The sequence below is a fragment of the Eretmochelys imbricata genome, chromosome 23, assembly GCF_965152235.1.
Source record: "Eretmochelys imbricata isolate rEreImb1 chromosome 23, rEreImb1.hap1, whole genome shotgun sequence".
Lineage (NCBI taxonomy): Eukaryota > Metazoa > Chordata > Testudines > Cheloniidae > Eretmochelys > Eretmochelys imbricata.
In genome coordinates, this window is record NC_135594.1 from 5464956 (window position 1) to 5605509 (window position 140554).

Here is a 140554-nt window from a genome sequence, read left to right on the forward strand (position 1 = left end):
GGCCTGCGGGCCGGAGTTTGCCCAACCCTTTGACAACCGGTTCTAAACTGGCTTCCAAATTTAACAATTTCATGTGAACCGGCTCCAGCTCACCCCTGGGCACGTGTGAAAGGGACCCACTCAGGTCAGGAGTGGGCAAGTTCCTCTCCTCAGCTGCTGGCCATAGGGCTTCGGCTTTAACACGGGATTCTTTTTTAGCCCAGCTGCGTCCTGTTAAGGCCAGGGTCTGTGCCAGCAACGCCGCTCCAAGCCACCCGGCTCTCTGTCTCCTGCAGCCAGACGCTGCCTCTGGATTTACTCCCAGCACCTCCGACAGCAGAGCTGAGTCACTCCAGCGTCAGTGAAAGGTCTGGAGTTGGCGAGCCTGTCCTCGCCTGGGAGCAGACGAACCGAGCCAGGAGGTCTGGGTCTCATCTGGTGCAGCTTGTGCATCTCTAGCGACTTCAAGGAAATCACTCCGATGCCTTCAGTGGGTTCCTACTAGTTTGTACGTGTGTATTTTATTAAATAACCGAGGATCAGAGCAGCAATGCTGTGGTGTCTAGCGGTTAGAGCAAAGAATTGCTTTTCCTGTTCCCAGTTTTGGGCCAGAAGGGGAGTGGGGTGGAGTGGTTTAGAGTGCGGGAGAAGGCTGGGAATCAGGACTCCTGGGTTCTATTCCTGGCTTGCTTTGTGGCCACGGCCGAGTCATTTCCCCACCTGTAAAGCCACGCTAACGGTCTTGCCCCTCTGTTTTCAAGCGTGTCACATCCTCGCCAGCCAGCAGCAGTCAGGGAACATGCTGCACGCGCTTTGCCACGTCTGCTACAAGCCTGGGGGAAGCCCTGCTCCTAATCCACCACTAAGCCCCATTCCTGGGAACCAAATTCCCAGCTCCCACATGCAGCCGGGGCTACAGCTGGGCTGCTCCTCAAGGCACTCAGATGCAATAGCCCATGTGCGGGAGCCACATGTGAAGACCTCTTCGGTTCTCGGGAATTGGCTTCTGTCAGTTACGAATGTCCTTTCACTTTCATGTGCTGAGGGTGCCTCTGGCACTGATGCATTTAGGGTCATAATTTTCTAAAAGGGCTCCTGATTTCGGGGGCCCAACCGAAGACCCCCTTAAAGGGGCCTGATTTTTAGATATTCGGAATAACCCCTAGCTCTCGGAATCGGCTCATCTCGAGGAGGGAGAGATTTAGAGATGCCGTGGAGAGAAGGACAAGTTAATTCTCACGGGGGAGAACCTGGAGCACGAACGGGACGACTTCGCGGTCCCAGCTCCGGGCATAGGCGCCAACTTTGTGAGTGCTCCAGGGCATGGAAAAAAATTAATGAGTGCTGAGCACCCACCGGCAGGCCCCTCCTCCCCTGCCTGAGAGAGCCCGGCGGGGGAGGTGACTCCCGCTTCCTGCCCGGGCTCGGGTGCTGGGGTCCACGGTGGCCCAGCCAGGCGGGGAGCAGAAGCCACCTCCTCCCCAGCCAGGCTCGCCCAGGCAGCTCCTGGCGAGCAGGGAGATCAGCAGAACATGCCGGGACGGCAGGCGCAGCGGGAGGACAAAGCGTCCGTCCCCGTCCCCTCTGTCATTCAGTCCCAGCTTCTGGCAGTCAGCGGTTTAGGGACACCCAGAGCATGGGGTTGTGTCCCTGAGCATCTTGGCTAATAGCCACTGATGAACCTGTCCTCCAGGAACTTACCCAGTTCTTTTTTGAACCCAGTGATACTTTTGGCCTTCACAGCATCCCTTGGCAAGGAGTTCCACAGGTGGACTATGCGCTGGGTGAAGAAATAGTTCCGTTTGGTTTAAACCTGCTGCCTATTAATTTCATTGGCTGACCTCTGGTTCTGGTGTTATGCGAAGGGATAAATAACACTTCCCCAGTTACTTTCTCTACTCCGGCCCCAATTCTGTAGGCCTCTGGCCTACCCCCTTTGTCATCTTTTTTCCAAGCTGAACAGTGCCAGGCTTTTAAATCTCTCTGCTTATGGAAGCTGTTCCCTACCCATCTGCAAAAATAACCCTTCATACTATAGTGCTACTATAACTTAGCTGGTCCGCTCTTTTGGGACATCTTTCTGCTCTGTCTTTGTACAGCACCTGGCACAATGGGGGCTGGGCCATGACTGAGGCTTCTCGGTGCTATCCCAAAATTAAGAATAAGCATCAGGAAAAGGAATATATCCCAGATGTCCTGAACACCTGTCCTCTCCTCTAACCTCTAGTCTCCATTCCCTTCCAGCCCCAGGATGGGAACCCAGGCATCCTGCGTGCCAACCGCCTCCTCTCATTGCTTGTTCTCGCCTGTTGAGTCCCTTCTTGCTGCCCAGCTACAGGCTGGCGGGCCATCCAGCCGAGCGACCAGGCTGCAGCGTTTCCTGATGGCTTCACGTGCCCCAGGGACAGAGCGAGTGGGAAAGCGTGACCGGCTGAGCCTGGTTTGTAGCTTGCCTGTGATCTCAACCTGCCGACAGACCCATGGCGGTATCTCTGTGTGTGCGTCCCTCACAAAGGCGAGGTCGAAACAGTTCAGCCAACCTCATTCATAGACCTAAGGGGCTTTGATAAGCTCGGGGGACTTCCTAGCTTAATGACCTCCTAATCAAAGCCTGGGCAAATGGCTAAAAGCCAAGGAAACCTACAGGAAACTGACCCCGAAGAGTTCGTTAGACTGAGCCGTGGCTGCTTGGGGTTAAGAGGCAGCGGGACTGCACTGAGAATTCGAAGTGGGCTGAAAATACCCATCCACCCACCCACCCAGAAGGCGGTCAACAGAAACAAATATTTTTTGAACAAGCTTCTCAGACTCCCCAAATGTTCTTTTTGCGGCAGTCAAAAGCCGACATTTTTTCAGTGTAAAACAGATACCGAAAACTCAGCTCTGTTCAATAATACTATGAAGAAACTGAGGGGGGGGGAGTGGCTTGCCCAAGGTCAGCCGATGGCAGACCCTGGACTAGAACCCTGGGTTCTTGAGTCTCAGGCCACTAGGCCACACTGCCTCTAAAACAGCATGTGATAAAGACGGCTCCCAATGATGCACACAAGGGGGGACAGCATTAAGGTTATGGGGACATCCTTAAACCTGGTGCTTGGTAACAGCTGCGTGCTTGTCTTTGCAAGCTCCATAAGGTTCTTTTAGTGTCACTTTTGGGGGATGTGATTAACTACAACAAAAGGAAAGGAGGGGAGGGACTAAGACTCCCCCACCTGCCAAGCAGGAGATACCCAAGAGGCAGGTTAGTGGGTAAGGCGGCCATATTTGTTCTGGGCATGGGGTTCTGAAGCCAGGAGCTAGGTGGGGAGAAGGTTAGAGGATGAGGCAGCCATGTTTGTTGTGGGCATGGGGCTCTGAAGCCAGGAGCTAGGTGGGGAGAAGGTTCGAGGCTAAGACAGCCATGTTTTTTGTGGGCGAGGGGTTCTGAAGCCAGGAGCCAGCTGTTTTCCAAAGCAGATATGCTGAGGAACTAAAGGCAAAGGCCATTTTCATGGCAGCACCAGAGTAAGGATCTGGGGGACCAGGCCACTGAGTCTAGAGCTGGGCAAACAGATTTTTTTTCAGCCCACTGGCAATTTCAAAAAGTCAGGGGGCGGGGACAGAATCATTTGGAGTCAAATCAAAAATGAAAATTTGCGACCAATTGAAAAGTTGGGGAGAAAACGAGGGTTGGGTCAAATGCCCCGTTTCACGTGGACATTTACATTTTTCACAAAACGTACTTTTTGCCAAAATTTTTGGCCAGCTCTGACCAGGTCCCCATTGCACGGAGCCCAGCTAGAGTCTCTTCAGAGGTGCCTTTGCATCCTGTTCTGTTGTCTCCAAGCCCCTTCGCCAACACGAATGCCAGCAGCAGTTGTGTGATCAGTAGCTGGCTGATGATATCCAGGGCAGGGACGGGGTGTCAGCTCTGGGCTGAACCGCAAGCCCGCCCCCAGCAAGGAAAAAGCTCCATCACCCATTCCCCTGATCCACCCAGTCCCTTTCATAGCAGCTGATTACGAGCCCGTAGCACCATCACCCCACAGCTCCTCCGGTGCAGGGCTTGAGGAGACAGAGGAGGTGAGCGTTGACCCGAGGGAGACACACAAGGTTCATGCACTTTGCTGTGAAGGAACTGATGCACCAGCCGACAGTTTCAAACCAACTCCTTCCCGGGGAAACCTCTTGCAGCAGGATGGAAACTGAACGCCCAGCGTGAAGGGAGATGATCTCTGACCACCACACGGTTGACCAGTCTCTTGATTCCAAAGCTGCAGCATCCTGTTCCAGCAGGTCACAGGGTCCCCGGGATCCTCTGGGACACTCAGCAGGTTGAAATATTTGGAGAAGGGGAAGCAGCAGGGGATGGAGCGCTCTGGGATGCACGCAGGAGGAATACAGAGCACGAGTGGCTTCTGCCCATGGTGAGTGACAGGGGTTGGGAGGGAACGCCGGGCCCCCGACCGCCAGCAGAGCAGGATTATTGTAACCAGGCGCCCGCAGCCAACCTGACACTTCTCCATGCGCTTTCTGCAGCCTGGGACAGGCCGGATGGGCCCACTGCGCTGGCGGGCATTGAGTCATGGGAAGGCAGGACACCTGGGTTCTATAGCCCTGGATAAGTGATCTAAGGGCTTGGGGAAGAGTCCTTCTGCTCGAGCTCCACAGATCAATTTCCCTGTGTAGACGGGGGGGGGCTTTGGCAGCCCAGGCCCGTCCCACTCGGCGGTGGAGGGGGGAGGACTTGGCAAGGTCTGAGAAGCACTCGAGAGGCCCTCGGGGATGGGACAAAGTGTTAGCTCAAGGAGCAGATGGAAGCAGCATCATGCAATGCTTGAACACAGCACTGGGACCCAGGCGACCTGCGTTCCTGTCCCAGCTCTGCCTCTTGCTGTAAAAGAGAGAGGAGGCTGCCCCGAGGTCTACGGCTGGCAAACACAAAGCACCGTTCATAAGGCTCGGTGACAGAGCAGGCTAAAGGCTGAGCTGATGCTTCAGATCCATCTGTGGTGGGGGACGACAGAGCTGGCAGGAAAACAGGAGGGGGAGCTATGGCCACTCGGGGCAAGCGATCTGCTTAGGGGCAGGAGTAGGAGGGCAGGCCCGGGACACAGGAGGGGCCAGCTAGCCCGCAAGGCTTATAATAATTACTTTATTTTAACATCTTTAATTACAGACAGTAAAATAGCTCGAGAGGTGGTGGTGGAGGGTGGGCTCCTGGATCCGGTGGTGTGCACGGAGACACCCAGGGGCATTGGAGGCATCTGCTGTTGGCTTGCGCACATGGCACAAAAGGCTCTACCTCGAGGAGGTGCCCGACGCTCCCCAGGCTGAGAGAAGGGGGCAACGGTGGGGGGGAGGGGCAAGTGGGGTAAAGCACCCCAAGAAATCCAGTCTGCTGCCCCCCCCCCACTGCCCCTGCCACACACACATCCTCCCCCCCCCCCCGCCACTCCTGGCATGAGTTGGAGGCTGGGCCTCTGCCAGCCCAACACCCACACACCTATTGCTTATTTGTAAGGCTAAGATTAGGCTGCGGATTCCAGCACTTCCCAAGACGTCCGTGACATTTTCCGCTTCAGCCCTTGGGCGGTGGGACTTCAGCTGTCAGCCAGCAGGGGGCCCCCCGGGAGCGCCAAGCCGCCATGGGGGGTCCCATATCTCCCAGCCGCCGGTGGACCTCCCCGCTTACCTTCCCCGCAGCAGGGCTCGGGCTCTCATCATCCATCCCCCCCTGCCCCTCCCTCCCGGGTCAGCCCCATTTTGTCAGGGATGGGGCACTGGCTTCTGTGAATTTCTGTTTATTGCCTGTGACCCGTCCCTGGCTTTTACTGAACAAACCATGACAAAATCTTAACCCTACTTCTTTGTTTGTGGACCGGCTGGAGGCAGACGCCCGGGGAGGCAGCACGTCTCATGGGGAGGGAGGGGCGTATGCTGCCCCTGTCCTCTGCAGCAGGGAGCTACAAGCTCACAGGGGATCTAGAAGAGGGGCACCCCAGGGTGAGAGAGCTCCCGTGAGATGGATAGCTGGGGGTCCTGGGACCCAGATCCCAGCAGCCAGGGATCCCAGGCCCAGATCCCAGCAGCCAGGGGTCCTGGGAGACAGATCCCAGTATTTGAGAGCTCCCAACAGACTGGCAGGCAGAGGTCCCGGGGCCCAGATCCCAGCAGCCAGGGGGCCCAGTGCCCAGATCCCAGTATTAGAGAGGTCCTGTGCGACTGGTAGCCAGGGGTCCCAGGGCCCAGATCCCAGTATTAGAGAGGTCCTGTGCAACTGGTAGCCAGGGGTCCCAGATCCCAGCAGCCAGGGGTCCCGAGGTCCAGGTCTCAGTATTAGAGACCTCTTGTCAGACTGGCAGCTGGGGATCCCAGGCTCAGATCCATCGACCATAGAATGCCTCCAGGGATGTGATCAGGGATCCCTACTGGGCCGAGCTCTCACCCCACCTCTCTGAGCTGTGCCAGCGAGTGCCTCCAAAGCTGGTGAAAGCAGAGCCCTGCCTGCCCACCCTGGGTTTCTGATGCAGAGGAAGAGGACGACTAGGGATGGGACCCACCCCCCGCCTGACACCTTGCTTCTGCTTGTGACCTGATCCTAACCTCTGACCCCACCTAGCCCCCTCGCCGCTCCTGAAACCCCCAAGCCCAGAGACCACTGTCAGAGACACGCCTCAAAGCCAGAGCACTTGGGGAAGGGAGGGGAGGCCTCCACGCTCCACCCTGCAAGCCAATACCGTCTGCTGGGAGAGATCGGGCCGCGGACAGAGCCGGCTTGGGCCCAGAGGCCTCTCTGCTCCAGGCCGGAGTCTGAGCGAGCCCTGGGAATAAATACAATCTTTCCAATATATTAAAAAAAAAAATACTCCTTGCTAATGCTCTGCCTCTCAGCTGTGCAGCACCAGCTCACGGCAACACTACAAATGGGCTCGGTGTGGGGGGGGAAGAGAACCACGGCAACACCCCCCCTCCCCCGGCCCTCGTGATGGACGCTCCGGCGTCTGGCCAGCCCGGGCTGATGGCGGAAGAAAGTAAAAAGGCCGAGGGGCCGTCTCTGCCTAGCATGGGGGGCCTCCAGGTGGGGGCGGCGGTGACAGGGGAGGTTACATCATCCCCAGCTGGAGGAGGGTGTTGGCGTAGGCCATCGGTTTGACGTTCGGGTGAGGCTGAAAGAGAAGAGGTGGCCAGGTTAGGGCCCGGCGGGGCTCTGGGGGCAGCACTGTACTCCCTCCCATGGTATCTGCGGAGCCCCCTGCCCACTCGGGGAGCAGAATCACACACCAAGAGGCTGTGGGGAGACTGCGACGGTAACCAAGGTGCTGGCTAGGGGGCGCTGTCCTCTCTCAAGCAATGTCCCAGGGTGGCAGTAAGGGGCGCCACACTGCAGGGAGCAGGGTGGGGGACGCTCTCCCCTGGCAGTCAGTGCTGGCCCCAATCCCCCAGAGCAGCCAGTAGGGGGCACTGTGCTACAGGGAGTGTTTTTTGGGGGTAATAGGTAACATGAAGGTCTTGATTGCTTGTGGTTGTCAGAGGTGAAATGGGATCTCCCCTCCACCCACGAGCTAGGGCATTTGCCTCTTCCCAGATAAATTCCAATTGGATAAATACGCTCTGCGTCCTTGTGTCAGGCCCACAGTTTCTGTTCACTTCCAGCCCTGAACGGGAGTGGTTTGGCTGACAGCTGTTGGCAAACTTCTGCGCTTTTACCTCAACACAGCTGTGCTTCTGCGCTGGGGGAAGTGACGGACGCATGCTGAGCGCCTAAGCACTTTGGGATCTCAGACGCTCCAGATGGCTGGTAAATTAACTATTACAGGGGCTCACGTGCAGAGCAAGGGGGGCTGGGCAGATCCCAATGCCCAGGCCGGGTGTCAGGAGGTACTCGGGGGGGAAGGATTGCCCACACAGCTGGTAAAAATGTAACATGGGGCGCCACCATAGACACGTGGCTCACGACTCTCGACTGGGGATTAGAGCCAGGTGACAAATTGATTTTCCCGGTCAGCGGCTGAACCAAAAAAATCCCAAACCACTTCGGTTCAAGTTGACCAAAACCAAAAAACGGGGGGGGAGGGGGGAAGGAGGAGAATTCCACGTTGGGTGGAATTAAAGGACCCGTTTTCGAGTGGGTTAATGGGTGTTTTCACTCTGCGTTTCTAAACTATTCCATTGTGTTGTTATTTTTTCCGGACGAAGTTATTAGCCAAATTTGACCTCAATTCGCACACAGTTTCGCTCCACCTGAAATGGTTGTTTTCAGCAAATGAACTTCTCCCCCGCCCTAGAACTGCCCATCTCTATGGCTCCTGCCCCTTCTCAAAATCAGACCCTTTGGGAGTCTCAAATTGGGCCTTGAATCACTAGGCACCTTGGCAAACATAACCCCTAAGGGCCTGTTCTCCCCACAGTTACAGGGCACTTGTCTCTCCCCTTGCCCTTTGACGGGGCAGAGGCTGCCCAGCTGTTCTGAGAATCAGGCCCTGTCCCTTTAAGATTCCTCAGACTCCACTGCCCCACAGGAGGGGTTTAATAGCTTCCCAGCCTTTGTATCCCATGGTTCATTCCCCTCAGGAGCCTTGTTGCCAATGGCTGACTCCCCCTTCAACACATGACTGTAGGCCTCCAGCCAGCAGGGCTGGAAAACCCCCTCAAGCCCAGAGGTCCTGTGGCTGAGATAAGGGGACCCCACCCCAATGCAGATGACTTCACTGCATCTAGGCAGCGAGGAGCAGAGACAGGCAAAGGGTAAACATCCCCTCACAGCCAAGGCCTGATGAAACTTCAGTGAAATTCCTTCTCCCAGGGAGGAGGATTAACACTGCAGCTCCCAAGCAGCTGGTGCCCGGCTGCTGATCAGCCTGTGGCCAAAGCATCCGAGGGAGGCTGACTCCGTCAGCTGGGAGATTTGGAGGGGCACACGGTGGACACGTTTTTCCAGGATCCCGCCTCGTTCCAGTGGCATTGGGCCCCATTCCCAGCTCCCCTGTCCCTGTCATTGGGGAGAGGGACAGGGAATGGCTTTAAGCCCCCTCTGCGCTCCCCATATTCTGGGACCCTGGTGTAAGAACAGCCTTGAAGCTGCTGTAATTAACTCACGTTCTCTGCCCCATGGTCCCTGGGGGGCAGAAAATAGTCACAGCATAGTGTGCTCTAAGCACAAGCCTGATCTTTCTCTTCCACACTCCACACCTGCTGGGGAGGCCCCTTGTGCAGGGGATGTGGTGGGCATTTCTGCCCCCCTCAAAGGCCTCTTCATGTTGCCAGAGTGGCCTATAGGGCCCCTTTATCTGCACACAGGAGCACAGGGCAGGATGGTGCAGGACAGGACAAGCACCTCCCAGAGCCCAGGACAAGCTCAGAGATTTCACAACTGGTCCGCCCAGGTCTGGTTACCCGATGCTTGGAGCTGGGTTTGGACGGGCAGGGAACCCCAAGAGGCAGGCGGAAAGAGCAGGGGAAGGACTGGGATTGTCTGCCTAGCCATGGAAACAGGCTGTGCCAACGAAACCGCACCCCTAGGCAGTGCGACAGCCAGAGGGGGTTGCCCCAGGGGCGGGTGCAGTCAGCGCCCAGAAGCCCCGACGGGACAATCAAATCACTCACCACAGCTGTGAACTGGTGGAATTCGGGGCGTAGGTCCGACCCCCGCAGGTGGATGTATGAACCTTTATTCCCCATCTGGTCGCTGGGGAGAGAATGCATGGGGGGTGGTTACGTCCAGCAAAGGAAGGGGATTCCCATCCCCCGTCCACAGAGACCTCCCTGACTTTTACCCAGTGGGCCCGGACCGCTCCTGACTATACTGCTGCATGGGAGAAAACAACCAGACCTGTCTGCTGCACGTGCTTCAGGGAGGCAGCTCCAAGGAGGAGGGCGAGCAGCGCTCAGCACTTCCACTGAAACCTCAGACGCTTCACCAGCAGGGCTGGGACCCCATTTCACAGATGGGGAAACCAAGGCACAGAGCAGTAACGCGCCCAAGACTTGCTGAGTTGGGGATAGAACCCCTGAGTCTGACTCCCAGCCTCCTCCCCTGATCTAACCACTAGACCCCACGGCCCTCTCAGCTCTAACCACTAGTCAACGCTATCTTTTACAACATGCGCACACAGCCTGTTAGTGCTTGCCGGCCGCACTGCGTTCCTTTCCCAGGCAATCCGCCCTCCCCGGTGGTGGAGGCAGGAAATGTAGATGCTAACCAAGCTGGCTTTGCTCCTGCCCAGAAAAGACCAGCCTGGAGCCCTGTGCTGTCATCCCACTCAATCTCACCCGCGAAGATGGGCTAGGTCAGTACTGTACCATGACTTGAGACCTCCTGGAGAAACCCAGAAACTGTCGGGAGCGGGACAGAAGGCTCAGCAGGGGGCACTCTCCCCTGGCAGTCAGTGCTGGCCCCGATGCCTCTGTGCAGCACTAGGGGGCACTGTGATTCAGGGGGGTGGGGACTCAGCAGGGGGTGCACTCCCCTCACACTCAGTGCTGGCCACAATGCCCCAGCACGGTGCTAGAGGGCACCGTGCTGCAGGAAGCAGGGTAGGGGCTCAGCAGGGGGCGCTCTCCCGTGGCAATCAGCGCTGGCCCCAATGCCCCAGCGCAGTGCTAGGGGGTGTAGGAAGCGTGGACAAGATTTAGGCCTGAGATCCTGACCTCCTGGGGGTTGTTAAGAATCGACAGCTCTTCTCACAGGAGGAGCACGAAGCTCGGCTTCCTGGGAACATCTAGCGAATTCCCCCTGGCCGCAGGATTCTTGACTTCCTGCCCTAACCTTGTAACCAACTAACCAACTGCCACGCCCCAGAAGTGGCTGCATCTCAGCAGCAGGTGAGCCATCCCAGTACAAGCAGTGGCCATGTTCCACCTCAGAGGTGGCTGCATCTCAGTGGAGTGGGGGAGGGAGGAAGGGTGCAGTGATCCCTGGGGTTGAGATTTCATGATCTGAATGCAGCAGGCTGGAAAAGCAGCAGGGGCCCCTACAGGCCAGGCCCTGGAAAAAACAGAGACACTCCCAGCTTGTTCCAGGGCGTGGCCACCCAGGGGCCCCAGGGCACGGCCCGGAGCACTCACCAGTAGTTGGGTGCCGAGAAGACGGTGATGCACTTGCCCTCGTGTGTCACCTCATAGCCTTCGGACTTGACTTCGTGGCTCCGGATGATGTAATCTAGCTGGTTCCGCTCCAGGAAGCTTTTGGTGACATCAGGCCCGAACTGACAGCTCACACCGCGCTTGCTGACCGACCGGCCGTTCTGGAAAGGCGGGGCGAGGGGATCCCGATGGAGTTACTGAACATGTCCTGACAGGGCTGAGTGGGGTGAGGGGTCTGCACGTGGTGGGGGGAGCAGAGATCCCACAGACCAAGGCTCACAATGCAGTGTGGACGCCCCTGCCGACTCTTTTGTGATCTCCCAGATGCAGCTTTCCTCCCTCCTGCCTGTCAGACCTTTGGGCTGGCGCCAGGTGCTACAGACAGCCCTGGGCAATCTCCGACCCCGATAAACCTCTAGGATTCAGTCTCCATGGCCCAACAGTCCCTCAGCCTCACAGCAAACGAGCTTGTGCCAGCGGAGACGGGAAAGCCCCTGCCAAGCATCTGAGCTGAGTCCAAACTTACCCCACCCCAGCCACTGTCTGAGGGTGGGGCTGACCTTGGGCTAGCACCAAGCAGAGCAGCAGATGGTCCCTCCCTCCCTCCCCCCCCCAGCAGTGAGCTGTCAGCTGGGGTGGAGAACCAGCATCAGCTGCCAGGCAGTGGGGGGATGCCCACAGCTCCCGGGATGCCCCACCCCGGTGAGAGCCAGCAGAGGCCGCTCTGAGTCAGCCCACCCACATCCTCTACCCTGAGCAGTGACCCACTCGGCCTGTGATCGGCGCTTCTGTGCAGAAGTGGGGGTGGAGGACAACAGCCCGGCGCACAGCCCGCACCGGGAGCGGAACTAGTCGCGCGCACACGATGTGGGGGATTTCACCGGCACACTCACCTGAGGCTGCGGGTCGGACCACAGCAAGTCGCACATGGGACCTGCCAAGGAGGAGAGAGCACATGTCACTCCACGCGGGGTGTGCTGGGGGAGCGCCGCCCTCGCGGCCAATCCTACGCCAGCTACGGGCTGTGACTGAGTGAGCCTTCCTCCCCCCACCCTCCCCGGCTCAGTCCCCTGGGCCCCTCCAGCCCAGAGCTGACCCCCACCCTCCCCAGCTCAGTCAGACTCATAGATATTAAGGTCAGAAGGGACCATTATGATCATCTAGTCTGACCTCCTGCACAACGCAGGCCACCGAATCTCACCCACCCTCTCCTGCGATAAACCTCTCACCTATGGCTGCACTACTGAAGTCCTCATATCATGGTTCAAAGACTTCAAGGAGCAGAGAATCCTCCAGCAAGTGACCCGGGCCCCATGCTACAAAGGAAGGCGAAAAACCTCCAGGGCCTCTTCCAATCTGCCCTGGAGGAAAATTCCTTCCCGACCCCAAATCTGGCGATCAGCTAAACGCTGAGCATATGGGCAAGATTCACCGATCAGATACCCAGGAAAGAATTCTCTGTAGTAACTCAGATCCCACCCCATCTAATATCCCATCACAGGCTATTGGGCCTATTTACCATGAATATTTAATTACCAAAACCATGTTATCCCATCATACCATCTGCTTCATAAACTTATCGAGTTTAATCTTAAAGCCAGATAGATCTTTTGCCCCCACTGCTTCCCTTGGAAGGCTTTTCCAAAACATCACTCCTCTGATGGTTAGAAACCTTCGTCTAATTTCAAGTCTAAATGTCTTGGTGGCCAGTTTATATCCATTTGTTCTTGTGCCACATTGGTACTGAGCTTAAATAATTCCTCTCCCTCTCCAGTATTTATCCCTCTGATATATTTATAGAGAGCAATCATATCTCCCCTCAACCTTCTTTTGGTTAGGCTAAACAAGCCAAGCTCCTTGAGTCTCCTTTCATAAGACAGGTTTTCCATTCCTCGGATCATCCTAGTAGCCCTTCTCTGTACCTGTTCCTGTTTGAATTCATTCTTCTTAAACATGGGAGACCAGAACTGCACACAGTATTCCAGATGAGATCTCACCAGTGCCTTGTACAACAGTACTAAAACCTCCTTATCTCTACTGGAAATACCTCGCCTGATGCATCCCAAGACCGCATTAGCTTTTTTCACAGCCATATCATATTGGCGGCTCATAGTCATCCTGTGATCAACCAATACTCCAAGGTCCTTCTCCTCCTCCGTTACTTCTAATTGATGCGTCCCCAGCTTATAACTAACATTCTTGTTATTAATCCCTAAATGCATGACCTTACACTTCTCACTATTAAATTTCATCCTATTACTATTACTCCAGTTTACAAGGTCATCCAGATCCTCCTGTATGATATCCCGGTCCTTCTCTAAATTGGCAATACCTCCCAGCTTTGTATCATCCGCAAACTTTATTAGCACACTCCCACTTTTTGTGCCGAGGTCAGTAATAAAAAGATTAAATAAGATTGGTCCAAAAACCGATCCTTGAGGAACTCCACTGGTAACCTCCCTCCAGCCTGACAGTTCACCTTTCAGTAGGACCCCTTGTAGTCTCCCCTTTAACCAATTCCTTATCCACCTTTCAATTTTCCTATTGATCCCCATCTTACCCAATTTAACTAATAATTCCCCATGTGGCACGGTATCAAACGCCTTACTGAAATCTAGGTAAATTAGATCCACTGTGTTTCCTTTGTCTAAAAAATCTGTTACTTTCTCAAAGAAGGAGATCAGGTTGGTTTGGCACGATCTACCTTTTGTAAAACCATGTTGTATTTTGTCCCATTTACCATTGACCTCAATGTCCTTAACTACTTTCTCCCTCAAAATTTTTTCCAAGACCTTGCATACTACATATATCAAACTAACAGGCCTGTAGTTACCCGGATCACTTTTTTTCCCCTTTCTTAAAAATAGGAACTATGTTAGCAATTCTCCAATCATACGGTACAACCCCTGAGTTTACAGATTCATTAAAAATTCTTGCTAATGGGCTTGCAATTTCATGTGCCAATTCCTTTAATATTCTTGGATGAAGATTATCTGGGCCCCCTGATTTAGTCCCATTAAACTGTTCGAGTTTCGCTTCTACCTCAGATATGGTAATATCTACCTCCAGATCCTCATTCCCATTTGTCATGCTACCATTACCCCTAAGATCCTCTTTAGCCTTATTAAAGGCTGAGGCAAAGTATTTGTTTAGATATTGGCCCATTCCTAGATTATTCTTAACCTCCACTCCATCCTCAGTGTTTAGCGGTCCCACTTCTTCTTTCTTTGTTTTTTTCTTATTTATATGGCTATAGAACCTTTTACTATTGGTTTTAATTCCATTTGCAAGGTCCAACTCTACTTGATTTTTAGTCTGTCTCACTTTATCCCTAGATGTTCTGACCTCAATAAGGTAGCTTTGCTTGCTGATCTCTCCCATCTTCCACTCCCTGTATGCTTTCCCCTGGTCCCCTCCAGCCCGGACCCTCCCCGGCTCAGTCCCCTGGGCCCCTCCAGCCCGGACCCTCCAGCATCCTCCCCAGCTCAGTCCCCTGGGCCCCTCAAGCCCGGACCCTCCCTCCACCCTCCCCGGCTCAGTCCCCTGGGCCCCTCCAGCCCCCTCCCCTAGGGGAGGATTTATTAAAGTGGACACTCTAGATCAATGGTTCTCAACCTTTCCATACTGCTGTACCCCCTTCAGGAGTCTGGTTTGTCTGGCGTGCCCCAAGTTTCACCTCACTTACAAACTACTTGCTTACAAAATCGGACATCAAAACACAAAGGTGTCACAGCCACACAGTTACTGAACAATTGCAGACTCTCTCATTTTTACTATCTAATTATAAACAAAGGCGATTGGACTATGAATACGGTACTTTCATTTCAGTGTGATACCCGAGCCCTGGTTTCCACTCGTGAGCCTGGTCACTCCAGGAGGCGGTGGAGCGACACCAACAATTCGGTTTTTCTCCACACTGAGTCTCTTATTCCTGTTCTTTGGCTGGCTGGCAGTCTTAGCAGAACATGAGACTTCCCAGAGATGTTAACCCAGCAAAGCCTGGTTCCCAAGGTTAGCATCCTGTCTCTGTACTAAACACCACAACTGGGCTGCTGCGGAGTCATTAAACGCCATTCGCAGACCCCGGTCTGAGGATAGCTCAAGAAGATTTTCTTTCCGGCTGGCAGAGAGCTAACATCTGACAAAACGAATGGGTTTTTTACCAACTTGAGTGGAGTTGTGTTAAACGTTGGGGAAATTACTTGAACTCAGATGTCAAGTGGGCCAAATGATCTACTGTTATTTCTTTAATTTTGCTCTGCTCAAATTTCCCCTGTGCAGACCTCAGTGACGTATACAGGAAGCAGCGGAAAACAGGTACAGCCTCTGTCTCTGCATCTGGACTTTCAGAATTCCTTGATAAATGCATTTTGCCATAGAGATTCTGAATGTTAGTGTCATGGCCTAGCGTGGAAAAATTTAGATCATTCAGCTTGCTAAATATATCTGCGAGGCTGGCAAGTTGAGCTAACCACACGTTGTCAAACACAGAAGCAAGAGGGGATGAATGATCAGAAAGAAACGTGAGCTTCCGTGCCTAATTCAAACACTCTGGTAAGTACTTTCCCTCTTGAAAGCCAGTAAACCTCTGTGTGAAGCAACAGTTGCTGATGTTCAGACTCCACCTCTTTGCAAAGAACGGGAAACAGGCGAGCATTGAGTGGCCTAGACAGGAGAAAGTTGACAGTTTTGGCAGACTCATTTAAAACTTCATACAGCTCAGAACGCATCTCTTTTGAGGCAAGTAGATAGCACAGTGCAGGTGCTGCAAGGAAGGGTTTTCTGTCCTGATCATAACTATAAGTCTGTTCACTCTCCGGGTCATTGCAGCAGCCCCGTCAGGGCAGATGAAGTCAATTAAACATGTCCTCTCCAGTTGAGCTGGCCACGGGAGGCGTGTGAACTCCCCCACTTTTGGGGAGGCTAGCCCCCCAGCCTTGCCCCTTTTGCCTAAGGCCCTGCTCCCCCTTGCCTGCCGAAGCCCCAAGTCCCTCCTCCCCATGGCTGGAGGAGCCTGGCCAGCAGGCCTGAGCACTGGCCTGACCCCTGGTAACAGCCCAACCAACCCCTAGCAGCTCTGGGCCGCCAGCCGGCCTGAGCCCTGAGCTCCAGGTTGCTGGCTGGAGCTGAGCCCCCGCCGGCTTCAGGGGAGAGGGGGAGCATGGGAGGGGCCTTGGGGCAGAGCGTGGGTGGGACCACAGCCTGGGTTAGAGGAGGCTTAGCTTCCCCTGGCCTCTGACACCCACCGCCGCCCATGGAGTTGGCCTTTATCCTTTTGGAAAACACTATGTGTTCATTGATATCAGTGGCTTCGGGTATCGACTATAAGCAGCTGAGCTTCTCCACTGATATCAGCGGACTCATCAAACTGAAGAGCAAATGTTTTTGCCATTTTAAGTTTCCCTATAAGCTGAGAGACAGTATCCTCAGCCATTTCTTCACTTCTACAGCACACGCTGTCACTTCATAAGGGTACTTCCGGGTGCGTATCAGCTACATTTTTTAATCAAGCAGGCGCCACAGCGGCAAGCAGAATCAGATTTCCTGCAATTGTGTGCATCTTCTTTGATTCTGCTATAAGAAGGGAGACCGCAGATGAAGTTTTGAGTGCATCTGTAGAAGCAGTCGATGCTTTTTTCATTTTAAGGTGGTAAGTCTGGACCTCAGAAAGCTTTCTTTGAAAAAATTCTACTGGCTTACCCGCACGCACAGGGTATATCTTCACGTCATTGCAAATGCACTGGCTTCATACGGCTATTCGATAGTTTCTCCGCAAAGGAAACACAAAGCTTGAGGTGGATTGTTCTGTGTAGATGTGCATCCAAAAGCAATACACGCCTCGCAGATCTGATGAGGAGGGCTTTTCCAGTCATTTTCAATTTCCTGCCATTTTCACCATGGCCACTTCCAGCTCCTCGTATTAAAAAAATCTATCCCCTTTTACGTCAAGGCCACATACACACCATGACAACTTCAACCTCATTAGCATGCCTGAATGCTTCAGTGATATCGAACGCATATCTAATACAGTGAGTCTACGCACGCTATGTCACCGCATAATAGTATAAAGGGCAGTATAAACAAATCATTGTCTGTATGAAGTTTTAGTTTGCACTGACTTTGCTAGGGCTTTTTTTGTAGCCTGTTGGAAAACTAGGCAAATATCTACAGGAGTTTACGTAACCCCTGGAAGACCCCCTACATACCCCCAGGGGTACATGTAGCCCTGGTTGAGGCTACATGCTCTGAATCCTAATAAAGAGGAGAGGGTAGAAGTTGGTAAAGTACAGGTAAGAGAAACAACAGAACAATCAAATGAAAGAGTTCCATTCAATTACATCAGAAGAAGGCAGACAATTATATACTGACAAATTGTATAAGTAATTGTATACCTGTGCTAGAAGTCTAAACACTAAGATGGGTGAACTAGAGTGCCTGGCATTAAATGAGGATATTGCTATAATGGGCACCACAGAAACCTGGTGGAACAATGATAACCAATGGGACACAGGCACAGCAGGGTACAAAATACAGAGGAATGACGAAGTAAGTCGTGCTGGTGGGTGAGTGGCACTGTGTGGGAAAGGAAGCAGAGTCCAACATAGTAAAAATCTTCAATGAATCAGACTGTGCCACAGAATTTCTACAGACAGAAATTCCATGCTTGAACAATAAGAACATAGCTGCAGGAATATACACCGAGCACCCGACCAGGATGGTGATGGTGTTTGTGAAATGCTCAGGTAGATTAGAGAAGCTACAAAAACAACAAATAAGGGGGGATTCCAATAATCCCCATAAGACTGGGTACATGTCACTTCAGGACAAGATGCTGAGATAAAATATCTAGACGCTGTTAATAACGGCTTCTTGGAGCACCTAGTCCTGGAACCCACAAGGGGAGAGGCAATTCCTGATTTAGTCCTAAACAGAGCACAAGATCCAAAAGATTAGCGGAACCATCCAGCAACAGCAACCATAAAATTATTATATAAACATCCTTCTGGAGGGAAATACCAAAAAACCCCACATCTCAGTAGCATTCAATTTCAAAGAGGGGAACTAAACAAAAATGAGAAAGTTAGTTAAATGGAAATTGAGAGAGAGAAATGCCAGCAAGTTGCAAGGAAACTATTTAAAAACACCATAATAGAGGCTCAAACTAAATGTAAACCCCAAATAAATAAATAAAAACAGTAAATGGAGCAAAAAAAGGCCACCATGGCTAACCAGAGAAGTAAAACGGGCCATTAGAAGCAAAAGGGCATCATGTTTGGAAGTCAAATCCTAGTGAGAAAAATAGAAAGGAGCATAAACTCTGGCAAGTCAAGTGTAATTAGGCAGGCCAAGAAAGAATTTGAAGAGCTAATAGCAAAAGGCACAAAAACTAGCAGCAAGTTTTAAGTACATCAGAAGCAGGAAGTGGGCCGATCAGTGGGGCCACTGGACAATTAAGATGCTAAAGGAGCACTCATGGAAGAGGAGGCCGTTGCGGAGAAGCTAGATGGATCCTTAGCATCGGTCTTCACCGCAGAAGATTTGAGGGAGATTTCTACACCTGAGACATTCTTTTTAGGTGACAAATCTGAGGAACTGTCCCAGATGGAGGTGTCAATAGAGGAGGTTTTGGAACCAATGGATAAATTAAGCAGTAATAAGTCATCAGGACCAGGTGATTTTTACCCAAGAGTTCTGAAGGAACTCAAATATGAAATGGCAGAACTATTAGCTGTGGTATTTAACCTATCGCTTATATCAGCCTCTGGATCAGATGACCGGAGGGGAGCTAATGTAATGCCAATTTTTTAACAAGGCTCCAGAAACAATCCTGGCAATTACAGGCCAGTAAGCCTGACTACAAGACAAATTTCCTAATTTTTCTGGCAAATTGGTTGAAACTATAGTAAAGGGCAGAATTATCAGACACACGGATGAACATGATATGTTAGGAAGAGTCAACATGGCTTTCGCAAAGGGAAATCATGCTTCAATCTAGGAGAATTCTTTGAGGGTGTTAACAAGCATATGGACAAGGGTGATAGAGTGAATATAATGTACTTAGACTTTCAGAAAGCCTTTGACAAGGTCTCTCCCCAGAGGTTCTTCAGCAAAGTAAGCAGTCATGGGATAAGAGGGAAGGGCCTTTCATGGATCAGTAACTGGTTAAAAGACAGGAAACAAAGAGTAGGACTAAATGGTCAGTTTTTCACAGAGAAGTGAGGTAAACAGCCAGGTCCCCCAAAGATCTGTATGGGACCAGTGCTGTTCAATATGTTCATACATGATCTGGAAAAGGGGATAAATATTGAGGTGGGAAAGTTTGCAGATGATACTAAGTTACTCAAGACAGTCAAGTCCAAAGCAGGCCATGAAGAGTTACAAAGGGATCTGGGTGACCAGGCACAAAATGGCAGATGAAATGCAATGTTGATAAATGCCAAGTAATGAACATTGAAAAAAAATAATCCCAACTATACATACAAAATGATGTGGTCTAAATTAACTGTTATCACGTAAGGAGAGAGATCTTGGAATCACCGTGATTAGTTCTCGGAAAACATCTGCTCAACACGCAGCTGCAGTCAAAAAAGCGAACAGAATGTTAAGAACCATTAGGAAAGGGATAGATAAGAAGACAGTAAATATCATAACGCCACCATATAAATCCATGGTACACCCACACCCTGAATACTGCGGGCATTTCTGGTCACCCCACCTCAAAAAAGATTTATTAGACCTGGCAAAGGTACAGAGAAGGGCAACAAAAATGATGAGGGGGATGGACCAGCTTCCAAATGAGGAGAGATTAAAAAACCTGGGACCGTCCAGCTTAGAAAAGAGATGACTGAGGAGGGGTGGATATGAGATATGGTCCTATAAAATCATGACTGGGGTGGAAAAAATTAATAAGGACGTGTGATTTACCCCCTCACATAACATAAGAACCCGGGGTCACTCAATGAAATGAATAGGCAGCTGGTTTAAAACAAACATAAGGAGGTACTTTACATAGAGCACAGTCAACCTGTGAAACTCACTGCCAGGGGAGGTTGTGAGGGCCAAATGTATAACTGGGTTCAAAAAAGAATGAGAAGTTCCTGGGGGACAGGTCCATCAATGGCTATTAGCCAAGATGGCCAGGGACGCAGCCCCATGCTCTGGGTGTCTCTAAACTTCTGATTGCTAGAAGCTGGGACTGGATGACAGGGGATGGAACGCTCAATAATTGCCCTGGTTGTGTTCATCTGGCACCAGCTACTATTGGAAGACAGCGTACTGGGCTGGACAGACCACTGGTCTGCCCCAATATCGCCACTCTTATGTTCATTCCCCCCCAAAAATATTGGGATTTCATCAAAAAGACAAAAGCTTTTTGGTTTCCCAATGAAGAACAGAAGATTTCCCAAGTCACTTCACCTCTCCTGGTACATAAGAATGGCCACAGTGGGTCAGACCAATGGTCCATTCAGCCCAGTGTCCCGTCTTCTGGGGTGTACAAAGAACTGGACAGCTGGAGTGATGCACCCGTCTACCCCCTCCCACCCTCCGGCAGCTGGCAGTCAGAGGTTTAGGGTTTTGCTCCTGACCATCTTGGTGGAGAGGAAGGAGGGCCCAGTGGTTAGAGCACTAACCCAGTACTTGGGCTACGTGGCCAATGCATTGTCTACGCACCTTATCGCCACCTGTAAAACCGGATTACAGCACTGCCCTGCCTCTCTGGAGGGTTATGAGGATAAATATGGTAAATATTGTGTGGTGATGAGAGCCAGACAAAAACCTGAATGAGGCAAAGTGACTCCCTGGTACTTAGGGTCACAGAGAATTGTAGTGCTTTAGAGACACGCCTGAGCATTGAGGCCTTTTCAGGCGGTGAAACTACAGGAGGGAGAAGGATCCAAGTGGGCCCCCAAACGTGCTTTTAAAGTGTGATGCCACTGGAAGGAAAAGTTAACAAAAAGAAACAAAGCTTTGGGGGGGCGGTGGCATGGGACACCAGGCACAGGGAGCATGTTCTAAGCACACCCAGCCACTGGGGGATATAGGGTGACCAGATGTCCTGATTTTATAGGGACAGTCCCGATATTTGGGGCACCGACTACCCCCCACCCCCCGTCCCGATTTTTCACATTTGCCATCTGGTCACCCAAGGGGGATACGAACAGCTAAGGATCTGTCACTCAGCACGGGGAGGGGGCGGGGGGAGCGACTGTGTAACCGTGCACTGGGACAGTGGAGCTAATTGAAACCGCTGGTGGAAACTGTTACCAGAGCTGGATCTGAGCCAGGACAGCCCCGGTTACATAGGCCGGTCTGGGAAAAGCAGGCAGTGACCGGCTAGTTTGGTCCTTCAAACAGCATTTCCTGCAGGACAGCCCCCCCACAGGGCACTGCTCCCATACTGATTTACAGGGGCAGCCCCCTAGCACCCAGCCCCACTTCCTGCAGCACGGCAGCCCCTAGGGCACTGCTCCTGTATTGACTTACAGGGAAGGTTACCTACCACCAGCCCCACTTCCTGCAGCCCAGCAGGGGTCCCTTTCCCTGGTCTCCCATCCAAGCACTGGCATGTCCTGGCTCTCCTCAGCTGGGGGTGGGGTGAAATCAGATTGCAGCATGTGGCATAAATCCACACTGCCGGCTCCCTGACACTTTGCTCTGACGTTTCTATCCAACTGAAATTGTACAGCCCTCTGGACTCCCACGCAGGGCGCGTCACAAGCACCTTGGCCTGGAGGCAGCCACGGGTGACTTTACCGAAGCTGGTAGGTTGACAGCAGCGATCGATTTGGCCTGGTGCGTGACTACAGAGCTGAACATTAACTCACTCCAGTTTCCAAAGGAAAACACTCCACTCTGCAAGCCAAGCAGTCCCTCGTGGAAATGAGCAATGGAAAGTCCGCATCATAGATGATCGCTTTCCTTTCAGGGCAGAGTCATTCCCTAGCCTGTGTTTTCAAATATGTTATTTAGCCTTGTTTCAAAGACCCCAGCTGCCAGGTTTTCCTCAGCTCCCTTGGAAGGGGGCCAGGTTATCTGGCCAAAACTTAATTCCTTTACATTCCTCAACATTCCTCAGTCCTGCCTCTTTAAACAGCACGTTACTTCCTCCAGATTTACACCCTTCGACTGGCTTCCAGGTAACTGATCCAGGGGATCCCTCAGTGGTTTCCATGCTGCAGCACCTGACACCAGCATGCCGCGGATAGGCCCAGTCCCATGGGGCGTAAAACGCAGCAAGGAAGGAGGATCTGGTGTGAGCTGGCCAAGCTGGGGACAGGGGTGCGGTCATGCCCAGCCCCAGAGCGTTATGCGGGCCAGCTCCCCACTGATGTAAAGCAGCACAGAGCTGTTGTAGTCACTAGGGCGACACGGATTAGCACCAGCGGAGGTGCCCACAGAATACAGGGACGGGTGCTTCAGAAAAGCGGGCAGCTGCCGACGACTCCGCTGTACAGTATGATCCAAGGAAACCAAAAGGGCTCTCCCTGTCTCTCTCCGTGGGCCAGGATCGGTGCACGCAGGGGACTGTCCCACCCCACCAGTGCAATCCCTTGCAGCGGGAAAGGCCCGGCCATATACAACACCCCACCCCATGCAGGGCGCGCCTTCCTGTCCTGACCTGAATCCGGAGGCTGCCGATTCCTCTCAATCTTCCGGATGTCGTCCAACGTGACCCCATCTTCGCTGAAGAGCCCGCCGTGCATTATCTGGCAGGAGCACAGCACAGGTCATGGGTGGGGAGAGGGTGCTCAGATAGGTCAGGCCATAGCAACGAGCTTGCCTTAGCCTTCCGCGCCCCCCCCCTCCCCCCGCCCCATGGGAGGCGGGCAGGAACAGCTGGGAAGGGGAGTACATGGCAAGGGGACATGTCGGACCCCTGCTCTGACTGGGGTTTAACACGCACAGTGCCCTCCCAGACCAGCTCCGAGGGAGGTAACAGTCGGGCTAGAGGTAGATCCAAGCCATGGAGATGCTCAGGATTACACACCGGGCCTTGGGCTACTCTCCATGCCCACTGCCGGTCCGGATGCGTGTCCCCCCGCCACCCCGCAGTGCTGTATTCCGCTCTCACCAATACTTTGCCATTGATGCATTGCGCCAGGGGCAGCCACTCAAAGACCTCGCTGAAAAGCGCAAACATCTGGGCTGTGTATTTGGCTTTCACCTCCCCCTCGAACCCGTAGATCTGGTTCATGTTGTCCGTCTCGTGATTCCCTGGGGGCCAAAGAGGTGCGGGAAAAAACATCAACCAACCAACGGGGGTCCAGCTGGAGAGAGGAGAGCTGCCCAGCTCTGGCCAACAGACGGCCAAGACTGGCTGTCGTCCCTTCCACAGGGCAGAGGGAGGGATGGGGTTGAGCAATTCACTGCAGCACAGAGCCACCAGAATAGTAGCGAAAGGTTTAATGCATTAATAAAGGTCAGTGTGGCTGCTCCCCAAGGAAGCCCCCATCATTGGGCTGATTTGACAGCCAGCATTAACAAGGGGGATGGGGGGAGTTTTACTGCTTTAGAGATTCACTGATTCCAAGGCCAGAAGAGAGCATCTAGTCTGACTCCTGTATAGCATAGGCCAGAGAACTGCCCCAAACAATTCCTAAGGCAGATCTAGGATAGTTTAGCCATTTCATCTGGGCTCACTGGCTGGACAGCCCTTTGGGTTAGCGCTGTCCACACGGAGCAGAACGGGGCGGGGGTCACCTCATTAACCCTGAGCTACCTGGCTCCCTCATGCATTTCTGAGCAAAATTCAAGCACTGGCTTTTAACTTGAAGTTAAACCTGGCCTCCCTCACTCTGGTATCTGAGCACCTCCTAATCCTTAATGCATTTATCCTCCCAGCTCTGCGATGAGGCAAGGCAGGACTAATATCCCCATTCAAAAAATGGGGAAATGAAGGCGCAGAAAGACTAGGGAACTTGCCCCAGGTCACACAGGGAGTCTGTTGCAGAGCTGGGACTTAAACCCAAGTCTGCCAACAGTTAGGCTTGTGCCCTAACCACTGGTCCATCCTTCCTTCCTCCCTCTCTGGAGGCTCTACCGAGCGCCAACTGGCTTGTGAGCTGGGATGCTTTCCTGTGTTCACACCGTGATCAACCAGGATTGGAAAGCATGCCTGACAGGGATCAGTTCCCACACCTCCACCTGTTTAGCTGAAAGAGAAGGTGAAGGGGTAACTTGATCACAATCTGAAAGTAACCCCATCGGGAACAAATATGGGATCACGGGCTCTTAGATCTGACAAAAGTCTAACAAGAGCCAATGGCTGGGAGATGAAGCGAGACAAATTCCGACCAAAAATAAGGTGCTAATTTTTAACAGTGAAGAGAATCAGCCAATTGCACCAGTTCATCAAGGGCTGTGGTGGATTCTCCATCAGTGGCCATTTTAAAATCAAGACTGATGGTTTTTCTAAGCTACCGGCTCCGACAGGATTTGCTTCAGGGCAGCTCTCTGGCCCATGCTATACAGGGGGGCAGACCAGATCATCGCAGTGGGCCCCTCTGGCCTTGCAGGAAGTGATCAATGAAACAAAGCACTCTGGGACTGGCAGGCCTTAAATGTGGATCTCGCGGCTGCTGCTCACTGGAGGGCCTCCAGGTGGGGTAACCGCTCCCCTCACAAGAGTCATCCAGAGCCTGGGCTGGTTGGCAAAGCTCAGCTTCTCAAGCATGCGGAAGGCTGTGAATGGTGGCACCTTTCTCTCCTTCCTGGCAGGGAAGAGGTTAATATTGCTGCCAAGCGGGAGTGGTGATAGCTGCTATGCAGGAGCGATCGCCCTGAGCAACTTGGTTCTTTTGTGGACAGGGGCATCACTTTCGGTGGGTTTAACTCATTCCCCAGGGTGGGCACGCAGACTCTGTGATAGGGCTGGTGAATTTTCATGCCCGCTCGGTTCGGCTGAGTTAGCTTTAGGGGAGGGATGCACCCAGGTCTTTTCAGACGCTCAGGCTAGATATAACCATAAAATATCAATGACTCGGAGACTGTGACCCACCCAGAGACCAACTGAAAAGGCATGAGAGAGCTGGGAAAGGGGAGGAAAGGAGCGAAAGCCAGAGCATCCAGGGAATTCCACATTTCCATGATGATCCCCATGATCCTCTGCAGCTGGGGAATCTCAGAGACAGCAGGTGGATTTGGAGAAGCCAAAAGAAAAGGAGTACTTGTGGCACCTTAGAGACTAACCAATTTATTTGAGCATGAGCTTTCGTGAGCTACAGCTCACTTCATCGGATGCATACCGTGGAAACTGCAGCAGACTTTATATATACACAGAGAATATGAAACAATACCTCCTCCCACCCCACTGTCCTGCCGGTAATAGCTTATCTAAAGTGATCATCAGGTTAGGCCATTTCCAGCACAAATCCAGGTTTTCTCACCCTCCACTCCCCCACACAAATTCACTCTCCTGCTGGTGATAGCCCATCCAAAGTGACAACTCTTTACACAATGTGCATAATAATCAAGTTGGGCCATTTCCTGCACAAATCCAGATTCTCTCACTCCCTCACCCCCCTCCAAAAACCCACCCCCATACACACACAAACTCACTCTCCTGCTGGTAATAGCTCATCCAAACTGACCACTCTCCAAGTTTAAATCCAAGTTAAACCAGAACATCGGGTGGGGGGTGGTAGGAAAAAACAAGAGGAAATAGGCTACCTTGCATAATGACTTAGCCACTCCCAGTCTCTATTTAAGCCTAAATTAATAGTATCCAATTTGCAAATGAATTCCAATTCAGCAGTTTCTCGCTGGAGTCTGGATTTGAAGTTTTTTTGTTTTAAGATAGCGACCTTCGTGTCTGTGATTGCGTGACCAGAGAGATTGAAGTGTTCTCCGACTGGTTTATGAATGTTATAATTCTTGACATCTGATTTGTGTCCATTTATTCTTTTACGTAGAGACTGTCCACATCAAACTGGACAGTCTCTACGTAAAAGAATAAATGGACACAAATCAGATGTCAAGAATTATAACATTCATAAACCAGTCGGAGAACACTTCAATCTCTCTGGTCACGCAATCACAGACACGAAGGTCGCTATCTTAAAACAAAAAAACTTCAAATCCAGACTCCAGCAAGAAATTGCTGAATTGGAATTCATTTGCAAATTGGATACTATTAATTTAGGCTTAAATAGAGACTGGGAGTGGCTAAGTCATTATGCAAGGTAGCCTATTTCCTCTTGTTTTTTCCTACCACCCCCCACCCGATGTTCTGGTTTAACTTGGATTTAAACTTGGAGAGTGGTCAGTTTGGATGAGCTATTACCAGCAGGAGAGTGAGTTTGTGTGTGTATGGGGGTGGGTTTTTGGAGGGGGGTGAGGGAGTGAGAGAATCTGGATTTGTGCAGGAAATGGCCCAACTTGATTATTATGCACATTGTGTAAAGAGTTGTCACTTTGGATGGGCTATCACCAGCAGGAGAGTGAATTTGTGTGGGGAAGTGGAGGGTGAGAAAACCTGGATTTGTGCTGGAAATGGCCTAACCTGATGATCACTTTAGATAAGCTATTACCAGCAGGACAGTGGGGTGGGAGGAGGTATTGTTTCATATTCTCTGTGTATATATAAAGTCTGCTGCAGTTTCCACGGTATGCATCCGATGAAGTGAGCTGTAGCTCACGAAAGCTCATGCTCAAATAAATTGGTTAGTCTCTAAGGTGCCACAAGTACTCCTTTTCTTTTTGCGAATACAGACTAACACGGCTGCTACTCTGAAACTTGGAGAAGCCAGCTTTGCTAAGAAGGAGAACTCCAACTCTGGGTCTCTGCTGCAGCTTGGGGAAGCACCAGGAAAACAGCCAGCGAAGGGGACAGTTTGGGGAGCTCTTGCCCCGACTTGAGTACAAAGCAGAGCTCTCCAGTGGCTTATTCCCGCTGCTCCCCCCCACCCCCACCCCAAGGTGGGATGGGACTGCACTTACCACGGAGTAAGTGGAAATGATCCGGATACAGCAGCTTAAAACCGAACAGCGTTAATATCACTTCCACGGAGAAGGAGCCGCGGTCAACGAAATCCCCGTTGAATATCTGCCGAGGGGCTGCGCTCAGGAAAACGGGCCCAGGCATCACTCTGGGATGAAGAACACTGTGATCCACCTTAGGTACTTGTATGGCCCCCCCCCGACACCACCACAGTACTGGAGCAAGCAACCCTGGGATTTGCCATTTTACAGAATCAAAGCACAGAGAGGCTAATGGATTGGCTTAAGACCACACAGGGACTTAAACCCTGGTCTCCAAGCCCTAGGCTGGCAGCCCTAGCCACTGGGCCAGCCTTCCTTCCCTCCCTTTCAGCACCTTTCCTCCCCCCAACGCCGCTTTCCCAGTCCCACCCAAAGGCCTGACAGATGGTGTGTGACCCCCCCCGGCTTCTCTCCCCGGAAAGCATCTTAAAGACCCCCCTAGGACACCCCAGCTCCAGTGTTCCCTCTAATTTTTCCCACGCATGTGAGGAACGAATTTTGTTATGTGCACCAATATGGAGGTGATGTGTGACACATCACCTCCAAACTGGTGCACATAACAAAATTCATGTGGAGGGGGTGGGGCCGAAGGGTTTGGCATGTGGGAGGGGGCTCGGGCAGAGGGCTGGGGTGCTGAGGACTCCGGCTAGGGGTGCGGGCTCTGGGGTGGGACTAGGGATGAGGGTTTGGGGTGCAGGCTCCCCCGGGGCTACAGCGGGGAGAGAGGACTCCCCCTCAGCAACACCTGGGCTGCGTGGGGAGAGGTGCTTCTCCCCTGGCCGCGGCAGGTCTAGGCCAGGGTTGGGTTGGGGGTCAGTGGAAGGGCTCCTCTCCCCACAGCCACAGCAGGTCTGGGGCCGGGGCTGGGTTGAGGCACCTCTCCCGCTGGCCGCGGCAGGTCCGGGGCTGGGCTGGGGTCAGGGCGCCTCTCCCCCAGCCGTGGCAGGTCCGGGGCTGGGCTGCAGCCAGCAGGGAGAGGCGCCTCTCCCCACCACAGCAGGGCTGGGGGAGAAGCATCTCTCCCCACCGCAGCCCTGAGCGCCTGCATGGCACTGCTGAGCAGCTGGGCAGCTTAGAGAGAATTTAGCCCAGCACCACCAAGGTGTAGCTTTAACTCATTCCCCAAGCCCTCCGACTCAGGACTCATGCTCTGCTGTCAGGCTCAACAAAGCACGGCAGTCAGGAACAGGTCACTATGGGAGTATAATCTCTATGCCAGGGCTGGCAAACTTTTTGGCCTGAGGGCCGCATCGGGTTTTGGAAATTGTATGGAGGGCCGGCGGGGGGGTGGAGGGGGGGGGCTGTGCCTCCCCAAACAGCTAGGCGTGGCCTGGCCTCCAGCCCCCTATTCCCCACCCCCACTTCTCGCCCCCTGACTGTCCTCCCGGGGATTCCTGCCCCATCCAACCCCCTCTGTACCCTGTTGGCCCCCCTGGGACCCTTGCCCCCATTCAACCCCCCTGTTCCCCGCCCTCTGACCGCCCCAACCCCTATCCACACTTCCGCCCCCTGACCACCACCCCAAACTCCCCTGCCCTCTATTCAACCCCCGCTGCTCCCTGCCCCCTTACCGTGCTGCCTGGAGCACCGGTGGCTGGCGGCATTACCGCCGTGCCACCCAGCTGGAGCCAGCCACGCCACCACGCAGCACAGAGCACCGGGTCAGGCCGGGCACTGCAGCTGCACTGCCCCAGGAGCCTGCAACCCCACCGCCCAGAGCACTGCGCCAGCTGAGGCTGCTGGGGAAGGGGGAACAGCAGGGGAGGGCCAGGGGCTAGTCTCCCAGGCCAGGAGCTCAGGGGCCGGGCAGGAGAGTCCTGCGGGCCGGATGGGGCCTGCGGGCCATAGTTTGCCCACCTCTGCTCTATGCCGAGATCTCAGTGGCAGTCAGGACCATTTCCCACACAGTACAAATGGGGAAACCAAGGCACGGGGAGGGGAAACAATACATCCAAGCGCTGGAACAGAACCCAGGTCTGTCTCCTAGCCCTGTCACCTCCTGTTCCTAGAGAGCACACATCACATGCTAGATCAAAGGGGGAACCAGCAAAGGATACATATGGGTTCGTTTCAGACGGCAGCCCGTTCAGTTCAAATATATTCAGCAAGTCGTAATACTGCCCGTGGGTGTCTCCGCACACCGTGACCTTCTCTGTCTGGGAGAGGCCGAGAGAGGAGAAGAGAAAAAGGAGAAGGAGACAGAAGAAAAGTAAAACCCAAGCCAGACAGAGCACCTCTCCCCATGCAGGATCCCAATGCACTTTGCAAGAGTGGCTTCAGCCCACTGTGGATACACAGCCACCTCTGAGGTGGGACATGGCATCTGTTTATACTGGGACCCCTCACCCAGCACAGAAACTCAGCCACATCTGGGGTGGAGCGTGGCAGCTGTTCATACAGTGATCATTTCCCCACACACGTCTGGAGGGGGCATGCCAGGTGTTTAAACAGGGACTGCTCGCTGGTCTAATAATTGGGCCTACACATTTACCCTAATTGCAAGCTTAACTTTAAAAAGTGAGTATATGTTTAATAAACTATAACGACTGCTGATGGGAAAATGTGCCAAAGGGAGACAAAAGGACTGAATCGGTCTAAACCAAAATGCCTACTGATATAATTCAACAATTGTGTTAAGATCGTGCCTGGTAAACAAGTGTGGGACTGGAAATCAACAAACCAAAATTGGTGTGTCAGAAAACAGGCTGAATAGGATAAAATGATGAGAGGACGGACTATCCCACCCATCAAGCCCTTCCGGGGTCCTCCAAAAGAGACTTCGGGGGAGGAGAAAGCTGGCAGCATGGGAACTATTTACCAAGGGTCATGGTGGATTCTCCATCACCAAGTTTTAAATCCAGAGCGGCTGGTTTCTCAAAGGATGTGCTCGAGGAATGACTGTGGGGAAGTTCACTGGTGTGGGTTATGCAAGAGGTCGGACTAGATGATCAAAATGGTCCCTTCTGGCCTTGGAATCTATGAAACCGTGAGGCTGGCTGACTCAGACACATGCTTCACCATCATGGCTGCTACACCCACCATCTCCTTGGACCCTGGACTGTCTTCATCTCAATCCTGAGACATATCCTGACCAGACCAGACCAGACGGAGGGAGCCAGATGATATCGTCACCTCCAGTAGCTCCAGCTAAATTCTGAATACTACCTGGGACATGAGACTTTGTCTCCTTCCTCCAATGTGCCCTTTTCCTTCCCTACCTTATTTCTTCTCTTTCCTGTCTCTCTCCATTTTCCTTCGGTCTAATAAGAGTCTGGCTTAGCTGGCCAACACTGTTGTAAGCCTGGGACCAGAAGGAGGCAGCCCAGAGGAAGGCCCTAAACAGCCCGATGCTCGTACAAGTTTGCCAGGTCTCAGAGTGGCTGATCAGACCGGGGGCTGGGCCTGAGTTTTTCCAGCAGTTAGGCTGCAAGTAAAAGTCAACCACAGACAGAAGCTGCCTTTTCTGTCTTTCCTCTTGTGGCTGTTTGTCTGGTCTCCTCTCATCTTTCAGACTTTAATAGCAGCCGCTCAAGCGCATTTCAACTAACTTTGTCTCTCTTCCCCCAAACGTATAGTAACTACCATCTCTAGTGCCAGTCTTTTAGATGTCAGAGACGGGGAGTTTCTTTCTAAAATCCGTCCAGCTAAAGGGAAAGGGAACAAGTGAGGCTGTTAAAATGAAAGCCTAACTTAATATTTTACATTTCAACCTCTTTTTCCTTATTTTCTGTATCCTGAATAAAAGACTAAAATGACGTTTAACAATGCGCTTGCCATGGTGCTAAGCAAGCTGAGGTCCCCACAGGTTGTTTAACTCTGTTTAATGTTGGACAGCTGCAGGGCCAGGTTAACGCTTTTGACTCATTGGGCTCATATGTTCCATCTAAATTAATACATCCGTGGTGAAATGCAACCACCTCTGGGGTTGGACATGGCAGCTGATTAACAGGGCACAGTAACACTGCTCGCACTGAAGACACAAGGAGAATATTGGGTTCATTTTGACCAGCAGGAATTTAGGGAGACTGGATGGCTGAGGTAATAATCTTTTATTGGACCCCCTCATCTCTCGAATATCCTGGGACCAACACGGCTAGAACTACATTGAATCCAGGAATTTAGGGAGGCAGGTTGGAATTGCATGCCTGAATATGTCCCAGACAACAACGATAACGACCCTAACTCTGGTGAAAAGGATCATGGGATCCCTCATCACGAGCCCAGCACATCACCATGCTGGGACAAGGAGGGAAGTATGTAACTCAAGGGGAAGAAAACGGCCTATTTCAAGCAACCCGGCCCCTTTGAGGGCTCTGACTCTGGTTACGACAGCAATGGGTGGATCAAAGAACAGACATGTCAGAGCCTCCCACTCCAATCCCAAAAGCCGTTGGACAGCTGCAAATGCTCTCAGATAAGGGCTGGACACGCAGTAAGGGATTCCCCCTCCCACTCCACTGCCTCATGCTGCAACAAGAGGCCATCCCAGCGGCTTAGCCAGCCAGGGATGGATCTCCGCTGGTCCAGAGCCCCATACAGGTTAGCTTGGCAAGCCCCAAGTTAGGTGAGGTCAGAGGTGGGAGGAGACATGGCATGGATTGAACAGCTGCTCATAGGCAGTGCTGGCAAGCCATGGTTCGAATTACACCACAGACTGTTTTGGCCCCCAAGCAGCCTGAGGGGGGACGGGAGATATGAAGCCACCGGAGCTTCTGCCCACCCAGTACTGCGGGTTTGGGATCCCAGGACCTGCCACCCCAAGGCTGCAGAGAAGGATACCCACCTCTTTTAACGTGGTTTCTACTAGAGTGGGGAGTTTGACGAGCACCTCCTTCACCTGCACCAAGATCTGCCCAAGGGGGAAAAGGAAGAGTTAGCAAAGGCAGGATGGGACGGGAAATGAAGGACACAGCCCTGTCTCCAGATGCAACAGGTCCCCGCCCTTTGCCAGCATCTTGCTGGGCAAGTCCCTGGCCTTGCAAACAGGGGGCCCCACAACACACAGGGTGGAGAGTTCAGCTCCCAGCATGCAATGTGCCATCTTGATGACACGGAAGCACTGCAAGCTGGGACATGTAGTCTTTATGGCTCCCTCTATGTTACAAAGTGACACTGGCTGCAAGCTGGCTCCATTTTACACCCTGGACTCCTGTTGACCTGCCGCAGCAGTCTTTGCCACCCACAGCCGGGAAAGAGGATGCCAGCTCCTTCCGAAGAAAGGGCGAAGGATTCCACGCATAAGCCTCCCGGCCTATAGCAGGGCAGGCAGGCAATTACCTGATAGGCACATTTTCTGTGGAGTTTCTTTTGATCCTTGTACCATTGCATTAACTCCTTCATGAACGCTAGCGTCACCTTCCCGTTGTCCAGCTTGGGGCCGCTGTACTCGTCCTCGATGGCTGGCAGAAGCCGAGATGGGAGGAGAGCAGAAGCACTCGTTAGCAACAGGACGGCACCCAATAATCCAGAGCCCTGCGGGCACTGCCCACCCACCTCCGCTGCTTACATGGGCTGCCCGCTTCCACCCAGCTGCACCCTACACATCCACAGCTGTACATGAATCCTCTCCTTCGTGCATGAGCTCCAAGTGCTTGGAGCCAAGACGTCCAAAGGCAGTGTCGTTAGGGCCTGATCCTGCCAGAGGCAGAGTCCCCTTGATTCACACTCCAGGGGGTGCTTGACACATCACGGGATGAAGCCCCATCGGCTCAAACAGGCCCTGGAACCAAAGACATTCATCTGACAGAGGGACAAGCCACTGACTAAAAAACCTCCATGAATTGTCCAGGGAAGCCTGGCAGAGGAGACTGAGCTGGGACAGGCAGAGAAGCGGATTAGGTGCGTGTTTTGGGCACTGGCGCTGCTCTCAGGTAGGAAGAACCGCAAGCACGAAGTTCTGCTGAGCTGAAATCAATACGTGGGCAGATGGGCCTGTAGCCATTTGCTTGGTAACGGCCGGCACATGGAATTTGTAAGCACTCCTCTCCCCTTTTCCCAAACGTTGAACAGCAGGGGGAATTAACCACTGGAACCAACTCCTGAAAGAAGGGGTGGATTCTCCATCTCGCAATAGCTTCAGGTCAAGACCGGATGCCTCTCCAGAAGGGTCGCTTAGCCTATCACAGGTTAAGGGGCTCAGCACAGGGGTAGTGGGATGGATGCTATACAGTAGATCAGACTAGATGCCCTAACAATCCCTCCTGGCAATAAAATCGAGGAATCTGTGCACCCAAATGGTCGGAATTTCAAGAGATCTCAGCACCCAGTAGTATGAGCTCTTCAGAAAATCTGGTTTAGGTGATGTTTTGCTACGATTCTTGAGTCATAAAATCATGTTTCCGTGTAATTTTTCAGCTGGAGGGCTATTTATAGACGCCCTGGAATCATTGCTTTAACAGCTCATCTTTTCCGAACGGCTGCCTCCTAGCTACTTATTGGCCTTTCCCCATGTTATTATTTGTCCGACTGTAGCACCTTGGAACCTCCTCCATTCACTCACTACAACAAGACAGGAATGCCGGTCCGATTCCAAACAGCATGTGCTGGATTTAAGCGAGCAGTGACTTTTTATTGTCCCGCATGACAATGTTCATTTATGGGTGAGGGATGTTAACCGCAGTTTGTGGAGTCAGCTCTGACTCAGAGAACCAAAAAGTCAACAGGCCAAGAGCCCCAATAAACCAGAGCTAATCCAGTGGCTCCCGGCCAGGAACAGCCGCCAGCAATACACGACAACACATCTAGTATCTACCGCAAACACCCTTGAAAGCAAAGAAGTGAAAAGGGGTGAAACCATCAGCTGTGTCCGGCCCCTTTATGCAGAAGAGCCAAGGTGGTGTAAAGGGGCCTAACCCCCCCCCCAGATCCAGCCAGGCCAGGATTCTCCCTGGTGCAGGCACTGTGGAAGACAGCTGTAAGGCTGTCCGCAGAGGACCCTCTCACAAGCACTGGCATAAGGGGTGTGTTGGGGTCAGGACACAACCTATAGTGCTGTGACTTAGGCCCCCAGGACTATCTAAGATGTGCTGGTGGGGCCTCTCCAGCCCCTGGAGCACCCCAAGATCGGGAGAGCAAAATGTGGCTTAAAGCCACCTTAGCGTCCCCCTACTCTCAGCTGTACCCTAGCGCTCAGCAGACCCCCCCAAAGGCACCCCGAGTTTGTATCTTCTACTCCTCCAGCCAGACACCACCCACCACAGCCAATACACCACAGCCTTCGCGGTCATGTCTCACCCTCATCCCCCCAAACGCACCCTATGAAGGACACAGTCAAGTCACGGATTGTAGAAATCTGGCGCGCTCTGGTTGGAAGAGGACACACATTCCCCTCTTGCCATGCCGACTGACTGGGTTGACACAGGGCCAGGTTGACAAATCTAAGACCCTAGAATGTCTGTACATAGCCTGGAAGCCAGGAGGCTACGAGGAAAAATTATTTGAGGGATTCATCAGAAAAAAGGGAAGAGCAAAGCCTAGCCACCTCACCTGTGTGGTGTGTGAAATAGATAGCTTTGATCCTAGAGCCTGGTTCCCCGAGCCACCAGGCTACCTGGGACTCTTCCTGAGACATCTGAAACATCAAGGGGAAGAGGGAGCCTTTTGCTCTTATAAATGAAGCAAATTTGATCTAAGTCGCTGACGGAAAACAGCCCACAATGCTCTTCTGACAGAACCCCTTTTTAAAAGCCTGGCATGGCACAGACTCCAAGGGGCTAACCAGCTTCCATCAGAGTTGGGAAGCCTGCATCCCTGCCACAGATGACGCAGGCCCCTCTGATACTAGCAGGAGAACGGGGAAGAGGGTTACAGCCCCCTGACTGGGACTTGGCAGAGCTGAGTTTAGTTCCTGCCTCTGCCACGAACTCGCCATGTAGTCTGAGGCAAGAATTTTCAGAAGTGACTAAGCAGGTTTTGATTAAATCAATAGGAGCTGGGTGGCTGGGTCCCTTAGGGCTGGGTTTTCAAAGATGTTTAGGAGCCTAAAGATGCAGCTAGGTGCTTAACAAAGGTGGGATTTTCCACAGTGCCTGGGCAGGTGAGGTGCCAAAACCCCCACTGATTTCACCTGCTTAGGTGCCTCTGAAAATCCCACTAGGTGCCAATCTGCCTCTTTAGGTGCTTAAATCCCTTTGAAAACCCGCCCTAAGGGCGGAGGCTCTCGAGTCTAGATGACTTTGGATCTTTTAAAAATGGGATTATGGGGCTTTTGAAAGATTTATCCCTAATCTTTCTGGGCCTCAGCTCTTCATCTGTAAAACAGGGATAGCAATCCTTCCTTTTCCCCCACCTTATTTATTCAGATTGCAAGCTCTGGGAGGCAGGGACTGACTCACTGTGTACGTGCACTGCCTGGCAGAATGGGGGCGCTGATCCCCGGCACATGTTACTGTATAGATAGATTCAAAAACAACCGGGATCTCCCAGCTTCCAATCCTGGGTTTTAGTCATGAATCAGCACCCTTTGTGGTCAGGATAACACCACCCCAGGACAAACCTGCCCCAATCCTCTGCCAGGATGCCAGAAGCACAGGGGAGAGCTCGGCTTTGTCGGAATCACACACACATATTCCTCTCCAGCAATGTCCTTGTAGTCTCATGCTGATCACATACACAAGGTGTGTCGCGTGAGATCATAGATTAAAACTACACAGAGCAGACAGGACACAGAAGCCAACTAGCTATTATACTAGGCCCAGAGCCCCACCTTTTGGTAGCTGTGTTCATGAGACGTGCATCATTGCATGAGGCAGTTATAGCAAGATATCCATGCAATAGGAAGCACGACCAGACCATAGTCTCCTCTGACCTCCTGTACACCACAGGCCAGAGTACTTCCCCCGTACTGAGCCTAATCACTTGCGTGTGACTGAGGCGTCTTCCAGCAAGGCATCTGGGCTGGACTGGGAGACATCAAGGGCTGGAGAACCCACCACATCCCTGAGCTGATTGTTCCAGCGGTTAATCACCCGCACTGGTAAGCACTTGGCTCTGACTTCCAGCTGGAATTTCTCCGGCTTCCCCTGCCAGCCATCGGTCCCTGTTCTGCCTTTCTCCGCAGACATCTGAGCCCTTCATTTCGCTGGTTCTCCCCTGGAAGGAGCTTAGAGACTGTAATCAAGTCACCTCTCAATCTTCTCTTGGATCAGCTACCCAGATCAAGCTCTGTCAGTCCCTGTCAGGCATTTCTCCAGCCCTCAGATTGGTTTCCTGGCTCTTTTCTGCACCCTTGACAATTCTGCAAAGTCCTTTTTAAAATGCAGGCCCCAGAGCTGGACGCAGGATCCAGCGTCGGCTCGCCAAGGCCGGGTACAGAGGGAAAAGCACCTCCCCACCCCCACTCACTATCCCCATTTCAACATCCAAGGGTCCCATTAGCCCTCTGGGCCCCAGCGCTGCTCTGGGAGCTCGTGGTCACTGCCCCTCCCTCGAGCTAGCCAGTTCTCCCCCAGCACCCCTGTGGGATCCATGTGACCAGAGAAGCCAGGCCCAGAGCCCCGCAGCCCAACTCACTCATGCTCTCTATGTCCAGGGAGTCAACCACGGAGCGTTTGTGCTCATCACTGGCGATGGCGCGCTCGAACGCCTTCTGCTTCACAATCTTGTTGCACTCCTGATACTTCATCTTGGCATCTTTGTCGTTTGGCTTCACCTTCACCACCTGGAAGGGAGAGAGCAGAGCACAGAGCCCATCACAGGCCAGTGTCAGGCAGGAAGGAGAAACGGAGGGAAAGGCAGACAAAAGGGCATGACAAGGAGAGGCCCGGGGAAGTGCGAGACTTGGCATTAGGCTGGGAGGCAGGACTCCTGGGTCCTATCCCCAGCTCTGGGAGGAGAGTGGGGCCTAATGCTTAGAGCAGGGCAGGCTGGGAGTCAGGACTCCTGGGTTCCCCTAGCTCTGTAATGCTGGGCACATCACTTAGTCTCCCCCATTGAAAACACAGTGACCTTAATAGGCACCGTCATTACTGTTTGAGGGAGGTGGGGCCTGTGCCCTACCTAGTGGCACTATAAAGCTACTGGGTGGGGTCATGGAGGGATCTCCATCAGAGTAAGCCCGGTGCCCATTCTGTGAAGGAGAAGCAGAGATCCATGGTATTTAGGAAGCACCAGGCACACGCTACCAATGCCCACAGGGTACAGTTAGCCAAGCCCTCACTATGTGGTAATCCTGCTCCCGCCATGGGCCACCGGCCCAACATCCCTCCGGGAGATCTCACAGACACCCGGGAGCCCACGTCTCCTGCATGGCAATGCAGCCAGTGCCAGGATCTGTTGCATCCTTTCTAAACCAGCCCCCAGACACAGTACGGCAGGAGCGGGTCCCCTGACAAAGTCCACAGCTATTCGGGCTGTCCCAGTGGAGCCTGGGCTCAGGGTGTCATTGATCTAGAGCTTTGAAAGCACAGCAATAATGGGACTGAAATGAACCGTAATGGCTTGGACAGGAGTTTACATCCCACGATGGCTGATTCCAGATTCCCAACTCCGGTCGCCAAAGGGAGAGGGGGAAAATGCGATTCCAGCCAGCTGGACGGGAGCATCATAGCGGCATCTTACTGCAGCCCACCGGCCTGCAGTGAGCAGGGCTGGCTGAGAGCGCTGCAGGCGGTGAAAAACAGCCCCAAGCTCCACATTATGCAGCACCAAGCCCAGCCAGAAGCTAAGACAGGTAGCGTGGCCGTGGGCACAGCATTCTACGCGGGGCCCTGCTTTCAGCTGCGTGGGCTGGCAGGGGTGAAACTTGAGTAAGTGAAACCTGGACACACATGGGGCGGAAGCTAGGGGGCTGTTTTTATGGATATCACCACACCTTTGTGTCCCAAACGATGGGACCTCTACTTTTCCCCAGGAAGACAGTTTTACAGTCTAGCTGGCCTGACCGATGTGAAACATTCCCCAGGACAGGAGCTAAAGATCCCTTTGTTCAGTTCATCCTAGTCCTACCTGTCTCCTGCCCTGTTTCGACCCATCACCCTCCTGGGTGCAGACGCCCTCTGCTCTCAGCTGCACCCAGGTGAGCTCACCAACCAAATGTTGGCAAAGGCAGAACTCAAGCCAGAGTGTTGCAAAGCCGGAGAGGACCACGGCGCTGCCGCTGGATTCCCCGCAGAGTGTCCCGCTCGCACTCACCGTCTCGTAGTCGCGCAGGGCGGCCTTGAACTTGCCCAGGGCCATGTTGCTGGTAGCCCGCCGGTAGTAGCCTTTGATGTACTTCTTGTCCAGCTCGATGGCCTTGGTGGCGTCGGCCAGTGCGTAGCCATAGCACTCTGTCCGCAGGTAGGCCAGGCTGCGGTTGCCGTAGTAGATGGCATTGGCGGGGTTCAGGTCGATGGCCTCGCTGTAATATTTCACAGCATTCTCGTAGTTCTTGCCTGGGGGGAGCAGAGCAGAGATGGGAGGTCAGCAGGCTCCGGGATGTCCAGGACCGAGCAGCACCGGGGGACCCAGGAGCATTTTGAGGGGGTAACAGATGCATTCGGGGCAGCAACAGCAGCAGGAGGCAGCCTACAGCTCTGGGCTGTTCCCGAGCTCTCTCTGACGCGCCAGTCAGGATCGAGGGCACGAGTCAGCAGAACTGAGGTTCCCCTCACCTCCCCCAGCTTAGCAGTGACAGTGCAGGGCACTCTCCCCCTACTCTCCACAGGGCACTGCCAGCTACCTCCCCAGCAGTGCCAGCCAGGCCTTCCAGAGGGGGTGAGCCTGCCCCAGCCATGGTAAGCCAGCAGAGCCCCTTTCCCACTCCTGCAGCACCTCCCCATGTGGCACCTAGGGGTCCAACATAAGCCACAGCGCACATGACAGCCCTCAGGCACCATGGGCTCCCCTGCACCTCTACAGAGCTCAAGCTGTCCCCCTAGAGGCTGGTCCCCAACCCCCAGCAATTTTGCCAGAATGTGGCCAGGGGCCTCTCCCCGCCTTGAAGCGGAGCCGCAGTAAGCAGCAGGCTGGGATTGGCCTAGCCCCACAGTACTACATCAAAGGCCCAGAGAGGAAGGCAGAGCCTATAAAGCCTTCATCCGCCCCCAGCCCCCTCAGAGAGGCGTTCTGAGGTACAGTGGAGTAGAGAGAGAGAGCCTGGAGCACGGGGCCTGGGGCAAGACCTAAGGCATGAACCACAGTCAGCAAAGCCAGGCCGTGCTAGAAGCCAAAGGCAGAACCTGTTATAGAGCTTACAAGTTCACCGTCCGGTACCTGAACTTGGCAAAGGCACAGCTAGCATGGCTGAGAGCCAGGTGCTCCTGAGTACTAGGCCCTGGGTGTTCGTGTAAACACATCCCAGAAGGCCCTAGCCCAGGTCCACCCCAATGGAGCATAAGATAAGATGGTTTAACAGAAGCAATGAATAGGGATGTTTTGTCCGAGACATCAGCAGCAAGGTACAAGGGGAGGTAACAAACAGATGTCAGGAAGCAAGGAAGGTGGTATGGAAGAAATGGTTTGTTTTCCGAACAAATATCAATGTACCAACCCCGGATTCTGTGTGCTGGCTTAGGGGACAACTTGACGTTGAATGTGCTGGTACCTTGTCACGAGCATACAAGCAGTGCACCCAGAGAACAACTGGGTTTTAGTAATTCCACAGCAACGACGACATTTATTGGTGAGCTGGATATGTGACTCTCTTGTAGGGGGACACCCCAAGTTAGAATCATAGAATATCAGGGTTGGAAGGGACCTCAGGAGGTCATCTAGTACAACCCCCTGCTCAAAGCAGGACCAATCCCCAATTAAATCATCCCAGCCAGGGCTTTGTCAAGCCTGACCTTAAAAACTTCTAAGGAAGGAGATTCTACCACCTCCCTAGGTAAAGCAGTCCAGTGTTTCACCACCCTCCTAGTGAAAAAGTTTTTCCTAATATCCAACCTAAACCTCCCCCACTGCAACTTGAGACCATTACTCCTTGTCCTGTCCTCTTCTACCACTGAGAATAGTCTAGAACCATCCTCTCTGGAACCACCTCTCAGGTAGTTGAAAGCAGCTATCAAATCCCCCCTCATTCTTCTCTTCTGCAGACTAAACAATCCCAGTTCCCTCAGCCTCTCCTCATAAGTCATGTGTTCCAGACCCCTAATCATTTTTGTTGCCCTTCGCTGGACTCTTTCCAATATATCCACATCCTTCTTGTAGTGTGGGGCCCAAAACTGGACACAATACTCCAGATGAGGCCTCACCAATGTCGAATAGAGGGGGACGATCACGTCCCTCGATCTGCTCGCTATGCCCCTACTTATACATCCCAAAATGCCATTGGCCTTCTTGGCAACAAGGGCACACTGCTGACTCATATCCAGCTTCTCGTCCACTGTCACCCCTAGGTCCTTTTCCGCAGAACTGCTGCCTAGCCATTCGGTCCCTAGTCTGTAGCTGTGCATTGGGTTCTTCCATCCTAAGTGCAGGACCCTGCACTTATCCTTATTGAACCTCATCAGATTTCTTTTGGCCCAATCCTCCAATTTGTCTAGGTCCCTCTGTATCCTATCCCTGCCCTCCAGCGTATCTACCACTCCTCCCAGTTTAGTATCATCCGCAAATTTGCTGAGAGTGCAATCCACACCATCCTCCAGATCATTTATGAAGATATTGAACAAAACCGGCCCCAGGACCGACCCCTGGGGCACTCCACTTGATACCGGCTGCCAACTAGACATGGAGCCATTGATCACTACCCGTTGAGCCCGACAATCTAGCCAACTTTCTACCCACCTTATAGTGCATTCATTCAGCCCATACTTCTTTAACTTGCTGACAAGAATACTGTGGGAGACCGTGTCAAAAGATTTGCTAAAGTCAAGAAACAATACATCCACTGCTTTCCCTTCATCCACAGAACCAGTAATCTCATCATAGAAGGCGATTAGTCAGGCATGACCTTCCCTTGGTGAATCCATGCTGACTGTTCCTGATCACTTTCCTCTCATGTAAGTGCTTCAGGATTGATTCTTGGAGGACCTGCTCCATGGTTTTTCCGGGGACTGAGGTGAGGCTGACTGGCCTGTAGTTCCCAGGATCCTCCTTCTTCCCTTTTTTAAAGATTGGCACTACATTAGCCTTTTTCCAGTCATCCGGGACTTCCCCCGTTCGCCAAGAGTTTTCAAAGATAATGGCCAATGGCTCTGCAATCACAGCCGCCAATTCCTTTAGCACTCTCGGATGCAACTCGTCCGGCCCTATGGACCTGTGCACGTCCAGCTTTTCTAAATAGTCCCTAACCACCTCTTCCTCCACAGAGGGCTGGCCATCTATTCCCCATGTTGTGATGCCCAGCGCAGCAGTCTGGGAGCTGACCTTGTTAGTGAAGACAGAGGCAAAAAAAGCATTGAGTACATTAGCTTTTTCCACATCCTCTGTCACTAGGTTGCCTCCCTCATTCATTAAGGGGTCCACACTTTCCTTGGCTTTCTTCTTGTTGCCAACATACCTGAAGAAACCCTTCTTGTTACTCTTGACATCTCTCGCTAGCTGCAGCTCCAGGTGCGATTTGGCCCTCCTGATTTCATTCCTACATTCCTACAAGTTAGAAGAGGCTATAGAAAAACTTTAAAAGGTAGGCTGGTGGCCAAGGATAAGGGAAGACATGAAAATGCACACACACAACTGCTTAACATGTGCAAAACAAGATCCTGCACAACGAAAAAGAAGAGGTGAGCTAATGCATCAGGCTTCGAAAGGGCTGTTCCAAAGCCTGCAGGTGAATTTTGTAGGGCCACTGCCTATAACGTCTAGGAAGAACTGATTTTGTTTATCATTGTGGATAGTTTCAGTTAGTGGGCGGAGGCATTCCCCGCAAGAAAGGAAGGTAGCCATGTCACTGCAAAGCCTTAATGAGAGAAGTATTTCCTAGATGGGGTTTACCTCACTGACTATTCTATATAATTCTAATAATGGGCCAGCATTTATTGGATATGTGTACCAAAGCATGGGCGCTCAGGCTGGTATTCCCTTACCATTGCATATCACCCTCAGGCCAGACGACAAGTAGAAAGAATGAATAAATCTCTTAAAATTGAGTTATCTAAGGTACGCAATGAACTAGGCACAAATTGGGATCCGGATTTCACATGGGTGCTCATGAGAATCTGTAGTCGTCCAAACCGTATGACTGGGCTTAGCCCACATAAAATACTGTTTGGAAGGCCTAGGCCTGGATGGGAAAATCTATTATATCCCCCAGATTGGGAAGCCATAGCAGCACTGGCCACAAAAACCTGGATGAATAGTCTTAAATATTGACTGGGCACGGTACAGGGGTCAGCCACAAAAAGTGAACCAAGCCTTTCATGAAAGCAGTGGCAAATAGGGGATCAACTAATGGTTCAAACTATCCCACCACCCAAAAAGAAATTGAATAGCACGGTCCACAGCAGACTATAAATAAACTGGGACCATTGCCGTACCTGGTCGAAAGAGAGAACCAACCTTGGTAGAAATACGCCACGCAGATAAAGGAGTTCAGGGCCTAAACTGTATGTTACATCTCTTAGTCTGTAAAAAAAGCACATCTCAAAAGATAACCATCTACAAGTATAACGGAATCTTTTCAAATTGGCATGGAGTTTTATTAAATTTGGACATACGGGCCGTATCAGTGCCCCAGGCATTAACACAAGTAACCTGGAATCAAATGACAACCTTTGAATTAAGTAGGCCTTATCCTGTCAAACAGTTAACTGGAAAAGAATGAATACAGTGGAAAATAGACAATGTACTAACTATTTGGTGAAACAATAGATACACATCAATATGGAAAATGGACCATAACAGGGTTCAAAAAAGAATTAGATAAAATTCATGGAGGATAGGTCCATCAATGGCTATTAGCCAGGATGGGCAGGGATGGTGACCCTAGCCTCTGTTTGCCAGAAGCTGGGAATGGGTGACAGGGGATGGATCACTTGATGATGACCTGTTCTGTTCATTCCCTCTGGGGCACCTGGCACTAGCCACTGTCGGAAGGCAGGATACTGGGCTAGATGGACCTTTGTTCTGACCCAGTAGGGACATTCTTATGTTCTTATGGAACAGGAAGGAAAGAAAACACGCTGGATGCTGGGCCCAAAGGTTTGATGGACAAGTGCGGGGCCTATAATCCAACCATATCCTAGATTTATTTTAATTTTTTTTAATTGAAAATCCCATGACAAAGGATGAAATTTTGTTTGAATTGGATGTGGACTGCTGGCAGGAGAATGGCCTTTGCAATAAAACCAGTGGTGCCCTTTCCAATGTACCTCAGTCAAATAAGGTTTACAATACATACAATTATGCTGCTTAAAAAAAACAACCCAAAAAGTGATTGTTTTTGTTTTCACAGGTCATGAAATTAATCTGGATACGAGGACTGCTGAGTGTAGTGGTAGTGACCCAATGTGCAGAGGGACTGGCTAACACCCAAAGACTAAACCAGACACGTTTTGTGACAAAAGGATTTGAATGGAAATTTCAAATAATCCCATTGTACTGGAAGCGGCCAGCCACGCTCATCCTGCAGGAACTGTGCTAAATGCAGTATGTGAAACAGAAAGACGACTGTAGTCGGGCTACACCATCGAAGAGCAGCCGTGGGGCCGGCAGCCAGGACCCCAAGCGCGGGGCTGGCAGCAGAGCCCCGCACCCAGGCCAGCAGCCAAGTTCCGGGTGTGGGGCGGTAGCGGGGAGCCTGGGCCTGGGGTGGAAGCTGGGATGCCGGGCGTGGGTGGCAGTGGAGCCCCGCGTAAAACGTGGGGGTGCTGCAGCACACCCCCCCGCATCCTTAATTCCCTGCCTCTGTGAACTCCTTAACAGTTAACGTTTAACCAAGAGAATTTTAATAGGTTCAACTGTTACTATTTTTAAACCCTATTTACATCCCTAGCCATTATCCGTACTTTAGCTCCCAACACTGACTCAGCTGTTACAGAAAACGCTGACACACCTGCAATTAATATCCCCATTGTACCTGAATCCCCACTAGCTAAGGAAAAGGAAGTACGAATTAGGAGAGGGAACAAGTCTCAGTTACAACACATCAAAGAGTGGAACGTTCGATTACAGCAAAAGTAGAGGATAACCTTACTTTGCCACATAATATTAAATCATACCCACATGAGAAGGCTGATGTAGCAGTTGATCGCTTTAAAGCAGTCAACCCAGTAACGAGCCACGTGGAAGGAATCATTAAAACATACAGGGCCTTGGCAGACAGAGTAACTATTATCAACGTAGAGGATAAGTGTAGTGTATCCATTCGTATTAATTATCTCCAGGCTTTATACACAAGAACTTGGGTAACATCTCCAGGTATTAGCAAATGTATTTATCATGTGTGGCCATAACTGTGGTACCGTGGTACCAATCTTATCCCCGCAACTTAGCCTACCACTATCACTGCTCCATCAGTGGAATGTCCACATTTGCAACCATGGCCAGAATCGGGCATCTTCCTACATCCTATCACTGAGTACCTGGTGGAAGATGCGGGATAGATGGATGTGCCACTCAAATTAAATTTCACCAGTATGGCTATGCACATGCAACGTCCCCACTAACATGACTGGTTTGATACAGAGATTAGGGTACAGTTACAATATTGGAAAGGTTTTCAAAATCCTTTAATGAAGCAACAAGGATGGGAAAAGAGAAGTGTCATGGACACAGTGTTGGGAGGCTCAAGCCTCGGCATGTCTGTATGGAATACAGGAGATACTGAAAACCTAAATCTAAAAGTGAACAGCATCATCAATGGGGTAGGAGGAAAGGCAGTAAAAACTGGGCGACATATTCGCCTATTGCCTAATCAACACGCAATAACCATTGATAACATACATTTGATTGCTCAAAGGTTTGAATACCTCAACACCACTATCCTTTCAATGACTTATTCCTGGGGGAATTCTGCACCAAAAAATAAAAATTCTGCACACAATATTTTTAAATTCTGCATATTCTTTTTCAAATTAACGCAATATAATCAAGCTGGTTTCAATTATTTTGGTAATTTATTTAAACTATAGTACAATGGATGGAGAATGGGAGTGGGGAGCACTGCAAGAAATCTCCAAATCCCCTGTGTCTAACAGTAATATAGCTAGTATTGACCATTTACTTCTAGTTATTAGTCAACAAATACATGCAGCCATATGCTCAGTGTTACATCACAGGAAACTGAAGAGCAAGTGAGGGCTGGGGACTCAAACTCACCATTTATACTGGCTACTGACCATCTCCAAAAAGGTCAGTAGCAAACAGTTCACAGAGCATATTTTGATAGGAATTTTTTTCAGTCCAAAAATGTAGACCAGTTCTAATCACTGAAGCACCACAAGCATTTAAAAGGCCATACTCTGGCAATGTAAAGAAGCCTTAAAATGTTTACACCTGTTTATACTCCTGGGGGAATTCACTAAGAACAATGGAAACAATTCACTAAACAGGCAGGCTGCTACATTCTGCTCTGCCTGAGAGAACAGAGCCTGCCTACCCCATGCTTACCTCTTCAGAACCACCCCCAAAGCCCTGCCGTTCCATGCCAAGCGTGCTGCAATAGCAAGCCAGAGGGACAGCGTCTCTTTCTCTCTCTCACCCACGCATGACTGCCCAGCCTCCCCCCCTCACCTGGTGGTGATTTACATTTCGACCAGCTGCTCTGGGTGCCCAAACCGACCTACCTGCACTGCCGGGGAGGGAGCACATGACCACTCTTGCAGCTTCCCTTTGCTTCCCCATCAGAAGTCATTTTTCTGCGGGGAAGCAAAGAAATCTTCAGGACCATGAATTCTGCATGCATGCAGTGACGCAAAATTCCCCCAGGAGTAAATGATCAATAGTTTGGAAAATAATTATGTTTCATTGGCAGTGGCTTGGGTAACCTATGGAGACAGTGTAATTGAAATAATCAAACATGGGTTGTTACATATAAGGCTACAAAAATGGCCCCGCTTATTAAATGGCACAGCTTTTATAAAACAGATACAGGAACAAGAAAAAGAATATTACCCCAGATTTCTTACAATTTGCTAAATCTGATAGGGTAGATTCCTAGACAGTCGTAAGAAGAGTAAAAATATTCAAATTATGATGGCTATTCCAAGGTGGACCCACGCTCCAGTAAAGGTACCTTACGCGAACAGTGTAGGAACCTTACTAAACAACACTTATGTGCAATCCTATCGTAGTGTGCCAGGGTGGATTTGATTTAAATCAAACTGATTTAAATTATGATTTAAATCACCAGTCAGAAAGACTCAATTTAATCATGCATTTCTACATACAAGTGCATTCTCGTTGGTTGTTATAACCTTAATACATATTCTTCACAGAGAGGAACTTCATTAAAATATTCCCAGACTGGGTCTCTTTTACGGCCTGCTGCCATTATAGGTTTTCCCTTCTAGTGAGAGAATGGTATGGTAGATCTCAAATCAATGAAGGCTACACTCAGAAAGACCTCAAGACTTCTGGATTATGCTGCTCAAACAGTTTCATTTTCGTTTCTACTGCCTGTCCCTCCCTTCTCACATTTATCTCCAGACTTCTTCTCCTTGTCCAGATCTATTCCGCCCCCAACAATCTTCTATCCATTGAACTTTTTGAAACTTTGCACTTTTAGAGAGAGGTAAAGGATTGACTCTGTGTACATAAATCTGCAGAGAGACAATAGGGTTGAGGTCTGTTATTTCTCACCTCTATATTATTTATTTTAAAACATTTTTGCTGTTAACAAGCATGTTATCTGTGGAGACGCAACCCCACAGTTTGAGAACAGCAAAACTAAGCATCTCTGATGGTAGCTTGAGAAGCACTGATCTAGAAGATATCTGATGTGGAGGACTGGCAATTTTTTTTTCCAATGTGCGCGCAGACCAGCAGCCGATGGCTCGCAGACCAGCACCGGTCCGCGAACCACCACTTTGAGTAACACTGTTCTAGACGGAGCACTGAGTCCCATTGGGTAGATAGAAAGATTAATCTAAATAATCTATACAGAAGCCCCTGAAACCCCAGAAGATTGGGTCCCTAATCCATGAACTATTGGAACTCATATACAAAACTTTTCTTAAACATTACATGATTATATTGTCTCATGCTACAGAATTAGAATTTATAATCCCTATTCCATGATGAGACATCTTTGGGCTATAATATATCTTAATTAAAACTATCTTTAGATAGGTTTTTTCCTCAAAAAGCATTTTATCAAAAAAAATCCGATTTAAATAAAAAAAAATCTGATTTTTTTATTTTTTTAAATAATTGATTTTTATCCACCCAGGTGTGCACCTGGTGACAGAAATAGATTCTGAAATCAACCAGGCTGGCTGCACAAAGCTGGAGGTAGCTGTGTGAATGCTACACGACTATTGACATTAACAGTACAAAAAATGGCTGGCCTTAACTGGCACAGAAAGAATTGGTCAAGGATTTGGTTTGTGCATTGGGAGTCTAATTTCACAATGTATGAACAAACCTGTCCTGGATTCTGCATAAAGGTCACAAACACAATCCAAATCGGAATTCATTCTTTCTGGCCAACCAGTGGCATAAACACCATCACTGAACTCATCACTCTTCCCAATAACATAAATGATCTAGCAACCAGGTTATTTCCCACCACTATGCAATTACATTTAAATATACAGGACTCAGAAGCACAAACCAAGGAAGCTTTGGTACCCATAGCTAACCTAATTCAACAACAATTAGAGGAGATATGGTACAAGAAGAGGTGGAAACACCTTGGTGGGCCATGCCATGTCCCTTCACATCCTATAGTCAGAACACGGCCTAAATCTTATGATTGTGCAAGCAGTAGCACTAATTGCCCTAATTGGACTGTGCTATTGTATCCGTTATCAAATGAAAAAGGCAAAATTACAGCAGCAGATTGGAAAAGGATTGGCTTGGCTATTAAAGTCATGGTAATGGATGAGGGTTAGATACTTATAATCACACGACCATGGAGGATCACTAGGTATCCTTATGTTATTCAATATGTTATTTTATAATCAACCATAAGCATTATATGCGGTGATACTTATTTCAGAGCAACAGCCGTGTTAGTCTGTATTCGCAAAAAGAAAAGGAGTACTTGTGGCACCTCAGAGAATAAATTGGTTAGTCTCTAAGGTGTTACTTATATCACACATAAATTACGCATATATTATTTATATATAAACTATTATTTTAGGTACAGGAACTCCTCACTTAACGTTGTAGTTATGTTCCTGAAAAAGGCAACTTTAAGTGAAACGATGTTAAGCGAATCCAATTTCCCCATAAGAATTAATGTAAATGCGAGGGGGGAAGGAGGAGGTTCCAGGGAAATTTTTTTCACCAGACAAAAGACTATATTATATTACACACACACACACACAGTATAAGTTTTAAACAAACAATTTAATACTGGTACACAGCAGTGATGATTGTGAAGCTTGGTTGAGCTGGTGAAGTCAGAGGGTGGGATATTTCCCAGGGAATGCCTTACTGCAAAATGGTGAACTAGCCCTCAAGGGTTAACTCGGTGTTAATGTAGCCTGGCACTCTACAAGGTAGAAGGAATGAAGGGAGGGGAGACAGCATAGCAGACAGAGACACACAGTGTGTGTGTGTGAGAGAGAGATGTGCATTTCCCCTTTAACTATGTTGATCCCTGTCTTAAGTACACTGCCTTGTTAATTAGATCAGCAAGCTGAGACCCACCTCAGCTGCTGCATCCATCATGTGTCCCCCTGCTCTATGGCAGATGGGGTAAGCGGGGTGCAGGAGCAGGGGGTAGGGAGACACCCTGACATTAGCCCCCTCTTCCTCCCCTGTGCCCCCCTCACCTCCCGCACAGCAAGCAGGAGGCTGCACAGCAACAGGAGGCTCAGGGAGCAGCTCCAAGGCAGAGGGCAGGAGCAGCACATGACAGTGGGGGAGGGACAGCTGAATTTCTGGCAATTGATAGCCTGCTGGGCAGCTGCTGCACAGGAAACTTAGGGAGCGGGGAGCTGATAGGGGGAGCTGCTACAGGGGCTGCTGGTCCACCCTAGTTCCAAGCCCCCCCCAGTTAGCTCCACTGGGCTGCTCTTCCTGCAAGCAGTGGACAAAGCAGGTGGCTGCCAAACGAGTTAGAAGGGAGCATTGCGCAACTTTAAACGAGCATGTTCCCTAATTGATCAGCAACTTAACAAGGAAACAACCTTAACCGGGACGACTTTAAGTGAAAAAAGAAAAGGAGGACTTGTGGCACCTTAGAGACTAACCAATTTATTTGAGCATAAGCTTTCATGAGCTACAGCTCACTTCATCAGATGCAAGCAGTAGAAAATACAGTGGGGAGATTTTATATATGCAGATACAGACTAACACGGCTACTACTTTGAAACCTGACTTTAAGTGAGGAGTTTCTGTACATGGAAGCATCTCCCAAAGCTCAATCATAAAACTACAGCCTTCAATCAAAGTCCCAGACCTAACATTCCCAGGCCCACCATAAGGGACTAAGAAAAAATTGGAAACGAAAAATCTGTCTACCAGTTGTATGTGGGAATGTGCAGACCAAAGGACAGATGGGGCATGAATATGTGGATGGGAACGTAAGGTATAGCCATATAACAGTGTTTAGCCCACTGGCTCATCTTCAGTCCACGCATTATGCTTTTCTGGGATGATGAGTACACATCCTCCCCATAGAAAGACAAAAAGCAGGGGAATGTAACAGAGAGAGAGCCTGGAGCATGAGGCCTGGGGCAAGACCTAAGGCATGAACCACAGTCAGCAAAGCCAGGCCATGCTAGGAGCCAAAGTCAGGCCCTGTCATCACAGAGACACTTGCTTACAAGTTCACCGTTTGGCACATGAACTTGGCAAAGGCACGGCTAGCGTGGCTAAGACACAGGCACTCCTAAGAACTAGGCACTGGATGTTCATGTACACACATCCCAGAAGTGAAGACTCACTCAGGTCCGCCCCAACCGAGCACAAGATAAGATGGTTTGACAGAAGTGATGAATAGGGATGTTTTGTCCGAGGCATCAGCAGCAATGTCCAAGGGGAGGTAACAAACAGATGTGAGGAAGAATGGAAGGTGGTATGTAAGCAGTTGTTTGTTTCATCACATGAAGATCGAGGTACCACCCCTTGATTCTTTGTACTGGCTTAAGGGATGACTTGACGTTGAATGTGCTGGTACCTTGTCACAAGCATACATGCAGTGCACCCGTGCAGCGTATGGGATGCTGATAACATGCTTTAAGACAATAAACTTAGCCGAGTCTTTCTGCCACTGACATGAGCCTGCGGTCTTTCAGGGTACCACTGTTGAGGTCTGCTGAATCAATTATCTACGCAGGGCTGGGACAGCCTATGGAGAAAACTCACATGTTCACCAACTGACAACATACAGAGCCCCTCACATGCTGACCGCTTCGGCCCAGAGAGATCAGGCTGAAGTCACTGAACAGGCCCCCCAAAATACTCTGCAGAGCCTGGACAGCCCAGAGTTGGACTCAAAGCCTGGAGATTGTCCCCCTTGCTGAGGACTAGGCACCCAGCTCCTTCTCCCCCAATAGAGCCCTGGCTGACTGCTGCTTTCCCACAGGACACAGCAGCTGCTGTATTTGGAACGTTCGCTCACTGGCTGGCACCGTGTTCTACATGGAGCAATCCGGCATGGACAGATCCCCCGCCTCCACACCCATCACCTTTTAAATGAGGTCACTGATCAACACAGAGGTCACTGAAATCAGGGAAGGGCACAAGCTGCTAGATCCCACTGAATCCAGCACAGAGCTCCGGCCCAGACTGTCCCTTCACTACGGTGATTCCCCCAGGGCTTTGTCCAGTCCTGATATAATTTCCTAGCCTTCCTGGGGTTGAGATCCAGGAAACTTCTCCCTGATATTCACCCCTTGCTTTGCTTCATCCCCTTGTATTGCAGTAACATTCTCTGCAACTGATGCGACTAGGTCATTATGTATCGCCCCCCACCTGTCGTCATTTGGCCAAACTAGGCAAGTTTCTCTCTCTCGGCCTTTCCCTATAAATCCGTTCCCTCCAGCCCTTGACCATTTGTGTTTTTCTCTGAAATCACTGCAATCTTATTGACACCCTCTTAGCACTGACGCCCCCAGAAATTAATACCGTATATTTTAAAGGGCTGTGAAGGAAGCCCCCTAGTGGCTGATTCATTGCAAGTCACAAACTGGAAGTTTTATCAAACCAAAAATAGGAACCTGGATAAGATGCTATATCCCTTCAGGACTAAAAATAAATTACCTCATTACATTTTAAACATAAAATGAATTATTCCCCCCCCCCCCCGCCTAAAACAGTACTTGAAACACTAGACAATACAGCCGTCACTTGGAAGGCTAGGGCTCTGATCTTCTCAGCATTTGTGATATAGCTTGACTTATATATAATATATATATATATCTTGACTTTAGCAAAGCTTTTGATATGGTCTCCTACAGTATTCTTGCCAGCAAGTTAAAGAAGTATGGATTGGATGAATGGACTATAAGGTGGATAGAAAGCTGGCTAGATTGTCGGGCTCAGTGGGTAGTGATCATTGGCTCGATGTCTAGCTGGCAGCCGGTATCAAGCAGAGTGCCCCAGGGGTCGGTCCTGGGGCCGGTTTTGTTCAACATCTTTATTCATCTTGGATGATGGGATGTATTGCACCCTCAGCAAGTTTGCAGATGACACTAAGATGGGAGAGAGGTAGGTAAGCTGGAGGGTAGGGATAGGGTCCAGAGTGACCGAGACAAATTGGAGGATTGGGCCAAAAGAAATAGGATGAGGTTCAACAAGGACAAGTGCAGAGTCCTGAACTTAGGAAGAATCCCAGGCACCGCTACAGGCTGGGGACCGACTGGCTAAGCAGCAGTTCTGCAGAAAAGGACCTAGGGATTACAGTGGACGAGAAGCTGGATATGAGTCAGCAGTGTGCCCTTGTTGCCAAGGCCAACGGCATATTGGGCTGTATTAGTAGTAGCATTGCCAACAGATTGAGGGAAGTGATTATTCCCCCCTATTCAGCACTGGTGAGGCCACACCTGGAGTATTGCGTCCAGTTTTGTTCCCCCCACTACAGAAGGGATGTGGACAAATTGGAGAGAGTCCAGCAGAGGGCAATGAAAATGATTAGGGGGCTGGGGCACACGATTTATGAGGAGAGGCTGAGGGAACTGGGGTGATTTAGTCTGCAGAAAAGAAGAGTGAGGGGGGATTTGATAGCAGCCTTCAACTACCTGAAGGGGGGCTCCAAAGGGGATGGCGCAAGCCTGTGCTAAGTGGTGGCAGATGACAGAACAAGGAGCAATGGTCTCAAGTTGCAGTGGAGAAGGTCCACGTTGGATATTAGGAAACACTATTTCACTAGGAGGGTGGTGAAGCACTGGAATGGGTTAGCTACGGAAGTGGTGGAATCTCCAACCTTCGAGGTTTTTAAGGCCTGGCTTGACAAAGCCCTGGCTGGGATGATTTAGTTGGGGTTGGTCCTGCTTTGAGCAGGGGGTTGGACTCCTGCGGTCTCTTCCAATCCTAATATTCTATGATTCTATAATACCTCTCTCTTGCACAGCACCTTTTATCCCTAGATCTCAAAGCGACTCCCTCCTTAGTGTACATACTCCCACAGCACCCCAATGAGACACAGAAGTGCTGTTATCCCCACTGGCCCAGAGAGGCATAGTGACTTTCCAAGGTTACACAGGAACTCTGTGGCAGCGCAGGGAAGTAGGCCTGCATCTCTACAGTCCTAAACTAGAGTGTCATGATCACTGGGCCATCCTTCCTCTACAGATGTTTAACTTCAACGATTAGAGCAACTCCATGGAACTCAAGGGGACCAGTCACACCGCGTGGAACTTTGTGTGCGCAGTACAGGGGCTTCAACGCTAGTAAAGAGTTACCTGATCACGTGATCTCACCAGACGCTAAGCCAGGTGACACCTTCTAGATAGATATACTTCCCTATTTCTGCTCTCCTTACTTTGATTAGACACAAGTCAACGCATTTTTAGAAGTGCTATCAGCAAGAGCCAATCACTGACTGATGGGGAAGAACCTTCGGCTCTGATCAGGTAATTCCACCATTGCATCTTCCTCTGAAGCAGCCGGTGCTGAGCACTGGGTAAAGATGGGAAACTGGAACTATCCCCCATCAGGTCTAATCCAGTTTGGCACGTCCTAGAGTCGGTGACAGGGTCTGTTTAAGTCCCAGGACAGGAAGTGCAGACTTCCTCATAGTCCTCCATCCTGCCCTGGAGGGATCATATCTAGAGGTAAGAGTGGTGCCTGGGGTTGGGGACATGACTTCCAGCCTCCCCTGAAGGGCTGCCTGCAGAGAGGAGGGTTAAAGTAATAAAGAAATGACTGACAAAGAGCAAGGAAGAAAGGAGGCTATCTCCTGGTGGAAAGCTCTCAAACCTGGGGAGATGGGGTCTCTTTAGGACAAGGCCCAGCCAGACACTTCCATGGACAGAAATTCAGGCCTAAGAACAAGCGGCCTTAACGAGCTTGCACACATGGCCTCTTCCAAGAGAGCCATGTTTGCTCTCGGACCGGACATTAACCCCTCATAATATGGAAGGAGGGAAGTTAAGCAAAGCAACAATCCAGTTAAAGTATTTCTTCAGGTGGCTCCCGGCTGGCAGTCTCTCCCTGTTTATGCCAAAGAAACAGGCCAGGCTGCTTCTGAAGCATTCAGAACCAAGCCACAAGGTGGGAACCTATGGGAACCACTGCCCTATTTACGATGCCCATCCGCAATGTCTTCCCTCTCCTGCCAATCGCTTGCTCCAATCATTTATTTCATCTCACTATTAAGCTCGGCTCCACAAATCCTCCCCTGAGGGAATATGCCCTCTGTTGCATCAGACAGTCCTTCCCTCACCTCAGGACTTGTCTACACATGAAAGTCACTCTGGAATTAGGTAGGGTGTGAATTTAAAGCAGAACATCCATTCAGGAATAACTCCATGTGTGCACACACTTATCCAAGAACAAGAGGGCCTTGCTCTGGTTTGGCTTAATTTGGAAAAAGGAACTCTTATTCCAGAATAAGAACCTGTCTACACAAGATACTTCGGAATAAGGTAGGACATGAATTCAAAACAGAATAGCTACTCCAGAATAACGGTGCGTGTGGATGGTCTTATTCTGGAATAAGGATTTATCTATACAAAAATGTTGCACTGGTTTAATTTATATCGGATTTTAAGCCAATTTAGTTAAACCAGTGCATGCTGCAGTGTGGATGTTTGATTTAAGAGGGGCTTACTTCTGGTTAATTTAAACTGATTCTTAACCAATTTAAGATCAACAGAAGTAAGCCTGGTTTAAATGGAAATAAGAGTATCCACACATGGGTTTTTCACTGGTTTTATTTTAAACTGATTCAACCATGGAGTTATTCCAGAATAGCACCATATGTAGACAAACCCCCTGACACATCAACGTCTCCTCTAACACTAACCCCATCAACAGATCAGATTATGCTAGTCACTTCAACTGAACACCTTCTCCCCCTCACCCCCACACATCCTGAGGCCCTTTGCTAGCTCAGCCTCTCTTACTCTGATTTAATACTCCAGTGATGGGCATCAGGGAACATCTATACATCAAAACTGAATCAGTAAGTGTACCAGCACAGTTACAGCAGTACAACCCTATTGTGTGGACACGCAGCAGTATAAATGTGCTTAGACCAGTATAGTTTATTACCGTAAGTGATCCCCGTGTAACTGCCTCTACATTAGGGCTTGTACTGGTGTAACTATTTCAGTTTAAAAAAAATCACTTCCTGAGTCACAATAATTAAACCCATAAAACTTTCACATGTAGAGCAGGCCTCAGCAGCTAGAAAAGGGAACTTGGAGCCAGAACTCCTGGGTTCTACTCTCAGCTCTGCTACAGACTGCCTGGGTGACCCTGAACAAGTCACCTCCCCTGCCCTATGATTCAGTTTCCCCAGCTGTGAAATTAGGATGCCCAGGGGGATGTAGTGGCAAATTAACAAATCCTTGCAAACTGCTTGGAGATCGTGGATAAAGAGCAACAGAAGGGGAAAGCATTTACTCTGAAACCATAAGGCCCTTCTGTTGGCACCCCTGCAAACGGAGCTGAATGTGTAGGGCAGCGTGCTTCCACTGCTGGCATGAGGCCTTTGCCCTGAACGTAACAACAAATAATAGCGATGGTGATAATCCTGAGCTCTTCTCCAGCACTTTTCAGCAGTAGTTCTCAGCACGCTATACAGAACAGATCAATACCATTATCTCCATTTTACAGATAGGGAAACCGAGACTCTAAGCAGGACGCATCCCTGAGCAGCTCCCACCCCCGTGCCTGCTCCTGTGTGACTGGGTTGCTCACCACACACGTCACTGGCAGAGCCAGGAACACAAACCAGGAGTCAGTCCCCTGCTCTAATGACTAGACCCCATAACCCCCCCACGTCCATCCATCCCACATAAAGCATACATTTTTAACGGTGAGAGTAACCCACCTTTCGAACAAGTTACCAAGGGTCATGGTGGATTCTCCGTCACCAACCATGTTTAAATCAAAATGGGATGGGTTTAGGTAAGAATGGCCACACGGGGTCAGACCAAAGGTCCATCGAGGCCAGTAGCCTGTCTTCCGACAGCGGCCAATACCACGTTTCTAAGAGATCTGTTCTGGGAATTATTTGGGGCAGTTCTCTGGCCTGTGCTCTACGAGAGATCAGACTAGATGACCTGGTCCCTGCTGGCCTTGGAATCCATGACTAGAAGGCAGGAGCCCCCACTCCCACTCCCCATCTCTAGCCACTAGACTAGGCTGCCTCTGGCGCCCTACCACCGTTTCTGCTCCCCACCTAGGACTCACTCTCTGGTAGCCCCTCCCCGCTGGCAGGACCCTCACACCATCATCCCTCCCACACTCGCCCCCTGGTTCCCCATCTAGCTGCCCCTTCCCTACCCCCTCCCTACAACAGCTCCCTGTGTGCCAGCCCACTATGGCTCCCCATCTGGCAGCTCCTTTCCCCCCCCCACCCCGAATCCCCGTCACGCTCCATATCTCGCAGCCCCTCCCCCCTCGATTTCCCCCACTAGCTCCATATCTCGCAGCCCCTCCCCCCTCCACTTCCCCCAGCAGCTCCATATCTCGCAGCCCCTCCCCCCTCCACTTCCCGCAGCAGCTCCATATCTCGCAGCCCCTCCCCCCAGCAGCTCCATATCTCGCAGCGCCTTCCCCCCGGCTTCCCCCTGTGGCTCCCTATCTGGCAGCCCCGCCCGGCTTCCCCCTTTGACTCCATATCTGGCCGCTCCCCCCCGCTACCTTTGAAGTACTCGTTGGCTTGGCTCTTGAGGGCCTCCGCCCTCTCCAGCGCCCCCGCCTCCCCCACCAGGGGGGGCCGCCCGAGGCCGCCGCTGTGCTCCGTCCGCTCGCCCTCCGCCATCGCCGGGCCGTAAAGCGACCCTAGCAACCGCGCGCACCCAACCGCCCCGCCGAGCGCTGCCGCAAACAGCAAGGGGGAGGGGTCGCGAGGAGGTCGCAAACGCGCGCACGCGCGCTGAGGCGCCGGGCCCCTCTGGCAGCGAGGGGGCGGGGCTCGGGGCTCAACCATAGAGAGGCGGGGGAGCGAGGGAAGGGCGACTGCGCATCATAGAGTCCGGGGAAGGGGGGCTAGAGTGGCCATGCCCCGAGGCTTCATTGGGCAGTGCCCGGTGGGACCTGATTGGGCATCACCTGGTCTGAGGGGAGGGGCGTGATTGGGCAGCACCCAGGGGAGGAGGCGGGATCGGATGGCATCATGGGGGCACGTGATTGGATGGCATCAAGGTGGAGGCACGGGATTGGGCAGCATTGGGGGAATAGGCCAGGACCCGCCATGGTTGTGACTGGGCGGCACCAAGGGAAAATCTCTGAGCCCACATGCGGGGTGCCCGCGCTCACAGAGTCCTGCCCTGGGGCGCGTGGCCATGGGGCCACAGGACCTCAGCAGATGCAGAGAGGTCCGGCGAGCGGCCCCATCCCAAAGCACCTGGCTTTGATGGGTGCCATGGGTGGGCTCTGAGCCGACGCAGAGTGGGGCTTGGGGCTGTCGTCCCCGCAATGAGCCCCCCAACCTGAGAGCTCCGGTGAGGACGTGTGGCTCCAGGCCATGCTAGGCCACGCTGCTAGATATCACTGGAGCTGCCCCTGGGGCTCTGGGAGGTCACCTAACCGCAGACGTTAGGCTCTTTCCATGATCATCTAGACCCAATTGTTGGGTGCTCAGCATGATGAAGTGAGCTGTAGCTCACGAAAGCTCATGCTCAAATAAATTGGTTAGTCTCTAAGGTGCCACAAGTCCTCCTGTTCTTTTTGCGAATACAGACTAACACGGCTGCTACTCTGAAACCAGAATAAACATGCATCTTTACCCACCTCCCCAGGAAGTTCTCCAAGGGCAGCGTTTTCAGCAGCTTGGGTCATTTGGGAACCATCTAGGGAGCTGGTGGTTAGCCACGGTCATGTTGTGTGGGGACTCAAGAGAGAGATGCAGGGTCTGTGCAATGGGTGCAGGGTAAGCAGGTCTGGCAGCTGCTCTTAATAGCTTCTCTGTGGCTCATGCATCCTGAAAACAGTGCACAGAGCAAGGGTCCTTTATGCTCATTTGAGGGTAGCAGGATTTACAGAGGTCTGGTCTACACCACAGAGTTAGGTCAATGACCTAACTATGGAAGTGTCTATACTAAAATTTTGCTCCCGCCGATGTTACTACCCCACCACGCCGACTTAATAACTCCACGGGTGATGTAACAAGAGGTCGATGCAGTGTCAGTATAAAGGGAAAGCGAAGAGGGGGACGGATTGGAGAGGAGCAAGCAGGGGGCAGGGCTTTGGGGGAATGGGTGGCATGAGGGTGGGGCTCGGGGAGAAGGGGTGGGGCCTTGGGAGAAGGGGCAGTGCAGGGGGTGAGGCCACAGTTCGGGCACCGGTGGCCCCTCACTTTTAGGAAGCTTCCACCACTCCTGGTACAGCTGTGTCATGGTAGCCCTTCAGTGTAGACACTACCTACACCAATGTTCTCCCAATCAGCATAGGTAATCCATCTCCCCGAGAGGTGGTAGCTAGGTTGATGGAAGAATTCTTCTGTCAATGTAGTGCTGCCTGCTCCAGGGGGTTCGGTTGGCATAGCTACGTCTCTTGAGTGTGGATTTTTCACCCCACGAGAGACATAGCTAGTCCGAGATACATTTCTAGTGTAGACGGGGCCAGATTCCCAGCTACATTGCTGTTAAGGGAACACAAAGCATTTCTGGGGAGAAGCTGATAAGCATGGTTTCTTTCACAGTGCGAACATGCCGAATCTGAAAACGATGTGTGCCACATTGAATGGAAACCGCAAATTGGCTACCATTTGGAAAATGAACAGCAAGTGAAGGGGAGGTACTCAGTGTGGAACAGGTTCCCGAGTTGGAATGCTGCACTATCAGAAAGCACAGGGTGTGGTCTCTGTTGAAGATCGTTCTCACGTCTTTCTCTTCCTGCCTGATTGGCCACACCACCAGACTGGCCACAAGCGGCCAGCAGGCTGGCTCTTAAGCCAGTAGCCGCAGCAGCCTCTTGGTGGCTTCTCCGTGCTCCTGCCCACCCCTGTGCCTGCTCCTGTGTGACCGGGTTGCTCCTGCCCCGGCCTTGCATCCAGCCTGGCCTCTGTCCTGCCCCTGCCTTGAACCCGTCGTTGCCTGCTACCCTGCTCGCTCCAGTTCCTGCCCTCTGGTTCGACCCGTTGATCTGGCTCTGGGATAGTGACTCTGGCTCTAGCCTCAACCCCAGAGAAAGAGAATTCAGTGCTGGGGCTGGGCAGGGCCCCGGGGGATTGTGGGTAACTGGGAATGGGGCACTGGGGACAGGCAGGGCCCCAGGGGATTCTGGATAACAGGGAATGGGGCACAGGGGCTGGGCAGGGCTCCGGAGGATTCTGGGTAATGGGGCCCTGGGAATAAGCAGAACACCAGGAGATTCTGGGTAACCAGGAATGGGGCACTGAGGATGCACAAGTTCCTGGGGAATGGGAAAGGGGCACTGGGGATGGGCAGGGCTCCGAGGGATTCTGGGTAACAGGGAATGGGGTGCAGGGGCTGGGCAGGGCCCCAGGGGATTCTGGATAATCGGGAATGGGGCGCTGGGGATGGGCAGAACACCAGGGGATTCTGGGTAACAGGGAATGGGGCACAGGGGCTGGGCAGGGTCCCGGGGGATTCTGGGTAACAGGGAATGGGGCGCTGGGCCTTGGCAGGGGTGGGACCTAGCATGAGTCTGTCTCAGAGCTGTGATTGGAACCCAGGAGTTCGGGTGCTCGCACTACTGCCCTGTGCTTTCCTGATGCTGCCCACAGACTCCTCTGCAGACCGTGCGGGCTCTACTCTGCCCAGGGGCCCCATCGTTGTCCCCAGTATCCTCAACACAACGCCCCCACCCCGGGCCAGGCGGGCACCTCTGCCCTGTGACGGGATGTCAGCATGGTGTCCCGCCTGTCCTGGCCCCACAGCATTCTGGCACGGCCCAGAACCAGGGCCTGGGGACGGGTGTGTTTGTACGAACCCACTTGGAGAAGCCAGCGCTAAGGGGGTGAAAGGAAAGAAGTGGTACAGGGAGAGAGATGTGGGGCGGGAGGAGAGGCATTTTCAGCAGCTGTTGCTGGATGTGAACACTAGGTGCCGCTAAGTGTCCGCCAGCCAGGGCTCAGGGTTTCCTTAGGGTCCAGCAGAAGCCACTTCCGCCAGAGGGCGTCTGTGCCCGGGGTGGGCAGGGCACAGCTGGGCCCAGGGGGTGCTGGCTGCGCTGGGCGTGGGGTGGGGGCATGACCAGTGGCACATGTGTGTGATAAGGCATATGTGACTGCGCGTGATAAGAGCATGTGTATCTGTCATAGTGTGAGCATGGGCGTGATGGTGTGTGTGTGTGTGTGTGTGTGTGTGTGTGAGAGTGTGCGCGGGATTGTGCATGAAAGAGCATGTGATTGCCTGTGAGAGTTTGTGTGTCTGTGTGATGGAGTGTGATTGTGGGTGTGAGATACAGCAGGAGCGTGATCGAGCGTGTGCGTGTGTGCTTGTGCGTGAGAGAGCATGGGTGTGATTGCGTGTGACAGTTTGTGTGTCTGTGCGATGGAGTGTGATTGTGTGTGTGAGATACAGCTGGAGCGTGATTGAGCGTGTGCGCTTGTGCGTGAGAGAGCATGGGTGTGATTGTGTGTGACAGTTTGTGTTTCTATGTGATGGAGTGTGACTGTGTGTGTGAGATACAGCAGATGTGTGATCAAGCGTGTGCTTGTGTGTGAGAGCGTGTGGGTGTGATTGCACGTGACAGTTTGTGTGTCTGTGCGATGGAGTGTGATTGTGGGTGTGAGATACAGCAGGAGCGTGATCGAGCGTGTGCGTGTGTGCTTGTGCGTGAGAGAGCATGGGCGTGATTTTGTGTGACAGTCTGTGTGTCTATGCGATGGAGTCTGATCTTGTATGTGTGAGATACACCAGATGCGTGATCAAGCGTGTGCTTGTGTGTGAGAGCGTGTGGGTGTGATTGCACGTGACAGTTTGTGTGTCTGTGTGATGGAGTGTGATTGTGGGTGTGAGATACAGCAGGAGCGTGATCGAGCGTGTGTGATTGTGCGTGAAAGAGCATGGGTGTGATTGTGGGTGTGAGATACAGCTGGAGCGTGATCAAGCGTGTGCGTGTGTGCTTGTGCGTGAAAGAGCATGGGTGTGATTGTGTGTGACAGTTTGTGTGTCTGTGTGATGGAGTGTGATTGTGGGTGTGAGATACAGCTGGAGCATGATCGAGCGTGTGTGATTGTGCGTGAAAGAGCATGGGTGCGTGAGCATGTGTGGCAGAGCACATGTATGTGACCATGGGTATGTGTCTACAACAGACCACGTCAGGTGTCTGTAGTGATGTGGCTAAACAAAATGTGACTGACTTGCACCTTCACGTGCACCCTCCCAGAGCAGCTCTTGGGCACTGGCTGGGGGGGGCCGAGGACGCGTCCCTAGATATCTGTATAGCTCTGTCTGTGTGTGTGTATCCATGTGTGTCGAGATATCCATGTCTGTGTGTATCTTAGTGTGTAGATCTAGATATTTTTGTAGCTCTGTCTGTGTGCATCCCTATCTGTGTGTATCTCTGTGTGTCTAGATATCTGTGTATCTGTGTATTTGTGTCTAGATATCTGTGTGTATCTCTGTGTGTCTAGATATCTGTGTATCTGTGTATTTGTGTCTAGATATCTGTGTGTATCTCTGTGTGCGTATCTCTGTATTTGTGTCTAGAGATCTGTGTAGCTCTGTCTGTATCACTGTGTCTGTGTGTATCCCTGTGCGTGTCACTAGACATCTGTGTCGCTGTGTCTTTGTGTATCTGTGTGTGTGTCACTAGACATCTGGGGTCTGTGTGTATCGGTGGGGGGGGTGTCTGTGTGTATTTGGGTGTGTGTGTGTCCCTGTGTGTACCTGGGTGGGTGTCTGTGTGTATCTGGGTGTGGGGGGTGTCCCTGTGTTTATCTGGGTGTGGGAGGGGGTCGGGAGGGTCCCTGTGTGTATCTGGGTGGGTGGGTGTCCCTGTGTGTGGGGGGGGGGTCTGGGTGAGTGTGTTCCTGTGTGTATCTGGGAGGGAGGTCTGGGAGGGGTCCCTGTGTGTATCTGGGGAGGTGGGGTCTGGGGGGGTGTGGGTGGCACCACATGGCAACTAGGCCAGTGTTATGGGAAAGCCCAAGGAATGCTTTGTAGCTGAACCAGCAGGGGGCGCGCTCCCCTTGCTGGCGCCAATGCCCCACTGCAGCACTAGGGGGCGCTGTGCTGCAAGGAGGGGGGCTGGGGGTCGGTAGCCGGCGCTGTCCTCTCACTCTCCCAATGCAGTTCTGGGGGTGATTCAGCAGGGGGGTGCCTGTCACTCCGTTTAGCACCTGGACTCTGCCCCATCCCCGGGCAAGCACCGCTCTGCCCTGCAGACATAGCTCCTAGGGACGTGCTGAGCAGGTGCCGGGACCGGGACCAGGACTCCCCCCGGACCCCACCTGCCCCCGTGCAGAGCTCTAATGCCCTCTAGTGGCCGAGAGGTTGATGGGATGGCTCCAGCTGGCTCTTGCAGCGCCCGGCGCGACGGGGCCCCAATCTCGGTCACTGCGTGTCTGGGCAGCGCCCGGCGCGACGGGGCCCCGATCTCGGTCACTGGGTGTCTGGGCAGCGCCCGGCACGACGGGACCCCGATCTCGGTCACTGCGTGTCTGGGCAGCGCCCGGCCCGACGGGGCCCCGATCTCGGTCACTGCGTGTCTGGGCAGCGCCCGGCCCGACGGGGCCCCGATCTCGGTCACTGCGTGTCTGGGCAGCGCCCGGCCCGACGGGGCCCCGATCTCGGTCACTGCGTGTCTGGGCAGCGCCCGGCCCGACGGGGCCCCGATCTCGGTCACTGCGTGTCTGGGCAGCGCCTGGCGCGACCGGGCCCCGATCTCGGTCACTGGGTGTCTGGGCAGCGCCCGGCCCGACAGGACCCCGATCTCGGTCACTGCGTGTCTGGGCAGCGCCCAGCGCGACCGGGCCCCGATCTCGGTCACTGTGTGTCTGGGCAGCGCCCGGCGCGACAGGGCCCCGATCTCGGTCACTGCGTGTCTGGGCAGCGCCTGGCGCGACCGGGCCCCGATCTCGGTCACTGGGTGTCTGGGCAGCGCCCGGCGCGACGGGGCCCCGATCTCGGTCACTGCGTGTCTGGGCAGCGCCCGGCGCGACCGGGCCCCGATCTCGGTCACTGGGTGTCTGGGCAGCGCCCGGCGCGACGGGGCCCCGATCTCGGTCACTGCGTGTCTGGGCAGCGCCCGGCGCGACCGGGCCCCGATCTCGGTCACTGTGTGTCTGGGCAGCGCCCGGCGCGACAGGGCCCCGATCTCGGTCACTGCGTGTCTGGGCAGCGCCTGGCGCGACCGGGCCCCGATCTCGGTCACTGGGTGTCTGGGCAGCGCCCGGCGCGATGGGGCCCCGATCTCGGTCACTGCGTGTCTGGGCAGCGCCTGGCGCGACCGGGCCCCGATCTCGGTCACTGGGTGTCTGGGCAGCGCCCGGCCCGATGGGGCCCCGATCTCGGTCACTGCGTGTCTGGGCAGCGCCCGGCCCGACAGGACCCTGATCTCGGTCACTGGGTGTCTGGGCAACGCCCGGCGCGACAGGACCCCGATCTCGGTCACTGCGTGTCTGGGCAGCGCCCGGCCCGACGGGGCCCCGATCTCGGTCACTGCGTGTCTGGGCAGCGCCCGGCCCGACGGGGCCCCGATCTCGGTCACTGCGTGTCTGGGCAGCGCCCGGCCCGACGGGGCCCCGATCTCGGTCACTGTGTGTCTGGGCAGCGCCCGGCGCGACCGGGCCCCGATCTCGGTCACTGTGTGTCTGGGCAGCGCCCGGTGCGACGGGGCCCCGATCTCGGTCACTGCGTGTCTGGGCAGCGCCCGGCCCGACAGGACCCTGATCTCGGTCACTGTGGGTCTGGGCGGCGTCCGCCCCGATCTCAGTTACCATGTCATTCTGCCCTCCTCCAGCAGGGGGCACAACAGCCCAGGTCCCAGTACCATGAGGTCCTGTGCCCACCTCCAACCCAATACACCAACCCCATGGTGGGGTTTTCAGTGGCTTCCTAGGCTGTTGAGTTGGGACAATGACCAGGGAGCTGCCAAAGGCCCCGGCTGGCATATGTCCTGGCCCAACGCTCCCCTACGCCCAAACAGGCCCAGTGCCCTGCTACGGGGCAAGGAATGCGTGGGTCTTGCCCACTGCCCTGGCTGGGCAGGAAATGGGCACAATATCTTATTCCTCACCATGCCATGATCTGGGGGGGCACTGGAGCCTGCCCCGCCAGCACAGCAGACCCCTAGCCGGGGGGTGGGGTGGGGCTCTGCTTGGCTGGCCCTTCACCACACCTCCCCGCAGTGCCCCCTATCAGCACCGTGTCCCTCGCCCCTGGGGTAAGACTGCACCAGTGCATCTCCGGCCCGCTGGGCCACCGCCTTGGCCCCGGAGCCCATGGCATACAAGGGGGCTCTATGTTAAGGGGCGGGGACCCTCTGGGAGAAGCAGGGATTTGGCCCCTGCCGGCAGCACTTTGGCAGGCAAAGGCAGCCAGCTCCAGGTTCCCCCCTGTGCCCACTGGGTACGCGCCCACAGTGCACCAGACGCTCAGCGAGGTCATTCACCCAGAGACCGCACAGCTGCCTCCCCAGGCCAGCGAAGCAGCTTCCCACCCTCCTCCCAGGAGGCAGGTCAGATGTACCCAGGGCATTGGGCAGGTGTGGGGGGGAAACTGAGGCACTGAGAGGGGAGGAGACCAACTGCAGGTCACACAGCAGGACAGTGACAGAGCTCCCCAGTGCCTTAGCTCTGGTCCCAAGACCATGCCCCCAACCCCCCACCCCCGAGGGGCTCTTTGTCCAGACCGCGACTTCTGTCAGAATGTTGGTGAGTTAGAGCAGGGGGGCTTGGAGTCAGGACTCCTGGGTTCTCTCCCCAGCACTGGGAGGGCAGTGGGGTCTAGTGGTTAGAGCAGGGTTTGGGGATGAGGGCCTGGAGGCCAGGACTCCTGGGTTCTAGCCCCAGCTCTGGGACTGGGGTCTAGTGGTTAGAGCAGTGGGGCTGGGAGCCAGGACTCCTGGGTTCTATCCCCAGCTCTGGAAGGGGAGTGGCGTCGAGTGGTTAGAGCCAGAGAAATGAGCCACCTCCAGGTGCCAAGTTCTCACCGGACTGATTTTGTCAGAAAGCCAACCCAGCACACAGAGGCGTCTGGCAGCCTCAGAGCGTAGGCTCCTAGAGCTCTTCTTTTCTGGTGGGCTTGGCCCAGGGGGGTTCTTCTCATCCCCAGGTCACAGACCACCCCTACCCCCTCCCGGCTTGGTCCCCGCAGCCAATGACAAGGTGAGCCAAGGTTTGTTACCAGACGTGTTTATGTCCAGAGGGTGCCGGAAGAGAGTCCGGCCCCGAAAGAAACCGGACGCACACGGGGAGAGGAGACAATAGAAAAAATACACATGCCCCAAAGCCTGGCACCAACCCACCCCACCTGGCTGCCCCCCTCACCTCCTTCGCCAGAAATCCCTCTTCTGGGGGACCCGATCCTGATCTTCCAGCAGGGCCAGGTGGCTTCACCCCACTGGAGTCACTCCTGATTAACACCCATAGACTTCAGTGAGGTCTCTCCTGATTCCCAGGGTGTCAGCAAGGTCAGAATCAGGCCCCTCCAGACCTTACCCCCGCTCCAGGGTGTTAGATCCTGGGCTTCCTGGCCCAGGAGGGGGGACAAAGGTTGGGGGGGGCTGCAAGGAGCCAAGATACACAAGGCCAAGAGTCCCTCCCCCGCAAATTGCTCTGCTCAAATGCAAAACAATGGGGGAGGCTCCAAGTTCTACTGGAGTATCCCCCCTGCTCCACCATCTCCCACAGATTCCCCCCCCCCCATATTACAGGCAGGAAAGAGGGAATCCAAGTATATCCAACTCACAGTGTTTCTAACCCCCCCCTCATTAAAAACGGGGTGCTCCTAAAAGAGGGTTGCCCCGGTGTGAAGTAGCTGCCATGGGGTAGGGTAAACACCCCAGGGATTTGGGGGGGCTAACTTGGATCCCCATTGCCATGTACTAGGCAGGTTGCTAATGCGGGAGCAATCGGAGGGTCCACACCGCATCGGAAGAGAGGTGGGTGGGAAAGGGGCATCAGACACCCCCAATGGTGGGGCTGGCTGGGGGGGCGCCAGGCTTTGGGGGGGGGCATGTGCGCGTAACAACCCGACAACAAGGAAAACGCTAACCCTACAATAATGACGACGACAAGAAGAAAAAAAGAGCAGCTCACTCTCGGAAAGTGAAATCAACAAAACAAAACCAAGAACGCCGGGAGGGCGGGGCAGGGCCGCGGCCAGAGAAAGGGGCGCGGCGGCCCTGCCCCCCCCAACCCTGGGCGCGGCCTTCTCAAGGCTGGGAGAAGGCCGTCGGTCTGTGCGTGTGGCCATGTGCGGCTCTGAACAGCTGCCTGGAGGGGCGGTGCCCGTCTACAGATTGTGCGCGTGTGTGGGTGGGTGTGTTGCATTCGCAACGCAATTAACAGTCGGCGTTGAAACACGGCGCCCCACGCGGAGCTCAGCTCAGCCCCCTCTCTCCCCTCCCTCACCCCACTTCCCGCTAGGGTTGCCCACCGCCTGGGATGGTCCTGGGGTCTCCAGGAATTCAAGATGAATCTTTAATTAAAGATTATGTCACGTGATCAAACCTCCAGAAACATGTCCCATCAAAATTGGCAACCCTACTTCCCGGCAACTGGCATGGGGGAAGATAACGCCGGGGGCCAAGCCCCGCAGGGAAATACGGTAGGAAGGGGGAGGTAGAGGAGGCGGGTCCATCATTGCTTAAAGGGAACATCTGGGGGAAAAGAAAAAGAAAACCCACTGGCAGTAAGGAGAAAAAAAAACAGGGCTTGAATCGCGCCTCGTGCAACCATCGACCCCCGTGCCCAGCAAGCGTGACACACCCCCGTGCCCAGCTGGGAGCGTAGGCTCTGCACAAGAGCAAGTGATGGTGCAAGGAACCTGGCGGAAGCGTCGTCCCCTGTCCCACCCCTGCCACCATTCCTGTAAGTCTGATTTGACACCAAACGAGAGATTTTCCCACTGCAGCAAGTCCCCACATCTTGGTTTGGTAAAGAAAAAAAAAACCAACAAACCCCCCATCCCCAACTTTCGTTCAAAGAATTCAAATCACGGTGAAACTTTCCCGCTAAGGGGATCAGTGAAAAAAGGGATTTTAAATATCCATCGAGTTCAATTTTCCTCCCATGGTGAGCCAAGGGCTGGAGAAGTGGAACGGATTAGGTGGGAAAACAGAGGTTTATGTCACACAATAATTGCTCTGCCTTAACTGCACCGGGGTAATTCATGCAGTACAACACCCCCTAGGGGGGACTCAATTGTCCTGGGATAAAGGGGCTTATCCTGGGATAGCTTATTCCTGTATAGGAAGGGGAATATGCAACATGGGTCTAACTTAATCCAAGTGTAATTGCATCCACACTCGAGATTGGACTCGTAGAAGGCTACCAGTAAAAACACAACAGACTCTAAGAACATTTCGAATGGAAGTGCAGGCCCCTCTGGGAATCAGGCTGTGGACCCCAAGGGGCGTGCAGGCCATGGGTTGAAAACCACCGCTCTAGACCGATCAATTAACGAGAGCAGAGCCTTTAGGAAAACATCCAATCGTGACTGAACAATTGTTCAAAGCGGGCAGGGGAGAAAGGTCTTGTCCCGGCCAAGTGGAAGGAAAGCTGGGGGTAGAGGAAGGAAAGAAACACGGTGTGAAGGGGGTCCAGAGCGGGTTTGAAACCCTGCTGTGGGATTTCACCGGGATCGGGACAGGATAATTTCCCCTGCCTACATCCCTCATCTCTCAATGTACTCGACTTTGTGGACCCGATTCTGTCCCGATCCTGCAGCCCCTCGCCCCGTCGCGCCCGGTTCACCATCACCCACCCCGCTCATGCAGAGCCCAGTGCCGAGCGGCTGGGAGAATGAGCCATCGTGAGCTGGCAGCTTGCGGTGCCGGGGGACGGGAAGCTGGCACCGCTCCGGGGCGCGTGGTATCTGCAGGGTGGGGGCGCTCGACTGGCGCTGCTCCCCCTTCCAGCCTCAGCGTGAGCAGAATTGGACCCGAGGCTGGACTCTGACGCTAGAGGGCGGCGGGAGATTCCCTTGCTCCCAAACCAACCAGAAACAAAGCTTAAAAATAACCCATTTTAAAAGGGAATTCTCTGCCCCCCTATGAAATGACACCCCCGCCCCTTGCCAGAACATCCTGGAAAGCCAAAGAAACCCACGGGGTGCACGATGGATCGTCCCCATTCCAGGATCTCCCTGGAAAATGGGGTCCCCTCTTAGGCAGAGCGAGGGGGCCGTGGCTACAGACTGTTGGAGCTGCCAGCTGGAAAAGGACCGTTTGGGGCCACGAGGCTCAGACGGGGCAACTGATTTGGAAACACAATCCCGAGTGGCTGAAAGACCGGGGGGCGGGGGGTGTCCCTGCTTAATTGGCCTCTGCAGCATTTGCACTGCGGCTACCAAAGCCACCATTTTGGCCACAAAAAAAAATGGAGAGATTTGGGGTCCTAGGGCCAAATTCTGCCAGGGGGAAATAGCTGCCAGTTGGCAATTGATGGGGTGTCATCCCTCGGCCCCCACACTGTGCTTCCTCTCCCCCCTGGGGGGCAAGAGGAGATGGCACTGCTGAGGTAAATGTGGCAAGAGGCACCAGGAGGATTCTGGGTAAGGACCGGGGGTTGGAGGGGGGTGGGGGAGTATGAGCAACCCCCCAGGGTGGTCCCAGCAAGGACAGGGAAAGATGGGGGGGTCCGGTGGGGTGGGGTGAGCGGAACATAGGGAGAGCCAATCCCAACCCCCCCGACCACACTGGGGGAAGGGACCCCACCCTGCACCGGAAGGACGAGGGAGACTGTCCGTACCCCATCACCAGCCCCGCCAACATCCCCCAGCTATCAGGATCCGCCCCAATTGGGGCCAAGATCCAGCCAGCACGACAGCCTGGCTCTCTGATCCAGACACGGCTCCAGAGCACGGGGCAAGGGGGGGGGGAATTGGGGGACTGCCCCCTGCCCCATTTGGTTGGCTTCTATTGCAATCCCCAGTGTCACCCCTAGGGGGCAGATTTCCCCCAGCACCATTAAGGGGTGGACAGCATGAAAGGGAGATTCGCCCCTCCCCACACCCCAGGGCAGGGCTGGTCAACTCCCCTCCCTCATGCACCCCAATATTTTTTTGGAGGGGAAGAGGCTTAAGGAACAGAAGGCCCGGTCTGGGGGGCAGGGCTGAGGTAGGTAGCATTCTCTGGGCCCCGGAGGGGAAGGCGAGCAGGTGAGTGTTGCTGGTGTGGGGGATGGCGGGGAGAGGCAGGTTCCTCCCCCCGGAACGGGCTGGGGTTGGGTTTGGTTCTGTTTGTCCCATCTATGGAGTGGGAGTGTCGGGTGGGGGCCCGACCCATCAGGTGGCCTGGTCCAGCTCCCCCAGGAGCTCTTCGCCTGGCTGGAAGTGCCCGCCACTCTGCTCCAAGGCCTCATCCTCACCGTCGTACAGGGCCAGCTGGGAGAGCGCTGGACCATCCACCACGAAGGGCAGCATGTCACCCAGCAGGGCTGAAGGGGGTGGGATGCAGGGTGTGAAAGGTAATGGGATGGGGGGTGGTTAGGAGAGGACAGAAAAAAAAGAGGGGGTGGGGATTAATCTCATGTGGCAGGGAGTTCCACTGGTTAACAAGGCAGGCAAAACAAAGAGTCACAGCCAAAGCGTGCAAGGAGCTAGCCAGTAAGTGTGCTGCTGCCATCTGCTGGATGCAGCCAGAACTGCTCGATTGTGCATGCCCTGCACAATCGTTACGGTTGATTCTCCCATAGCCCCAGAGGCAGGGGGCCAGGCTGGTCCCCCGTGGGAGCAGCATCTGCCATGACTTTAGCTAGGGCAGCAGGTCCCTACCCTCCCGCATCGGGGCAGCAGTGGCTCCCCGGTGGGGGCTCAGGAAGGAAATCCATCCTGGGGGGAGAATCTGCAGCGAGGTGCCTCCTGGGGGGGACAAGATGGGCTGTGGGTGGTCGGATCGGCTGCCCTGCCCCCCGGGGATGCCCCAGCCTCCCCCACGATGACTCAGACTGAGCCCCACCCCCACGCCGTGCGGCACTCACCCATTGGTTCCTCCAGGGCCAGCAGCTTCCGCCCTAGCACCATGCTGCCCCGGGGGCCCCCGGCGTTCAGCCCCTCCTCCACACTCAGCAGGAAACCCTGGGGGGTGGGGGGGTGCATCTGAGAGGACAGGAGATCACCCATCCCCATCCCCCCAATTCCCATAGGCTGCCCCCCACCCAGCCTAACCCCAATCTACTCCCTCCCATCCCATTCCCCCACCCGGCCCCCTTCCCAAGCACTCCAACCTGACCCCTTACTCCACCCTTTCCCTGATACCCCTGGCCTGCCCCCCACCCACTCTGCCCCATGTCCCTGAATCTCTCAGGCCAGTTGTTGTCCCCCACCCCAGTGCCAGGGCACCAGACGTACCAGGTTAAGGGAAGGCAGCAGGAAGCTGTCGGGCTCGGAGCCATGGGCACGTTTTAGGGGCGCCGCCTCCAGGAAGTCAGCCCCTTCCTCCTCCAGGTTTAGCTCCAAGGCCCTGGAGTGTGGGGTGGGGAAAGTGGGGCATGTAAGAAGTTGGCTGGCACTGAGCTGGCCGGATGGACCCTCCCTGCTCACCTCACTCCTGGTGCAGGAATAAGGGCAGGGCAGCTACAAGGAGACAAACCTCACAGGGACCAAAGGAAGCAAAGAATTTACCTGTGGGACTCCTTGCTGCAGGAATTTACTATAGTTAAAATATGGATGGGGGGGTGCCAGGCTACATGGGCGCATGGGTCTGATCTGGGGTGGCAGAGATGGGGGGATACCAGGTTCATGGCCCCTGTGGTTCATTCCCCACCCCATCCCCTTTGCCCCACCCTCTCACCTCTTCCTAGCCCCCAGGTGTGAGGCTGGGTGATCCCTGTGGTTGCCCCCTAGGGGCGCTGTCGATGGCGACGCAGGCCCTTCCAGCTCCATGGGCTCCTCCTCTGGGGGCTGGAGGGACCGGGGCTGGCTCAGGCTGGTCTCGCTGCCCCAGCGGGGCAGGCCGGGTAGGTCAGGTTCGCGAGCAGACACCCCATGGAAGCTGCTGGAGCGAGGACGCAATGGGGGCGAGGCAGGTGGTGGCGGGGGACCTGTTCCCCTGGCCGCGGCAGGATCACCCCGTTTCTCGGCCAGCCATGGGGGCTGGTCGGTGCTGCTGAGCTGGAAATCGTCGTCCATCGAGATGTACGGAGCCAGCATCTCCAGGTCGAACCCTTCGTAATCCTGCAGGGGGAGTGTGGCATTAGCAGCCCAGCGCCAAGATGCAGCCACCTCTGGGGTAAGGGCATATCAGCTGTTTATAAAGGGATCCTCCGCCCAGCACCAAGATGCAGCCACCTCTAGGCCAAGGCACAGGGGCTGCTTATATAAGGACTGGGGTGGGATCACGTGAGGATCCAGGAGTCAGTAAAGGTTTGAATCTCAGGGGTGACTCCCTGGCTGTGTCCATCTGGGCAACTGTCTGCCTGGGGGGCAGGGGAGCGGGGCCTGGGAGCCCCAGGGGGACAAAGTCCCTGGCAATAGGGGTGGCTGCCCCCTTCCCGCCCCCAGTACCTGCAGTGCCGTCTCCACGGCCTCCTGGGTGGAGGCGAAGAGCTTCTGCACGTTCTCCACGTCAAAGAGCAGCTCGGCCTTGGGGGAGAAGGGGAACAGGGCTGGAGGGCGGGGAGCCAACTGGGAGCCCCCTCTTCATGGCACCTGGCCCCCGTTTGTGCCACCCCGGTCCTTGTCCCGCACTCCCCCAGCCCCATTCCCTTTCCTGCAGCCCTCTCAGCCCTTCCCCCTACAGACACAGCCCCACAGCTCCCCAGCGGTGCAGCCCCACCCCCACTCCACTCCCTGATAGACCCCCTGCAGCCCCCATGGACACAGCTCCCTGCCCCCCATTCCCCCCCGGACACAGCCCCCCCCCACTTCCCCTGCTACTCCCCCACTGACACAGTCCCCCTACAGCCCCCTTTGCCCCTTGCTGTCCCCGTCACCCCCCATTCCTGCAAACTCCACCCCCATCACCCCTGCTGCCCCCTAGAAGCACAACCACTGCCCCCCATTCCCTCACTAACCCCAGACACATCCTCTGCCCCCCCAAATGTGATGCAGCCCTTCCCCCCATTCATAAGCCCCCCCTTTTTCCCCCCTACTAGCCCAGCCCCCTTGTTGCCCCACAGCAGGCTTCTTACCGGGGCGGCACTCTTGGCAGAGTCCTGGGGCGGCAAGCCGGCCTCGGGCGGGCGGGGGGAGGACCGTGCCCGCGGGGCCCCCTCCCCGTTGGCGCGGGCTCCAGGCGGGTCGAAGATGGGCCCCAGCAGCCGGTGCAAGTCGGGGCTGCAGAACCGGCGCGGGTCACGCTGCAGCTCCCCCTCGCTCACGTGGGCCGGGCGCAGGAAGGCCAGGAGCCGGGGGCCGTGCCGCTCTGGGGGGAGCGGAGGGTCACGGGGGCGACTGGCACCCGGCTCTCTGAGCAGTGCCCCTCACGCCCCCCGGCCCCCCCAAACCGCGCCCCACCTGTCACCCCGCCCTCGACACCCTACCCCTCGCCCCACCTCCGCCGGCCCTCCCACCCCCCCCACTTGCCCAGCACCCAGAGACCCCCAAACACCGCGCACCACCTCTGCCAGCCCTCCTGCCCCCTTCACTTTGCCCCAGCACCCAGGGACGCCCAAACACTGAGCACAGCACCCCACCTCTGCCACCCTACATACCACTACCCCGACACCATGCCCCACCCCTACTAAATCCCGATATCCTGCCCCATTCCCCACCTCTGCCCCCTGCCCACCTCTGATGCCCCACCCCCACCACTCCAACACCCCACCCTGCCCCACTACCCTAGACACCCTGCCCCGTGCCCCACCTCTGCCAGCCCTGGCCCCCTCCTTCCTACCCCAGAACCCGGGGACCCCCAAACACTACACCCCATCTGTCACCCCGCATCCCACCGCCCTCAACACAATGCCCTGCGCCCCACATACCCCCTGCCCCGGAGACCCCCAAACACCCCGCCCTGCCCCTACTACCCCTGATGCCCTGCCCCGTGCCCCACCTCTGCCCCCCTGCTCCCCACCTCTGCTGCCCGACCCCCACTACTGCCCCAATGCCCTGTCTCATGCCCCATCTCTGCCGCCCGCCCTCCACCTTCAACATCCCACTCCCCACCGCCCCGAAACCTCGCCCTGCACCCCATCTCTGCTGTTACAATCCCCACTGACACCCCATCCCATACCCGACCAACCCCCCCCCACCCCCACCACTCCACCTAGCTCACTCCCCTGGCCTCCTGGAGAACCAGCACACCCACCCCATACCCCACTCCCCTCAGGAACTAACTGGAGCGCGATGGGCTCCCCTTTCCCATGCTCTGTACCGAAGCTGAGGTTGAGGATGGTCTCCCCAGTGTCTGGCTCTGGTTCCTCGGGGCTCCCGTTGGCCTGGCTGGCAAGGTCGGGCTCCGGGGGCAGGCGCCGCCCCTCACCCTGGCGTTCGGTCTGCTCCAGCGACAGAACTACGCCTGTCTCCTCCACCTGGCTGTAAGGGAAACAGAGTGGCGGGGGGGAGGCAAAGGGCACTGTTTCCATAGGTGTCAGGGGCCAGCAGCTCACACCAGCGCTGCAGGACGCAGTCGGGGGCACTCTGCTGTGTCTCATGGCCCCTATACTGCCGGAAGCTGATGGGGATTCTCTTTCAGCTCCGCTGGCGCAAGGCAATCTGGGTTCTGTCTGGGGGAGGCCAAGTGGCCAGAAAGTACCCAACCGCAGGAGGGCCAGGAAGTCGCTGGTTTGCTACAGCTCAGCTCCTACCAGCACGAGTAGGGGATATGGACCGAGCTGGGCCCAGTGTCACCTTCATCCCAGCTGAGTCGAGCACCCCCCCTACCCTGAGCTGGCTCCTGCATCACCCTCCCCGGCTGAGCTCCCACTGAGGCAAGTCCAGCTGGTCCTTGGAGTCAGCCCCCGAGCCCCTCCATCCCAGCATCAGCCCGCCCATCTCAGCTGGTCCCAATATCGCCCCCGACCCTGGGCTGAGCCAGCGGGGGCCATACTGAGCAAGAGTGGCCAGGTGCCGGGTGGTCCATGACCCCGCTCTCCTCAGAGCTGCTGCACGTCTCTGGGGGGCCCCGGGACACGACTCCACCCGCATCCAACAGACGGGCCCCTTTCCCCCCCGGCCCAACATCCCGGCCCCTCCCACCTGAGGACGAAGTGGACGCAGACGACACTCTCGGGCTGGGAGTTCTTGCTGTTGGAGATAACAGTGGCCTGCGTCTGGGCCCACAGGTAGCCCCCGCTCTTGGCCAGGAAGCGGTACTGGCCCGTCACCACCTGCCCTTTGCTCAGCACTGCGGGGAGGAGCGGAGGGGTCAGAGCCGCCCGCGGGGAGGGACTGGACAGAGAGACAGACGGAGAGAGACGGGACAGGAGGGGATGGGACAGGACAGAGACTGACTGGGACAAGGCAGGACAGGATGGGAGACACAGGCGGAACGGGACGGGGCAGGACGGGACAGACAGGACAGGACAGGACAGGACAGGACTGGGCAGGAGAGAGAGGGAGAGACAGGACGGGACGAACACAGAGAGAGAGAGAGAGGATGGACAGACAGATTGAGAGAGACGGCATGGACGGACGGACGGCGAGAGATGGGGGGCTGCAGGGAAGGAGGCTCTTGCACTGACGGGGGGGGGCGAATACCAGGCTGGATGGGCCATGGTCTGACTGTGGGGTGTGTGTCCCAAGCTAGATGGGCCCATTGGTCGGATCTGGCACACCATCTCCCATATAATAGAACGCACTGGTTTGGAGGTGCTCTTTCGCCCCCTGCTGGATGCATTGGGAACTGCTCAGCCGTGCGTCATAGCCCCAGGACTGCTCACAGCTAATGGGGAGTCTCCTTTAGCTGCAGCGGAGGAGGGGGGCATTCGGAGCAGGAGGCTCCGGGGCTCTCTCTGCCATTACAGGGGCCGCAGAGGACGGGGGCGGGGGGGAGGCTGGAGGTCACTTACGGGTGTGGATGCTCTTGCTGACGGCATCGGAGTCCAGGGCGTGGATGTACTCATAGATGGAGCAGCCCAGTAACTCGTCGGGCGTGTACCCCGCCACCTCCGCGATCCTGCCCGGGAGACCGGGGGGGGTGTGTGTGTTTCCAATCAGCAAGACACCCCTCCCCCCATCCCGGGTGGATCCCACATAGCTCTGCGTAATCCCCCGCCCCCAACCCAAAGCAACATCAGGCCAGGGGTTCCCCCAGCACAGGGGTGGTGCCCCAGTACCCCAGAACAGTTGCCACCCGCAGAGCCATTGTAGCATCAGAGCGCTGGGGGAGGGGGGACTTCAAGTGGGGGGCTGCGAGAGGGAGAAAGGTGGGGGAGAGGATGGACAGAAAGGAGCAGAGGGGACCCTTGGGTGGGCCAAAGAGCAGCATGAGGGTGAAGAGAGGGGACCCCAAGAAAGAACCCCCTCCCTCCAGGAGAGCAAGGTGGGGGAGGGGGAAGCAGTGGGGGTGGATCAGGGCCTCCCAAGGCCAGAGTTGTGTCCTCGTGGGGGTGGGGAAGGAGCCTCCTGTGGGGTCAAGGTGGGGAAAGGAAGGGGTCCCTGGGGCAGGGCTGAGCCCTCAGAGGTGGGGATGGGGAGGGGGAAAGGTGGGGGAGGAGAAAGCATGGGGGGAGGGAGGGGCCCCTCATGGGGATGGGGACCCCTATGGGGCAAGGATGGGGGCAGGACCTCTCATGGGGGCAAGGATGGGATGGGACCGCGTGAGAGCCGGCTCCCTCGTGGGGCGGGGGAGGGAAGTGTGAAGGCAGAGCCCCCAGGAGGGGCGGGGCGAGGGCGGGGCCCCCGGCGGCCACGCCCCCTCACCTCTCGTCACAGTAGGTGAATTTCATGTCCATGCTGTGCTGGCTGAGGAAGGTGCTGCTGTCCAAGGGGGTTTCGATGTTGGCGGGGTGGGGGATGGCCTCGCAGATCAGCACCAGGCAGCGCAGGGGGGGCTCCGCGTACCCCTCCTCTCCCTCCTCCGGGCCCTCCCGCACCGGGGTGTAGGACCGCAAGTGGCCAGCACAATGCAGCACCTGGGGGGAAGGATGGGGGGGTGGCCAATCAGAGCCCTCTTGCTCCAAGCTCCACCCCCAACACTCACAAGGCTCCGCCTTGGGACACCAAGCTGGGGGGGGGGGTCTAGAATCCTGTCTCCATGGCGATCCGCCCACCGCTGTTCCAAAACCACCATCCCCCAGTAACTCTCCTGCTGCTGCTCTAGAACTCTGTTGTCGTAGCAACCCCCGGTTTCTCTTCTAGAACCCTGTTTCCATAGTGACCCACCTGCAGTTGCTCCGGAAACCTGTATCCATGCCAACTTCCTCCACCCTATTCTAGAACTCCGTTTCCGCATTCCTCTGCTGATCTAGAACCCTGTGTTCACCGCAACCGGCCCACTGCTGTTCTAGAACCCCATTTACGCAGTAGTTCCTGTCGCTCTAGAACCCTGTTTCCATAAAAGCCCACCTACAACTGTTCCAGAAGTCCGTATCCACGTCAACAGCCCCCATCCCATTTCAGAACTACCTTCCCATAGTGCCCCCAGCAAGTTCTCTAGAACCCTGTTTCTGCAGTGGCACATCCCCCACTGCTCCAGAAACCTGTATCCATGCCCACCTCCTCGGCCCCCATTCTCATCTCACCCAGTGTGGCTCTAGAACCCCGTTTCTACAGCGACCGGCCTAGAGCTGTTCTGGAACCCTGTTTCCACAGTGACCGACCACTGTCCCAGAACCATATATCCATGCCGACCCCCCACCCCTGTTCTAGAACCCCATTTCCATAAGACCCTGGTACTGTCCTAGAACCCTGTTCTCACAGCTGCTTCAATACTGTTTCCATAGCAACCCTTCCACTACTGTTCTAGAGCTGATTTCCATGGAGCCATGGAATGCTCCAGAACCCAATTCCATCCCCCCATCCCCCAGCTGTTCTAGATCCCCCCCGCATCCCTCACCTTCCAGGTGGCCGACTTGAGGTTGACAGTGCGCCCCCTGCTGGTCAGGGTGCTCTTCATGCGCAGGGAGAAGCTGCGCTCGGTCTTCACGTCCTTCTTCTTAGAGAAGCCTGCGGCAGGGGAGAGGGCAGGGCAGTGTTAGGCGGTGGCGGAGGCTGGTGCCCGTGGGGGGGGCAACTGGGGGGCAGGGACGGGCAGTGGAGGCTGTGGGACTGGGGTAATCACAAGAGTGGGGTGAGTGTGGGGGTGGTTACAGGGGCCGTGTGTGACAGTGGGGGTGAGAGGTCAGGTGTTGGTGACTGGGGCTCCAGGATGGGGAGGGGGCAACTACAAAGGGGAGCTGATTGGACAGGGTGCATATGGGATAGTGGGGGGCTGGGGGGGAGCACTCACCCTGCCGGGGGCTCAGCACATCCTGCAGCTCCTCCTGGTCACAGGGGTGGATGAAATCGAAGACGCTGTGTCCAATCAGCTCCAGCTGGGAGGGGCCGGGGGGAAATCACAGCCAGTGTTGGAAGGGGGGAGGTGGGGGGGGGGTCACCCTATGCCAGACCTGCCCCCTGGCCCCGGCTACACACTCAGCGCCTCCCCCACGGGCCCCTGCATACCCAAGCAGGGCGATGGATTAACACTCCCCCCTTTCCCACCCCCCTTTCCCACCCCAACCCCAGCGGCCACGAAGGGGATCCCAGAGCGGGGATGGGGATGGAGCCCCCAGCCCTGCTCCCTGCCGATGGCGGGCGGTGCCGGCTCCCACCCACACTCACCTGGGTCAGCCCCAGGTGCTTGCTGACGTTCTCCGACAGGTAAGCCATGTCGCCCTCCTCCGTCAGCACCATGACGAAACCGTCCAGGGCCTTCAGGTAACAGGCGTCCACCTGCTCCGGCTGCCCTCGCCACTCCTCTGCCGGCCGCAAGCACAGGGGTCAGGGCGGGCCCCCCGCCCCGGGGCAGCCGCGGGGGCAGGGCTCTCACGGGGGGAAGGGCAGGTTCCAGTCTGCCCCACAACGCTCCCCCAGTGATAAGAGGCCCCTGCTGCCCTACATCAGGGACCCATCCAGCCTGGTATCTCTCTCCATCCCCGGACCCCTGGGCCCCTCCAGCCCAAGCCCAGTAATGGCCAATCCCGGACACCTCCGCAGCAGCGGAGTCTCCCCCACGATGCCCGGAGGGGATGGGATCCCCTTCCTGACCCCGACCCCACCAGCGCCCTGAAGCCTGCGATCCCATCGAGCCCACCCGGCTGCTGGGAGTGGGCAGAGCTGGTGCCACCCCTCGCCTGTCCGCTGAGCCGGGAACGTCCTGGCACCCAAAGGTGGGGAGGGGGCCTCACCCGAGGTGATGAGCTTGTGCATCCGCAGGTAGCTGATGGTGAGGCGCATGATGGAGGCCTTGTCCAGGTGGGCACTGACCCCCCGGGCGAAGGGCAGGGTGTGGGCGAGCTGGTAGAACACCTCGGTCTCCTTGCTCCTCCGGCATCGCGCCGCGTCCCGCGACTTCTCCTTGCGCAGCTCCGTCGTAGACCGGCTGCCGAGGAGGGTGGGGGACGACAGGCCGCCAGGTCAGGGCACCTGCTCCGTGGGGATGCACGTCCCCCCCCCACACCACCCACATGCAGTACACACACACCCCAGGCCCCAGAGCGAAGCAGGACACCTGGGTTCTATCCCCGGCTCTGGGAGGGGAGTGGGGTCCAGTGGTTAGAGCAAAGGGCTGGGCACCAGGACTCCTGGGTTCTATTTCCAGCTGTAGGGCTGACTGGTTTGACTTTGGGAGGGGCAGGAAGGCGCCATGCTCTGATCCCACTAGCCCCCCCCCAACCCCCACGCCAGACGCAGCTCCCCTCACCCATGATTGTACTCAGCCAAACAGGGTCACCCAAAACCCCATTCACCCAGCTCCTCTCAGGGCCCCTCGGAATATCCTTGTGGGAGAGGGGGGACAGAGCGGGGGGGACCCCCCCAGAGCCCCTGCAACCAGGAAGCCCCCAACACACACCACCCCCCAGCAGCTGCAGGGTTGCTCAGAACCAGGTCCCGCATGGGGTCCCAACAGACATTAATATTAGGAGTGGGGATCAGAGGAGGGAGAAAAGGGAGATGTGGGGGAACCTCGAGGGGAGGGGGGGGGGAGGGGAGAGGAGTCTAAGCCAACTATGCATAGGAAAGAGACTAGGACCATTCCCCCCCACCACACACACACACAATATCCCAGTGCCCCTGCCCACTCCCCACACTGTGCCCACCCAAATATCCCACCACCCCCTTCCCACTCCTAACCTGAGCACCCCCAATATTCCACAGCCCCATTCTTACTCCCCACCCCAGCACCTCTCAATATCCCAGTGCCCCCTGCCCACTCCCCATCCTGTGCTCCCCAATATCCACCACCCCTTCCCACTCCCAACCCCAGCATCCCCAATATTCCACAGCCCCTTCCTACTCCCCATCCCAGTGCCCCCCAATATCCTAGTGCCCCCTGCCCACTCCCCACCTCTGTACCCCCAATATCCCAGTGCCCCCGCCCACGCCTCACCCCAGCACCCCCAATATCCCACAGCCCCCTTCCCACACCCAACCCCAGCACCCCCCAATAGCCCACAGCCCCCTTCCCACACCCAACCCCAGCACCCCCCAATAGCCCACAGCCCCCTTCCTGTTCCCCACCCCAGCACCCCCCAATAGCCCACAGCCCCCTTCCCACGCCCAACCCCAGCACCCCCCAATAGCCCACAGCCCCCTTCCCATGCCCAACCCCAGCACCCCCCAATAGCCCACAGCCCCCTTCTTGTTCCCCACCCCAGCACCCCCCCAATAGCCCACAGCCCCCTTCCCACGCCCAACCCCAGCACCCTCCCAATAGCCCACAGCCCCCTTCCCACGCCCAACCCCAGCACCCCCCCCAATAGCCCACAGCCCCCTTCCCACGCCCAACCCCAGCACCCCCCGAATAGCCCACAGCCCCCTTTCCGTTCCCCACCCCATATTCCCAAATATCATGGTACCTGCTGCCCACCCCTATATCCCAGTACCAGTCCACTCTCCCCAGCTCCTACCCAAACCATCCCCCGTCTCTGTGCCCCCGGCATCATTGGTGCAACTCCAGCCTGGCACCCCCCTCCTGCCTGGCACCCCCCTCCTCTGGCCGGACCCTCCCACAATCTCCGGACCCTCCCACAATCCGCGGGGCCCAGCTGCCGAGCCCGCCCCCTCTCCGTCGGCCCGTGAGAGAACAGCCTGTTCTGCCTCTGTCCTTGGCCCTTTGCCCACTTCCCACCCCACCCTGGGAGCCGGGCGCCCGGGGAGAACGCAGGGCTTTGCCAGAGGTATCAGCATCTTAGCCGCCAGCGACGTGCCACGGGGTGGGGGGGAGTGGGGGGACACGTTCGGGGCCTGGCTCAGAGCCAGCTGTGGGCACAGGTGGGAACCTGGTACAAGGGGGCGGCACAAGCTAGCCCCCCAGCTGGGGATGCTCCAGTGGGGAAAGGTCTAAGCCACGGAAGGGGGCTAGAATCTGGGGGGGGCAGCGTGGGGCAGGAGGGCACCGAGCCCTGCCATCGGGGGGAGCCGATCACTCATGCCCCGAGTTGCAGAGTTCTCTGTCCGACGGGTACCGCGGGGCCCTGGGAGGGCAGTTGCAGGAGTGGGGGCTCATCGGGGAGGGAGGCATGGCTGCAAGCTTCCTCACAGCAGTGCCCTGATGCCTGTCCCAGAGCAAGCATGTGCGGGGGGGGGGATTGAGATGTGTGGCTGTGAGCTTCCCCACAGCAGTGCCCTGACACCTGCCCCAGATGAAGCTTGTGTGAGGGAGGGAGCATTCCACCCAGCCCATGTTATGTTCTGGCAGCTGTGAGTTACCGCACTGGGCACGTGACAGCAGGTGGCCCAGCCCCGGGAACACACAGCTCAGAGGCCGGGACACTCGCCCTCAAATGTGTGTGCCCCTCGATTTCACACCCTCACTGCACGCCAGGGCTCAGCAGGGAGGTTTGCTTCTCAGCATGGGCTCAACGCTGGAGCTGGGAGCTTCCCCGGAGCAGTGCCCTGCCCAGCACCCAGTGTGGGACCCCAGAGCTATGAGCCTCCCCAGAGCAGTGCCCTGTCCGGCACCCAGTGTGGGAAAAGTCCTTGGGTGGGTTAACCCACTTCTCCACCATCTGCCCATGAAATACAGCACCTCTGCCCCACGCCTCCCCCCACGGGTCCTTCACTCCCCATAAAAGGGCACCTGCCCCCCCCCGAGGGTACCCCAGATTTCAAAATCACACACATCCCCTCAAGTCACGCCTCTCCCTTCTGCCTCATAGCACAGACCCCCGCCAATCACAGCTCCTCCAGTCCCCCCATGGCAGAGACCCCCCCATCACACCTCCCCGCCACACAGACTCCCTAAATCACAGCTCCCCTCCCTCCACAGCAGAGCTCCCCTCCCCTCCCCTCCCCCGCGTGCCGTCCGCACGTGCACTTGGCAGCCTGTCCAGGACACCGTGTTCTGCACACCGGGCTGGGTGCCAGGCCTGGCTGCCTGGAGCTGCGGGAAGGGCAGGGGGGTGGGGGGTGGGGGGGAGCTGTCAGCCTCCAGCCCAACCACTCTGCTAACCAACCCTCCCCCCCAACCCCAGCAGGTCCCTTCTAACCAGCTCCACCCTCTTGGGCAGGATCACCCCCCACTCCGGGGCAAAATCCTCCCCTCCCCTTACAGTCTACAGCCACCCCCTGGGGGGGGGATCGGCCCCTACAGCCTATTCCCCAGCCCCCCTCCTCAAACAATATAGCCCCGGGCAGGGGTCTTTTATGTTGATCAACCCCCTCCCACCTCTTAGACCCTCTCCAGGACCCCCTTTCACCTGCTCCCCCCATCTACCCCTGAGCGAGCAAAAAGCCAGAGCCCCCGGCCACTCTGGGCTGGGAGCGTTCTGTCCCCGCTGCCCCACCCGAGGGGGCGCAGTGCAGTGTGGGGGAGGGGGCCTTGTACCTGAGGCCTCCCAAGGGCTAAGGGGTGTGAAGCCCCACTGCCCCCCCTCATCCAGCAAGGGCTGGCACCACCCCCTTCCCTGCCCTCAATCACCCTCAGCACCTGCCCAGGCCCCCTCCCCTCCTGGGGGCAGCAGAGAAGGGTGGGGAGATACCCCCCCCTCCACCGGCACAGGAGGAAGGTGGTGCCCTGGCCAGTGAGAGAGCCAGCAGGAGGGGGAGGAGGAAGCCCCGCCCGCCCTGGCAAAGGGCACATCAACTCCAGCCACAGCAGGAGACGGACCCTTTTCCCCTGCTCCAAACGAGAACGGAGAATCCCCATTAGCTGGGAGCAGTACAGGACCTATGACACACGGCTGTGCAGCGGCGCACACACACACGTACAGCATTTTAAGGACTGGTTGGTACAGTGATCCCTCACCCAACACTGAAATGCAGCCACCTCTGGGCTGGGGCTTGACAGCTGTAACCTCACAGCAAGAGGAAGAGACCGTGCTGGGGCACTGGGGCCAGCACTGACTGGGAGGGGAGAGCATCCCCTACTGAATGACCGATACCACGTCACACAGCCGACAGAGCATCTGTCCTGGGTTTCCCATCCGATCCCGTGCCACGCCCAGCCCCATGCAGCCCGTGCCCGGGTGCCAAGCCAACAGCACGAGCCGAGATGGCCACGGGCCACGTTGCTGCATCCTGGCGGTGCCGGGAGCGGGAGGGACGGCTGGCCGACACTGGCAGGCAACACAACCTTTCCTCGGCCCAATTCCACGGCCCAGCCGACGGAGCCAAGAACACTGCGTGGGAATGAATGACACTGAGCCAGCACCAAACTGGGTCAGAACCAGACCCAGCTTAAAACAAGCTCCAAGCCAAAGCAGAATCGGATCCGAACCAGACCCAGATCAAAACCAGATCCAAGCCGAACGAGAACGAGAACCGAGCCGCACCCAGAACCAGAGTCAGCGCCTTCTGGATCCCAAACCCAGCTCCCGGCCCCCTGGATATGTTATCCAGCGATGGGGTGGGGAAAGGAGCACTGGCTGTTATTTTCGTTTAAGGGCAGCTCGGCTCGGAATTTGCCACCCAACCATTCACCATTCAGGGCACCCGGTGCGTCTGGGCTGCCCCACCTCTGTCTCAGATAAGGCAGGAGCGAGGTCTAGTGGTTACAGCCAGGAGGGGGCTGGGAGTCAGGACTCCTGGGTTCTCTCCCAGCTCTGGGAGAGAAGTGAGATCTCGTAATGGGGGGAGGGGTAATTAAGAATCCTGGGTTCTTTCTGCTCTGTGACCTCGGGAAAGTCCCGTCCGTCCCCCCCAAGTCCCAGCTCCCCCCATAGTCGGGGGGTGCCCTGTACCCACGGGAAGCCCTCCGCTAGGGAAATGTGGCTGGGCAGAACTGGGATAATCCTGGGAAGGGTGGGGGGGTCTATTGGGGGGGGTTAGCCTCTTCTCTGGAGGGGCAGGGGTCTGGCCCTCCACAGACAGCACCGGTGCCGGTGGGGGGGGGCGGGAGGGGGCTGAAGAAGTCCTGACCCCTGCTTGCCCGGCCCCCCCCCCCGGCCCTTGGCAGGCAGCCCAGAGGCCCCTCTCCCGGCTGGGCCTACGTGAGCCGGGCGAGGGGAGGGGTGGGGGAGGCAGCGGCCAGGCCAGGGCCTTTTCCTGTTTGCTGCTCCCAGGGCCCAACTAATTTTGGCTGGGGAACAGGGTGGTCCCATAGGGTGTCCCGGCCGGGCCTGAGCCCCCCATTCCCCCCCCCCCCGCCCCCCGCCAGCAGGGGACAGGGACCAGACAGGGTGAGGGAGTTTGCCCGTCTGGGGGGGGGGGGTCAAGCCCCTTTGCTGAGCTGGAGGGACCCCCCCCACCTCCTCCCTCCTGTGTTATGGGGCACACATTGAGCAGGGGGAGGGGACCCGGTGTGGGACATAGAGGACAGGGGACGGGGTGGGGGCTGAGACATGGGACAGAAGCGTGGGGGGGAGACAAACTGGCAGGAAAGTAACAGGGGACAGAACTGGGGGGGAGTGGGAACCATTTACCCTCCCAGAGACACCCCACCCCAAGTGACTTCCTCCCACCCCTTGCTGGGCTCCAGGGTCAGAACTGGGGGGGGCAGAGGCAAGGGGAGCAGGAGTCCAGACCACTGCCCCCCCCACAAGTGACCTGCCCACCCTCCTCCGCTGCTCCCACCTGCCAACCTCACTGACCCCCACCGAGCTCCCTGCCCCCAGGCCCAGCTCTGCCCAGCGGGAGCTGGGCCCGGCCAACTGGCTTGGATGCCAGGCCTCGGGCGCCATGCTGGAAGCGTTGGTTCATGGAAACATCGCCAGCCCTCCGGCTGTGGGATTGGAGAGGGGGGTCAAGAGAGGACCCGACTGCCCCACAATCGTAGACGCACCCCACCGGATATGGAGATTCATGCGGAAAAGGGACCCAGAACCACGGGCTTTTCTTAGTGCCCATTACACCAAGGTCTCCAGCTCTCTGGGCTCAGGACTGCAGGGATGGCCTTGGCAATAAATACAGGTCTAGGAGACCGGACTTCTGGGCTCTATCCCCAGATCAGGGAAGGGAGTGGGGTCTCGTGGCTGGAATAGGCGGGCTGAGCATCAGGACTCCTGGGTTCTAACCCCAGATAAGAGAGTAGGGTCTAATGGTTAGAGTAGAGGAGGCTGGGAGACCGGACTTCTGGGCTCTATCCCCGGATCAGGGAAGGGAGTGGGGTCTTGTGGCTGGAATAGGAGGGCCGGGCACCAGGACTCCTGGGTTCTATCCCTCACTGGGCGATCTCGGGTGTGTCCCTGGGAGTGATGACACTAAATCAGGAAAAGCACCTTCCATCAGAGGGTCACAAAGAGCTGGATGGAAAAGATACACCCCCCCGTCCCACCACCACCACCACCACCCCCCGGCAGATGGACACCAGCCGGTGCTGGGGCGACTCCCTGCAATTTCCTCTTATATTTTAAGGACAGAAGCAGCCACCGGGGGGCTGAGCAGCTGGTCCAAGCGGCAGTACCTCCACCCCCAATCCTGCCCCCTGCTGGTCACTCCCGCAGACAGAGCCCAGCACACCCACAGCAACGCGATCCCGTTAACCTTTCCACTAGGAGGTTCTGCAGAGTTGGGAACAGTGGCACAGACAGGGGATGGGAACTGGCCCAAACGTACACGGCTGCAGAGCTGGAAATAGAACTCAGATCCCCCCCCTGCTCTAACCACTAGACCCCACTTCCCTCCCAGAGCTGGGGAGAGAACCCAAGAGTCCTGACAGCCAGTTCCCCTTGCTCTAACCACTAGACCACACTCACCCACCTACCCTGCCAGCCAGAGAAAAGACCCAGAAAAATAACGTGCCTCTCGAATTACACGCCACCCGGATGGCTTCCCAGGCTGGTGCTGGGCACAGCCACAGGTGTGTGTGTGGGGGGGGGGGAGCAGGATCTCATGCAGAGAGCCAGTAGCTCAGTCTGCAGCGCCCCAGAAGTGTGCCAGGGGGGCAGGGGGAGATCACCCCTCTGAACTTGCTTCTTGATCATCCTTGCTACGTGGCTCCCCGCTTCCCGCCCGATCACACCCTGCCCCCTCCCAGCCACCCCCCCCGGGCCGAGCTGAGCTCAGAGAACGCCACCGGCTTCGGTCCAGTGGCACAAGCCCGGCTCTGGTGGCAGAGAGATGCCCGGCGACGCCGGGGTGGGACCCAGCTCAACAGCAACGCTGGGGGCCTCCAGCGGACAGTGAGTGGGGTAGGGGGGACAGGAGAGAGCGTGGGGGGGGGGGAGGCGAGAGAGCGCGTGAGCGAAGCAGAGCGTACAGAGGAGAAAAGGCAGGGGATGGGTGGGAAAAGGAAGACAGGAGAGAGGAGAAGGAAGGAAGATGCTGGTGAGATAGGCGAGGGGTGCTGGCAAGGCCACAGCGACTCACCCCACAGGTGCCACTTCCGCGCCAACATCCTACCGAGTCGCCCCGTGGGCCCCGAATGCCAACGCCTGCCGCCAATCCCCTCCACTAGCCCCGGATCAGCACCGCCCCGATCAGCAGGACTTGGCTTCTCCGTATGGCACCAGAGGGCGCAGCTCCTCCCCCTCTCCCCCGCCCACGTCACGGCTTGGCACCGGGCTGGAACATGTGATGTACACACACACACGTGGCGCACTCCCCCACCCCGCGGGCAGCCGGACAGCCACCTTACGCGGGGGAGGAACCCAGGAGGGAAGCAGTCAGCTGCTTGGGGTGCGATGCAGGGGCTGGACCAGGCTTGGTGCCAGGCGGGGGCATCCAGCGAGGGGAGGAGGAAGCTGTGCCCCAGAGGATATACACCCAGTTCTGTGAGTGCCACAGCGACCCAGGAGAGCACGGCGGGCAAGGAGCACCCCCTGTGCCAACCACTCGGCGGGGGGGCAGGGAGGGGCAGGAGAACAGGGCACCGAGGAAATATCTCCCAGCTCCGTGCCCGCCGTGAGGGGGCACCGTGCAGAGACGGAGGGGGGAGCATCCCGGGGGCAGACAAGGGTGCCAGCCGCAGGAGCAGGGGGTGGGATAGCCAAGTGCAGCTTGGGCACAGTGTGCCACCCTGACCTTTGATCCCAGGCCTGGGAAATCCCCACCCCAGCCAAGAGGGGGCAGCACAGAGGAGGTTGGCACTCGGGGCTTCCGGATTTCTGCTGCAGTCCAACCCCAGGGGTCTCAGCCACAGCCATCCCCCGCACCGGGCGGGGCAGTGGTTCCTTGCATGCCCCGCACCCTAGCTTGGCAAGGGTTACAGAGACACCAGCAGGATTTCAGAAGGGGTCAGATCCCCAGCTGGTATTGACCGGCCCTGCTCCATTGCCATGAATGCCCCTTTTCCCCAGCGGTCCAGGAAAAACTTTGATGGCGACCTCCGATCCCAAAGAAACAACAACCTGACACACCCACCTGGCACGCAGCCCACTCCCAGCACAGCCCAGCACCTCCAGCCCGACAGCAACCCTCGGATAACTTTGTTCATTAAAGGTCGGGGCGGCTGGAAGGCAAACTTCGGGGCTGGCCGCCCCCCACTCAAGCCCCGGACCCGCTCTCATCTCCGTAAGCTGCAGAGACAGTCCCGGGACGCAATCCCTGCACCAGAGATCCAGGGAAAGCTCCGATCCTCAAACCAACCTCACACCCTCCAGCCCGTTCCTATAATGGAGAGGAAACCGGACACCCAGCCCCTGAGACCCAACCCACCCGCCCCACCCCCAGCGGTTCTGATCCAAGTGCTCAGACGGGACAGCGATGGGGGGGTGGGGGGTATGAAGCCGGGTAGAGTAAAGCTCCCCTAGCCATCGCCTGGTTGGGATCAACCCCAAGGAGGTTAGCCGCACCTTTGCTCAAGGGAGTGGCCATTCAAGGCCAAACTGCTCACCTAACCCCTTCCAGCACCAGCTTCCCCGCCCCCGCCCCCGGAGATCTAGGGAAAGTTCTGATCTGGGTCCAAACCCCCCCCTTCTCTGAAGGAATCGGAGGCCAAGTGCAGCTCAGGTAGATTTCAGCCGCAGCCCCCAAAGCGCTGCCTGGAAATCAGCAGGGTTTAAAACTCCAGCAAAACTCAGTCCCAGGTTCAGCGCAAGCCTGTCTAGACCCAGCCCCCGCCCCGCACTACCCTGGCCCCGCAAGCGTGTCTAGACACAGCCCCCGCCCCGCACTACCCTGGCACCAGAGAGGTCCCTGCTGGGATCAGACACCTGTCCCCAAGGCTCTCAGGGAGGGCGGAGCGGACTGCATCTCTCTTCTCCCCCACCTCTCCGCGCACAGCACCCCAAACCCCGATTACCCCAAGGGGGGCGGCTCATGGAGAGGCTCAGGGCAAGACTGCAAACAAGGAGAGTGTGTGGTTGGGGGGTTGGTTTTTTTGCGGGGGGGAGGCGGGGATCTGCTCACACCCACTCCCTCCTCATGCCCTGGCTACAGAAGCTGGTGAGCTTGGCCCTGGAGATGAGATGGTGGGGGGGGGGGTCTTCCAGCCCATTCCCCCCCCCATATTAGCCGATCAGACGTGGCACAGCTGTAGCTTCTGCTCAGCTGGGTCCATCCCTGCCGCCCCCCCCCCTCCACAAACGATAACCCCTCCAAACCCCTCCCCCCCACACATACACTCCCCTCGGGTGAAATTCACCCGCTGACGTCACAAGGAGCCAAACTTTGGCATTATCAAGTCATCGCCCCTCCCCCACCCGCAATCGACCTCGTCTGCGAAGACTCGCCCCCCCAACCCCCCCCGCCAAACACCCAGAGAACTCAATGCAAGCCGGGGGAGGGGGCGCGTTGTGACTACTGCCCCACTCCAAGTAGAACTGGGGGGGGGGGGAAGAGGGGAGCGTCTCTCGCCAGCCCCCAGGACCAGCATTGCAAAAAAGCGGGGTGCCATTTCAGACAAATTCCGGGGGGGGGGCAGTTGTGTGCAGCCTCAAGAACATTATAGGTGACTATCTTATCTCCTGCATAGCCGGGGGGGGGAAGCATAGAGACCTATGAAAAATCCGGGGGGGACTGCCCCCCATAGTAAAAAAATCCCCTCCCCCCCCCCACTGCACTGTGCCCCCTGCTTGGGATCTTGCTGACTCGGCAATTCCCAAGACCCCCAGGGCTGGGGGGCAGGGGCTGTATCGAGCCGAGCCAGCCCGGCTGCAGCCCGTGCAGCCCCCACTAGGCCCCGGGCCCCCAGATCGCCCCGCCTCCGGCGCCTCACGGGTTAACCCCGGCGTGCCTGGGCAGGGGGTGCCCCCCAGTACCTTGCACACTGGAGGCTGCTGCTCTCCATGGCTCGGCTCCGCAGCGCTTCCCTTTGCACCGCTCCGTCCTCCCCCACCAACTCCGGGGAAACCCACTCCCCTGCAAGCTACTCCCCCTCCGCCGCCCCTCCCCCAGCCGTGCCATTGGCTCCCCCTTCCCCCCCGGCCCGGGGGCCCCCCTCCCCGCCATGCAGCCCTGGCACACTCGCAGGGCCTTTGTGCTGCTGCGCGAGGGGATTGGGCGGCGGGGGTGTCACTCCGGGGCCACCCGCTCCCCCCCCCCCCAGCTGCTGGCAGATGGCTGGCCACGGGAACCCCTCCGCCGCCGCCGCCGGGAGCTGCGGGCTACAAACCGGCCCCGGGCCAATCCGGAGTGACCCCCGGCTGCAATGGAGGCAGGGCCGGATCCTGCTCTCAGCTTTCCTAGGGTCAATCCGGAGTCACCCCCCAACTGCAGTGGGGGCAGGGCCAGATTCTGATCGCACACCCCCTCCCCGCCCGCCTCCCCTAGTGTCAATCCGGAGTCACACCCTGATTGCAATGGAGTCAGGTCAGACTCTGATCTCAGCCCCCTCCCAATTAATCCGGAGTCACCCCGCAACTGCAATGGGGGGGCAGGGCCAGATTCTGATCTCACCTCCCCCGTGTCAATCCGGAGCCACCCCCTGACTGCAATGGACTCTGCTCTCAGTCCCCACCGGGTTAATCCAGTCACCCTGCAACTGCAGTGGGGGCAGGGCCAGATTCTGATCTCAGCTCCCCTGGAAAACGGGTCAATCCGGAGTTACCCCATGACTGCAATGGGGTCAGGCCAGACTCTGATCTCAGCTCTCCCAGAGGAAATCTGGAGTCCTCCCCAGGCTGCAGTTAGGGTTTGTCTACACTTAAAAATTAATTCGGATTAAGGTAGGGTGTGAATTTAAGGGGGAATAGGTATTCCTGAATAACTCCATATGTGGATGCTCTTATTCCAGATGAGGGGTGCCCTTTTCTGGTTTAGCTGAATCCACTTCCAGAACAAGGCAGGAACAAGATTCTACACACAGAGTGGCTCTGGATTAGCTCCCTGGGTAGACAACCCTTCATTATAATTATTATTAATCATGTTTATTCTAGCAGTGCCTTGGGACCAGCCAAGATCAGGGCCCCAGACACACTCAGGACCAGATTCTGATCTGTTACATTGGGTTAAATTCAGCAAAGAGGAGGGAGTCATGGCCCAATTTGAATTCTCAGTTACACCATCCGGCCTCCCTGCAGTAGAATTAGGGCTTAATCCTGATCTGTTTCCTTGGCCATAGACCAGTGCAATTCAGAATCAGTTCTGACCCAACTGGGAAATGCAATGTGATCTCATTAACATCAGTGGAGCTGGAGCCTGATCCTGCTCTCAGTGACCCAGCCGTAAATCTAGTGGGAGTCACTCTGGATTTATACCAGTGTAAACTGAGACCAGATTGACCCAGGAAGTTCCTGGCTACGGTAGAATCCTTTCCAGGTCCAGGGAAACTGGGTCAAGTAAAATCCCCTGAAGGTATCTTTAAAATGTGATCCACACAGCCAAGGCTAATCACATCCCGGGAAGTATGTGTGGGCCCATGGTCCCTGACACAGTCCCCAGGCACTTCAGTGTCATCCTACCTACGAGACAGAGAGGTGTCGGGGATGTGTCCCCCAAGTTGACACACGTAGACCCCAAAACCACAGCACTACGGCAAGTGTGTGTCATCCCTAACATGGTTGAACCATGCAACGCAGAGAAGACAGACACATGTTGTAACCATGTTCCCATGATGTGTGCATACATGGTGACCCCAACATGGCTCGGCCCTGCAGTGGGGATAGGGATGGAGCCTGGGTCTAACCCTGTTCCCGTTTTGTCATTGCACCAAAGCCACATTCCCCTCCCAGAGCAGGGGATGGAACCCAGGAGTCCAGGCTCCCAGACTCCCTGCTCTACTCACCAGACCCACTCCTCTCCCAGAGCTGGGGGGCAGCTCTAGAGTTGGATGGAAATTTTTCATGGAAAGGTTTTTTTTCTATTAAAAAAATGCCGTTTTTGTTGACATGGAAACTTTTCTAAAAACATGGCACTGCCAATTAAATGTCGGGGACGTGCAACTGGGAATAACGCCCCCCCCCCCCCCCCCGCCCATGGGTCAGTCACAACCGGGAGGGCTATGAGGCTCATGATGGGGAAGGGACGTATCTCCCAAGTCAGGACCAGCACAGGATGCTGAGCCAGGCAGGTGCTAAGCCACAGAGTGCTGCAGCTACCAAACTCTCAGGGTTGCACCCGGAACCCCCAGGAATCCGCGACCCCCCAAGTCACAGCATCAGCTCTGTGCATGGCCTATTGGAGTTGCATTGGGAAAGTGACACAAAGGCTGAAATCCTGGCCCCCATTAAAGACAATTTTGGGATCTAGTGATGAGATCCGGGGGGGCGGGGGGGGGCGACTGGGAGTCAGGACTCCTGGGTTCTTTCCCCAGCTCGCAGAGGGCAGTAGGACCAAGGAACAGAGCCGTTGACACCTAAGCCACTAACTCTCTAGATGACTTTAGGACAAGCCACTTCCCTGTCCCATGCCTCAGTTTCCCTCCCTGAGGGCTCCCCTCCCTGTGGTTGTTTAGGTCTTTAAGGGACCCCATCCTACTCCTATGACTACAGCAGTAATTGAGAGACCGATCATCCCGTTGTGCCCAGCAGGGGGCAGCACCTTTACTCTGAGGAAAGGGGGTGGTCGAGAGAAGCCCCCATTGAGCAGGGAGTGGACCGAGCTGCCAGGGGCTGGAGGTGGGGGTTGAGCCGTCATCCCCCTGGGGATACCGGGGTGAGGCAAACACCCCCAGCACACACTGGCAGCATGTCCACACTGTTCCCCCGCTTTACTGGGGGACCCCAGAGTGGGGCAGGGGGCCAAGGCATTTCCCCTCCTCCCCCTGCCCAAGGCCTTGGGGCTGGCTCATCCCGGCTCTGGGGCAGCTACCGGCTCTTGCTCCTCGGCAGGGCCTGACCAGTGGGAGCCAGGCACACCCTGAGACCGGAGAACCAGACCCTGACTTCAGGGTGGGGGGAGTCCGGCCTGGGGGGCTGAGGTCTTTGCTGGAGGGGGCCAAGTTGTCTGCAAAGCCCTTAAAGCTCATCCCTCCTGCTGGGTTTGTGCAAGAGGCGCCCCGGGCCTTCACCCCATGCCTGGGGATCGAATCGGGGTCTCCAGCTCTGAACTCATAAGCTGCTCTGCTTGATCTAAAGAGCAAGCCCTCCCAGCTGCCAGGGGCTCTGTGTGCCCCCCCCCATTCCCCCTCTCTCTGCCAGGGGCTCTGTGTGCCCCCCTTCCCCCATGCCAGGGGCTCTGTGTACCCCCCATGCCCGCTCCCTGTACCCGGGGCTCTGTGTGCCCCCCCTTCCCAGTCCCTCTGCCAGGGGCTCCGTGTGCCCCCCCCATTCCCCCTCTCTCTGCCACGGGCTCTGTGTGCCCCCCTTCCCCCATGCCAGGGGCTCTGTGTACCCCCCATATCCCCTCCCTGTACCCGGGGCTCTGTGTGCCTCCCCTTCCCAGTCCCCCTGCCAGGGGCTCCGTGTGCCCCCAATCCCCCTCCCCCTGCCAGGGGCTCTGTGTGGCCCCCCCTGCCAGGAGCTCTGTGTATCCCCCTTTCCCCCTGCCAGGGGCTCTATGTGCCCCCATTACCTCTCCCCCTGCCAGGAGCTCTGTGTGTCCCCCCTTCCCCCTCCCCCTGCCAGGGGCTCTGTGTGCCCCCCCTTTCCCTTCCCCTTCCCCCCTGCCAGGGGCTCCTTGTGCCCCCATTCCCCCTCCCCCTCCCAGGGGCTCTGTGTGCCCCCATTACCCCTCCCCCTGCCAGGGGCTCTGTGTGCCCCCCTTTCCCCCTCCCCCTCCCAGGGGCTCTGTGTACCCCACCTTCCCCCTCCCCCCTGCCAGGGGCTCTGTGTGCCCCCCCATTCCCCCTCCCCCTCCCAGGGGCTCTGTGTACCCCCCATTCTCCCTTCTTTTGTCTTTCAGCATGTCCACACTGTTAAGCTCCATTGGGAGGGAGAGCAGCGCTGTGGGGTCGGATTGTTGAAGGGGAAGGTGTTGATGGCTGCACAGTTGCAGAGCTGGTTGAAGCTGCTACCTCTGCTAGCCAGATGGTGGGGCCCCAGGGGGCCTTTTTTTGCCCCCTTCCCTGATTTTCCCCCAAATCAAAAGGGCTTATAGATTCCAATGCCAGCAGGACCTGTCTGGTCATCTAATCTGACCTGCCAGATAACCCAGGCCAGAGACCTGCCCCGACGTAATCCCTAGAGCAGATCGTTTAGTTAAGACTGTTCTGTAAAGGGAAATCATGCATCACCCATCTATTAGAATGCTTTGTGGGAGTCAATGAGCATGTGGACAAAGGTGACCCAGTGGAGATTGTGTACTTGGACTTTCAGAAACTTTTGACAAGGTCCCTCACCAAAGGCTCTTAAGCAAAGTAATCCGTCATGGGATAAGAGGGAAGGTTCTCTCCTGTATCAGTAACTGGTTAAAAGACGGGAAACAAAAGGTAGGAAGAAATGGTCAGTTTTCACAGTGGAGAATGGTAGACAGTGGGTTCCTCAAGGTGGGACCAGGGTTGTTCAACATATTCAGAAATGACATGGAAAAGGGGGTGAACAGTGAGGTGGAAAAGTTGGTAAATGATGCAAAATTACTCAAGAGAGTAAAGTCCAAAGCAGACTGCGAAGAGCTACAAAGGGAGCTCACAAAACTGCGTGACTGGGCAACAAGATGGCAGATGAAATTCACAGTTGATAAATGCAAAGTGATGGACATTGGAAACCATAATTCCAACTCTACATACAGAATGACGGGGTCTAAATTCGCTGTGACCACTCAAGAAAGAGATCTTGGTGTCATCTGGATAGTTCTTTAACAACATCCGCTCAGTGTGCAGCGGCAGTCAAAAAAAAGAAAATAAACGAACACACTGTTAAGGAGCCGTTAGGAAAGGGACAGATAATAAGACAGTAAATATCATAATGCCTCTATATAAATCATGCACACCCACACCGTGAATACTAACTAGAGTTCTGGTTGCCCCACCTCAAAAAAGAGATATTAGAATTGGCAAAGTGCAGAGGAGGGCAGCAAAAATGACGAGGGGTTGAGACCAGCTTCTGTATGAGGAAAGATTAAAAAGACTGGCACTCTTCAGTTTTGAAAAGAGACAACTATGGAAGGATATGAAAGAAGTCTATAAAATCATGACGGGTATGGGGAAAGTGAAAGTGGGAAGTGTTATTTACCCCTTTACATAACACAAGAGCCAGGGGTCACACAACCAAATTAACAGGCAGCTTGTTTAAAGCAAACATAAGGAAATATTTCTTCACCCAACGCACTGTCAACCTGTGGAACTCCTTGCCAGGGGATGTTGTGAAGAACAATAGGTCCATCAGTGGCTGTTAGCCAAGATGGTCAGGGACTCAACCCCATGCTCTGGGTGTCCCTAAACCTCTGACTGCCAGAAGCTGGGACTGGATGACAGGGGATGGATCACTCAGTAATTGCCCTCTTCTGCTGATTCCCCCTGAAGCAGCTGGCACCAGCCACTGTCAGAAGACAGGACACCGGGCTAGATGGACCATTGGTCTGACCCAGTCTGGCCGTTCTTATGTTCTTATGAAAACATCCCATTTTGATTTAAACAAGGTCAGTGACGGAGAATCCACTACAGCCCTGCGTAACGTGTTCTAACGGTTAATGACTTCAACTTCCCGCCACTGGATCATGTTAGTCCTGTCTCCGCTAGACTGAAGAGCCTGAATATGATTCAATACTTGTTCCCCGTGTGTACTGATAGACCCTGTACCTGCAGCGCTGGGACAGCTGCTCTCTGGAAAACCCTGTAGCCAGGGTTGGCTGCGGACAGCTGGCCTCTGTCCAGCCCTGATGGCTTGGGGGGGCCTGGGCCCAGCGCGAAGGGAAGGGAGGTGGCAGGGCAGCCGGTGGGAGCGGGGGTGGGGAGGGCACAAGGGCTCGTAACCACAACAAATGCTGGAGGGAAATGAAGCCGGCATGGGGAGGGGTTGGGGTGGGCAGGCTGGAGGGCTCAGCTGTGAGGCTGCTGAGAGACAGGGCAAGGGAGGGCAGGAGGCAGTGGCAGCCACGGGGGTGCCAGGGGGCAGGGCAGGGGTGTCAGCAGCAGGCGATGCACCAGGCAGGCTATGGGGAGGGAGGGGAGATGGGAGTTTGGCGGGGGGGGGGCAGGGATAGGGGGAGGGGGCAGGAGAGATTGGGGAGGGGCAGGTGGCTATGGGGGCAGGGATAGGGAAAGGAGGGGGGATGGGAGCGACTGGGAAGGCCAGGGGGCTATGGGGGCAAGGGATGGAGCAGGGGAGATGGAATGGATTGGGGGGGGGGGCAGAACGGGGGACTATGAGGGAGCAGAGATGGAGGTAGGAGGGAGGGGAGTGGAGGGGGAGAGCTGGGGATGGGAAGGATTGGTGAGGAGCAGGGGCTCTGGGAGGGGGGAGGGGTGAAGGGTGGGGGCAATGGGGTCAGGGATGAGGGAGGATAGGGGAAGGGGAGGGGGGCTATGGGCATGGGGAAAGAGAGGGGTTAGGGGGCTATGGGGGGCAGGGATGGGGATGGGGGAGGGAGGGGTTAGGGGCCTATTGGGGCAGGGTTAGGGTTAGGGGGAAGGGATAGGGAGGGTGTAGGGGGCTGTGGGGGCAGAGATGGGGGTTTGGGGGAGGGGGCTATGGGGGACGGTGTAGTAGTAGGATTTTATGTTTGTATTTGGTATAATTTCTAATAAAAAATAAAGAATAATAAAATAATAACGTAGCATGTATTAAATGTACTGGCATACGATTTGATCCTACCCTGCCAGCCACCCTTTCTGAATGGCAGAGAGGAGTGGCTGAACGGGCCATTTGGTAAAGATGCATCAGCCAGAATCTGTGTCTGTGGTGATTTCAAAGGCAGTGACAGACCGTCGAGGGCCACCGCTGTGCTGGAGGTTTAGCATTTTAAAATCAGTAAAAAGAAGCCGGGCGTGGTTTTCTTTTGCCCTTGCAATTTAATGTTCCCATTCCAAATGTTCTGTGTAAATTAATTTTGTTTTGTGTGTAAATGAGGCGTGTGTGTGTGTTAAAAAAATAAGTGTAAAGGCCATCGCTGAGCCAAAGGCACAAAAAAACCCAACCTGGCAAGGGCGCCAGGAGTCTGCGACACGCCCCTGTTAAAATGTCAAAAAAAGGGCAAAGTAACAATGCGAAAAATAAAACAGGCACCTAGCAATGGGAACAAAGTAGCTGTAATAAAAAATAAAAAAACAAAACAATTTCAGAAAACAAAGCCCTCGTCAAACAACAACTAATCACAGCATGGCAGTGCAAACCTCAGTGGTCCCAATGAAGACAAATCATGAGAGAACCAGGGGGCCCGGCCACGAACCTTTGGGTTCGTCCTGCCACGACTTCCCCGGAGCCTCGTGTCGCGACCGGCGGAACCCGGCTCCTCCCTACCCGTGATCAACCCCACCGCGCTGGCTGCTAGGTTGATCCAGACTCTAAACTGGTAACTATAACATCGACTGGCGGGACAGTGTGTGTGTGTGTGTAATGTAATTAAATGCCTATGCTAATGGTTGTATCTTCAATAAACACGGCGCTTTGCCTTTTCCCCTAAAAAAAATCCCGTGTGCTTCTTATAAGCATAACAAAGGGAGAGGGATTGGGGGCTATGGGGAAAGGGGGAGAGGTTAGGGGGCTCTGGGGACAGGGAGGGGATGGGGAGGGGTTGGGGGCTTTAGGGGGCAGGGATGGGGGAAGAGGAAGGGGCTATGAGGGCAGGGATGGGGGCAAGGGGAGGAGGCTCTGGGGGCAGGGATGGGGAAAGGGAGGGTTAAGGGGCTCTGGGGGCAGGGATGAAGGAAGGGGGAGGGTTTGGGAGCTCTGGGGGCTAGGATGGGGGATAGGGGGAGGTGCTATGAGGGCAGGGATGGAGGACGGGCTCTGGGGACAGAGATGGGGAAGGGGGAGGGGCTAGGGGGCTCTATGAGGGCAGGGTTGGGGGCAGGAGGAGGAGGCTCTGGGGGCAGGGATGAGGAAGGGGAGGGTTAGGGGGCTCTGGGGGCAGGGATGAAGGAAGGGGGAGGGTTTGGGGGGTTGGGGGCTGGGATGAGAGATGGGGAAGGGGGAGGGGCTAGGAGGGTCTGGGGGCAGGGATGGGGTATAGGGGGAGGGGCTAGGAGGGCAGGGATGGGGTACAGGCTCTGGGGACAGAGATGGGGAAGGGGGAGGGTTAGGGGGCTCTGGGGGCAGGGATGAAGGAAGGGGGAGGGGTTTGGGGCTGGGATGGGCGATGGGTGAGGGGCTATGAGGGCAGGGATGGGGGACAGGCTCTGGGGACAGAGATGGGGAAGGGGGAGGGTTAGGGGGCTCTGGGGGCAGGGATGAAGGAAGGGGGAGGGGTTGGGGGGTTAGGGGCTGGGATGGGCGATGGGTGAGGGGCTATGAGGGCAGGGATGGGGGACAGGCTCTGGGGACAGAGATGGGGAAGGGGGAGGGTTAGGGGGCTCTGGGGGCAGGGATGAAGGAAGGGGGAGGGGTTGGGGGGTTAGGGGCTGGGATGGGCGATGGGGGAGGGGCTATGAGGGCAGGGATGGGGGACAGGCTCTGGGGACAGAGATGGGGAAGGGGGAGGGTTAGGGGGCTCTGGGGGCAGGGATGAAGGAAGGGGGAGGGGTTGGGGGGTTAGGGGCTGGGATGGGCGATGGGGGAGGGGCTATGAGGGCAGGGATGGGGGACAGGCTCTGGGGACAGAGATGGGGAAGGGGGAGGGTTAGGGGGCTCTGGGGGCAGGGATGAAGGAAGGGGGAGGGGTTGGGGGGTTAGGGGCTGGGATGGGCGATGGGGGAGGGGCTATGAGGGCAGGGATGGGGGACAGGCTCTGGGGACAGAGATGGGGAAGGGGGAGGGTTAGGGGGCTCTGGGGGCAGGGATGAAGGAAGGGGGAGGGGTTGGGGGGTTAGGGGCTGGGATGGGCGATGGGGGAGGGGCTATGAGGGCAGGGATGGGGGACAGGCTCTGGGGACAGAGATGGGGAAGGGGAGGGTTAGGGGGCTCTGGGGGCAGGGATGAAGGAAGGGGGAGGGGTTTGGGGCTGGGATGGGCGATGGGTGAGGGGCTATGAGGGCAGGGATGGGGGACAGGCTCTGGGGACAGAGATGGGGAAGGGGGAGGGTTAGGGGGCTCTGGGGGCAGGGATGAAGGAAGGGGGAGGGGTTGGGGGGTTAGGGGCTGGGATGGGCGATGGAGGAGGGGCTATGAGGGCAGGGATGGGGGACAGGCTCTGGGGACAGAGATGGGGAAGGGGGAGGGTTAGGGGGCTCTGGGGGCAGGGATGAAGGAAGGGGGAGGGGTTGGGGGGTTAGGGGCTGGGATGGGCGATGGGGGAGGGGCTATGAGGGCAGGGATGGGGGACAGGCTCTGGGGACAGAGATGGGGAAGGGGGAGGGGCTAGGGGGCTCTGGGGGCAGGGATGGGGAAGGGGCAGCGGCTAGGGGGCTATGAGGGCAGGGATGGAGGCCGGGGAGGAGGCGCTGGGGCTCTTCAGAGGTTAAGAGGCGGCTCCTTGTCTAGGCACCGACTCCGGGGCTGGAGCTACAGCTGCCAAATTTCCAATGGGCCGGGGGGTGCTCACTGCTCCACCCCTGGCTCTGCCACAGGCTCTGCCCCCACTGCACCCCTTCCCGCCCCCTCCCCTGAGCCAGCCGTGCCCTCGCTCCTCCCCCTGCACCCCAGAGCCTGCTGCACGCCCCGAACCAGCTGATTGGGAGGTGCAGGGAGGGAGGGGGAGGCACTGATCGGTGCGTGGGAGGCGCTGGGAGTGGGGCGGGGGAGCTGACGGGGGGCTGCTGACATGTTACTGGGGCTTTTTGGCAATGCACACGGGTAAATTCTGTCTCCTTCTCCGGCTCAGGTTGGCCACCCCTGCTCTGGGGGCACGGATTGGGGAAGGGGGCGGGGTTGGGGTCTCTGGGGGGAAGGGGATGGGCGAAGATGGAGGGGACTTTGAGGGCAATGAGGGGCAGGGCTCAGCCCTTGTCTACGCACAAGTGTATCCGGCTTCAGCTCCCCCAGGCAGATGGGTGCTGTTGCCAGCGCGAGCGCAGGGATCTGGGATCCAGGCGCTGGCCCGGGGGAGCTGTCTGTCCCCTTCCCCACGTGGGAGAACCGCTCCATGTGCTTCCCCCCAGGTACCCCCATGTCCCTGCACCCACCGGCTGCACACACTAGGCATGCAGCACACGCTGGACACCCACCAGACACTATATAACACACACATTGCACACGCTGTAAATGCAACACACAGCATGCACTATATACAGTAACTCACACGATACACACATGCTGTGTGCAGTCCACACACAATACACACGTGCAATGTGCAAAACAATATACGCGCACACACAATACACATGTGGTGTGTGCAGTGCAGATACACACAATGCAAATGCTGTGTGCAAGGTGCACACACAATCCACACTGCATACGACCCAAGGCACCATACAGAACACAGTCTATACAAAACACATTGCACACACTATATAAACAACACAAGACCCACTGTTCACAGCACACACAATACACAGTAACTCACAAGGTACACAATTCACATTACACAATACACACATGCTGGGGCTACACACATGGGGCTACACACAGTACACACATCAATTGTTCTTGGTAAGCACACAAACCACAAAACACACACTGACCACAATACCCACAAACAACGTGCTAGGTAGAAACAAACACAGAGCGGTAAAGAGAGTTAGTGTGTGTTACTCCTGCGGGAAATCTGCGCCACTGCACAATGCAGAATTTTGCAGAAATTAACATTGTGTGCGCAGAATTTCCTTCCCCCCACAGAAATGGGCTGCAATGCTGCTAGCCACCAATAGGGGTCACTGGACCCAGCAGAACCCAGCTCGCACATAGATGACACTGCCAGCAGGGGTGGGGGGAGAGTGCGGGGGCAGGCGAGCGAGCTAGAGGGTTCCTGGCAGCTGCAGTTCCCAGCATGCCCTGAGGGAAGGAGAGGGTGGGGCGGCAGGCAGGAAACTCTGTGCAAACCTGGGATCGAGCATACGCTGTTTCTCCCTCTGAATCCCTGGGCTCAGGGGGTAGGGGGATGGGACGACATGAATGTCTGGGCAAGGGGGGGCCCCGCAGCTGGGCTCGGGCGTGGGGGGAATGGGGTGCGGGTATCTGGGCTGGGGTTGCCCCATGGCTGGGCTCTGGGAGGAAGGGGGTTAGGGTGCATTGGCTGGGAGCAGCCCCACAGGTGGGCTCTAGGGGGAGGGCCTGTGGGTGTCTGGCCCCCCAGCTGGTCTCTGGGGAGGGGAAGGGGGCAGAGAAACAGGAATTGGTTGGTCATAAGGGTTTCTTTAACTCTCTTCTCCTGGGTGAATTTTTGTGTGTCTGTGTTATTACAGACATACTTGCTGACAGGTATTTTGAAATAAATTACCAAAAGAATTGAAACTGGCTTGATTATGTAATGTTATTTTGACAAATAACATTTTCAGAATTTTAAGATACCGTGTGCAGAATTGTTAATTTTTTGGAGCAGAATTTTTTTATTTTGGGGGGGCAGAATGCTCCCAGTGGTAAGTGTGTGTATTTGTGGCATATTTTTGTGTCTGTGTAAACTGTGTGTACATTGTGTATATTTCGAAGGCCTGTGAAGAGTAGGCATGTGTGTGTCCCCACACCCTACACAAATGTGCACACACAGGGACGTGCATACAAGGAGCGAGCAACTATATTTGTGTATGTGACACACACACCCTATAATCTCTCCGTTCTGTCCACACTCTGCTATAAACAGCAACACGCACAAAGCACTAGCATGGGACTATGGACATTATTTCATAGGTACCTTAAAGGGCCATTATTTGGTGCCATCAAGATCCAGTTCGGGGGCCCCTTTACCAGCAAGGGCCAGGCTTGTAAATTTACAGCAGCTAAAGAATTGTCTCAAGTTGCTTTTACAGGTCAAATGGAGCAACTACATGAAAACAGAAACAAGTTTCACTCAGAGAGAGAATGCCCCACCAGACTAGCTTAGAACGCACCCTTCTGACCATCCGTAGGGCTTGGTCACTTATCATGTGGATCTGAAAAGCCAGTCCCCTTTATCTTGAGCAATCAGTTTGCATTTATTGTGTGTTGCTTTCTATCTAAAAGCTAGGTATGCTTCTTCATTATTGTTGTTACCAAAGGGAAAGACAGTGCAAAATTAATCCTGAATTTCTTTCCAGCAATTTGCACATTTCTTTCTTCCTTTCTATGTCTTCTTCCCCCTAATGATCTGATCTTGTTGCCCACCAGAATCAAACTTTCAAATCATCCGAGAGACACAAGCTATTCCCAGGTCTTGTTTTCTGTGTATGCTTTTTGATGCCAAATGTATTTCCTTCGCAATTAAAATATCTAGAAAAAGAGAGAACTTCTGAATTTCTCTCTGCTTTCAGCCTGCTTCTCGGATGGCAGATTTTGTTTAGTTTCTATTTTAGTTTCCTCTCCAAAAAAAGAAAGTGTCATTCTACACAACCTGTGAGTTTCAAAAAATGACACGACAGAGATTTTAAAAAGACCCGATAGTTTACTTTTAAATGCAATTTGCAATGCAAGAGCCTTACCAACATGAAACCATTTGAAAGGGCTCCGTCATGTCGGTTTGTTATTAAGTCAACATACACATTAATAGCAGGGTAGGGCTGTAAATAGAGTGAAATCCTGGCCCCACTAAAGTCAATGGCAAAACGCCAATAACTTCAAGCCAGCAAAGATTTCCCTAAAATATAAAAACTGTGTGTTTGGGGCTGGGATCAATCCTGCTTTATTGAAATCAATTGGAGCAGTCATCAGGAGCTTAGTGTTTGATTCTGACCTTACTGCAGCTAATAAAGCCCGGGAATTGAAATGAACCCTTAAAAATAACGGGTGATTTCCGTATTTTTCAATGCCATAACGTCCTGTTTGTTTGTAAAGCGCCTTCTAATATGTGCAGAGCTGGGTAGTAGAGAGAACCTCTTTTATGATTATTATTTAAAAGCCTCCTTCACATATTTCGAAAAATCTCACATGGAAAGTCAGATCTCGAATGAAGGTCAAATGGTCAAAAACCAGCAGTTATCTATATCGAAAGGCACATGGGCCTCACTTTGCAGGGGCAGGGGGAAGGAACACTTTGATTTGATTTCCTTTTGAAAAATATTCATCCCAGAAACGCTCTGCCACTGACCCCTCCGATCATCGGACAATTAAATCCAATCACACAGCGATTTCTGATGCCGAAGTTCTATTTCACAGCCATGTCTCAAATCCATACGAGATCTGAGTCAAATTACGGACAATTAATTATTCATTCTGTTTTAAGCAGAGTGGATTGTTGAACCAATATCTCCCATGTGACCTAGCCAGAAAAGTCTGCTGGAAGGGGGAATATATTTTATATTTGACATGGATCAGAAGGGTAAAGCCAGCTCTGTTTTTTCTGATCGCGACTCTGTTCCTTGGGTTGGGTTGAGATTTCGCCTTAGGCCGACTGTGCTGATTTATGCAGATTGCACCTTATCCCCAGATGGTGTAAATCCGGAGGAACTCCACTGGACTCAGTGGGGCCGATTCACCTCTCAGTGCAAATCAGGTGTAACCCTATTGCACTGAGCAAGCTCGGGATCTACCCCAGCAGTCACCAGTCGGGCCAGGGCTAGCGATGTGAGAATCAGGCCCATTCTGCTGGTGAGGCTGGTTCAGGGGACAAGAGATGGGGGGGCAGGGCTAGTCTAATCTGCCGGGTGCGATTGGCTCAGCGGCAAGCCAGCAAGCCTCCGGTTGGCTGGGCGGAGAGGGAGCCCGGGGTTATAATGACCAAGCGTCAAGGGAAAGTCTCCGGCTGAACGCTGGGCTGGCTGGATGGGCCCCTTGGCCACGGGGTGCTGCCGGGGACCCAGGAGGCCATCCCGCGGTGATGGAAGGGTTAACCGGAGCCAGCTTCACCCTGAAGTCTTCCTTCAGCATCACAAGCCTCCTCCAAGACGTGGCGCTGAGTGACAGGCTGGGGCAGCCTCCCGGAGGGGCCGCCGAGACGGATCCTGCCATGGCCAGCAGCCATGGGGGGGCCGGGGAAGACGGGAGTGCGGCAGCAGCAGCAGGAGGAGGCGGTGAGCCGGAGAAGGGAACGAGGGAGGTGCCGGGGAAGCGGCACGAGAAGCCCCCCTTCAGCTACAACGCCCTGATCATGATGGCCATCCGGCAGAGCCCCGGCCGGCGGCTGACGCTCAACGGCATCTATGAGTTCATCCTGCGCAACTTCCCCTACTACCGGGAGAACCGGCAGGGCTGGCAGAACTCCATCCGACACAACCTGAGCCTCAACAAGTGCTTCGTCAAGGTGCCGCGGCACTACGATGACCCGGGCAAGGGCAGCTACTGGACGCTCCACCCGTCCAGCGAGGACGTCTTCATCGGCGGCGCCACGGGCAAGCTGCGGAGGCGGGCGCCCGCCGGGCGGGCCAAGGTGGCCTTTCGCCAAGGGGCCGGGGTGGCCTTCGCCAGCTCGTTCTACTGGCCCCTGCCTCCCTTCCTGGCCCTGCCCCAGCAGCCCGTCCCGCCCGCCGGCTACGGCTCCTACCCCGGCTCCTACTCCTCGGCCTTCTGCCCCGGGGCAGACGGGCTCTTTGGGGGAGGGGACGTCCCACACGGGGGGCATCGCCAGCAGGTCACCTCCGTCTCTTCCTTGTCCTGTGGCTTCTCGGCGCCCAGCACCCTCAACTCCTTCAATCTCCTGGCAGGACAGGCCAGCTACATCTTGGCCCAGAGACCACAGCCTGCCCCAGCCAGGGCCTCTCTGTTCCCAGGCTACTTGGCCTCTCTGAATCAGGGCTCCCCCTTTCACCCAGCTCTGCCCTGAATGCGCCCCCTGGTAGATCCAAGGCCTCGAAGGAGGCATTTGGCCCTGGTTTGCGTCTAAAGCACCCAACAGCGTTTGGCCACCAAAGGTCAGTTCTGGTGGATTCGTTTCTATCCCGCGTGGGGTCAATTTCCACCTGCGCTCCAGGGCACTTAGGAACCGTCTGGGACAACAGCGCAAAACAGGGCCAGATCTTCCGTTGGTGTGACGCCAGTGAGCTGATTTCCACCAGCGGGAGATCTGGCCCCTAGATCCTCCTACTGCTTGCTAATATTTTGAATTAGCAGAGCCACATCCGTGTAAATCACCAGTGACATCAACAGAGCAATGCTGATTTACACCAGCTGAGGGTCAGGGGTAAAATTGTCAAAAGCCCCAAAAGCATTTAGGAGCCATTGGAAAATTCTCCCCCCGTTCCTGATTTTCCCCCTGGTCTTGTTGCTAGGAATGTTTTCAATCAGCAGCAATCAGCTAAGTTTTGCATGTTCCTTCCTGACTCTTGTAGTGGTTCGGTTGCTTTCATTTCTATATTACGCTTTGAATTTTCCAAACAAAGCCAGACTGCCTCGGAGCCAGATTCCTGAGCCTGGTGCAAATCAGACTTCAGTGAAGTGATGCCAGTTTACCAGAGGTGGGCATCTGGCCTTGTATCATCTTGTCTGTTTCATATCTAAGGGCTGCAGAAATAATGACCGTGGTATTGTTTAAAGGGAATACAATTCTTCGCATTATTGGATTTTGTTTTAAGATGAAATCCTGAGGTTGTGGTGGGGGTTTTTTGCGGAGGGGAGTGGCGGGGGGGGATATGCATGCACTTTTCTGAGGACACTTTTGGTAAAAGTATTTATTTAAAAGTGTTCAGTATTAAAGAGAAAACCACAGAAAGCCCCAGTCTTGCAGACACTTAACGCACATGAGAATGTCTCTGTGTGTCCCATTGAACTCAGTGAAATCGAGTTACCGCTGCAGGATTCAAAAAGTCAATTTTGCTTCATTTCTCAAGGGGAGTTTGGACAGTTTAATACTTTCCGGATCACTCTCCTAAATTATTACTATTTATGAACAATCACATTATTTATTATTAATATTCTTTAATTATCACCTGAATTATTATTACATATTCATGATCAGCCTTATTCCTGTCTGGTGACATGGTTGTTTAAAGCGATCACATCTATGCAGACTATCTATCTAATAAAACTAGATTCTCATCTCGTTGGTGCTAGTGTGACTCCATCGCCCACACAGGGAGTCCTGATTTGTGAGTAACCAGGGAATCAGTCCCGCTGCTTTTACATATCCCTCCTCTTCTTCAGTGAAGGGATTAATCCGGCATTTAAAGCAGTGGGCGGTTTGCGGCTGAGAGCAGAATCAAGTCCGAGATGAGCATTCTTCTTTGGAGAAATGACCACGTTTCGGGGGGGATCTTAGTGACAAGGAGTCGGAAGCTTTGTGAAATTAACAAGGCAGGCTCGTTTTGAACCAGTTGGCTGTTGAGGGTTTTTGGGCTTATTTGTAATCGTTAAAGAATATAAAATTGATTCTTCAAACAAAGAAGGCGAAGCAATGGATCAAAATGGCATGAGAATCTAAATCGAACCAAATAGCTATGCATCCGATGAAGGGAGCTGTAGCTCACGAAAGTTTATGCTCAAATAAATCTGTTAGTCTCTCAGGTGCCACAAGTCCTCCTGTTCTTTTTGCAGATACAGACTAACACGGCTGCTACTCTGACACCTGTCAAATAGCTAATGCGATTCACTTTAAACAAAAAGATTTTTTTACTCAAACACATTTTTTCCCAACTTTCAGGAAATGTGTTTATTGTTTAAAACAAATAACAAAAGGGCCAGACTCCCAGCTAGTGTAAATCAGTGTAGGGCCACTGAAGGAACTGGGCCTATCTAAAACAGCTGCGAATCTGGGCCAGAGACTTTAAAAGGTTTTAACGATTTGTAAAAGAAACTAGATTGAGATTAATGGAAAGGACAAGCGACCTCTCCTGCTAAAATCTTACTTGTGTGAGTAAATTTGTTACCATGAAGAGGCTCATGGAGTTTAAGAGAGTTCCTCACATGCATAGTTTGTTTTCAGGATCGAGCCTTCTCTGCCTCTTGATTTTGCTGACGTTGAAAACCTAAACCAAAATGTTGTATTTTTTGTTTAAAAAGAGACTTTTTCCTCAACCAAAATACCGTCCCCGCGGAGCAAAAAAAGCATTTTGTTATTTTTTTCTGCAGTGCATCCAAAATCTGTGTGTCACAGAGGGAAAGAAATTGTACATATTTTGTAACGGTCGCTTAACGTTTTGCTCCAGACTTAGAAAAGTGCTTTGCAAAATAACAACATCAAAGCCCTTTCTTGTTAGAAGGGAGATTTGGAGGCAGAATCCAGACAGATCTGGAAAAGTTCAAATCCATTAAACTTCAGGGTTGTTTTTATTTTAAATATATAATGTAAAGCCCCGTTCCTTTAAGCATTGGAAGATCAGGGCTTGAGTCGTGCATTGTTTTTAAATGCTAAGGTTCTGTTCTTGAGAATGCACCGAAGAAAATCTGGAGAATAATTTCTCAGGGGAAGATCAGATTGTTGTTTCTTACCTGGGAGGTTCGAAAAATGTGTCATCTTAGTGTCCTACCAGCATAAGATCATAATATAGGGTCCAATCTTGCTTTCCCCATTGACTCCAGACTGCCATTGAGCTCTGTGAGAATAGTGTTGTATCTGTAGGGACAGATCCCCAGATGGTGCAAATCACCCTCCTCCCTCAGAGGCGATGAAGCGACAGCCATTCACACAACCTGGCCCATTTAAACTCTTGTTCAAGCGGCAGAACTGGGTGTATTGGGGGAGGTTTTTGTTTTTAAATTTAATAAATGTTGTTACCCCCCCATATTTGGGGCCGGTCCCTCTCCCACTGAAATCAATGACACGAATAAGGACTATGGGCCCAATCCTGTGCCACTGAGATCTGTGGGAGCTTTCCCATTGCTGTTAGCGGAGCAAGATCTATCCTGCAAAGCCATAACCAGCACAACGTGCGGCCCCTTAGGGCCCCAATCATAGAGCAAGCTCTGTGCAGGAGGGTCCCTGCCCCCGCGTGGAACCCCTTGGGCCCAGGGGTCCAGTCGCAGGACGGGGGCTCCAAACACTTTGCTCACAAGGTGAAATCTTTTAAAACTCATGATTCTCCTCCCTCTGCAATTGCAAGATGTGTTCATGACTTCCCCTTTCCAGGGGTCCCGCAGGGCAATCCAGGCGGTTTAAAGGGAAAACCATGAGCTTGGGAATCTGGTCAGTTTCAGACACAGAAAGGTCGGGAGTGCCAGACAGGATCAGAGCCAGGGCCCATCTAGCCCGATATCACCTCTCCCACAGCAGCTGCTTCAGAAGACGGCATAAGCACCCTGCAGCAGCAGACGTGGAATAATCTGCCTGGGATGAAGGTCTCCTCCTGATCTCTAATGGTTAGAGATTGGCTTAAAACCCTGAAGCAGGAGGTTTTATCTCCTTTCTTAGTGCTGACTGTTCTAACGCTGGGTCTCTCAGGGAAACGTCCAGTCTCTCTGTGAATCTTTCAAAACGTTTGGCTTCCGCAACTTCTAGTGACCGTGAGTTCCCCAGGCCAATCACACGGTATGTGCGCAAATCTTTCCTTTGCTCTGATTCGAATTTTCAACCTTTCAATTAAGTGGAATGTCCCCCTTCTTGTGTTGCTGTAAGACAGGGAGAACAGAAGCTCCAGATCTCCCTTTCCGAGACCTTTCATTATCTTAAAGGCTTATTATATCCCTTCTCACTTGTCTCCTTTCTAAGGTAACAATCACAATCCACTGAATGCATCCGATGAAGTGAGCTGTAGCTCACGTAAGCTTATGCTCAAATAAATTTGTTAGTCTCTAAGGTCTCACAAGTCCTCCTTTTCTTTTTGCGATCTTTTTTAACTGTCCTCATAGCAGAGGGGTTTTTTTTCCCCCAGCTGCTGATCATTCTCAGGCAATGACTTAAATGTCATTCCAGGTCCTATTTCTGCCCCTTGCCCATTTTTGCAGGTTTAAAATAACATTTTCCCGGTTTGGGTTTGGTTTTATGTTTTGTTGCTGTACAAGACGCAAATGGGTGACACTGACTAGCTATGCAAGGTACGGGCGTGAATTGACAAGACAGACAAGGCGTGAAGCAAACAAACTGGAAAACAGGATATTTCCCCCCCCCTTCTCTAATCAGTCAGAGATCTTGGCTCTCGTTTGTGACATTAGTAGCTAAACCTGCTCTGAAAAGGGAGGAAAAAAGCATGATTTTTTTAATACAGTGGTGGCATCCTTTTAAAACTATACATTTTTGCTCTCAGTGTTACAGGGCAAAAAAGAAGAAAGAAAGAAAAAAAAAGCCTTGTGGCTCCTGTATTCTTGGTGTTGAGTTTGACGTGGTGTTTTAAAATATATATTTTTAAGATTTCAACCACAGGCGTACGCACTTTCTGGAAATGTTTTGCAGTGTCCCCTGAATACTAAAGTCCCTTTTGTGAACGTTTACCGCAATAAAACCGGAGAAAACCTTTCCGCTTCGTTTTCTTCTTGCAATCAGAGCCACGGCCGCGGTCGATGGAAAACCATCGTACGGTGAAAATGTTTTTAAAAGAAATCTCTTTCTTGGGTCAGGTTCTAAACACACAGCAGCGTCCCCAGCTGGGGTAAATCAGCCATCACTCAGTTGGCGGCCGTGTGGGCCAGATCCCAAGCGGGTTTAAATAAACCCAGCTCAGTTGAAATCAATAGATCCCCAGTTGATGAAAACTGGTGTTGCTCCATTGGAGTGAATGGGATTGTGCTGATTTCCACCATCTCGGACTCTGGCCTTTTGGTTTTTATTTTTACAAATTTTGTCCCCAGCTATTATTTGCTGGGTTGCAATCTGGCCCCAGCGTGGGGGGACTGGCTGGCGCAGGGGGACGGGAATAGGACACAGGGCCTCTCCCCTTGGGTCAGGATCTAATTCTTAGCGCCCTCCACCCTATGTGGGAATAAACCCATCTTTAACCTGAATACAAACCAGAGCTCCTGATTTGGTTTAGGAGCGGTGATTTTTTATTGTTATTTATTATCCTTGATCCTTTCACAGTATCTGAGCAGTCCGGGACCAACCTGACAAATCATTTGTTAACAATGATCCCCTGGGGGGCTGCTCCCCATTTACCAAGATTAATTGCTCTTTGCAGCCTCTTTAAGAGTCTCTGATATCCGGTCCCACCAGGAGACGGGAACCTGAGCCGCAGGGTTGGCATGTGAGCTGTCTGCCAGAGCTGTGAATGGAATGACAGGCCGGGTGGGACCTGTCAAAGTGAGATCCTGAGCTTGTTAATAAATAATAATTTCTCACGTTTCACCAGCGCGTTTAACTCCAAAGCACTTGACACACCGTGCCTGTGGGAATCGCTGAGATGCAGCCACATCTGGGGTGGACACGACAGCTGTTCATACAGGGATCACTCACCCAGGGCTGAGATGCAGCTGCCTCTGTGACGGGATGTGTCAACTGTTTAGACAGGGATCACTCACCCGGTGCCGAGATGCAGCCACATCTGGGCACGGCATGGCAGTTTATGCAAGGATCCCTTACCCAGTGCTGAGATACAGCCATCTCTGGGGTGGGGCGTGGCAACTATTTATACAGGGATCGCTCACCCTACATTGAGAGGCAGCCACCTCTGGGGTGGGGCACAGCAGCTGTTCACCTTGCTGACCTCTTCTTGCCTTCAGCAAACAGGCCTGTTGCCAGGTGCATGTAACAAAGGGACTGGAGGGATTTTCACAACTGCTGTTATTTTATTATTAGCTATTAACCGTGTATACATAACCCATTATAAATGTGCAAGTGGGGCCAGGAGGGGGCACGGTTCCAGGGAGAAGAAAGCCAGGAATCTCGCCTACAGATTGTATTCCTCCCCCCACTCCCACCCCGGCTGCAAGTTGTAAAGAATCCATTCTGTTTATTCAGAGGGCAGGGACGAGCCCAAGAAGAGGAGGAGTACTGGGAAATGGGACAGAGACTGTATTAAGTACCCAAGACCTTTATTAACAGAGGGCTAATGTGGCCCAGTCGGGCCACGTGACGTTTCAGGCTGTGAAGGGGTTAAACTTAAATCTGTGCAAACCTGGCCCAGCAAAGACCCAAGCCCACTGCCCCCACCCATGTAGCTCAGACTCCAGCCACAGGGTGAGCCCCAACGTTTGCCCTAATTTTTTCGGTATGGCTTCCCCAAAAGGGCCATGGGTGCGAGACACTGAGATCAAGCCCACTGGCTGAGATGAGTTAGGGGAGGATCCAAGGCAGGGTTTCAGCCCCAGGCAAAATAACATTATGAGAACTGTACAATTTTGCTGTTGTGGGGTTTTTTTTTAAGCGGGGGGGGCTGTATCTCGGGAACCCTTTGCTCAAGTGACCTCAAATTTGGACCAATCGCCTTCCCCAGGGGCCCCCGTGACACACTGCAATTTTCTAGACAATCTGAGGCCACATGTGGATTTCAGAGCGAAAATCTGCCTCTCTCGCCGGGCGTCCCCTGGGCATGATGAGTTTGGTGGTCCCAGCCCAGTTCCAGCTGGCCATGTCAGAAAAAACAGCCACCAGCTCTAACTGGGGCTAACTGGTCCCCTCACTGGCAGTCAAGGCAGAGAGGCCATGGGCCATGGAGATTGGGCCCCTCCCTCCCCTAGGGGGGTGACAATGGGGCGTCCCCAGGGTTCTCAACTAAAAACAAAGGGGGACCCAGACTCAATCCATATCCCTGCTTCCTGATCCTGAACTCCTCCTCTTCCTCCCTCCATCTGGCCAGGGCTCGTGCCTAATCTTCAGCCATACTCTGGCAGCATGTGACCTCCAGAAGAAGAAAGGGGAGCATCCATGTACCAGCAACGCAGATACAGGTAAGCAACCGTTTTCATGTTCTCTCCACAGGTACTAAGGCGGAGAGTGGACCAGATGATACGTCTGAGGGAAGGGAGCAGAAGGAGACTCCGCCGATTGGAAGACATGAGATGCACTGTCCTAGGGATGGGGGTTCCACGACCACTGCTCCCAAGAGAAGGAGGTGGGTGGTGGTGGTTGGGGACTCTCTCCTCAGGGGGACTGAGTCATCTGTCTGCTGCCCCGACCGGGAAAACCGAGAAGTCTGCTGCTTGCCAGGAGCTAGGATTCACGATGTGACGGAGAGACTGCCGAGACTCATCAAGCTCTCAGATCACTACCCCTTCCTGCTTCTCCACGTGGGCACCAATGATACTGCCAAGAATGACCTTGAGCGGATCACTGCGGACTACGTGGCTCTGGGAAGAAGGATAAAGGAGTTTGAGGTGCAAGTGATGTTCTCGTCCATCTTCCCCGTGGAAGGAAAAGGCCTGGGTAGAAACCGTTGAATCGTGGAAGTCAACGAATGGCAACGCAGGTGGTGTCGGAGAGAAGGCTTTGGATTCTTTGACCATGGGATGGTGTTCCAAGAAGGAGGAGTACTAGGTAGAGACGGGCTCCACCTAATGAAGAGAGGGAAGAGTATCTTCACAAGCAGGCTGGCTAACCTAGTGAGGAGGGCTTTAAACTAGGTTCACTGGGGGAAGGAGACCAAAGCCCTGAGGTAAGTGGGGACGTGGGATACCGGGAGGAAGCACCAGCAGGAGAGCGCGAAAGGGGAGGGATCCTTCCTCATACTAAGAAAGCAGGACAAACAGCAAGTTATCTCAAGTGCCTATACACAAATGCAAGAAGCCTGGGAAACAAGCAGGGAGAACTGGAGGTCCTGGCACAGTCAAGGAATTATGATGTGATTGGAATAACAGAGACTTGGTGGGATAACTCACATGACTGGAGTACTGTCATGGATGGTTATAAACTGTTCAGGAAGGACAGGCAGGGCAGAAAAGGTGGGGGAGTTGCACTGTATGTAAGGGAGCAGTATGACTGCTCAGAGCTCCGGTACGAAACTGCAGAAAAACCTGAGTGTCTCTGGATTAAGTTTAGAAGTGTGAGCAACAAGGGTGATGTCATGGTGGGAGTCTGTTATAGACCACCAGACCAAGGGGATGAGGTGGACGAGGCTTTCTTCCGGCAACTCACAGAAGTTACTAGATCGCAGGCCCTGGTTCTCATGGGAAACTTCAATCACCCTGATATCTGCTGGGAGAGCAATACAGAGGTGCACAGACAATCCAGGAAGTTTTCGGAAAGTGTAGGGGACAATTTCCTGGTGCAAGTGCTGGAAGAACCAAGTAGGGGCAGAGCTCTTCTTGACCTACTGCTCACAAACCGGGAAGAATTAGTAGGGGAAGCAAAAGTGGATGGGAACCTGGGAGGCAGTGACCATGAAATGATCGAGTTCAGGATCCTGACACAGGGAAGAAAGGAGAGCAGCAGAATACGGACTCTGGACTTCTCACGTACGGAGGGACAGACAAACTCAGAGGGCAGCTGGCAGAGAGCTCTCCTCAGGCCTGAACCCTCTTGGGGCCCAATTCTCTGCTGATGCAAATCGCTGCCAATCCAGCGGCTGGGGCACAGTGCCGGAAATTGACAACACTGGAGGGGCTGGCCCCTCGCCGTGTGAGCAGCTGACTGAGAACAAGAAAAGAGACGTATGGAGCCCGACCCAGCCAGATACCGAGGGCGCAAGACCCTCGCAGGGTCGAGCACCGGATCAGGTGGCTCGTCACCAGCTTTGGGGTCACAAAAGGGGCATTTTCACAAAGGAGAAACTTGGAAAGAGAAGTCAGACATTAACAGTGAGTTTTACTAGGTTTGTTAATAGCTAATCTAATCTATCTCCATACACACCCATTTATCTATCTATCCATCTACCTATCCCCTTACACACCCCCATCTATCTAATCTAATAATCTATCTACCTATCTATCTATCTGGCTCTTGTCTGAGTCCAAAGTGGGCAGTGGCAGGATGGGAGAAGCGAGTGGGAAATCTAAGCACACTTGGCCCTGGTGCCTGCCCCACTCCCTGCACCCGCCCAGTGCCCAGGGCACCAATCCAAACCACCCTGTAGCCGCTTGGGGTGCACAGGGAGCTGGATGGCCAGGCGAGACGGGCAGGCAGCTGGCTGTAACCGGAGGCCGCTGTTGATTAAACATAGACCCGGGCAGCTGCCTGCAGAGTTGCCTGTTGACATTTAGGAGCTTAAATGTGTTCCATGAAGGTCCCAGATCTGCCAGGCCAGGGAGACCCCATGTCCTTGCCCCCCTACACACCAAAATGGGACAGGGGATCCCATAGGAGGAGAGAGAAAACATGAGGACAACCTCCCCAATCCCAGATCTATGGAGCTGGGCTGCTAGGGCCTGATCCTGTCCCCCATCCCCAGGCTATATGCCCACTGCAAGGCTATGGGGCTGGACTATCTGTCCACTGCAGGGCTATGGAGTTAGACCACTGGGGCCTGATCCTTCCCCTGATCCTGCATGGGATCCACATGGCTTAACCAGGTCCTGATCCTGCACAAGGTAGCCACATGGTTTGCATCAACATAGCCTGCTATTCAGCCTTCCCCTAGGCCAGCCCTGGCTTTGCCTTGCAGGTTAGCACTAGGTGCGACCCAGTCCCTTCAAATCGTCTCCCGTGGTACCCATCGCCTGACACTGGCTACTCAATTTCCCAGTTTAATTTATTTTCAAATCACTGGTTACATAAGAACATGAGAATGGCCATATTAGGTCAGACCAAAGGTCCCTCTAGTCCAGTATCCTGTCTTCCCTCAGGTTTCAGAGTAACAGCTGTGTTAGTCTGTATTCGCAAAAAGAAAAGGAGTACTTGTGGCACCGTAGAGACTAACCAATTTATTTGAGCATGAGTAGCTCACGAAAGCTCATGCTCAGATAAATTGGTTAGTCTCTAAGGTGCCACAAGTACTCCTTTTCTTTTTGTCTTCCCTCAGTGGCCGGTGCCAGATGCTTCAGAGTTAATGACCAGAGCAGGGCAATTACCAAGTGATCCATCCCCTGTCGTCCACTCCCAGCTTCTGGCAGTCAGAGTTTTAGGGACACCCAGAGCATAGGGTTGTGTCCCTGAGCATCCTGACTAATAGCCATCGATGGACCTGTCCTCCAGGAACTTACTGAGTTCTTTTTTGAACCCTGTTATACTTTTGGCCTTCACCGCATCCCCTGGCAAGGAGTTCCACAGGTTGACTGTGCGTTGTGTGAAGAAATACTTCCTTCTGTTTGGTTTCAACCTGCTGCCTATTAATTTCATTGGGTGACCCCCTAATTCTTGTGTTACGAAGAGTAAATAACCCTTCCCGAGTCACGTTCTCCACCCCAGGCATGACGGTACAGACCTCCGCGATGTGTCCCCCCCCCCCCCCCCGTTAGCCGTCTCCTTTCCAAGCTCAACAGGCCCCGTCTCATTAATCTCTCCTCATAGGGCAGCCGTTCCAGCCCCCTAACCCCTTGTGGTGCCCTTCTCTGCACCTTCGCCTGGGCTCCTCTCTCCTGGCGGGGACGGGGCCGCGCCGTGGCTCGACAGAGCGGCGTCGTGATACGTGCCGTCCAGGATCCACCCCGCTCCCCCCGGTTCCCCACGTTGGGCCGGGTGTCCGGCGGGGTGTCGGGGGGACCCCCAGGCTCTCCCTCAGGCGCGGTACCAGCTGGCTCAGACCCCGTCGCTTTGCAGGGGCAGCCGGGGTCCCGGGGCTGCCCCCTCACCCCCCCCTTGCTGGGGCCAGCCTGGGTCACTTTGTCCCAGCTGCAAACTCCGCCCCTTGGGTTGAGGCCCCGCCCCCTGGGGGATCTGGCCCCGCCCCGATTGAGTCTGGCCCCGCCCTCCCCTGCTTGCAGCCGGACGGAGCCCCAGGGTGGGCAGCGCCCCCTTCGCGCTCCGCGCTCTCTGGACCCTCCGGCCGCCTCGTAGCGGGAGGCGCGCGGCCGCTCGGAAGCCGGAAGTGCGGCCTCGGAGGCGCCGCTCCCCACCCCCCACGCCAGGCTGGGCAAGTGCGAACGCGCGCCGTCCCCCTTTCGCACCCGTGACCCGGAAGCGGAAAGTCCCGGCAGCGGCAGCGGCGCGAGATTCTCGGCGGCGCGTGTGGGAGAGCGGGAGCGGCGGCGTCATGTGAGGAGGCCAGAGGAGCGGGGGGAGTGGGGCAGAGGTGGGGGGCAGGGGAAGGGAGGGGGCAGAGGCTTGGGGGGAGTGGGGCAGAGGCTGGGGGCAGGGGAAGGGGGGGCAGAGGCTGGGGCAAGGGAAGGGAGGGAGCAGAGGCTGGGGGAATGGGGCAGAGGTTGGGGGCAGGGGAAGGGAGGGGGCAGAGGTTGGGGGCAGAGGTTGGGGCAGGGGAAGGGAGGGGGCAGAGGCTTGGGGGGAGTGGGGCAGAGGCTGGGGGCAGGGGAAGGGGGGAAAGGCTGGGGGGGAGTGGGGCAGAGGCTGGGGGCAGGGGAAGGGGGGAGAGGCTGGGGGGGAGTGGGGCAGAGGCTGGGGGTAGGGGAAGGGGGGAGAGGCTGGGGGGAAGTGGGGCAGGGGAAGGGGGGGCAGAGGCTGGGGGGAAGTGGGGCAGAGGCTGGGGGCAGGGGAAGGGGGGGCAGAGGCTGGGGAGAAGTGGGGCAGAGGCTGGGGCAAGGGAAGGGAGGGAGCAGAGGCTGGGGGAATGGGGCAGAGGCTGGGGGCAGGGGAAGGGAGGGGGCAGAGGCTGGGGGCAGGGGAAGGGAGGGGGCAGAGGCTTGGGGGGAGTGGGGCAGAGGCTGGGGGCAGGGGAAGCGAGGGGGCAGAGGCTGGGGAAAGGGAGGGGGCAGGGGCTGGGGGGAGTGGGGCAGGGGCTGGGGGCAGGGGAAGGGAGGGGGTAGATGGGGGGAATGGGGTAGAGGCTGGTGGGAAGGGGCAGCGGAAGTGAGGTGGCAGCTGCGGCGGGGGGGGTAAGAGGGGTAGAGATGAGGGGGCCTGGCTGGGGGGGGAGATGGAGGGAAACGGAGCAGACGCCATCCATTCCCCAGCACTCCCAGGACCCGAAGGGCGAGGGGATTGAGCGCCTGGGCCCCCTGAGCCCTAATCCTCCCACTTGTCTGATGGTAGTGATGGGGGAAGCCGCCTCCACCTTGTCCTGGGGATCAGGGTCGGGGAAGGTTCCCTGATCGCGTGTTCATCTCCCCTCCATAGGGGGGCATTGGCCCAGAGGTCTCCCTGCCCAGGCTCTGGGGTGGGATGGCAGATTCCCTGCCCTGCCCTCAGAAGAGATGTTGCTGGAGATCCTGGGAAGGGAGAGTTGGGGTAACAAAGGGGAGGTTTGATTAACATCACTCCTGACTGGAAGATGAGAAAGCGTGGGGAAGGGGGCTAGAGCCTCTCTCCCCCTCCCCCATTTAGGCAGAAACACATGCCACCCGCTCTCGCTGAGACAGTTGAGGGGTCCCGGCCGAAGGGCAGTGTGGCACTCGCAGGGCAGATCCCAGGGCGGCGGTAGAGCTGATCCAGTCTAGGAATCTCTGTTCTGCGGGAAGTATTGACACTTTGAAATGTTCCAATTCCCAGCTGCAGCAAAACTGAACTTCTGAAATTTCAGGTGGAGTGAAATCGAGGCATTTTACTAGGACTTTGTTTGGTTTGTATCATTTATAACACGGGTTTTGAAAGGAAAACTCCAAACGTTCCGGGCAGGTTGAAATAGAGTGCTGGGTCTGATGGAAACACTTTGGTACATTTTGCTCTAAATGAAATTTCATCTAAATTGACACATTCTGGCCGGGCAGCTTTACAGCATATAGAGCGAGCCTTAGCATACCTCTCCACTGTAGCTGGGAGGTGTGATTCCCACTTGTCTAGCCGTACACATGCTAGCTCAGCTCGAAATGCCTAGCTGCACCAAGAACAAGCCTGTCGGAGACCCTAGGCAGATACTGGGACAGCTAGCCCGATCCACCACAGACACACTAGCTCAAGCAGACCCTATCGCATGTACATCCAGGCGAGCTGGGAATCACACCACGACTGCTGTGTAGAAGTACCTAGAGGTGGGTTATGGGGAAGCGAGGCCTGAACCCCCTAGCTGGTAGTGCCATGTCGTCGTGGGCTGTCAGGGACAAGGCAGTCCGAGAGATGGGCCCTTCGCCCTGCCAGGACACCCCAGATGAGGCGGCAGGAGCAGAAGGGTGTGGCAGAGGCTCCATGAATGCCGTGTCTTCCCCTTCTGCGCCTGCAGGAGCCTCTTAAACAAGCCCAAGAGCGAGATGACCCCTGAGGAGCTGCAGAAGCGGGAGGAGGAGGAGTTCAACACGGGGCCCCTGTCCGTCCTCACCCAGTCAGTCAAGAACAACACCCAGGTGCTGATCAACTGTCGCAACAACAAGAAGCTGCTGGGACGTGTCAAGGCCTTTGACAGGTGCGGTTTCCTCCCCCCATACATTTAAAATACCTCTGGGGCCCTTCCTTCCCAGCCTGCCCCCAGGGGGCTGCGGTTTATGTCTGTCCCGTTCCCCAGCAAGAGCAGAAGGGTCCCCCGCCCGTTGTGCAGTACAGAGCAGGTGGGATGCTGTCCAGAGGTCAGAGCAGGGGGGCTGGGAGCCGGCGTTGCTGGGTTCTATACCCTGCTGTGGGAGGGTGGCCTAGTGGTTAGTGGCATGGCGGGGGCACTGAGTGGCAGGACTGCTGGGATGTATTTCCAGGTCTAGGAGGGAGCATGGAGCGAGCTACAGTTTCTCCCCCACCACATCCTTGCTAGAACCTGACTGCTGCACTAAGTAGTTGATTCCAGCAGGAATGAGCTCAGCGCAACAGGCTTAGCAGAGGGGATGCCAGGTCAGGCTGCAGTGAGCAGCTTCCTCTCTGGCCATGGGGTCTAGGTTGTCAGTGGTTCCTCCCAGCTCCACTGCTGTGTCCCTGATCCCCCGCTCTCTCCCTCCAGGCACTGTAACATGGTGCTGGAGAACGTCAAGGAGATGTGGACGGAGGTGCCCAAGAGCGGCAAGGGCAAAAAGAAATCGAAGCCCGTCAACAAGGATCGCTACATCTCCAAGATGTTCCTGCGGGGGGACTCCGTCATTGTGGTGCTGAGGAACCCCCTCATTGCCGGCAAATAGAGAACTGTCCCAAGGTCCCAGCCTCGCCCTGGCATGACCCAGAGCCAGGCTGAGTGGGGAACCTGCCTCAAGCCCCTCTGGATGAAGCCTGCTGGCTGCATCACTTGTGAAAACCATCCTGTTCAGAAACAACTCTGCTGAGCTCTCCCCAGGTGCCACCTGTTATTAGTCCTCAGAGCGCCGAGGGCTGAGCACAGCTCCCCCCGCCCTCCCTGTTGCTACCTCCAGCTCCCACGTTCCCATTTGATTGGAAGGGGGTTTCTGGGAGCAGAACCAGTCAGGAGACCCCAGCTGCTGTAAGCCCGTCCCAGGCTGGTGTCCCCCCACGCCCCTCACCCACCTGCCCAAAGCTGAAGGGAGCCAGTGTCCCGGCGCCGCTGCTCTGGATTTACCCAGGATCTCTGTGCCCACTCACAGCCTTGCCGCTGGGTGCTGCAGACTCAGCTGGCCCTGGGGGAGGCTACATCGAGGTGAGAGGCTCTTAAGCTCTTAGGCCTCCCGACGGGCCTGCTCTGTGGCTTGCTTGCCAGGAGTGGGGAGCGCTGAGGTTTCCTAAGGGAGCTGGGTACAAAGAGAAGCACTGGGAATCTAACAGAAGGGGGGACCTCTCAGCAGAATTGTCTCTGAACAGCTCTTCAAAGGTGTCTTTTGAAGGGGAGCTGTCTGCTGTAGTTGTCTGATTTGGGTGGGGGCCGACTACCCTGGGAATTTCCGCACTGCATAGCTACCCTGCCGCAAACACCCCACAGAGAGGCACCAGGAGCGCGTGACTGCTGCCCCTCTTGAACCTCCGCTTCCCCAGACGCCAGCCAGACCAGCAGCAGTTGTACGTGAGTTCGGGTCCCGCTTTCCAGCTGAGCGAGGCGCCAGGGAAGACGAGTTCGCGAATGGGATTTGAAACACCGCTCAGCTCCTAGTGTAGACAGCTTCACGGTGGCGTCAGCCTTGGCTTAGCAGCACTAGCTGAGGTGCGAAGGGTCGTTCCTTACTACTCAGCTGTAAAGCGGGACAGGGACCAAGTAGCCTCTGGGCTGGGGATAAGTCATGCCTGGTACACTCCCACAGCTCGTCAGTACAGAAATCCCTGGTGTCGACAGCTCCCCTGGCCCTGATCCTCCAGCGGCATCCGAGCTAGTGGATCCTTGTGTCCCGGGTTCCTGGCATCCATGGGACAGTTTCAGGAGCGGGGTCTTGTATGTTGTAGCTCCAGCCTCCAGGGCAGCTCCTCTCCTTGCAGCATCAGGAACTTTTGTAATAAACCAGTTTGATTTCAGCTGGCTCTTGCCTGCTTCGGGGTGGGGAGGTAGCGTGGCCGGTGCCATGGGGTGAATCTTGCTGGCAAGTTCCATGTGGGGGCCAGGCTGCTGGCAGGCACCGTGTCATGAGAGCCAGGCTGGGGCAAAGGATGGCCGCTGCTGGCTGTAAATAGTCTGGGAGGCCGAAGGCGTGTTCCAGAGTTAGACCCACACTCCTCTGCTTCCCCTCCAGAAAGGGGCGGTTGGATGGGGCAGGGATGGGACCCACATGCTTTAAACTTTGGTTCCCATCTTCCCGTTGCGGGTAACAAGCTGTTTGGCTTCTGTGGGTTGTGAATCAGAAGGAGCCCGGGGAGCTACATTCTTCTCTGCAGCTCTGGCTCCTCCCCTCCCCAGAGCTGGTCTCTGTGTGAGGAGCCGAAGGGGGCCAGATGCCACAAGGGTGGGCGACCTGTGGGCAGGGCAGGCTGCGGGGGACTGCGGCGTCCTTACAAAGCTGTGACTGATGCAGGGCTGGGCCCAGGCACTGGCTCAAGGGCCCTGGAGCCTGATGGCCTCTGTCAACTGAGCAGCAGCAGCAGGCTGGGCTGATTTGCCCTACGCTGTCAACACCCCCTGCCCCAGCTAGGGTTGGGAGGAGGGGCAGCCTCCTGGGCTGGCTGGGGGCAGCCACTGAGAGTCTGTTGGGATGGGAACAGCTGACACTCCGAGGGGGGGAGGGAGACTCCCAACTCCTTTACAGGGGCCACCATGTGGCAGCTGGGGAAGCAACTGATGGGCCATACTGGCCTGGTGGGGTGGCTTTGAATGGGAGAATTATCTGAAACGGTCCCATTTCCTACCCCCTGTGCCAGCCAGACCCTGCCCCCAGGGGCCAGATGGGAGCCAGCACCCCCAGAGGGGAAAGGCCCCATGTCCCATTCCCTACCCATGTGGCTGGATCAGCACCCCATAGAGCAGCGGTTCTCAGATGGGGGTCTGGGCCTCAAGCAGGTTTCAGGGGGTCCACCAAAATAAACCCGTCTTAAGCCCTGGGCCGGGTTTATTTTTGTCCCTATATTCTCCCTTTGTGTGTTCTAGGCAGGGGGGTGTAACTAGCTCGCCATTAAATACAGCTCTTCAGCTACTAGCGGTGCTGAAACCCCCTTGCTGGGCACAGGTGGGCTGGGGAGCTGTTATAGCCTGTTCGGGGGGCCTCAGAAAGAGAGGTTGAGACCCCCTGGGCTAGAGGCGAAAGGTCCCATTCCCTGCCCCTCTGAGCCAGCCAGCCCCATACTCTTCCTTTGTGCCCGGAGCCACCGTGGGTCGGTGCTGCTGGATCCGTGGGCATCTCTTCCTCAGCGCTGTCTCAGCATGAGCTTACCCCTGGGCCCAGCTGCTCCTCAGCCAGTGAAACTCGACCCCCGCGGGGCCCCCGTGCTCTGCTCCGCTCTCAAAGTGACTTTGTGTTGCTCTCACACAGAACAGCCCCTTTCTCGCCGCGCAGCCACTGGGCCAGATCGGTTACTGCTGGCAGGAGGATGCGCCCCCCTGCTGCCGCCGGGGGGATGAATTATTGATCAGGGGCAGATGGGCTGTTTGGCAGGACATCTCTTGCTCAGCTGGAGCGATGGGCAGGGGCTCAGGAAAGGAGAGATGGGCCTGGGCTGATGGGAAGGGGCAACAACATGACATGGGGCAGAGAGAGCAGCTGTGTATGTCAGACCAGACCCACCCCACCTGGTGCTGGCTGACGCTGGCTCCACATTGCACCCGGCACTTCCTTGCCTGGCAGGTCTGGCCCTCCCCGATTGGACCCAGCCCCGGGCAGGGAAACAGCCAGGCCCACACTTCTGCCAGCACCCTGGCTTCTGGCACCCTTGGGGACTTGTCCGGTGCTAGCTGGGCACCAGCACCTCCCTGGGAGCTGGGGTGTGTCGGAACTGGAGCCTTCTTGCCCCTGGGGATGGGGCGGGGGGTCACTTCCCAGCCCCGCTGAAAGATTCTGGACTCAGTTAACTCCCAGGGGATGGGGGACTGGATTCCTGCCTGGTGGCCTGGCCAGACCACCCCCCTTGTGCCTGTCTCCCCACAGATCCTGGCACAAGAGGCAGCTGGGGGGGACCCAGAGAGGGGAAGGGATGCAGCGCTGCAGCGGGTGGAGGGGGGTCACTGTCCCCCATTGCAGAGCCATCAGGTTCCATCTGCAGGATCCCAGCGGGCAAGGGATCAATTTCCCCCCCACCGCAACCAGAGCTCCGGCCTGGCTCCAGGGTCGGACTTTCATTGTGATAAGGCCATGCTGGCTCAGCCACCCCGGCCCTTTGCTGCTGCGCCTCCTCAGGGCCAAATCATCCCCTTCCCTCCTGTCGCCGCCACTGGGGGAGGTGAAGGAAAAGCACCTGACAAGGCGAAATCCAAGCCGCGGCCTGCGCCGAACCCGAGCCTCCATATCGAGCTGCTTCCTCTCACCCCGGCACGTGGCAGAGATGCCCAGAGAGGCAGAGCTAGGTCCTGGGAACTGCAACACAGGTGGGATTGTTCCAGGTGGGCTGAGATGCGGCCACCTCTGGGGTCGGGATGCAGAGGCTGTTTATACAGGGATCCCTCACCCAATCAGGGCTGATAAGATGAGATGAAAGGGGGCCTATTGTACTGGCCTCCCTGAGCATGAGGGGCTCCCAAAATGTCTATAACTGGGAGGAGGTGGGGCCCCAGCCAACATGGTGTACCAGGGACCTAAATTTCTCTTGATGGACCTGCACCCAGCACCATGAAGCAGCCACCTCTAGGGTGGGGTTGTGGCAGTTATTTATAAGGAGTACCTCACCTAGCACTGAGATGCAGCCACCTTTGGGGTGGGGCATGGAAGCTGTTTATACAGGGCTCCCTCACCTAGCACTGAGATGCAGCCACCTCTGAGGTGGGGGCATGGCAGTGGTTTATTATTTGTGTGGTAGGACTGCCTGGGGGCACCAGTCCCAGAGCAGGGTCCGTGTGCCAGGTGCAAACGTAGGAATGACTCACCTAGCAGTGAAATGCCACCATTCAAGGGAAGGGCACCCCGCCCCATTCCCTGGAGCACAGCACCCCACAGCATTGCACTGGGGCCTGCCCTGACTGCGAGGGAAGAGCGCCCCCTGCTGATTTGTTTATGGTGATGTCCCAGCCTGCAGCAGCCTGGCTCTCCACCCATGCACAGATGTGCTGTCCACTGCCTGGGGACTGGCCGGGAGTGAGGGGGAAGGGGGCTTCTGAGCTGGGCCTTGCCAAACTCACTGCCCAGATCACATGCAGGATTTGTTGGAGGGGCCGAGTTCCCCACTGCCCCCCTCCCCCCACGCACACGTGCCAGTGAGCTGCAAACCTGGCCGCTGGCTGGTGTTGGCTATGCCCTGTGGTTGCCCTTTGCCTACCCCCACTGGGAGCTGGGGAACCGGCTGGGCGGGGAGCCCCGGGTGTGATCTGGGCACCATCAGGATGCTACATCCCCTGCCTGCTTTGGGGATACTGGCCCACACTGGCTGCCAACGCCCCTCCGGGCCGGGCCTCTGCCAGGCTGCATGACTCAGGAAACCACCCGTCTCATGGGCGACAGCATGTGTGTGAATATGCCCCTCCCCGCCCCCCAACTGCAGCTCTGCACCTTCCTTTGTCTCTCCCCCCACCCGCTCTAGCGCCCATCTCTTCCTTCCCCCCAGCCCTCGGTGTTCCCCTCCCCACCCCATTCCTCCCTCTGCCCGTCCATCTCAGCCCTCTCCCCGACAATCCAGCCACAGGAGGGGGTCCGGGCAGCCCCACGAAGTGCCCTCGCTAGGAGAGGCTGCGGAGCAGGGCCTGGCATGGGTGGAAGCCAGACCCCTGTGTGCTCGTCTGCAGGGCTCCAGGCTGCCCCTAGCAGGATCCAGCCCGACGCCTGTGGGGAGCCCACGCCAGAGGATCTGGGGGGCACAACGCTGGCACGGATGGGGCTGCCAGGCTGGGATCTGGGACCAGGCTCCCCTCCCCGAACTCTGGTATCCACCCAGATCTGGGGGGGGGGGAGGCAACTGGGTCCCCACAGCCTGGCCACCCCCCACCCCCAAGCTGTGCGGATGGGGGTCTGTGGGCCCAGGGGTCTCTGCCGACTGGGGTCAGCTGTGCCTAATACAGCTGTGGTGCCACAGCACCCCCTGGTGGGAAACAGCAGCACTGCAGGCATGCCATGGGGCAGGGTGAGTGGGGGTCCCTGGCGCACCAAAATGAATACACAGCCCAGCACCGCCCCACGCGTGGGCGCATTCACACGCCCAGCCCGGCACTGCCCCATGCCCCATACCCTCCCCTCCCCGCAACCCCCTGACGGACAGAGCAGCAGTGAATTCAGCAGGGAGATGCCTTTAATGAGCTGACGGACAGAGCAGCAGTGAATTCAGCAGGGAGATGCCTTTAATGAGCTGACGGACAGAGCAGCAGTGAATTCAGCAGGGAGATGCCTTTAATGAGATGATCCAGGAACAGGCTGGAGCCGCTGCCTGGCCCGAGGGTCCCGCCGGGCTGGCACAGAGGAGAGCTGAAAGGCTGAACCAACCTAGCTGCAGATAGCTGCTTGCTGGAGCCCTGGGAGGAGAAATTCCACCTCCCCGGCCCCTCGGCCTCGCCTGCATCACCTGGCAAACCCAGATGGCCTGGTGCCGCTGCTTCCCTCGCTGCTTTTCTCCCGCCAGGGGCCAAGGACACAGGCTGGGCCAGTTCCCTCTTGGGTTCTCCTGCGCTGGCCCGAGGGCGTGGGGTGGGGATGGGGGTGGCCACCACTTTGGGGAACCAACCCCATCCAAACCCAGAAGGAAAGAAGAAACCTGGAGGGGGCGGGGGGGGGGGCATCGCTACAGGGCGTGGGCTTTGCAAAACGTATGTGGCTGTCTCTGGGAGAGCGGTTCGGGGGTCAGAGCTGGGGGGGGGCTGGGAGTTAGGACTCCTGGGTTCTGTTCCCAGCTCTGGGAGGGGAGTGGGGTCTAGTGGGTTAGAGCAGGGGGGGCTGGGAGCCAGGACTCCTGGGTTCTAGCCCTGGCTTTGAGCAGGGAGTGAGGTCTAGTGCATGGGCAGCGTGTGACTCCCACGTTTGGGGAGGCTGGGCATGAGCATAGGATACTCCCTAAAAGTGGGGGGGGGGGCGACCGGATCATGACCCTGCCCCCTACTGCGCCCCGAGGTCCACCCCCGCTCGGCCTCCTCCCCCTGAGGCTCCACCCCAGGCCCTGCTCCTGCTTGGCCCCCTCCGCCCCGGGGTGGAGGATTCTTGGGGGAAGAGGCGGAGCGAGGATGGGACCTTGAGGGGAAGAGGCTGAGTGGGGGCGGGAAGAGGAGCAACATGGGCGGGGCCATGGGGGAAGAGGCTGAGTGGGGGCGGGGCCTCAGGGCGGAGCATGGGAGCCCTTTCGGGGGCAGCACTCCAAAGGGGGTGGGCCAGCGCGCCTCCAGAGGGAGGGGCACTGCATCCTGTTTAGGGGAGGCTTAGCCCCCCCGGCCTCTTATACCTGCCACCCGTGGTCTAGTGTCGGGGTTCTCAAACTTCATTGCACCGCGACCCCCTTCTGACAACAAAATCACTTCACGACCCCGGGAGAGGGGACCGAAGCCTGAGCCCGCCCGAGCTCCACTGCCCCAGGGTGGGGTGGGGGCCAAAGCCCGAGCCCCACTGCTCTGGGCAGGGGCCCAAAGCTGAAGGGCTTTAGCCCCAGGCAGGGGGCCTGCAACCTGCGTCCTGCAGCCCTCGGGCTTTGGCTTCGGCCCCGGGCCTCAGCAAGTCTAAGCCAGCCCTGGCGACCCCATCCAAGGCATGGGTCATGATCCACAGTTTGAGAACCGCTGGTCTAGTGGGTTAAAGTGAGGGGACTGGGAGCCAGGACTCCTGGGTTCTTCTCCCATCTCTCCTGTCCCTAGCCCGGGGGGCCGCAGGGTGGGGGGGTCCTACTCCCCCTAGGGACCAGTGACAGTCTTAGCTCAGCGGTGACCCTCTAGGTATGAAAGAGGCTCCGGGAGTCCCAGGGGGGCCAATCCCGTGGGCCACCAACCCACGTCACTTCCCTGGTAGGGGGCTGTTGTGGCTGGCCAGCTCCAGCCTGTTGGACGGCGTGAGTCCGGAGGCGGAGAACTTGCCTGGGGCGGAGGCGGGCAGGGGGTGCCATGTGCAGGGGAAGGTGGCCGTGAAGGCCTGGCGGAAGGAGCGCATGCGGAAGACGTACACCACGGGGTTGATGGCGGAGTTGGCGTGGGACAGGACGATGGTCGCCAGCACGAGCGGGCTGGGGATGGGGCAGCCGGGGCAGACGAGCTGGAGGGTGTTGATGACGTGGAGGGGCAGCCAGCAGAAGGCGAAGCAGAAGAGGACGATGAAGAGCGAGGTGGCCAGCCGCAGCTCCTTGTGCAGGACGCGGCGGCGTCGGGCCTGCCGGCTCACCTCAACCTCCCGCTCGGCCACCTTGCGGATCTGCCGCTTGGCCTCCAGGAAGATACGGCCGTAGAGGACCAGCATGATGGCCAGCGGCACCAGCATGCAGGCCATGAACTTGAAATAGACCTCGAAGGTGTCCTCGATGAAGGCGTTGAATTTGCACTGGCCGTCGGGCGGGAAGGGTTTATGCCAGCCCATGAGGGGCAGTGCCCCAATGAAGGTGGCCAGCACCCAGCTGCTCAGGATGACCAGGAGCGAGTTCTGGGGGCTCATGAGGGATGGGTACTGGAAGGGCTTGAGGATGGAGATGTACCGCTCCACTGCAATGGCCAGCAGGCCGAAGACCGAGGCCTGCGTGAAGATCAGCAGGGTGCAGAGCATCAGCAAGCACAGAGTCGGCCGGCCCCGCGGCAGCCCCGCATCCGCCATCTGGGCGCAGGGGATGGCCACGGCCCCCACCAGGATGTCGGCCGCGGCCAGCGAGACCAGGAAGTGGTTGGTCACCACGGCGCGCAGCTTCCTGTCCCGCAGGATGACAGTGCAAATGAAGAGGTTGCCGGCGACGGACAGCACCGCTGTGACGGTCTCCGTCAGGAAGTAGGGCACGTCCAGGCCAGGCAAGCTCCCGTTCGATGCCCCCGGGCAGGGCGGGGGAGTGATGGGCGGGAAGGACGAGTTGGGGAAGGCGTTGGTGGCAGGTGGGGCTCTGGCCATGTTAATCCAGGTGCCTCGCTGGGCCGTCAGTGCTCCCCCGTCTCCATACTCCATCAGCGCGGCTGCACGGAGGGAAACCAGAGCTCAGCATATGGCCAACCCGCTACGGGGGGTTGGGCTACGGGGGTCGAATTCTGCTCTTTGATTTGGTGAGCGGGAAGCCGGGAGGGGGTCACTGGCCTGGGATCTGCAGGTCAGACCAGAGGATCTGGTGGGCCCCTGCGATCGGGGGGAGAGCCTCCGAGAATGCCCAATTCCCCTGCTCCTGAGGGCTAAGACATGGGAACCTGGCCCTGTTCTGTTGGAATCAGAGGGACACGGGATATATCTCCCCGCCTCGTATTAATGGCTATCGAGGGGCCACATGCCCGCAGACGCTAGGTATTTCCATACATCCAGTGACGTATCTTATACAGCCGCTACTTCCATTACCAGGGAGGGAGCAGTTCACCGAGGGCTGGGGTGGATTCTCCGTCCCTGGCACTTTTCTCAATCAAGGCAGGCTGTTTTTCAACAAGACCTGTTCTGGCTCAACCGGGAATTAACCCAGCGCCATCCTATGGCCTGAGTCATCCAGCGGGTCAGCCTATATGGTCCCAATGGCCCCTCCTGGCCTTGGAATCTCTGGCCCAGGGAGAGGTTGGACCCAGGTGAAAGCACAAGGCAAGTTGGAGGGGGGCAGATTCCTGGTGTGCAAGGCGGGGGGGGGATTAAGGCATTAATCCCACATGCAATGCCCATATGCCATGCTGTAAGAAAATATCTCCAGTTTGCTTTACAACTTTGAAAACGTTCTCTCTGAACTTGTGAACACAGCCACCGGAATCGTCTCCCACCCCACACCCCGCCTTCCCTGCCAGAGGGACTGTTGAAAGCAGATGGGCCATGGAGCGGGTTGGTCAGATGGGGTTAAAACAGCCCCGGGGGGTGGGGGGGGGGGGCGTGGCGGGACGGACAGGACTGCCCTGGGGGAGCCAAAGGCTAGGCTGATGGGGAAGGCAGCCACAGCTGGGGCCACACCCCAATCAGGCCACAGCTGGCCTTATAACAGGCTATGAGCCAGGTGCTCAGGCAGTCTCTCTCTAGCTATAGAGAGAGATGGGCCTGGCTAGCTTACCAGTGTACCCAGAATGAAGCAGGGCTGGGGAAAGGCCAGAGGAGTTGGGGAGCTCCAGGCAGGAAAGCCCCCTTCCTGCAGGCCTTGCTGAAGGCCTAAAGCAAGTACTGGGGTTGCAGAGCAGCAGCCCAAGTTTAGGCAAAGGCAGCAGGTCCAAACCCTCCTTGCTGATGATGAGTGGTACAGACTGCAGTCTGCTCCAGTGTGCGTGGGCTAGATGAGGACTGGCAGTAGCTGCTGAGGCAAGGTGGGGATAGAGGGTGGGGGAAACCCAGAGACTGTGGGGGGTCTGCAGAGGGCAGAACCCTGAGGGAAGGGGCAATGGGCTCTGGGAGGGACACGGAGGCCTGAGGCAAGCGGGACACCAGCCTGCAGAGGGTGCTCTGAAAGCTGGAGAGCTAATTCCCAGGATGACCAGCGGGAGGCACTGCACTGGTGAGCCATGCCCTGCTACAGGCCATCAAGGATCATTGCAATACAGAGGATTGGTTAATGGCCCTTTCCAGCACTTAAGAATTGCTATGTGCCAGGAAGCTCAATCTGTGAGCTTGGAAACTGAAGGAAGGAAATCAAACAAAGCCACAGGAATATTTTCTGTCTTTTTGGCTGGTTGAACTCCTAAGGAAGCTAGAGATTCCCCGGGGCTGCCCTGAAAGACCCTCTGAATTGACTGATGCATCTGCCATTTTGTTGCCCAGTCACGCAGTTTTGTGAGGTCCCTTTGTAACTCTTTACGGTCTGCTTTGGACTTAACTAACTTAAGTCATTTTGTATCCTCTGCAAATTTTGCCACTTCCCTGTTTACGTCTTTTTCCAGATCAAAGGAATACTGGCTCTGCTTAATTTGCATTTAAGCAATAAACAAAGTAATCAAGCAGGAAGGAAAAGAAAGGGTTCTTAAACAGGTGAGGAAAAAGCAGGGAACATCCTTCCTAATAGACACTTTCTCTCCTGAATCTCAGCTGGAAAGGCTTTTTAAGAGGGTGACTGACACCCCCTCCCCCCCTGCTCTTTGCATTCATGGCATCTGAAGCAATAAGAGGCATTCTGGGGAGAAGGGGTCCTGACCTAAGAAGTTTAGTCAGTAAAACTACTGAAAGCATCTGATGAGAGATCTTTCAGTTGAATTTAGCAGAGTTTGTTAAATTAAGCATTGGTTGCATTTTATCTTTACTTTTCTTGTAACCATTTCTGGCTTTTATGCCTCATTACTTGTTCTCACTTCAAACCTCTCTCTTTGTAGTTAATAAACTTGTTTCTCTGTTTGATCTAATCCCATGTGTTTGAACTGAAGTGTCTGGGCAACTTCATTTGGGGTGGCAAGTTGCGTGCCTATTATTTCTATTAAAGCAACAACAGACTTTGTATAATTTGCGTTGTCCAGGGGAGGACTAGGCAGTACAGGACAGACATTTCTGGGGGAAAATCTAATGCTGGGAGTGTGTTGGGGTTACCCAGCAAATTAACCAGGGCTGGTAAGAGCCAGGGTGTGACAACAGCAGAAGCACAGGCATAGCTGGGAGTGACTTGCACGCTGGAGGTTCTTTGTGAGCAATCCAGGCAGGAGGGTATAGCAGCAAAGCAAGGTAAAGGGTACCCGGGTTAGAGGGCAGGGGTGACACAGCTACAATCCAGATTAGTGAGTATCTTGTATGTCACAGCCCGCTTGCCAAGGGTGAGGGAGGCAGGCTCAAGCCTCGGTCGACAGCTCTCAGCCAAACCTAGCAGGCCACTTGGCTCAGCTCCCCAAACAGACCTAATCTTTAAGCAGGTGGATACTTGCTTTAAGCACGTAGCAAGAACAGAACGTTTGTGTGCAGACAAGACCTGAGTCTCTTCCCTCCAAGCTCTGCTCTGGCCAGGGCCGTCCCTCAGGGGGTGTGGGGCCCGGGACAAGTCAGCCCCTGCCATAGGCGCAGGAACTATGCGGGGGCTGCAGCACCCCCAGGCTCCCAGCTGCAAGCCTAATGCCCAGGGTCCCGGTTGATGGCCCCGCATGCCCTGAGCTCTGGCTGCTGCCCCATGCGCCCAAGGTCCTGGCTGCCAGTCCTGTGCAGCAGGGTCTCAGTTGTCGCCCTATGCCCAGGGTTCTGGCTGCAGCCCCGTGCGCCCGGGGTTTCTGGCACCAGCCAATCACACTGGCCTGAGGCACCCCCCCACAAAAGTGCGGGGCCCGGAGTGGTCACTCCCATTTGCCATACCCAAGGAACAGCTTTGACTCGGCCACCAGCTCTGGTCAGGGTGGCATTTCTGGCCTGGGATGTGCAGGAGATGAGGGTGGCTAATCCTGAAGGGCCCTGCTGGCTTTAGAATCTAGAGCCCAGGCCCATATCCTTGCAGATAAGACACCTAACACCCCCTCCCTCCCAAGACCTCTGGGGTTCTGTTCTGAACATTTCCCAGGGCCACGTGTGGCCCAAAGAGCCTGGGCTTACACTGGGCAGAAGCAGACACGCTTCTTACATTTGAGGGTGAATTTAAGCCCAATGAAGGGGACTGGCAGCTCCTGCAATTTGCATCCCTCTAGTTATCAACAGCACAGGGCCAGCATAGAGCCTAAGGAAGCAGGTGTCCCTCCCAGTCGGGTAAATTTCAACACTGCTATATGCTTTCCGTCTTTTTCTTTCACCTCTGTGATGAGATCATCTAGGCCTAGTGGATAGAGCACTGGGCTGGGGCTCAGGCGATGTGGCTTTTATTTCTGGCTCTGTCACTGGCCTGACAGGTGACTTTGGTCTTCCCTGGTCTGTGCCTCAGTTTCCCCATTTGTTAAGCACTTTGAGATCCAGTGATGATAAGAACTAGGAGTTATTACTGCTATGAGCCGAGTGAAACCTCACCATGGGTTAAGAGCAAACTGATACGGGAATGAATCCTCTGTGTCAGAGACAGTCGAGGGGCCTGCGTAAGCCTCATAGAAACTAGCCCCATGTGGGCAGAGGGTTCAGCCAGGCATTGTGACCCAGTGCGGGTGGGTGAAGCGAGATAATGGAGAGCAGACAAGGATGGAGAGGTGAGAGGCAAGAAAGCCAAGCAGGAGACTGTATGTGCAGCGTGGGCCTGGAAAAAAGACACAGAGAACTCTGGGGTCTGGGATTGGCTAAAGAGGCTCGGGGGGGAAGTGGGGTGAGGGGCTGTAAGCTAAGAGACTGCTCCTTTTGGTCTTCGTGTCATCTGTATTCAGAGCCACAGGACTTCATACATTCTGGGGGTTGCGTCAAAGAAAATACCAGACTCCATCAATGTCTCCTCCTCTCTGGAACATCCCCAGGGCCCTGGACTTTGGCTGGCCACTCGGGACAGAAAGGGGCAATGGTATTTAGTGTCCCTAGCGGGCCCAGTCCTCTGTCGTCTTGCCATTTCTACGGTCATTTGCACCTGTGCAAAGCCCTGCTAGATCACGTACAGGGGTATCAACCAGGACACAAGGTGGGGGACCGTCTAGCGGATAAGCAGAGCTCTAGAGAGAGCCAGATTCTGCTGCCAATCTCAGCGTAAGCTCAGAGTGAGTTCATTGACTTTGTGTTGCCTGCTGTGACAAAGTCGCTGCACGTCTTGGGATATTCGGGATTTCCCTGAAAGCCCCAGCTGCTGGAGTCCAGGGGCAGCCAGAGGCTCTCAGCGTCAATTGTAAAAATAACGCCTGTTTCCAGCCCCTGTGTTTGCGGAGCGAAGCCCACAAATCCATTTAAAAATAATAATATTGTGGTTTTTTAAGACGCTGTCAGGCTTTGGAGGACCCGACGCACGGGTTTATGCTGTTTGAGGTGGCAGTCTTGTTGTTACTGCCCTGCAACAGATCAGAATAGGCCCCCAGCTTTTCAGAGATCTGAAAGGCCGTCCACAAATGCTTCGGCTCCTGGGTGATTTTTTTTGTTAATGGTAGCGTGAATCGCTCTAGCTTGGTATAAACCCCCTTTTAAAAGTGGGGTTGGCACACTAGCGGGTGAAGCACTGGCTGGAGACTCAGGATGCCTGGGTTCTGTGTCTGCCCCGCTGGGTGAACTTGGCCTGACTCCCTCCCCCCACCCCTCTGGTCACTTAGGGGAGTAACTCCACCGGAGACCGCAGGAACAGGGCTCAGAATCTGGCTCAGCAGCCGGAGTGCTTCGGAGACGTGAGGGGCCATTTCCAGTGAGGAGCAGGAAAGCCAAGTCACAAGCAGGTTATTGATCACAGCCAAGGCGTGGGAAGATGGTTTTGATTTTCTCTGCAGCGTGGAGCATCTGGGCAGATCTCTCCTCATCAGTCCCATCCCAGGGCAAGGACATCAGGGAGAACCCCGGTCTCTCCCGCTGTCTGCCTGCGGGGCACAACGGTTTTGCTTCCTGGGATGTTTTTGGCTAACTCAAGTTACTGGGCTGAGTACAGGGGTAGCTGGGTAAATGTAATAGCCTGGGGTACACAGGAGACCAAACGGGGCGATCTGCTGGCCCCATCTTGCCACAAAAACTCTATGGATGTATGTTACAGCCATGAGCCGCAGTGGCAAAGGCGAAGGACTCACCTGTCGAGGCTGCATATCCATCTCTGCTCCCACAGGGCATCTGTCCAAAGGGCTCTCATGCGGTCAGCTGGTGGCCGGCATGTCCCCAAGCCCCGTCTCGCCAGCAGCCAGCTGTCCCTGGCCCATCAGAGCCCAGCACAGCTCGGTCCGCCGCAGCCTCACACGCCAGGTGTTTGCAAGGATTGGATCTGATAAGCTGCTGTGCCTATCAAGGCAGGTGCTCTCCACAGCGGGAGAGGGAACTGGGTGGACGAAGGAGGAGGGGATGTTTGTTGGTGGCGCTGAAGGGAAACAGACAGAGAGGCTGCTGGGCTGGGCAGGGGGGCCAAGGACGTTACCCCTCCCCCTTGATTCCTATTGATGCAACATCCAACAGGGTTCAAAGATGCTCTTCATCAGGGTCATATGGGGGAGCAAAGTCCTTGGGGCAGGTGACCCCCCAAATAAAGGTGTGACACGCAGGAAGCGTGGCTACAGCCCCCCCTCCAGCCATGGATTCTAGGGGCAGGGGGTTACCAGGGGTGATGAGGCATTCTCCCCTCCACCCTACAATTTCCACCATCGTTTCCTCCCCTTTGTCACTTCTCCTTCTCCCAGGGCCGCTGTCCTCCAAGAGGGGCTGGACCCTGAGGAGATCTGGCTGCAATCTGGGGAGGGGACAGAACTCCCTCCCCAGGGGGAGGGCGGTGGAGCTTGCAGCTGAACCAGGGCTCAGGAGGGTGCGCTCGATTCCCAGCTACACTGGGGCCACTTTTATCAGCAAGACTCAAAATCAAACGTGGATGGATGCAAGAGAAAGAACATTTGGCTGGTCAAACTAATGTAGACCGGGCCTTGTACTGAAATAAGACCCTCGGCATTGCCTTGTGCTCCGGTTTAGCTAGATCACACCTTAAATTAAACCAGGACAATTTCCCTGCGTAGACTCAACTTCACTTACCAGGCAACACTGATGAAAACCAGATTGAAACTGATGGAGAGTGTCCACACACAAAGGATGCGTCCACCCTAGGAGAAAAAGTGGGGGGATCTTACCACTGGGGAAAATAATATGAGGTAATTTCCTAATGTGGACCCAGCACTTTGTGGGGTTTGGGACCATTAGGGCAATTTCCTGGACAAACCATATTGAATGATGTTAAAAGGGAGGACATGATAGAGGTCTATAAAATCATGACTGGTGTAGAGAGGGTAGGTAAGGAAGTGTTATTTACTCCTTCTCCTTCTAATACAAGAACCAGGGGTCATCAAATGAAATTAATAGGCAGCAGATTTAAAACCAACAGAAGGAAGTATTTCTTCACACAACGCACAGTCAACCTGTGGAACTCCTTGCCAGAGGATGTTGTGAAGGCCAAGACCATAACAGGGTTCAAAAAAGAACTAGATAAGTTCATGGAGGAAAGGTCCATCAATGGCTATGAGTCAAGATGGACAGAGACGGTGTCCCTAACCCTGTTTGCCAGAAGCTGGGAAGGGGCAACAGGGGATGGATCACTGATGATGACCTGTTCTGTTCATTCCCTCTAGGGGTTCGTCAGATACAAATGCAAATGTGTATGGTGGGATCGCATGGAAAGTCTTTAGGACAAGGGTGGCCAAACTTTTTGGCCCGAGGGCCACAATGGGGTGCGAAACTGTATGGAGGGCCAGGTAGGGAAGGCTCTGCCTCCCCAAACAGCCTGGCCCCCGCCCCCATCCACCCCCTCCCACTTTCCGCCCCCTGACTGACCCCCTCAGAACCCCAACCCATCCAACCCCCCCCCGCTCCTTGTCCCCTGACTACCCCCTCCCAGGACCCCTGCCCCAAACCACCTCCCCTGGGACCCATCCCCATCCAACCCCCCCTGTCCCCTGACTGCCCCCCCGACCCCTATCCACCCCCTGACAGCCCCCCCGGGACCCACCCCCTATCCAACCCCACCGTCCCCTGACTGCCTCCCCCAAACCTCTGCCCCATCCAACCGCCCCCTGCTCTCTGTCCCCTGACTGCCCCCTGGGACCCCCTACCCCTTATCCACCCCGCCCTCTTACCATGCTGCTCAAAGCAGCAGGAGCTCGCAGCCACGCTGCCTGGTCGGAGCCAGGAGGCAGCACAGCGAGGGAGGGGCTGGGGACTAGCCTCCCCGGCCAGGATAGTCCCATGGGCTGGATGTGACCCGCTGGCCATAGTTTGCCCACCTCTGCTTTAGGAGGAACATGGGATTCGCGCAGTCTCTGGAAAGCATTACGAGCTTCAAGGGACAATGCGGCAGAGAGGAATGCTCTTCTGGGAAGTGAAGTGGAAATTGGTGGCAGGAGGGGTTGCAAACCCCTATCTAAGGACTCGGCACATGAAGCATTGCCCGGTGCGGGGGACACACCTTTGCGTGATGATCTGCTGATTCTCTGTGCCGTGAGGATTGTTCAAAGCTGAAGGGTGGAAAGGAGTCACCGAGTTACTCAGGAGGGGGCTTATTTGGAGTGGAAGCCTTGATCACCGGCCAGATCCATTGGTGGTGTCAGGGCAGGAGGGGGGAGGGAAATCTCTGGTAAGCCTATCAGCATGTGGGTAGGTCCGCTGATGGGTTTTAATATGTTTTCTCCGTAACTCTTTTACCTTAGGAATCAATGTGCTTGCTTAGAAAGGGCTGGGTAGTCATCACTGGGGCAATTGCGCTGGTTACCGTCTCTGTGTAGACCCGTAAAGCAGGCTGCATTAGGCAGGTGGGCCTGGAGAACTCACAGGTTGGGCAGGGCGCTGTGCAGCCGGGAGGAGAGAGAGAAACACGGGTCTCCACCCAGGAGAGGTGACAGCTGGGAAGCTGGGGGTCTAGAGTGGGGGGTGTGCTTGCTGGAGGGGGAGTACAGGTGCAGGTGCCCTGAACTGTGACTGTTTGTACTCGTGTTAGCAGGGCAGGGTAATGAGGGGAACGGGATTTATCTGGGCTTGCTGAGTTATGCTTACACATTTAGGAAGGTACGCCACATTAGCCACGATGCAGTCACCAAAGCATGCACCCTGAAGCCACCTGTTTAGCTCACCTGATGCAACCTCCCATCTTGAGCTAAACTGGCCTTGCCAGAGCAGGAGGATGGGGACGTGGGATGCTAGCGAGAGTCAGTTCCCTGCCATGCCGCAGATTTCCTGGGTGAATCACTTAGCCTGTCTGTGCCTCAGTTTCCCCATCTGTGCAGGACTCTACCTCACAAGCGGATTGGTGAGGAGAAACACACCACAGATTGTGAGGTGCTAAGACACCCTGAAGAACCAGGCAAGAGTCTAAGGTATCCAGATGATTAGTGCGTCTGTCCCCTCAGCTGATATAAGAGTTTGCACCAGTTCAATAACTGGTTTTAAAATACCAGTTAAACCGGTGCCTATTTCTTGGGCAGAAAGGAGGGCTTTGAATGGCACGAATCCCATTGATCCGCAGACAGGAAAAATCAGCAAATGGCTTTTTTTTTCAAGACAGAGCCAACTGTTTACTCTGGCAAAGCCTCCCATAGCCCTCTTACTGGGTGCACGGCTGGTGAGCAATTTTCCAATCTCTCTTTGATCAAGGCCATTGTTAGCCTCTTTTATCAAGGAGATGCCTCATTAAACCTCATCAGCTCTAAAATGTTTAAGCGGCGTCAACTGAAAACTCCGGCCCTGAGTACACAGGCTAAATGAACAGACTTGGGAGCAAGTGCGTGGCGTGGGGGTGAACCAGAGATTCGGGCCCGGCTCCGGATCCGATCCTCATGCTGCTTGTAGCTCCTGTGTTACCCGTGTTCACTGGTGTTACTCCGGATTTACACTGGCCTGGATGAGCTCAGTATCGGGCAGCTGTTGTTCCTTTTCTCCTGCCAGCTCTTTTCAGTTCTGAGAAACCTCCGACTGAGTTCTTAATGCCTCCCGTTACTAAATATGTATGTACTTAATAAAAATCATATACATTGGAGTAGGGGACATTTCCAAAGGGTGTTTAAAAATAACTCTTCTGGTTGCTGTTTGTACTGCGCTAGCCCCTAGAGGTGCCAGATTGGGGGTCGAGGCCCCGTTGTGCTAGGCCCTGTACAAACACATAATGAAAAGGTGATCCAATTTTGATGGTGCAACACCTGCTTACACCCGCTGGGGATCTGGCTTGAAAGGTAACACCCCCAGAAAGGAGGTCTAGGACAGGGGTTCTCAAACTTTTTTTTGCTGGGACCCTCTTTGAAAATATTTCAGGCTGTGATGACCCCCTCTCCACACCAGGCCACCCTTACTTCTGCACTGCTGCTTGCGACACCCTCCCCCCCCACAATAGGCTCGTGATCCCCTTTTGGGTCGGGACCCCCAGTTTGAGAACCACTGGTCTGGACATCCCAAACTCTTGTGGCTGTTCAGGGGATTGGTTGAAGTGCCCCAAATCCCACTGCCATGTATTTTTCTCCCCATGAAAAACAACCATGAGGTTGCAAACCAGATAAGCCTCAGCTCCCACAGCTGGGTGTTTTCCCACAACCTCAGCAACAGAGATGCATGAAAGAAGGAATTTGCAATCTCTTTCCCCGCCTCCCTCCTTTAGATATATCCGTATCCCAGAGGCGCTGGTCCCGACTCCACAGTTCAGGTTGAGCTTTCAGAAATTTCTAGTTTCACAGGAGCTTTAAATCTTTATTTTGTACTGATCTCACTGAAATGGTAAAAAACTCCCACAAACACAGCCTGTCAAAGGCAGCGAACCGGAGAAATGACAGGCTGGAAGGAATCTGGTCCAGGCACCTGCGCTGAGGTTGGACCAAGTGGAGCGCAGTTTGGATGCACCTGGGGGCTTGACGAAAAACAAACTGATGCAGAGAGAATAATAAAGGTTTGTTTCGGCCCTGTGAAATGAAACGGTTTTTTAAATGATATGGAAAGATGTGTTTCGTTTAGCAATTTTAGCTAACTTAGAAGTAAGGGGGAGAAACACCCAAACTGAAAACCTGAAAAAATTAGTTTCAGGTTGAACGAAAATGGGGCTTTTTTTGTTTGTTTCAGGGACAAAGATGGAGGGAAAAACCTGTTTAAGTGCAACATGAACTGATATGTTCCCCAGATGTTTTGGTTTGGTCCCTACTTTACTGACGCTACCATCAGTCCTACGACTTCAAAGATCAGGAGTCAGAGACAAAAAAAAAAAATCACAAGATTTTTTTCAAGACCCATCTCTGGTGCTTGGGCCTGTCAGTCCATCGCTAGACCTCCTCTCCCCCCCCCCCCCCCCGGTGCTGCCAACTGCCAGAAACGCAGCAGGTGATGCCAGCCTGGCCCCACTGCAGGGGCAGCTGCCTGACGGCGGGGAGTTTCCAGCTTCTCCCCACAGCCCCAAATTCCAACAAATTAGTTCTGTGTTGTCGTCCCCCCAGCCCCACATCTATCCTCCCCCCAGCCCAGCAATTAATTACATCCCCCCAAAGCCCCATATCAATTCTCCCCCCACCCCGCACAGCTGCTTTTCCTGCAGCTCATGGGGTTAGTCAACCCGCACATCAGGCCTGGTGTTGCAAGGAAGGAGAGGGGAGCGGAAGTGCCCTGAGCAGCTGAACTCTTCCTATCCCCCCAACCCCAAAACCCCTCTTGGCTCCTTGTGGGGGCAAGAAAAGAGCTATGCCTGCCTCATGCAACAGCTCCAGCTCCCTCTCCTGCCCCCCAGCCTCTGTCCCAATTCCCTCTCCTGTCCCGAGCCTCTGCCCCATCCTTTCTCCTGCCCTGCCCCCCAGACTCTGCCCCATCCCCCTCTCCTGCCCCCCGTCCTGGCCCCAGCCCCCTCTCCTGCCTTCCAGCCTCTGTCCCAATTCCCTCTCCTGTCCCAAGCCTCTGCCCCATCCCCTCTCCTGCCCTGCCCCCCAGACTCTGCCCCATCCCCCTCTCCTGCCCCCCGTCCTGGCCCCAGCCCCCTCTCCTGCCTCCCAGCCTCTGTCCCAATTCCCTCTCCTGTCCCGAGCTTCTGCCCCATCCCCCTCTCCTGCGCTGCCCCCCAGACTCTGCCCCATCCCCCTCTCCTGCCCCCCGTCCCGGCCCCACCCCCTCTCCTGCCTCCCAGCCTCTGTCCCAATTCCCTCTCCTGTCCCAAGCCTCTGCCCCATCCCCCTCTCCTGCCCTGCCCCCCAGACTCTGCCCCATCCCCCTCTCCTGCCCCCCGTCCTGGCCCCACCCCCTCTCCTGCCTCCCAGCCTCTGTCCCAATTCCCTCTCCTGTCCCAAGCCTCTGCCCCATCCCCCTCTCCTGCCCTGCCCCCCAGACTCTGCCCCATCCCCCTCTCCTGCCCCCCGTCCTGGCCCCAGCCCCCTCTCCTGCCTCCCAGCCTCTGTCCCAATTCCCTCTCCTGTCCCGAGCTTCTGCCCCATCCCCCTCTCCTGCCCTGCCCCCCAGACTCTGCCCCATCCCCCTCTTCTGCCCTGCCCCCCAGACTCTGCCCCATCCCCCTCTCCTGCCCTGCCCCCCAGATTCTGCCCCATCCCCCTCTTCTGCCCTGCCCCCCAGACTCTGCCCCATCCCCCTCTCCTGCCCCGCCCCGCCCCCCAGGCTCTGCCCCCGAGTCCAGGCCCCAGCCCCAGCCTTTGCCCACCCGCGCTCCGCCCACTCCGCACGGGCCCCGCCCCCTCCTCGCTTCCCGCCCGCCCCTCCCCCGCCTTGGAACCCGGGCCCGGCTCGTCCTCGCGCCCCGCCGCGCTCCCGGGAGCTCGCGGCCCGCCCGGGAAAGGTGGGGGGCCGGGGGTAGGGAGCCTATTCCCCCCGCCCCGGGGTCCCCCTCCCTCATCACCCCTTCCCCATCGGCCCTCCCCCTCCCCCTCCATGGGCCCCCACTGCCCCCTCCCCTGTCACCCCCCCAGACCTTCCCCTCCCACCTCAGCCCCAGGGAGCCCCCTTCCCTCATTGCCTCTGGTTCCCCCTCTCCCATCACCCCCAAGAGGCTCCTTCTGCCCCCCCCACAGCTCCCCTCCCACTGCACCCCCTCCCCCATCAGCCCACCAGGGAGCCCCACCCTCTCCATTCCCCCCCGTGGGAGCCCCTGTCACCCCCCCAGGAAGCCTGCTCTCCCCCACTGGTCTCCCATCACCCCACAGGGTACCTCCCTCGACTCCTCCCCATCACTCCCAGGGCTCCCCCTCACATTGCCTCAGGCTCCCCCATTCCTGGGAGCCCCCCCATAACCCCTCAGGGAGCCCCCTCCCCCCCATAGCCTCTTGACTGCCCACAGCCCCCTCCTGGCATCCCCGCGTGTGTTCCAGGCTGGGCCCCCTTACCACTCCCCTGAGATCTTCCCCCCATTTGCCTCTCAGAGCTCCCCCCCACCCATTGCAGAGGACTGGGCCTGTCTCCCTTCCCCCACAGTGCTGGGTCTAGTAACAGCTGCCTCCGTCCTCCATGCTAGTCTCGGCATTACTGCCCCCTCCCTACTGCATGGGGGGCAATATTTGTCCTCCCCCCCAAAAGGAGCAGGTGATATTTGCCCCCCTCCTTTATATCCCTGAGCCTCGCAGGATGGTATTGGTCATATCTGCCCCACCCCCACACTCAACTCAGTTCTCTTCCCCCCTCCTGTGTATCTGCCTCTGATTCTTGCAGCTGATGACATACCCCCCCCTTTACGGCACCCCCTTCTCATCCCACCCTCTGTCCAGTGGGGTGGAGGGACAACACATGGGCTCCCCGTTTCCCCATCTCATTCCTGGTCTGGGATCGATTGGAATTCCCCTTCTTTTTCCCTTTGTTCTCCATTGCAGATGTGGGGTCAGGTCGGGCGTGCTGGCCCCTGGGAGCCACATCCTGGCCGCAGCAACTGCCAGCCGCGAACCATCGGAGACGGGTGAGGACATGGGACAGGGCAGTTAGGGCCTATCCCTTCCACGCCAGAGACCAGATTTCCCCTGGCTTTATCCCCTGCCCCCATTCAAAACCCCTTCTTGACACACCAAGTCACTTACGCCAGTGCAAAGCGGTCCCAGAATAGAGTGTTTTATACCCGCTTTGCCCTTGGCAGCTGGGAGTGAAGTTCAGGGGTTTTGCCTTCACTTCCTGTCCTAAAGTGCTGTGTTATTGTGCTGTGTGGCGTTAAATAGCTTTCGCAGTCCCAACGGGATACATGCAGTGTGATTTCTCTGAGCAGCTCTATCATTCCTAGAGAGAAGGCGTTGTTAGGATGGAGTCAAGTTTGTCAATATGTATCAGTCAATCAGTGCACGGGGGAAAGGGGTAGCCTAAAAAAAAGCCACCCCCTGCTCCCTGTCAGCTGGCTGGAGTACAGCGATGAGCATTATAACATGTCTTCGCCTTCCACGCCCTTCGTGGGCCATCCCTATCTGACCTAACATCTCTTCTTTGCTATCGAGTTGTTGACCCGCGCCTCTAGCGGGCCCATGGCGCCAGCCTCCGTCACCCACCAGGGAAACTTTCCAGCAAGCATCTTTGTGCTTCCTCCTTTGCTGCCCTTCACGCTTGGGAGGAACTCCCTGTAAACATCTGCAAAGCCGCCTCCTTCAAAACCCACCTCGAAATGCTCCTTTCTGTGATTCCTATCTGAAACTTGACAACAGTCGGGCTGCTGGTGTGCCGAGACCACGGCCCGTCGTGCTGACCAGCATTGTCTCGTTTCCTTATACTTCCCGTCCATCTGTCTGTCTCCATCTGTTGACCCTTGGCTTGGGGCAGGGACTTTTTTGGTGTTGGTACAGCTCCTGGATGCGGCGGTACTACAAATAATTAATACTAATATATTCATGGTTGCATTGAGTTCACTTTTGGTTGCTTTAAATAAAAACTGCTTCAACCACTGTTGCACCCTGTGTGGATGCTCTACATTCAATTATAACCAGGCTTATACCAGTTTAGCTTACCTGGGTGAGGAATCAAGCTAAAGCTAAATCCAATTTAGAATGTCCACACAGGGGTTTTGAACTGATTTAACAAAAATCCATTCAAACTTGCACCTTTTGTGAAGCAGGTGGAGCTCTGAATATAGACAAAGTAATGCAGATTTAGTGACGGAAATAGGTTTTTACTACAGACAGCCCTGCAGGCCCGGCCCAGCCACGTCACCGCAAAAAGAAGTGTGTTCTTCCATCAAGTTAGCTGTCTAACGTGAATAAGGAATGCGGCCCATACTTACAA

The 140554-nt window shown here is 55.5% G+C and overlaps 5 protein-coding genes across 6 annotated transcripts in view; 2 read left to right on the forward strand and 3 right to left on the reverse strand.

The window, feature by feature from the left end:
- Positions 1–5097: 5097 nt before the first annotated feature.
- Positions 5098–56501, reverse strand: PPP5C (protein phosphatase 5 catalytic subunit). Of its 2 annotated transcripts, XM_077840536.1 has the most exons (14): positions 56311–56428; positions 45669–45740; positions 38155–38396; positions 36535–36682; positions 32302–32423; positions 31808–31873; positions 29082–29180; positions 26983–27088; positions 23117–23259; positions 22664–22751; positions 11937–11977; positions 11026–11204; positions 9565–9646; positions 5098–7127 (listed from the first exon to the last, which is right to left on the reverse strand). In XM_077840536.1, exons 2-14 carry the CDS (start codon positions 45724–45726, stop codon positions 7065–7067), a joined length of 1437 nt encoding a protein of 478 aa, XP_077696662.1. In that variant the 5' UTR covers positions 45727–45740; positions 56311–56428; the 3' UTR covers positions 5098–7064. The 2 variants fall into 2 exon arrangements, with proteins under 2 accessions (XP_077696662.1, XP_077696661.1); XM_077840535.1 differs by lacking the exon at positions 45669–45740 and having other exon boundaries at positions 56311–56501.
- Positions 56502–69032: 12531 nt separating this feature from the next.
- Positions 69033–86719, reverse strand: HIF3A (hypoxia inducible factor 3 subunit alpha). Its single transcript, XM_077840233.1, has 15 exons — positions 86574–86719; positions 78020–78213; positions 77454–77590; positions 77080–77164; positions 76687–76796; positions 75552–75763; positions 74699–74805; positions 73887–74034; positions 73063–73223; positions 71879–72111; positions 71253–71330; positions 70540–70922; positions 70098–70209; positions 69728–69824; positions 69033–69184 (listed from the first exon to the last, which is right to left on the reverse strand). The coding sequence occupies exons 1-15, from the start codon at positions 86717–86719 to the stop codon at positions 69033–69035; spliced, it is 2355 nt and encodes a 784-aa protein (XP_077696359.1).
- Positions 86720–114219: 27500 nt separating this feature from the next.
- On the forward strand, positions 114220–118715 carry SNRPD2 (small nuclear ribonucleoprotein D2 polypeptide). Its single transcript, XM_077840575.1, has 3 exons — positions 114220–114491; positions 116566–116745; positions 117268–118715. Coding segments are annotated over exons 1-3 (357 nt in total). The 5' UTR covers positions 114220–114489; the 3' UTR covers positions 117443–118715.
- A 6020-nt stretch (positions 118716–124735) lies between these two features.
- LOC144279275 (adenosine receptor A1-like) lies at positions 124736–125878 on the reverse strand. The gene has a single exon (XM_077840765.1). The coding sequence runs from the start codon at positions 125876–125878 to the stop codon at positions 124736–124738; it is 1143 nt and encodes a 380-aa protein (XP_077696891.1).
- A 12205-nt stretch (positions 125879–138083) lies between these two features.
- MEIOSIN (meiosis initiator) overlaps positions 138084–140554 on the forward strand; it is a 20774-nt gene continuing 18303 nt past the window's right edge. The window contains 2 exon segments of the mRNA XM_077840718.1: positions 138084–138146; positions 139171–139253. Of these exon segments, the coding sequence (XP_077696844.1) occupies positions 139171–139253 (83 nt within the window). The 5' untranslated portion in view covers positions 138084–138146.

Bases quoted from the DNA above. Each gene is read 5' to 3' on its own strand.
- PPP5C (XM_077840535.1), bottom strand. From the start codon at position 56,431: ATGGCGGAGGGCGAGCGGACGGAGCACAGCGGCGGCCTCGGGCGGCCC. The intron at 38,397-56,310 runs GTAGCGGGGGGG...TGCTCCCCCCAG, and splicing joins AGCCAACGAGTACTTCAAAG to GCAAGAACTACGAGAATGCT. The intron at 31,874-32,301 runs GTAATTGCCTGC...CCCCTTGGGCAG, and splicing joins ACAGAAAATGTGCCTATCAG to ATCTTGGTGCAGGTGAAGGA.
- SNRPD2 (XM_077840575.1), top strand. The intron at 116,746-117,267 runs GTGCGGTTTCCT...CTCTCCCTCCAG, and splicing joins CGTGTCAAGGCCTTTGACAG to GCACTGTAACATGGTGCTGG.
- HIF3A (XM_077840233.1), bottom strand. From the start codon at position 86,719: ATGAGAGCGGGTCCGGGGCTTGAGTGGGGGGCGGCCAGCCCCGAAGTT. The intron at 75,764-76,686 runs GTGAGGGATGCG...CCTTCCCCCCAG, and splicing joins TCAAGTCGGCCACCTGGAAG to GTGCTGCATTGTGCTGGCCA. The intron at 74,035-74,698 runs GTAAGTGACCTC...TCCTCCCCGCAG, and splicing joins CAGCAAGAGCATCCACACCC to TGCTGAGCAAAGGGCAGGTG.
- LOC144279275 (XM_077840765.1), bottom strand. From the start codon at position 125,878: ATGGAGTATGGAGACGGGGGAGCACTGACGGCCCAGCGAGGCACCTGG.